General features: G+C 39.9%; 2 protein-coding genes across 3 annotated transcripts; one reads left to right on the top strand and one right to left on the bottom strand.

The window, feature by feature from the left end:
• The first annotated feature begins 20,559 nt into the window (after window positions 1-20,559).
• Window positions 20,560-32,950, top strand: dusp4 (dual specificity phosphatase 4). The gene is made up of 4 exons (XM_044174485.1): window positions 20,560-23,309; window positions 24,752-24,879; window positions 26,813-27,032; window positions 29,830-32,950. Exons 1-4 carry the CDS (start codon window positions 22,940-22,942, stop codon window positions 30,216-30,218), a joined length of 1,107 nt encoding a protein of 368 aa, XP_044030420.1. The 5' UTR covers window positions 20,560-22,939; the 3' UTR covers window positions 30,219-32,950.
• Window positions 32,951-38,943: 5,993 nt separating this feature from the next.
• LOC122865387 (poly [ADP-ribose] polymerase tankyrase-1-like) lies at window positions 38,944-126,154 on the bottom strand. 2 transcript variants are annotated; one of them, XM_044173751.1, is made up of 29 exons: window positions 125,563-126,153; window positions 123,672-123,787; window positions 121,290-121,398; window positions 115,615-115,710; window positions 93,679-93,715; window positions 89,597-89,672; window positions 74,801-74,895; window positions 73,529-73,595; window positions 73,111-73,297; window positions 69,531-69,652; window positions 69,350-69,441; window positions 68,988-69,066; window positions 67,448-67,619; window positions 66,825-66,904; window positions 64,146-64,291; window positions 63,792-63,957; window positions 59,099-59,318; window positions 57,001-57,110; window positions 55,543-55,731; window positions 54,386-54,466; window positions 53,649-53,850; window positions 53,415-53,494; window positions 50,993-51,113; window positions 50,342-50,439; window positions 49,058-49,132; window positions 48,735-48,840; window positions 46,477-46,663; window positions 44,987-45,143; window positions 38,944-42,923 (listed from the first exon to the last, which is right to left on the bottom strand). In XM_044173751.1, exons 1-29 carry the CDS (start codon window positions 126,071-126,073, stop codon window positions 42,837-42,839), a joined length of 3,864 nt encoding a protein of 1,287 aa, XP_044029686.1. In that variant the 5' UTR covers window positions 126,074-126,153; the 3' UTR covers window positions 38,944-42,836. The 2 variants fall into 2 exon arrangements, with proteins under 2 accessions (XP_044029686.1, XP_044029687.1); XM_044173752.1 differs by lacking the exon at window positions 115,615-115,710 and having other exon boundaries at window positions 125,563-126,154.
• Between the last annotated feature and the right edge of the window lie 2,528 nt (window positions 126,155-128,682).

The following is a 128,682-nucleotide window of genomic DNA, read 5'->3' as shown; positions in this document are numbered from 1 at the left end:
CTCATTGGATGAATCAGGGAATAAGAAAAAAAAGGGGGAAGCTAAAATTAAGTTGTTGTTTTTTTTTCAGATTTGTTTGTGCTTGTTCTTTTGAAATACGGGACACACCTTTTCAGGCCTATAAAAGTCCTTCAAATGACACAATCAAAGAAAGAAAAATCCCTCTTTGGTTGAACTGCTAACAACTTGTGCACTTAGTAGACTTTGATTCATTTTAAGGCGTCACAAGCCAAAAGCGTTGGAGCAGCTAACAGTTAGCAGCTCAAATAAAACATGTTCTCTAAGTACTTTCACCCACATTATATCTAAAACTGAAGATTGAACGTTCAAGATATACCAAATTACTGTTCTCCAGTAAAACCCAATTACAATAAAATGAAATAAAATAGCATAAAAATAGACAAGAAATACAGTTTCAGTTAAGGTGTTGTAAGTTACTCCAAATTTAATTACAGAAATAAACATGCAGCCACATTAATGTGGTATCTTTTATAGTCTTTAACATCCCAGCAGCAAGAATATGTTCAATCTGAACTGGAACAGCTACAGTGTGGCTGAAGCCTGGAGTGTGTATGAAATGTGAGCTATGCTGTTAATGCCGTCTGCAGTCTGCATAATCAGCTATAGGCATGTGTCTCAGAAAGATGCTTTTGTCCTGCAGAGAGCTGCTCAACAAACCTACTGTGTTCTCTCACACACACAACTATACTCCCTCCTATACACACTGAATTATGCTGCAGACATGCATATTTCTTACTTGTCTCACTCAGTCATTGTCTCTGTTTCTCTCTCACACACACATACACACACTTGCAGACATACATCACACGGGTTCTGGCAGAAAATGGAGTTCTTGTGAGCAGAGTGCTATGACTCACTGCTCTCCCCGCACTTGTCCATTAGCTGCTGCTCCTACTCACAACAATTTACAACAGGCGAAAGGGATTTACAGTGAATCCTCTTGTGTTTTATTTATTTTAGCTTTTTTCATGTCATTTATTTCATAGAGCTATTTAATTGTTCTCTTTATTCTGTTTTAGCCCTCTGATCTGATTTAAAACACTGAGAGGACGTTGGCAGACTAAACAGTTGAAGTACCATATTCATGGCTTCCCTGTTTTAGCTCATTATCTACAAATCACAGGCAGTTATTTTCCAAAGCTGTAAGTTTGTAGATTCAGCTTCCTGGCAACTGCTGGTTCAAATCCATGTCAGTATGGTGGAAAATTAACTTGCAGAGAATTTAAACTTTATTGATATTGGTAATGAATAGATGAATATTATGTCAGATGTTATTATCATGGCATTGCAGTTGAGTACTGTGACCTTAAAGGGATAGTTCAACATTTTGGGAAATACACTTATTCTCTTTCTTGCCTAGAGTTAGATTAGAGGATCAATATCACACCCTGTACACCCTTTATCTTTCAGTTAAATATGAAGCTACAGCCAGCAGCCCATTAGCTTAGCTTAGTTTAGCATAAACATCTGCCTACCAGCACCTTTAAAGCTCACACATTATCATGTTACATCTCATTTGTTTAATCCAGCAAAAACTGAAGTGTAAAAACAAATAAGTAGTCCTGCACAGAACTCCACATACAACGGTGAATTGACATTTTTACACTTAAGTTTTTGTAACATTTATGGTCTAAAACATGCAGGATATGGTCCTTTAACTACTGATGTTCTGTTACTGCACATTTGATAGATAAGAAATTGATTGAATTCAGACACGCTGCCTGTTGCAGGGATTCAACCTGAGAACAAATCAGCATTTCATATGGCATATATGCATGTTGCATTCCAGGCTAAACCAACTGTCTGTGTGCCTCCTTGTGGTCCACCCCCTTCACATTTTAAAGCATAATTTAAAAATCAGCTGACCATGTAGCCACACACAATGGCCTAGTGAATTTGCTCTGAGTGTAACATTAATGAATTTAAAGAATGTGTAGAGCAGAGGTGGCACATTTTCTCTTTCCTACATGTAGATTACAACAAAATGTAACTAATTTAGAATTATGTGTTCACAATTCATACAACTAAAACTAAGATGTGAAAGGTTTAAATTAATAATGTTGAGACAAATGAGATGGAAGTTCAGAAATGCAACCAACTTTTATAGGGTTATTGTTTTCCCAAGACAGAGGACTTCCAATATGTCTGCCAGATGATGTTTTATGAAGTGACATATCAATAGATAGAAAAGAAAATTAGAAATAAACAATACACTACAGGTGGGGTCATTTCCCATCCAGGATTGTGAGAAAAAGGAAATCAACTCAGTCACTCTCTTTCACACACACACACACACCAATGTCTAACAGGAAGTAGGACAGTGTATCCAGATGGCAGAACAAAGCCTGAGGTCAGTTTTAATGAGCAGAGCTAATTACCACATGACTGTCCTATCTGTTCACTCCCAGTGGACTGTTGGCCTTTAATACGGTATACAACAGGAAGTAAAGGCAGGAAAACCCCAGCCCCTACCCCACATACACACATGCTGGGACACACACAAATAGTAGTGACTGTAAACAATGTGTGTTACATGCACCCAGCACTTTTTTTTTTTTTTTTTTTACAGATTTACCACTCTAAATTCTTTGTAATTTCTGAAATGATGGGGTCCTTAAAAGCAGGAGCAGATAAAAAGAGGTAGAAAAGGTGAAAAAGAGGTAGATAAAAGCAGCCTCCTCATTTCTAGCCTTTGACCGTCGGTTTTGTCGGCTGTAATGACAACTGTTGCAAGCAGATCTTATCAGCTGTAGCTAGCTAGCTAGTTAACGTTAACTCCGCTGTCTCCAACTGGCTCGTTTTAAAATGACGACCTTGTAAAAGGGTCTGAAATGTGCAATTGCTTGGCTATATATGCATGACATCAGGCTAAAAGACTGAGGCTAAAGCAGCAGGTTTGGCTGGGGTTAAATCCAGTAAGTGCAGAACAGAGCCACTAATGTTAGCCTATACTCTGATATAGTAGCATCCAGGACTGGCTCTCACACAGTGGTGGAAGTGCTAGTACTGAATGGGACTTTTTCCAACATAACCGGAAACCTCACAAACAATATTGTTAGTTTATGATATGCCCCTTGGCCTTGGAACTAATGTTGTGTTAGCATTACTACTGTATGTCATAAGCTAGTTAGCCAGATATGCTAACGTTTTCAGCTCAGGTTGTAGCAGAAAAACATGGGGAAGGGGTTTAGTGAACAGTCAATGTAGCCCTTCTTATGCATAGTTCCCTAGATGTGTGCCTAAAATGATCAGATACCTGTAAAACAAACACAACACAGTTTGTGGACATTCAGCACAGCAATGAAATGTAAACAAAGGGTATAATGAAGAATTATTGTTGTTACTGTTGAGATCATTCACAAAACTGTGCAGCCTTTGTGTTTCCCTCGTGTCACCTGGTAATCTCAGTCTTCTCAGTTGTTTTGATGTCTACAAGTGTTTGTCTATCTGGCAATTCCTGTAACAAACCTCCAGCCCACACACAGACACACACACACTCACATAAACACACGTGTCTGTCAATGCAGCACACACACTCCTTGCTGCTTACTACTGTGTTTGTCTGTGCTCAGACAGGCAGGAAGGAAAAGCCATTAGTCACTGAGGTGCCATCAAGCACTGTTTAATTGTCTAATTTATCTTCCCTGTTCTGCTGAACTCTGCGCTGCTGCTCAGATTCACCAGGGAGCCCTCAGGAGCAGAACACTTCTCCAAATATAAGTATATAATCATTTTTTGCAGCAAATGGTCCTATATCTTCAGAGGAAGTGCCTCTGATAGAAGTTGAGAAGTGCTCCGCTAGTTGCCAGTTATACTGTAACATCAGTTGAGTATCAGGTCACTCAGCTCCATAGAATATTAATGAACTTCCTGTGACATGTTGAGGAAGTTGATGCATCCATCAGGATGTGTGGACACAGCTTACAATCTATAGTCATGTCCTTAGTCGACAGCACTGACATCAGCGAGTGAATGCCTTCATGTTAGAATTTCTTTATGAATTTGAACTTGAACTATTAGGATCATGACATAGATTTTCACAGTCAGACAGTATGGCCTACATTTATGTTTGAAATAAGCAGGCTAAATATTTTCTTTTTTTAATCAGGGAATTTATCTGTTTATTTTCTTTTGTAAAAACTGTGTAAATGAAGACTAACAAGACTCTACAGCATGCTAGTGGCTCTGTCAGGCTGTAATAAGGCACAGTGATGCTTTGAGATAAATGCTAATGTCAGCATGCTAACATGCTCACAATGACAATGTTATCATGCTGATGTTAGCTAATTAGCTCTAAACACAAAGTACAGTTGGATGATGGGAATATCATTAGTTTTGCAGGTATTTACTCATAAAATTAACATTTTGACCTGATGATAGCGCTAGATGGAAAGTTAGGGGATCACGAATTCATCCTGAGGGGAACCAATCTGCCCCAGTTTTTTTCATTGAAAGCTTAAATACAACCAGCCTTATAAATAACTTACAATATCATATCATTGTGAGTCTCCTATGAATCTTTCCAATGTAAATGAAAATCTCTCTCAGAATATATAACTTACATTACTTATTGCTTTATTACTATAAATACTCAAATGATTTATTCACACAAAATAAAAATAAACCCACTGAAATCATTTAGGTTAATGCAACTGCTACGTTTAGTCCTCTTAAATGCATTTGCATGGACATTATCTTGACCCAGATGCTTCTGACACTGATATAACTCAACAGCTTACTACACATGAAGACTATTTCAGGACTAGATGTCATCCTCTTGTAACTCTCATTCTAATTTCAAAATTATAATCAAGTGTTGCTCCATGATGTTGCAGTTGTATTGTGAAAGATGGAGAGGTAAAAGGGGAGTCAGATGAGTAGTTTGGAGTACAGTAGAGTAAAAGCATCCCTCTCCAAACTCCCCCCTCCCTCTCTCATTAACATACTCTCACTCTGTCTCTTAAACACTTTCAACCACTCGTCATCCTCTTGTGTCTCACATATCGCTCCACTCCATCTCTCCCCCTCTCCTCTCTTTGGGACTGCAGTCATTAATTTCAACATCACGGAACAACACTTGACCTGTTTTTAGCTGCCGGGGTAATGGCTCTGTCTCCGTGACGTCTGCTTGGGAAGAAGAAGAAGAAGAAGAGGTGGAATTGGAGGGGAAAGGCAGAGGGAAGAGGAATGGAAGGAATGACATGAGGGCTGGTGATGCTCTATTTTTGATTATTGTTAATAGATCCCATGAAAAGACCCAAACCAACAGTGAATTTGTCCTAATAACAAGCATTGTCTGTGTATCCAAAGCCAGATAGGTCTTATTCCTCTTTGCCATAGAGCTCCATTGTTGTCCAAAAACTATTAAAAACACATCTGTGAGCCACACTGTTGCACTGGGGGACATGTTCCTTCATGAACATGGGCACTATGGTTTGTTTTGAGTCACTGTCCTGGTGTTGAAAATACTCACCAGCCCACCGAATTTGTATTAATCCGCCTCTTAAAATAGTCCCTACAAATGCCGTATTTACTCTTGTTACTCTTGAGTAACATTTGCTAAAAACTACAGTGCCCAGCTGTATTAGGAAATGATTTAGCCATATTTTAAAATGAATGTATATATTCATGACCTGTTTTTAAAGATTTAGGTCTTCAGTAGGAGCCAATGGACTTTGGGCTGAGAGCCACAAACAGAGTAGGGAAGTGGTAAAGTATTGAGGAACATACTAACACATTGTTGGTTTTGGTCTTTTCATGGGATTTGTTGACAACAAGAAAAATTTAAGCTGTTGGATGTATGTTCGCGTAGTGGGGCTCAGCTGGGTTTTGCATGAGCATATCGAATACAGCATCAAAGTAAACTTGCAAACTATTTGGTTAAGATAGATTTACGGTTGTAATTAAATAAAACTGTAAAACTATTGCCACTGAAAATTTAAACTTCACTGAATTTGGTTAGGGGTTAGGGTTACAATGTGTGTGTATAAAAGTATATATGTCCCCTGCCTTTCCACTGCATTATTCAAATATCAAACTGTTTGATGTGTCACTATGTAATTTTACCTGTTTGGTGATGCTGGGTATTATTACTTATTGTTTGATACGATCGTTCCTGGTTTAAATTTAAATTTAGTTTATTATTTTGGGCAAACTTCAAGACATGTTTTTTTCTGCAAAAGAAAACATGTTTATGCTCATCAAAGTAAGGTATCAAAAAAGTATTTTTGGCATGTATGGCAAAACTTCATGTCATCATATTGGCACCAATATCAAAGATTTTTGATGGAAACATAACCTTACCGTTGTGAACTGACTTCTCTCATTTAGTGTATGACACTTTTTTCATATGCATTTAAATTTGTGTTTTTCTGTCAACAAGTTTACTTTCAGACAAACTGAACTAACTTTCACTCCCTGGATGAAACTGTTGAAAGATATCATAAATCTTGGTCAGGCCCCATCATGCACACTTGTGCAGACACACAGTGAGCAAGCAGCCCAGCAGACCAGGGCGCCATCCAGACACACTGCATTCTTACCCTCAATCTGTGCCGTTTGCGTGGTGTTACAGAGCTCAGTATGTTTATCCTCAGCTGTTAGGAAAGCTGGCATCCCAACATGCTCAGATATAGAGACAACAATAGCAGGCCTGTTTCTTCTACAGCTTTAGCCGTGCTCACACAGTTTGAATTAAGAGGTCAGGCCACTTTTCTAATAGCCCTCCATTCACTCCTGACCATGACTTACACATAGTGAACTTAGCTGTTCATTCAAGTAATTAAACAAGCAGTTTAATTACTTTAACAAGTTACATACGATCACACATTATTTCAGATATGTTATGTAGTAGAATTCAAATGCAGAGTTTAGAAACTATAATAATAATATTCATATATCATCTTGAGTTTACTGTAATCTTTGCCTTTAAAACCTCCTTATTTCAGTCAGCCAACTCACGTGGAAAGGATAATTATATAAATGCAGAATATGTTCAGTCAATATTTGGCCTCATCAATGACGATAATAACTTTCCCCCAGGGAACTGGGGAGGTGTTACTTATGACATGTAGTGGTAGCATTGCTTCCAGGTGAGCAATACAGCAATTCAATCCACTTCAATTTTATTTATAATAGCGTTCATAACAGAAGTTATCTCATTGCACTTTTCCTATAGAGCAGGTCTAGACCCAACAGAGACCCAACAAATCCCACCATGAGCAAGCACTTGGCAACAGTGGCAAGGAAAAACTCCCTTTAAGAGGCGGAAACCTTTGGCAGAACCAGACTCAGCGGCCATCTGCCGCTGCTTGGTTGGATTGGGGGAGGTGGGAGAAATTCCACCTAGAATTTTAAAATGATAATAATGTAATGGTAGTGGTAATATTAATATTAATAATATAATAATAATAATAGAAATGATAGGAATAATAATGATAATAATAGTAATAAGACTAATAATAACAATTGTAGTAGCAGTTGTCGAGCAGGAACACAGGGGCAGCAGGTGGACCACAATCACAGATCCAGACTCTGCAGCTCCGGAAGCAGAAATACCTGCTAAAAGTGACAGAAGGAGAGAGGAGAGAGACGAGAAAACACAAAATACCGGAGAGAGATGTCGAGTTAGTAACATGCATTAATGGGATAAAAATGCATACAGATGGAGAGGGAGGGGAAGAGAGAGGAGCTCAGTGCATCATGGGAAGACTCCCTGCAGTCTAGGCCTACAGCAGCATAACTAAGGGATGGTTCAGGACCCAAGCCAGCCCTAACTATAAGCTTTATCAAAGAGGAAAGTCTTAAGCCTACTCTTAAATGTGGAGATGGTGTCTGCTTCCCGAACCCAAACTGGGACCTGATTCCACAGGAGAGGAGCTTGATAACTGAAGGCTCTGGCTCCCATTCTACTTTTGGAGACTCTAGGAACCACATGTAACCCTGCATTCTGGGAGCACAGTCTTCTTGTGGGGTAATAAGGTATTATGAGCTCTTTAAGATACGATGGTGCCTGACCATTAAGAGCTTTGTAGGTGAGTAGAAGGATTTTAAATTCTATTCTGGATTTTACAGGGAGCCAATGCAGAGATTATATTGGAGAAATAGGATCTCTTTTCTAGTTCTTGTCAGTACACATGCCGCAGCATTCTGGATCAACTGGAGAGTCTTAAGGAACTCATTCAGGCAGCCTGATAATAAGGAATTGCAATAATCCATCCATAATTTTGCAACTAGTTTAGCATCATTTTCAGACAGGCTGTGCCTGATTTTTGCAATGTTACGTAGGTGAAAGAAGGCAGTCCTTGAAGTTTGGTTCATGTGAGAGTTAAAGGATAAATCCTGATCAAAGATAACTCCAAGGTTCCTTACGGTGGTGCTGGAGGCCAGGGCAATGCTATCTAAAATAAGTGGGGCTAAGTACAATAACTTCAGTTTTGTCAGAGTTTAACATAAGAAAAATGAAGGTCATCCAGGTTTTTATGCCCTTAAGGCATGCTTGAAGTTTAGCTAACTGATTAGTTTCATCTGGCTTGATTGATAAATATAATTGGGTATCATCCGCATAACAATTAAAGTTTATGGAGTGTTTTCCTAATAATATTGCCTAAAGGAAGCATATATAAGAATAGAATTTTCCCAGCACAGAACCTTGTGGAACTCCGTGAGTAACTTTGGCGTGCACAGAGCGTTCACCGTTAACATGTACACACTGAGATCGATCTGATAGATAGGATTCAAACCATCTTAGTGCGGTTCCTTTAATGCCAATTAAATGTTACAGTCTCTCTAATAGGGTGTGATGGTCAATGGTGTCGAATGCAGCACTAAGATCTAACAAGACAAGTACAGAGACAAGTCCATTATCTGATGCAATTAAAAGGTAATTTGTAATTTTCACCCGGGCTGTCTGTGCTATGATGCACTCTAAATCCTGACTGAAAATCCTCAAATAAACTATTGTTATTTAGAAAGTCACACAATTGCGACTACTTTCTCAAGGATCTTAGAGAGAAAGGGAAGGTTAGATATAGGTCTATGGTTGGCTAAAACCCCTGGATCAAGAGTGGGCTTTTTAAGTAGAGGTTTAATTACAGCAAAAGACTGTGGGACATAGCCTGTTAATAAAGACAGATTGATCATATCCGGTAAAGAAGTGCTAAGGGTAAAACTTCTTTAAGCAGCTTAGTTGGAATGGGGTCGAAGAGACAGGTTGATGGCTTAGATGAAGAAATTGTTGAAGTTAGTTGAAGAAGAAGAAGGTTGATAGGAGCAGTCTAAATATATATCAGGTTTTACAGCTGTTTCTAAGTTTCCTGTGTTTGAAGATAAATCGGTACCGCTTGAAGGCAGGACGTGATGAATAGTTAAAATTGTATCATTAAAGAAGCTCATGAAGTCGTTACTACTGAGGGCTATAGGAATACATGACTCAATAGACTGTGACTCTCTGTCAGCCTGCCTACAGTGCTGGCAGAGCAAATGAATGATCAGAGCATTGAAGACTTGTATACATTACACTATTTCCTGTAAGGTATGGATTGGAAATATGTCACAGCAAGTAGAGTGTCTCAGGCAACACAAGTTGTTTGCCTCAACTAGTTTGCAGAATGTGCTTCATATTAATTCCACAAATACTTGACTCAACTTCATTCATATAGTTTATGATAAATTCATAATACTATAGTTACATCAGAAAAGACGACATTGTGCCAGGGACAGCCAACAGCATGCAGTTTGCTTAATTTTCAACCCATGTCACGAACACAACTAACAACCTCCCATAAAGGAGCGTATTTATTATTCAGTCAAAGGCACAGTTAGCAGGGATGAGTGAGTATATGGGTGAATTGTGGGGATGACTGAGCAGTTCTATTTAGAGACATGGGGTTATACTGTATAAGCACGCTGTAATGATAACTTAAGCAGTATAAGTGGGCACACTTAACTAGATTCATTCATTGGAACAGCTAAGCTGCAAAGAAAGAGGAAACCCGTAACTACCTGAAAACACTAACAATTACTTGCAAAGCACCAAGCCATAATTATATTAATAGTCTCATTTGGAGAGGAAATATATTTGAAATAGTACATTTACAATACTAAGGTGCATTATGCAATTCAGAAAAATATGTAACTGGCCACTTCTTTAAAGATAATTAGAGGAGGTGAAAAAATATCTGGAACACCTTACAATAAAACACAATAACCCTGCAGTACATGCCAGTTTTCCTGAAACACATAATGTTCAGTTTATGTTGAGACTGTGAGAGGTGTTGATCGTCCTTGATGGTCTTTTTTAAGGCTGTTGCTTGTAGTCTTGTGCATAAAAACATGTCATGTGAATGCATACTTGGAGCGTGAAACCTGCTGTTCTTTGAGTAAAATGGAAATATTCCATGAAGTACAAGATGGGGATTAATTGTTGTAAGTGTCCTAAATGTGGGTTCAGTTATAGCTAAATCGGTTCTCCACTGAGGACGTAAAAAACCCTTTTCCCCAATTCTAATCAGCCATCACACTTGTAAGAGTGCTGTCTTAATTCAATGCTACATCACTGTGTCCTTTTTTTTTTCCTCAGAACTTATCCCAGTGGGAGTGTAGGAGGAGATGTATGTCTTTGCACAATTGGAGAAGCTAACAGCAGTTAGAACATGGGGAGTTACAAACAAATTTTCTTAGAAACTGAAGAATGGGCTTGGTGTTTGGTTGCTACTGGTGGAATGAGTAGGAGTTGGCCTGAGTTCCAGTGAACTTTCCACTGTTTTATCCTCCTCAAGGGGTGTTTTTTGGTTTCAGGTATTTAACTTGAAATAAAGCATTAAAAGACTGCCCTCAATAGTGTCTTTCTGAATGCGATAAACAAGGTGATCTTCAAGTGTAATGAAGATGGGTAATATTCCCAGCAGGAGACAACAAATGAGACAACCAATGTGGCCCAAAATATTATCCAGTGTTTCCTGGCAACCACAAGTTTTAGTTCCATTAAAGCACATTGCTGAGGGGAATGCGTGACAGGCTTAAGGCATAATTCATGGGAAATGTTTTGAAGGAAGAGGCATTTCCCCTGCAGCTAGAATGGGAGCTGGTTAGTGGGACATATCGGATATTGATAATACAGTCCTCTTTAAAAAATAAATCACTCAAAATATCTTTGGTTCCCAGATTTGAGGCTGCCCTCAAAATTATGTAAGTTCCTGTATCTAACAGCCCAACTCTCCCGTTAATTTTTTTCAAAAGTTGCTCTTTACCAAGGGTTGGCTATTTCTGGACAGCATGTTAAAGTAAAGGGCATGGGCAGTATTGCTTGCAGCATAAAGAGACAATGGGTATCCATGGCAAAGTCAATGTGGATAATGCAATGTGCTTTAAAAGAGCAAAATATCATGTCATATCAGCCACAACACAATGCGATTAGCTGAGAGGTCCAGTAAATGTGACTTGAACCTCACATCTGAAAAACAATGATATTTAGTGGTCTGGTTGGAAGTTACTATGGCAGAAAGAGGAGAGTGTTCAATTAGATTACACAGAATGAGAATGTGATTTTCAGACAATGTGATGTTGCTGTAACCTGTGACAGCAGAGGGCAATTTGACCTTTATGATGTAACGAACAGTTGACACGGCATGTACAGTATGCTCTTTCACATCAATTCAAAACGTTTAAAGCATCCACACCAGAAATATCACCACTAAAACCTACAAGTCTTATGCTACTGGTCACAGGCCTTTTTCACAGCAGAGATTTTGACTTGTCATACTGTGGTAGGAAAAGCACAGGTGTTACTAATAACAAGCCATGACAATAGCTAGGTTTCCATCCAAATGTAGCACAAATTTTAACCAAATTTTCAGAAAATCAGCAAAAGAAAATGCAAATGAATGCGTGTTTCCATCCACTACTGTTATGTGAATAATAGGCTTTAGTTGATCGACATAAGCAGTAGGTGGCGCTAATGCTCCAGTTGGATACCATTATACCATTGTCGAAGAAGAGGGCGGAACTAGGTGACGTAATTAAAAGACCACCACTCACACCACAAATGGTGGGAAAAAATATAGAAAACATAATAGAAATATGACATTTTGTTTGTTTGTTTGGCACGTTACAGTCTCCTTATCACTCCACACAGATTTGGGGTTTCCATCTTCCGTCTGTCTCTCCAGTGGAGCGGAAGTTTCAGTGGACGTTTAAGACACATATGTATGTCATGTCATACGTATGTCATGATTTATTCGTTAAGTGTGCACTTAGTTTGACAATAAGCTAGCATGCACAATACCAGGACCCTAAAACTAAACTTAATGGAATTAAACCATCATTCATTTTACTATTTGCTCCTGTGCTTTTCCTACAGTTACATGTCAAAATGTCTTCCGTGAAAAAGGCCTGTTGTGCAGATACTACTCGTTGATGGAGGGAACAGCTACTCTTTTATCCTTCCAAGGATTTTATTTGTTATTTTTTTTATTAAGTGAAGTGAAAGGAAAACCGTTTCCAGTGAGGTGCTGGTTTGCAGGTAGACATCCAAGGAAGAGGAGAGAGCTGCACATTTAAATGTAATTCTATGAATGAGCGTTTGAGCACATATTGCTTTCTTCAGGATAAAAAAAGCAGAGTGAAGAGATTAGGTGATTCAACTCAATAAGCTCACATGATCATAGAAATAGAGTAAATAGAGGTTGTTATTCATCCATAGCCACATTTTATGAAACAGCATACAATATTTATTTATTTTACATTAAACATGTAATAATATAAAATTATACATACAACCACATAAAAACAGAATGAGATGTTGGGATGCATGCATTACAATAAAGCAATAAGTCTGCAGGAGAATGCAAAAGACCGGCCCAGACCCAATATTTACATGAAGAAAGAGCAATGATTTATTATTAACATCTTGGAACAGTATGAAGATGTCATCCAGTTACATTCTCAATTAATACTATTGATCCTTCAAGCCCATTTCCCCACCTGCCTTGTATGATTTAAAGTTGCACTTGGCACAATTTTTAATGTAGGAACACACCCATCTTAGGGAGCAGCCCACATAGGTGGAGATACTCATTGCTCAAATGAAAGTAAACAGTATTCTCTAGTTGGATAGGGGGTGTTGGTGATAAATGTTGCTTTAATAATCACATCATTTCCCAGAAGTCAGCAGTCAAATTACGGAATAAGGGAACCAAAGGCTTTCCTTGGAAAAAATGACAACTGTATCTGATGTACCCAGATGAGCAAGCTATGATGCAAAACTTGTTCAAACAACAGAAACTTTTTCATTTCCCCCTCTCTCTCTTTACAAACAGAAGGTGTATTAATATTTAATCATTTGTTTTTATCTTTAAACTATTCTGACTAAAGCAATTCAGTCAGTATTGTTTTTGTCTCTAATTCTTGTGATTTGTTTTAAGTACCTCAACAAGACGATGTAATGATGTTAGTTTTAAGAACTGTGTGTCTGTGGAAAGCAGCTGGCAAGTTAGCTTTGTTGGCAGGCTATGGTTTGCATGTTCACACATGACTGTGAGTTTGTTTTCAATGTGTGCCTTCCAGGCAATATCTTCCCGTAATTTGAAATTCATGAGAGACATTTCATTGCAGGTCTACTGGTTTCTACTGGGGATTAATTTATTTTAATGGAATCAGGCTCAAGTGGTTTAATGTTAATGCTCTAGTGCTGTTTCCCAACCAGTAGCGTTGTACTGGGTTCAACTGGTGGATGACAAGAAATTTCTTCACTACCAGCTGATCTGCTTGCATGCTAATGTTGCATATGTGCAGATCCCCAGTTCTTCTGGAATTCCTTAAATATCTTTAAAAAATTCAAGATAGGTTTGACACAGTTTTATTAATATTTTACCAAATATGTACGGGTAACATAAGCTGCAAACAGACGTCAAATGGTAAAAATTGTAAATTACACAAGTAATGTTGACGAAAAGAGACCAGACATTCAACCCACTGAGCAAATTTAGGTAAATTAAGAATGTAAATGGTTGTTTGGTTCAGGTTCCTCAATGAGGCTCCACATGTGAAGGTTTGAAAACAATCTACAGCTTACATTTCACCTTGACTTATGTGCTGCATATTGTTACAGATGAGTACAGCATGAGAGCAGGAAGGAAGAGAGAGCTTGTGAGAAGACCTCGAGCCCTGAGTTTCATTTTGAGCCTCCAGCAGGCACAGAGGAGGGCGAGTAGGGGGAGATGTTTCAGTTGTGTAACTCTAGTCATGTTGGCTGACAAGCATCTGACAACTTCAATTGACTCATGGCTATGCACTCATACACAAACACACACACACAGAGGAAACTCAATCACTTAAATGTGACCGTGTCACATTAACAAGGACACTCCGCTTCCTCTCGTTCCTCCCCCATTCATCTCCTGTTTTCCTCTCCTCCCCCCTCCTCCCCTTGTACCCTCCATCACTGGCCAGCTGCCCTTCATGTTGTTTTCTGGGAAAATGAACAGAAAAATAGCACATCATATGAGGCACAGGTCAACATGAGTTCAACATGGTCTGTCTTTCTGTTTATATGCATGTGCGCTTTGAGAGTACTGTATGTGTGTGTGTATATTTGTGTGTCTGTACCTGTCGTCTCCAGTCATATTTGCCCCGCTCGTTGCCTTAGTAACCACAGTTTCTGTCTCTGTCACACTTTCTCAAACAAAAACATGACAGATTGATGACGTCAACATGCATGTCAAGTCGGATGCACCTCTGCCACATAAGATGGCGGAAAGAGTGCAGTGCTGCCAGCTTGTGTGTGTGTGTGTGTGTGTGTGTATAAGTGTATGTGTTTGACTGTCTGGGTGCATGTTAGCAACAACAAAATATGCAGTTTTTGCATCCAGATTCACAAATTAAATGTACTGGCTTACTAACAAACTGCAGGAGAAAGGCACGTAAGAGCATGTGTGTTTGTGGACAGATGTGAAAAGGGTTTTAACGCCAGTCTGTTTCCTGTCTTTAATCCCCATGTCTGTTCTGCTCTGACTGCCGCATGTCAGACAAACACACTCACACACAAGTTGTGCTTTAGTCTTGTCTGCTTTTGACCCGCAGATAATCGTCCTCAGTCTTCATTCATAGGGATTCATTCACAAACACAATGAGAGGAGCTGAGCCACTGATGCAAATAATGTGAAAATCTTTTTTTTAAAAAGGAAAATAAATTAAACTTGGATTTGATAAGAGGTCATTAAGGGTTAATACTTGTCACCAAATAGCATCATAGTCTTTCTTTTAGTTTTCTTTCCCCTTCACCACATCTACACACATATTCACCTCAACTTACACACCTTAACTGAATTATATTGACATAAACAACTCATTATGTCATTATATTTTATTTATTATTTATTTATTATATTTATTTTTTCCTTAATTAAATTAAAGTTAATGTTATTTTGTTTGCACCGACAAAACAAAGGCTATATGTTTTAGCGTTAGCTTGTGTTGGACAGTAAACTAATCCAGGGACTGGACACATGGACTCCTTTCAACTAAAACTTTATTTATGCTCACATTTACAGTAAAAGGCAGCAGGTCACACCTGTTAGCGACTGAGCTAACAAGCTTGATAACTGGCAGTTAACAAGCTGGCTAGCTCACAGAGCTTTTATCTCTCTTCAATGACTCTTTAGGGGGAGTAAACACTCTGTACAAAGAAATTAGAAAGAAACTCACAGCTATTGTGACTTACTAGTGCTTGCATGTTCCCAGCTAGCTAGCGTGTTAGCGGTTAGCTTGCTAGCTATAGCAGTTTACCAACTAGCTCTGCGAGTAGTTGCTATGTCACCAAGCTTCACATATTTCGTGACAACACGGATGAATTTAGTTGTGCCAGCCATAACAACTTGAACATTAGCAGTAAGTGATGCAAAACTCTTAAAAAAAACACTGAAACACTGTTTCATGTCATCACATCATCCAAATATGATGACTGCTTGTACCTTCACTTCTCTCTTTGGCATCACTGCTGTCTGTAAATCCCTCAGCACCAGCCTGTGGACATTACCCAGACTGCCAAATATAAAAACAAGCAGTCGGGACTCGTGCCCAAGCTGTGAGACAGTATTTATGACAGGAAGGTAGGCTACTTAAAAAAACTCTCCAAGCTATGATCATGAACTTCTCTCCTATTCTCATTTACTAAAATAATATTTGTATGGGCTGCGTAATTTGAAAACACAGTTTGAACGTTGAACGGCGTAACAGGAATGTTTTGCTGCGCGCACGCCCTTGGGTTTTAGATGTTTGAGTAAAATAGAAAAAGGTTTGAATATGATCTCACTGTTTCATCCGGTGCTGCTTTGGCTATTCAAAACACACAGTGAGATTTGAATGAGGAATAAGTGTTTTTTTGTGATTGTGTGAGAGAGAGAGGGATAAGAGACAGAAGGGGGGAAAAAGTACACTCTAATGTTACTTTTACTTTTGGTTTATTTGCCACAATTTGGGCAACTGTTAGTTTTTTATGCCCACCTTTATTATTTGTTCTTACTTTTTGCTTATTGTTTTCCGTGGACATAAGAAGTGTTGATGTGTGTTTTTCACAGTGCTAGGAGCTTAGCATGTAGCGCTAACAGCACTGCGGAGGACAACATTTACTGTATAAGTTCAACATTTTGTAAAAAACGTTTGCTTTCTTGCTGAAAATCAATATAAATAAGTAGCTTCAGGCAGGAGAAGGTTAGCTTAGCTTAGCATAAAGACTAGTAACAGGGGAAAACAGCGAGCGTGGCTCTGTCTGTTATTATAAGGTTCAACTTCAATACAAATTCTTTTAACACTATTGTCTGTTTTCCATGGTCTTATTATGGTTTATCCCATTTTGTTTTTTGTTTCTTCTTTTTTTCACAAGTCACAACATCTTGTTCTTGGTCATCATTGTAATTTTTTTCCTAATTGACTTTCCTAGTTAAATAAAGGTTAACACTGAAAAATAAACATATATTTCCCACAAACTGAAGCTCATTCATGTCAGAAGGCTTGTCAAATAGTGTCCTGATTGGACTAAAGGCTGAGGAGGAAGTAATACAACGACCAAATGAGAAACTCACAATTCACATTCACAATAACTAGTGGGAGTAAAGAGGCAATAAGGCATGTGTGTGTGTGTGTGTGTGTGTGTGTGTGTGTGTGTGTGTGTGTGTGTGTGCAGACAAAGTGTCTGCAGCCTCTGGTTCAGTAGGTTAGCATGTGAGGTCCAGACAAGAAGGGATTCAGTGCAATGACCTTGCATCTGTGTGTATGTGTGGGTGTTCAGTAAGTTGATCCATTGAAATGGGGATAAGCAGCTGGTGACCTGTTTTATTACTCATTAACCCACAGAGTCTCCACAAACAGCTCTGGTTAAACATAACATCAACCCACAAACTCCAGCATTTCAGCCTTAAACTCCATCTTAAAGGCATCAAAAATCCAAGCTACACCTACAATCATTGACAGACAACCTAAACCAAAACATTAAAGTAACATAAACAGGCAGCAGAAATCAAATTACTATTGATATAAATATATAATTGAAATCAAAACAGCCAGAAGACACCAGAAATCAAAACAATATAAGAAATTAAAAACACCTACCTACTAAAAATAGAAACAGAAATAAAAAAAACTGTGCCTATTGACATTAACTGAGAGTACAATTAAATTTGCCATTAACATTTACCAAAAGCATTACCACCACGTGTATTTATCCAAAGCGTCAATCCAGGTCTATATCTACATTTATTTTAACTGTTGATATGGAGAAAGTTTTGAAGATGGTTCCTCTCATCATATATATATATATATAGCAGTGGTTCCTAAAAAGGGGCAGGACTCCCACTAATGGTCTCAAGATAAATCTAAAGGGTCACACAATGATTAACAGGATACAAAAGTAGAAAGAAATATATTTCTGCTTTTCAAAATTCTGTTTATTTTTTCAGGCTACTCTGATGTTTGCCTTTTTTCTACGTAATGAGTAATTTTACCTCTTCGGGCCTCTAAAAATTATTCAGATAAAACAAAAGGAATATAGTGGACATGTGCAACCAGTGGCAAGGGAACACAAGTAGACATTGTTCATTTAAAGGGTCACAAGCCAAAAAGGTTGGGAACCACTGACATTTGGGGAACTGTGTGCACCAGCACGAACAAAATTCCACTCACCACCATTGTATTGAGGGGTCGGCATGCTTCTTTGTGATTTCGGTGAACCAGCTCTTTCCTAAAGAGTAAAAACCGATAATCATATAATAGCATGTTCTAAAAATCTGTCCTTCTGATGCATTTGACCAACAAGCAAAATAGCTCTGACAAAATGTGATTTATTACTGTTTTTATTTCACCAGACAAATAGAAAAATATCATCCTTATGATTTGGTTGTTCCAGTGGAAAGGTTAAACTGCTTGTTAGCCACGAGAACTCATCCCTGCGATGTAGGAGCATCAACATGCCTCTGGGAGGAAATAACCCCCGCTAACTGCTCAACTCGCCCTGCCTTTATCCCCCGTCCTCTCTCGCTCTCTATCTTTTCTATGTGTTTTTCTCTCCTGTGTCCTTATAGCCTCTCTCTCTCATAATGTTTCTCTCATTCTTCTTTTTGTCTTTAACACACGTAATTCTGCCTCTCTGTCTGTCTGTCTCTCTCTCCTTCATCCCTCTCTCTCTGACTCTATCGACACACTCACACAGACACATGACAAATGACACAAACTCATTCATGAAAATGTAGCAGCCCTCAGTCAAGGCTTAACCACTGAATTATGGGATTAGAGAGTGGGACAGATCTAGAGCGTATACACACGAATTACACACACACACACTCACAGAAGTCTGTGTGTGTGTGTGTGTGTGTGTGTGTGTGTGTGTGTGTGTGTGTGTTGTTTTTTACAGTATGTTGGTGTTTTAATTATCCGGCCTTGTGAACTTTATATGTACTCAGTGTGTGCAGGATTTCCATTATAAAACAGCAGCAGTTCACTGCACTATTATTGACTACTTGCTGTTGCTTGCTTGCATGTATTGTACATTATGCTTCTGTGTTGCATGTTTTTAATTAGTACCTGACAATTTGCATAGTCATGTCCTATATAGTCCTTATTATCTTTACATTCCCTTTGTATTACTGCTCTGCATGCTTAACTGTCTTTGCTGGGGCTATATGTAACATCTGTCTGGGGACTACAGATGAAAAACTCCACCGCATTTACAGAAATGTTGTATCACTGTAATATGCACTGTGCCTGTAAATAAAAAATAAAAATTGACAACATTATAGAGAGAGAGAGATGATGATGAGGGTGAAAGAGTTCAACAAAACAGACAGAACGAGGGACTACAGGAGAACAAGGAGTAAAAAAGGAGGACGAGTATGAGAGATATTTACCAACAGTGACGTGTGCAAAGCTCATATATATAATATAACTATCTTTCTCTCTCTCTCTCTCGTCCACTGTATTGACGGATGACGGCATGCAGGCGAGGGATGTGTGGGGATGAATGGATGGACAGGGGAGAGCAAAGGGAGGGAGGGATGACATCAGTGCAGAATCTATTTCCAGCCAATCCCCTCGCAGCCCCCTGCCTGCTGTCTCCGCCCTCCCACACCGTCTCCCTTGTTGCTACGGCAGCAGCACCATCCCGCCTGTGCGCGGCATTGTTTAGGGTTGGTAGTAATGCGGCGTGGTGTGTATGTGTGTGTTTGTGTGTGTGTGTGTGTTGATATGAGACACTGCAATCCAGCACAAGTAATCACCTCTTTTTTCTTAGTCAATCATCCATCCCTCCTCCCTCTCCCTCTTTGTCATCCTTCATCTCTTCCTTCTCTTCATCTGCATTGTGCCTGTCGCTGTCTCGTCTTCCATCTCACCTTCTCTCACCTCGCTGTCTTAACGTTCAAGGTCCTTTCATTCTTGATTTATTTTTTGCTGCAGCGCTTCTGTCAACTATTCACACTTCATGTTCACACACAGCAAACACTATACACACATTCACATGCATATATATATATATATATACACTAACATAACAGCTCATAATGTCCCAATTCAGATTTTTCTGCAATGGAGTCACTTTTTTTCACCTATGATTTGGACAACGTGGATATATTGTACAAAATCTGATCCAGAGGCGTGTGAATCTACAGACAAATGACAAATTAAAGGAAAAACCTGAATAAATGAGTGGACAAACAACAAATGCAGATGCTTCCACACAGGGCACGAGGAGCCACTGAATGGTTTGATGAGAATGATGTGAATCATACTGTGGCCTTTGCAGTCACCAGGAAGGGAAGGTCTAATGAAAGACGCTATGGCGTTCTGGGAAATGTAGGATCCGGTATCTTTAGAGTTTGACCCATACTAGGGACTAAAAATCGGGATACCCCGGCCTTTGCTGCATCAGCATATGACCATTCATTTTTTAAACCTGTCTCTTGCAAGTCCCCCAACTATATGGAAGTGAAATACTAAATTGCTGGGTGCCCCTTTCAAACTGAAGACAGATAATGCATTAGATTTGCAGGTTTGATTTTCATATTTAATTGTACAAAAAATTAAAAATGTTCAAATTTTACAAAAAGTGACTGCTTCAGTTTTCATACAAAATGCCTACACATTTGTATACTTCTCTTGTAACCATAAACTGGCTGCCACATTTCCTCTTTTGAGGTCAGCTTTTGCTTACTGTTGAGCCCAGACAGTCTCTTTTTCTTTTACCACGTCAGATAGAAAACCAAGACATTAACACTAAGAATTTCCCATGAGTTGAAGCTGGTTGGAAACAAGCCTCTTCTGATACCGATCGTCTGCTTACAAGTGTCATTTCAATATTGCTCTCAGATCATACTTGTATTACATGAGTTACATCTTGGAATATTCATTAAAAACAAATCAGATATACAACATTTCAGAGTTGAGCATAAAGGCCTGTGAACCAAAGCTTAACAAATATCCATCCACATCCATATGCCCATGTATTGCTTACCCATAAGCTAGCTCAATCACACACACACACATTTTCTCACATAAACCTATTCATTAAAATTTATATGAGAATGATGCAGTATTAATGATCAGTTTTTTTATGTAGTCTGATTGTCTGTCTCTTTCAGCTGGAGTGTCTGCCTATTTTGCAGCCAGCCTGTTTGTGTCAGGGTGTCTGCGTTTTCCTCCTCTCATCTGCTGCTGTGCTGCTCTCTTTTCTCTCGTAACCATGGAAATGAGATCAACATGCAAATACCTAAGCACGCTCGCTAAGGCTGTGTGATAGAAGATGCAAATTGCATTTCCGCTTGTAGGATTATACACCCACACACACAGATGCACACTTAGATGTATACAAGCGCGCACACAAACGTTTGTGTGTGCACATACTTAAGCACACCCACCTGCAGTCCAGCACATCTCTCAGCACATTACACCACAACCAGGCTGAAATTATCTTTAGGTGAAGTAGTACTGAACCGTAAATGAAAATGAAATCAAACACAGTTTAAGTAATTTTGATTTAATTTTGATTTAAAATCATACTATTTGAAGAAAATATGAAATGTCCCTATTAAAAGTTAATGTTAAAATAATTTCATTTTTGGCATTTAATTTAAATGACATGTTAAATGTATCAAATTGAAGTGATATGACCTTAAAGCTGCATTAGTTGATTTTTGGCCACTTTGACAAAAAAAAAAAAAACATCAAAACAAGCTGACAGATACATTGCTAATGCCATCTTATACAGTTGCTATGGCTAAAATGTTAGCAAACAGCTGCCTACTTACACATCCAGTGGAAACAAAGCAACATTAGCATTTATTTGCAGGTGTATTTATGGCCAAATGACAAATATAAGTCCAATATTCACTGTTATTTTAGCTCTGTTTTTATCTCCAACAACACTGAGAAAAATATTTGGTACTTTAGCTGTTTTGCTTGCTTGCCTTTCTTCACAAGCTAGTTTTGCTAAATTTCTGTCTGCCTATGAAGCTGGGCAGGTAGCATACAGTGGGTTTTATGTCAGTTTATTTAGCTGGAAATGGTGGAGGGTTTAATGGGAGCGGTGAGACTGAATATACAGTTTTTCTGTGGCTTAAAACAAATCAAAACTACCAAACAAACAAACAAAAAACAAGCTAAAAGAGGCTAATTTGCTCCACATAGCCTTGCTGCAGAGTTGTGTTTTAATTATCTGTGATATTAGTAACTATTGTACAATCAATTGTTTCGGATTAGTCATTTGATTCACTTTTATCATGAAAAATATTTATTAATGCAGATTTAAATATAAAATATGAATCAAAAAGTAAATGGAGCACCTCTACTATGGGATAACATGTTCCTCCACAAATAAATAAAACAAAGGTCAGAAGCTAATAGGATAGGCTATAACATGGGCTGTGGTTTAATACTGCTCATTTGAAATCCATTTATTTCATCATTAGAAACTAGCATTCAAATGTGCTGTTGAGCTGGTTAAGGCATGGCAAGGTGGAGTCTAACGTCCATCCTCGTCGGCTCTCATTTCATTGATGTCTGTCGTTTTTTATGAATGAACGGCAGAGGAGAAAAGGGGACGGGAAACTGAACGTTTTGTGATAGGCTGCTATCGGTTGACGTCACCTCCGCCGTGACGCGAAGCACCCATTCATAAAATAAAAAAAACAAGGGAAAAAAGAGAAACAACCCTGAGGAGGAACACTCTGCGAGGGAGAAAGAAAGAAGTGACCGGACTGAGCGTAAAGAGTAGTGCGGTTACAATGCACGGGATGATGCGCTAAGGGAATCCACCGCAGGATCCGTGCGCCTTCTCCAGGTCTGGAGGGCGGTGGGGGCTCAGAGAGAGAGCGAGAGAGACAGAGAGACGAAGATAAGCGACAGTGAAGCATAAACACGCAGACTGAAACGACGTGCGATGGAGGACCTGGGCGAGATGGACTGTCCGGTGCTGAAGCGGCTCCTAAAGGACGACAGCGCCAAGTGCCTGCTGCTGGACTGCCGCTCCTTCCTCGCCTTCAGCGCGGGGCACATCCGCGGCGCCGTCAACGCCCGCTGCAACACTATCGTCCGCCGCAGGGCCAAGGGCTCCGTGCTGAGCCTGGACCAGATACTGGCCGGGGACGAGGAGGTCCGGGACCGCCTCCGCTCCGGGATGTACTCCGCCGCGGTGCTGTACGACGAGAGGACGCCGGACTCCGACGCGGTGAAAGAGGACAGCACTCTGACTCTGGTGCTCAACGCACTGTGCAGGGACTCCTCCGGCACACACATATACCTGCTCAAAGGTAAATACGTGCAGCATGTAATGATGATAAAATAGGCTTCACTCAACATTACATTTCAGGTCCATGGAAGCATTTCATCTAATGTTACTGATGAATGGTTGTTTATTCTTTACTTTAATATAGGGCAATAAAGAGGTATAAAATATAAATGACAAATTCCATAGATTCCCATGGTACTGTTATAATAATGGTAGTACAAATTATGTTTATTTCATTGTTAAATTCAACCTTTAAATGGGGCAGTAACAGCCTGCAATATATAATACAATTTTTTACATTTTTAGTCACAATAGGTGAGTTCTTTCATCTCTACTATACAAATGGCATTTCTTCTTGAATAAGTCTTTATATTAGTCAAAAAATATGTACACTGAAAATATTCATGATAAAAGTAGACTTACTTGGAAGATTATAATGTTTCTGTTAATGAATCAGAGACAATAATAATAATAAAAGCTCCAAATGTCATTAATAGCCTAGTTTAAATGGATATGCCACCAGCCTATCATTGCTCATTTTATTTTTCAACCAACATAATCAATATTATTTTATTGCCTAGCTGCTCATTCGCCTATAAACCAGAGATTGAAATATCCTGCTCACCGTGCCTGCTCTATTTTTATGCACTGGTGTAAATTTTCTTCTTTTTTTTGTACAATACACACACTCACTCAGTCACTCACAGCTACACACATTCACACACAGACCAATGGCCGTGAGCTGAGTGAATGAGGTAATGCTGATGCGTAGAAGCCAAACCAGAGGGACTTACAGAACACACATGATCCTTTCAGAAACAGTCCGCTTCGGGTAAATCACAGATGGGAAGCTGTAAAATCTAAAATCAACACTCGATTTACCCAGAAGACTATATTTAGACTGCAGGAAATTAGAAAACCAAAGCTGCTGCAAGCTGCAAGTTGTGGCGCATTGTTATTTTTTTTCGTGCATCCTAATGACGCAGGCGCCTTGAAGCACAGGAGTGTATGTATGTAGCTTATAAAGATGACATTTTCCCAATTAATCTGATTTGATCCCTGAGGTGCAGAGAGCGTTGGTCAGCCTGCAGATGTATAAAAAAACAACTAAAGGGATGATGAAATTGTTTTAAAATCCACGGCAGTAGACACAGGACAGAGTAGGTCAGGGGTCGATTTAAATAAATAAATAAATCCTGGTGCATATTGTGCTGGGATGGTAATGTGGGTAGCCATGTTTCTTTTGTCCTTAAGTATGCTTATGTGGTGTTATATGCATATAAACCCCACATAAAATTTCTGTTATGTTCCTGGAGGATCTTAAAGTCTGTCGGTGCTCCCCAGTAGTGATTGAATCTCTCATCATTTACTATAAGATTGTTTCTAATGTGATAATTTAAGGTATCCTATAGTCCTTTTCCTAGAGCAGTTTAATTATATTTAATCTCAATGTCTCTTTTCCAGGCGGCTACGACAGGTTTTTCACAGAGTACCCAGAGTATTGTTTAAAGACCAAATCCTTACCGTCCCTCACCAGCCAGTCCAGCATCGACTCTGCCTGCTCGTCTTGTGGGACGCCACACCATGACCAGGTAAAACACAACAGTACCACCAGTGTCAATCTGATGTAGGTCATGTGTAAGCTGCTACTGAGTGTGTGCAGCCAATTGTTAAGTCTGCAACTAATGAGTGTTTTCATTCACAAATGTGATAAATAATCACAATTGCCTATCACAAGTTACCAGACCAAAAAGCAATGTCTTTAGTTAGCCTACTTTTAGTCAGACTAAAAGTATACAGTTTAAAATAATATGCAACTTTTTGTGTTTGATAAATAGATGATTAACTGTTCTTACATTATCAAAACTGGAATTTATTAATGTCACGTCAGTCAGCTTTTTATTCTGTGAAAGTCAACTTCAGTTTCGCACACTGACGCAGAGAGCTGACATGTGCAAACACTGGAAGTTATTTGCCTTGCTACGCAACTGTTGTTCTCTTTCCCACGTTCATTCAAGCGCATTTCCACATCCAGTCTAGGTATCCAAAGCACTGAAGGTGTAGTTACAAACTAACTAGTTCTTCAGTGTACACTGATGGGAACATTTTCTGAAAATCCACTTTTTGTTTAAATTAGTTATTTGTCTTTTGCTAGGCTGGACTGGAGGTCATAGTTTACCATCAATTCACCTCTGTGCCACTTCCTGTGACCTGGGTGGCCTGGTTTTGTTGGTCGGTGATCTGCTGTTTGAGCCTGCAGATTTTATGCAAGGTTCACAGTCACATGCAGTGTGGGCGTAATTTCCCTGGAACGTGTGAGAAAAGAGATGCAGACAATCCAGCCTCTGTGTGTTCTCTAGGAAAAATGGTTGATAGTCTCAGCCACAGTGTCAGGTGGGGTTTTTATTCCAGGAATACTCTAGCTTCCTGTTGCAGCATAGAAATGATGGACTGGGTAAGAATATCGGTATCTCACTCGCTATTTTCCTCTCACCCCCCTCCTCTTCACATTACATCTCTTAGCAGTATTGATCATTTCCTGACACTGTGTCAGTACCGAGGTCGTCAGCGGCAGTGACATAAACAGACAGAGCCCTCGTCAATAAGTCTCACTACCGGTATAGACCGCCAACCAGCTGACCCCTCAGATCCAGTGAAAGGGAAAACAATACTTCCACTCTTACATTAGAATATGCCTTGAGATATGTTTCAAAATAAACAAAAACTGGTCCAAAATTGGATTGGTACATGTAAACATCAGGACATAGTTCTAGACATAAAGCAGAAAGGACAAACGCATATTCACATCTGTACTCAGTCCATGCTACGTTAAGCAAATAACTTACAGTGTGTACTGTACAGTATGCGGTAGCACATTGTACTTTTGCTTACACTGTAGCAGCTGCAAACATATGTTTATAACATATTTTTCTCAGAACAGTTTTTTCCACTGATAAAGTGTGATCAAAGAAAAGGTACAAGGTGTGCTCAATGAAGCATGAGAGAATGCTAAATCACCAGGATAAATCTGTTGTACTTACAGATGAATCAACAACACGCTGTTTCCACTGGTGGTTTGAGCATGTAAACATTAGTCAGCTCATCAGATATGCAGCTCCTACAGCGAGATTCCATATGGGGAAAATAACTTGGCTTGAAACAAACTAAATGGCCCATCGAATGACCCTGCATTAATCACACAGATAATAAGCTACCCCTGTCTGACGAGTGTGGCTAATGTGATTAAACAAAATATTTAAGCGAGGTCACACTTATACTGAAGACATCTGGTCTCTGGCTTCTGCTGCACACACTGAGACAGTGAATTCTTTGTCTTATCATGTAAGCTGTTTTTCAAGTAAATTATGTCCGACATGGCTCTAAGTTAGGTTGGGTCAGGAGATGTTTCTGCATGTATTGATGACTCAATGAACTGACTGAATGAATGAATGAATTCTGAACAAACTGCTGATTTATAAAGAAATAATTAATTAATCATCAACCTCACATCTGTCTTTTGTCCAGGGCGGTCCAGTTGAAATCCTCCCGTTCCTCTACCTTGGCAGCGCCCTCCACGCGTCCAAGAAAGAGGTCTTGGACGCCATAGGAATCTCCGCCTTGCTGAACGTGTCCTCTGACTGTCCCAACCACTTCGAGGGGGCGTACCAGTACAAATGTATTCCTGTGGAGGACAACCATAAAGAAGACATCAGCTGCTGGTTCCTGGAGGCTATTGAGTTCATAGGTCAGTGAGTAAGTGTGTGTGTCTGTGTGTGTGTATGTGTGTGTGTGTGTTTATCTGTGCATTCCCATGGTGGATAACCCCAAATGAAATGAGCTTCCGTCAGGCAGCAGATTGTTTTGTGCTTTAAGTGGTTTGTTTTTCGGTCACATATTAAAAGATTTAATCTTCATTCATTTTGGAATGTTTTTATGCAAGCTGTTGCAGTGTCTGCTGGTACATGTCAAAGACCTTTTTAATATTAATGAATAGACATATGTAGGGCTGCAGCTAACGAATGTTTTCATTATCAATTAATCTACCGATTGTTTTCTCGATTAATCGTTTGTCTATAAAACAGCAGAAAAATGCCCATCCCACTTTTCTAGAGCCCAAGGTGATGATATCACATGTCTTGTTTTGTCTAATCAACAGTCTAAAACCTAAAGATATTTCATTTCCTGTAATGTAAGACAAGGAGAAGCAGCAGATTCTAACATTTAGGAAGCTGAAACCATCAAATATTTGATGATGATATTTGATAACGATAAATCACTTATCAAAATAGATACATTTTCTTTTGATTTGCTCATCGTTGCAGGTTTAGACTTATGTTTAGCTAAATCTAATCCATGGAAAATCTTTTCACATTTGTTTTGTGTGCTAAGTTCTCATTACTGGGATATTTTCTGTTGATGCAGTTTCAGCAATGGCAGCTCATTGCTGCTCATGCTAACAAAACAAGCCCTCTCCTTCAATCCCAAACCCAAAATGTAAAGCGCAGGCAGATGACAACAGATCAGACATTTATTCGTTGGAATCCGTCACTAATTATAATTATTATTATAGTAGCCCTTTATCACACACATTTCAGCAGACTTTGTAGAAGGAGAAAAAGAAAGAAAATGCATACCAAAATCTAATCACATTAATCCAGTGCAGAACAAAACGATGTAATTCACTCAAAGACAGAAGAAAGCATTTGGAATGAGAAAATATTCCAATATAATATATATATAATATAGGCAAGTGTGCGATTTTGCTTTTGCTTTGCATATCCATGCTGTGTGTAGTCTGTGTGTGTGTTGTTTCCATGTTGTGACTATATATATATATAGTTAGTGAGCTTGTACTCTGATGTGTGTGTGTGTGTGTGTGTGTGTGTGTGTGTGTGTGTGTGTGTGTGTGTGTGTGTGTGGGTGCTGGTATGCGTCATAGTTAGCTGCTGTGGGACCAGAGTCTGACTCATCCACTGTTACCGGGTGAACAGACGCTGTGGTGGAGTTACCTGAAATCTTTGTGTGTGTGAAAGAGATTTTGAGAGAGACAAAATGAAGACATCTGAAAAGTAGAGCGAGACACAAAGAATGTGGGAGGTGGTCCAGAAAGGTCATGGAGTGAACTGGATTCAAAGCAGTAATTTTATATTCAAACAGCAGCCTGGCCAGCAGTGGTGGAACATTAAATTAAATTAATCAACATGAAAAAACAATAAATGAAGTCCCTCCATTATCTTCTTCATATTCTGTGCTTCCAATTTCCTGTAGGCCGCCACACATGCCCTCAGACATTAACATGAGCGTCCAACTAATCATTCAAAATTAGGTTGTTGGGGAAATTGAGTTACTGTAAACGCTTTAATCAAACTATTACCTAAATCTGGTTATGCACAGTAACAAAGTAATAATATGCGTCTAAACATACCGAAAGAGGCAGAGACATAAATAGGACAGGGGAGGAAGTGTGAAAGAGGCTGATGACTCAAATTTTTGCACTTGCGTGTTTCAGTTAAATGTGATTTGCTGCTTTCTCACTTTGAGGTTTGCTACTGGTTTGACTGCACAGGGAGGGGAAATGAGAAGAGCTTGAGAAAAAGAGTCACTGTACATCTGTTGTGTTTAAAATACTTGGTGGCTGTAAAAGAAATTACATTTGGTGCCACCAAGTTCAAATGGGTCCTTTCTCACCTTTAAAGAAATCAGCTAAACAGACGGATGAAAAGCTCATCCTCAAATGAACTGCTACAAACATGCTTGGAGCCCTTTGCTTAGAGATAAAATAAACAGGAAAACATTCAGTTCAGTTCACTTTCATCATCCATGAAGTAACAAAATAAAAACAAAACTAAGAGTCTACAGCCACGCTAGTGGCTCTGCAAGGCTAACCTTGCGCTGATTTTAGCTAAATTCAACATGCTAACATGCTCACACTGACAATGCTAACATGCTGATGTTTAGCAGGTATAATGTTTACAATGTTCTCCATCTTAGTTTAGGGTGTTAGCATGGTAACATTTGCTAAGTACAGCTAAGGCTGATGGGAATATAATTCGTTTTGCAGGCGTTTGGTCATAAACAAAAGTAGTGGGCAAATTAAAAATGTGACCTGAAGATGGCGCTACAGGATATGTTATGGGATCACCAAAGTTCTTAGAAGTCATCCTGAGGAGGGCACGGATGTCTGTACCAAATTTCATGGCAATCCATCCAACAGTTGTTGAGACATTTCATTCAAAACCACAAATGTGAACCTCATGGTGGCGCTAGAGGAAAAACTCAGAGGGGCACCAAAGTCATTAGGGTACATTGTCTGGGAACCGTGAATGTCTGTACAAAATTTGGTGCCAATCCGTTCAGTAGAGGTTGAGATATTTCACTGGATTAGTGAAAGCTTTGACCTGCTCGTGGCGCCAAATCCATGGCAATCCATCCAGTAGTGATATTTCAGTCTGGAGATTTTTGTAGTAGCCTATAAAAACTGAATTATATTTACTGTGCATAGAAACCTCTGACCTCTGACCCCTGACCCCCTCTCTCCTCAGATTCAGTACGGGACTCCAGTGGGCGAGTGCTGGTCCATTGTCAAGCAGGCATCTCCCGCTCTGCCACCATCTGCCTGGCCTACCTGATGAAGAGGAAGCAGGTGCGTCTGGATGAAGCCTTCGAGTTTGTGCGCCGGCGTCGCAGCATCATCTCCCCCAACTTCAGCTTCATGGGGCAGCTGCTGCAGTTCGAGTCGCAGCTCCTCGCCACCTCGTGCGCCGCCGAAGCAGCTGCCACAGCGAGCCCGCTGCTTGGACCCAAGTCCTCGACGACCACCACCTCGACGACGGCCACGCCCACCTCTCCGTTCATTTTCAGCTTCCCGGTTTCTGTGGTGAACCCCGCCTACCTGCACCACAGCCAGATCACGACCTCCCCCGGCTGCTGATTGATAGCCAATCACAGCCTTCCCCCGACAAACTAACAGATCACAGACTAGGCTGCCATTGGCTGGAAGAGCTGTCAGTCTTACTGACCGCTGCAGTATGAATATGCTTCCAGGGTGGGGAGGTGAGAAGCGTCACGGTGCCTGAGTCAAAACTCTGAACTGACTGAAAAAAGACATTTTAAAGTTCAGAAACCAGCCAACGCTCCTTCCATTTTAACATGAGATTTATCCAAATTGACCAAAAATGAACTGGCTTTCACAGCTTGTTTCAGTAAGCGAGTGTTGGACTGACGTTTACTGAAGATACACCCTCTTCCTTGACAAAAACAAAACAACAACAACATGCACAGAGGCACACTGACACACAAACACTGACACAGAGGCATGAGCAGCAGTGAACACTCTCTCTCTCTCTCTCTGCCTCTCTCACACACACACACACACACACACACACATTCATGACTGCCAACTGAATAAGCTCAGTATGAAGACAGGGTCTGTTGCTATGGAGACAACAGGTCTTTAGGAGAGGAGATGGACACAGGAAGGAAGGAGGAATTTTAAGCACCCGCTCTTTCCCCTTTGGGTGTCCCTCCTGTTGCCAGACAAAAGAGATGGATGGAAAAAAGAGGGGAGGAGACGGTGATAGAAAGCAGGATCCTCTTCAGTGACAGGTGCTCTGCCGGCGATCCGACCGGAGCTTCCTGTCTTTCATACGTCCTCTTCCTCTCTCTGTCCTTCTCCCCACCCCCACCCCTCCACCTTCCTCTCCTCTCATCTCCTTTTCATCCTTTTATATTCCTTCCCTCCTCTTCCTCCTCCTCTCATCTTCACCCCGTCCGCCCCCTCTCCTCTGCTCCTCATCTCCTCACTGAAGAGGCTAAATAAATAAAATAAGATGCCAAATAAAGGCCAGGGCCCTCGTAAATGGACCAGGAAACCCCACTGCAGGCCCCTGATACACACTGTAGAAAACTTGTTCTGCTACATCACAAAAACCTTTTTGGAGCACAGTGGCTCTGGAAGACAGCCACTTAAAAAAGCATGCTGGTGGTTTTGTAAGTTTTAACCCATTATATCTTTTAAGACATCTGTTTCACTAATTTTCTGCAAGTTTATTTTCATAATGTACTCAAATGAACTGAAAACATTCGCTCTTATAGGCTTAGGGTTTGGAAAATGATCATTTCTTTAGTTAATGGGCTAAAATGTGCACCACCAGCGAATGGTCCTTTATATGTTTGTGCCTTGTTCATAAAGGTGCCCCATGGATTTAGGCGTTCCTGGATTTGCCAGTGGAACGAAACTTTTTTCTTAGCTGCTAGAGAGCAGATTGCTGAAAGTTAGTCAGACTTAAAAAAAAAAAAAAAAAATCTCAGCATTCCAGCAGTGCTGCACAGACTCTTATTCCACAATGTCAAAAGAGCAAAAGCTTCTCTCTTCATCTCTGCTCACGCATACTCACAGATGGACACACACATAATATACTGTATTTCAGTAGGTGTAAGTCCATATTAGGCGTCAGACTCACAGTAAATTCCACCTTTGAAATGGCAATTATTCAGGCTGACAAAACTTATAATAAAATTAAATGAAGTGTGCTTCAACATCTTGAGTTTGAGCAATTGGAGACATTTTAGGGGCAATATTTTCTCGCATATATCCTCCCATGTTTTCACAGATCCACCTACCAAACATGGGTGTTTTACACTCTGCTTACCGAACATCAGGGACCCTCAGTGTTGTTCCTTGTGAGGGGGAATCCAGGTTTCACTTTTTAAATCCATGCTGAAAAAAAGGAGGGATGGAGAAAAAGAGAAGAACACTTTTGGCTGTGAGGCCATAATCCAATAAGAGGAAGTTGTCCTTATGAATCAGTTAATTCAGTGTATATCTGAGTCCTGATGTGCACACACATGCGTACAACACAACCATAACCTTTCTGTTTTTGAAGGTTGTCCACAGCTCTCTCCGTAGCACCTTGAAGTCATGCAATACTGTACTTACAATCCATTCAAGGAAAACAACAGCAGCAATGACTTTTTAGGACGTTTCATAATATCACAATTTGAGACAATGTTTGTATTGCTTCTGCTTATGACCAGGCTAAGCTCTACACTCCGTGCTAGACATCCAAAGGCACAAAGTCCAACCATGGTTACTTTTATACCCAGGTCCTGATGTACGCACAAAACACACACACACACACACACACCGGGTTTCAAAGAATACAAACCTTTTTCTGTTTTTGAAGATCGTTGGCACCTATCTCTGTAGCACTTTGAAGTGATGCAATACTGTATTTATAATTTATGATTGATTTGTACATGATGATGGTAGACTGATTAGACTTTGCATAAAGACATTTTGTCCACGTAGGGAGAGAGAGAGAGAGAGAGAGAGAGAGAGAGAGAGAGAGAGAGAGAGAGAAAGAGAGCCAATCAGTGAAAAACGCAATACTTGGTACACATCTGTGGTACCTGTCTGTCTGTCTGTCTGTCTGTCTGTCTGTATGTCTGTCTGTCAGCCTGTCTGCCTCTCTGTGGTAGTCCATCTGACTGTCCTCTCTGTCTGGTCAATGCTGTTTACCCATCTTGGCAATATCAATCCTCCACTTGGACATTTATATATATAAAAACACAACTTTCCCTCAATTTTATTGTGGAATAAATGATCTGTGCATTTATTTATTACTGAAGATCCACTGTTGAATAAACAATATTCTTAATTAAGTTGTATGTGCTTTCTTTGTATGATGGTGTGTGAAACTGAATAGATACACACAGTGTCAATACACACAATTTGATATAAAGAATTAAAACAGTGAATAATATATGTGTGTTGATTTCTACATTCTTGGTAATGTAGGAATTAATACACACAGACGTAGAAGTACAATAGATGATGCAGGTTTAGCGAATGCGGGTTCAAGAAAAAAGAACGTCATCATCCAGTGACTCATCCAATCACAGATTTTCCCACATAATAGTGTCAAAGCAAGCAGAGGAGGATTTTTACTCAAGCGCCTCCTCTTATAAGTCATACAACTTTCCAATGAATTAATTATACTTGGCTTCAAAAGTAAAGTTGTCCAAAATAATCCAAGGAGGCCCGAGGTCAAAGACAAAAAAGGGGCACGACACAATAACAGTAACACATAGAATTTTGCACTTGCAAGAAAACCAAACTACACAAGTACTACTGCTCTTATCTCTATAGCCATATGCAGGCACCTCTCTAATTGTGCCTTAAATTAAATCAAAATTAGCTTTATTGGCCAAGTATGTGTACACATCCAAGGAATTTGACTCCGGTTTTAAGTTGCTCCCAGTGTTACACACAGTTTCAAGGACAATTTTCATCAAGATAGAAATTAACAAAGAACTCTTATGGGCATACAAGTAGGTGAAAAATATTTTTACATATATGAAAATATATAAATAGAAAATAAATAGAAAAATATAGAAATATTTAATCTTCTCAAACAATTCTTTTTAAATGTGATAAAATGGGAAATCCATGACAGCATGTGTATTCTTTGTTATTTAAAATACCAGGAACTCCTTTGCATTTTTTACTCCTCCTTTCAGAGAAAGGAATGTTAGCTTGCACCGCCATCTAGTGGTGAGAACATTTAATTGTCAGCCTATTTCAGATGACGACAGCCACAAAACATGAGCAAAGCACTAACCCAGCAACAGGTAAGGGTGTGATTCCCAGTTTAACCACTACAACTGCAGAGATTCATGATACTTATTCCAAAGGGGGCTCATTGCCCCTGGGATAGCACACCTGGATGCCTTTGTGGCCCAACTGAAAAACAGGAACCAAGGCAAGCTAGGACAAATTACAAGACAGAACAAATTTGATTACAACACACCTGTTCTCAAATCTCTGCATTGGTTTGCATTTTAATTCTTCTACTTGGTCTTGGTCCTATGGCACCTCTCTGACTTGCTTGTCCAGTAAGAATCCATAAGTCCTCTAAGGTCATCCAGCATGGACAATGGTTGTTCCGAGGTTTAAATCAAAAGTTTTGTTTTTATAGTCCAAACTGCTGGAATGCCTTAAATTGCATTAGATAAGCTCCACCACTAACTACAACATTTTTTTCCTCCTGTGCATTATATTTGCTTTGTTGTGTTTTTAACTGGTCTAGTTGTTTGTTCGTACACAGTAGGGCCTATATTTTTCTGAAAGGTGACTTGTTTCTCCTACAGTCTAATGTTTCCCCCCCGAATTTAATGTGCTATAGTTTATAATCTTCCTTCCTTGCTTGCTTGCTTTCCACAAAGAAGTGAAACAGCACCCTCTGGATGGTAGCAGCTGGTATTGCGCAAGTGAAGCCAGGTGAAGTTGATATCCATTTATTAAAGAATATCAAGGATATCAAACAGTCACAAAGCCTATGGTCGCTGCCATGACTGTGCCCAACTGTAAGTAGTACGGTGTATAAGAAACGTTTTAGGTGAATTGTGAAGCCAGGCGCACTTTGGCCTCACTCCGAATAACTGAAGACAATTAATTTGTTAACATCATGTACATGACACAACCAAGAAAGTTAGCAAGCTTTCCACTGTTGCTATTGATATCAGCAAGCGTTACTAGCTAGCAGTGATGGAGGGAGCGGAGATGAGGAGTTTGTGTCAACAACTGTTTCTTATATACCATAATTTCCATTGCAGCAGCAAGTGCAGCAGGAACTCATGTAAAATGAATATTAACCACCAGAATTGACTTCAGCGTCAAATAACCTGAATCAAATACACCCTGTCTGTCTCTTTTTGCTCAGGTCAGGACTTTGACTAGGCCAATCCAAAGTCTTCATTTTGTTCTTCTTCAGCCATTCAGAGGTGGACTTGCTGGTGTGTTTTGGATCATTGTCCTGCTGCAGAACCCAAGTTCGCTTCAGCTTGAGGTCACGAACAGATGGCCGGACATTCTCCTTCAGGAGTTTTTGGTAGACAGCAGAATTCATGGTTCCATTTGTCACATCAAGTCTTCCAGGTCCTGAAGCAGCAAAACAGCCCCAGACCATCACACTACCACCACCATATTTTACTGTTGGTATGATGTTCCTTTTCTGAAATGCGGTGTTACTTCTACGCAATATGTAATGGGACACACACCTTCCAAGAAGATCAACTTTTGTCTTGTCAGTTCACAGAGTATTTTCCCAAAAGTCTTCATCAAGATGTTTTCTGGCAAAAATGAGACGAGCCTTAAAGTTCTTTTTGCTCAGCAGTGGTTTTCGTCTTGTAACTCTGCCATGCAGGCCATTTTTGCCCAGTCTCTTTCTTATGGTCGAGTCATGAACACTGACCTTAACTGAGGCAAGTGAGGCCTGCAGTTCTTTGGATGTTGTTGTGGGGTTTTTTGTGACCCCTTGGATGAGTCGTCGATGCGCTCTTGTGGTAATTTTGGTCGGCCGGTCATTCCTGGGAAGGTTCACCACTGTTCCATGTTTTCGACATTTGTGGATAATGGCTCTCACTGTGGTTCGCTGGAGTCCCAAAGCTTTAGAAATGGCTTTATAACCTTTTCCAGACTGATCTCAATTACTTTCTTTCTCATTTGTTCCTGAATTTCTTTGGATCTCGACATGATGTCTAGCTTTTGAAGATCTTTTGGTCTACTTCACTTTGTCAGGCGGGTCCTATTTAAGTGATTTCTTGATTAAGAACAGGTGTGGCAGTAATCAGGCCTGGGTGTGGCTAGAGAAATTGAACTCAGGTGTGATAAATCACAGTTATGTTTTAACAGGTGGGGCAATCACTTTTTCACACAGGGCCATGTAGGTTTGGATTTTGTTTTCCCTTAACAATAACAACCTTCATTTAAAAACTACATCTTGTGTTATCTTTGACTAATATTTAAATTTGTTTGATGATCTGAAACATTTAAGTGTGACAAACATGCAAAAAAAAAAAAAAAGAAATCAGGAAGGGGGCAAACACTTTTTCACACCACTGTATATTGTTTTGTGCCTTGTTTTCCTGGACCCTATAGCTGTTAATGTTACTGCTGTTGTCTACATAGACTATTAAGGAACTTTGAATCATTTCTTCACTTGTGCATTTATTGGTTGTTCAGTCAGTGTGATTTGTGCAGGATTGGACTGGATTGTAGCCTGTGCAGAAGGTTTGGTAGCTGCTTGTGAGAGTTTGTTCTCCTTGTTTAGATGTTAAGATGAGCTGCATAGTGTGTAATGAGTAAATATGTAACCTGTAGACCATAAGCTATTTTTTGGATGCCAAGCACATAGATACGAGGAGATCTGGAGGTATAAGATAAATGCATTTTTTTTAATGTTTTTGGTATCTATCTTGATGTCTTTACTCAATATCTGTTGTCTGCATCACGGTATAATATTGGTAGTAGTGTGCATATTTTTGTATGGTCTGAAGATGGATAAGAGAAAGATGTGTGAATGTAAATGAGATGCTGTGGTTTACCAATTTAAAGTTAGGTTAAAGCTAAAGTCCAGGTTGCCAATAATAAGATGAAATAATTTAATCAAATTTATAAAATAAAAATTTTATTTTCCACCTGCGTGTGCATTATGTATGACAAAATAAGAATTTAAATGAAAACTCCACTGGCAAATCATTTTCAGTGTACTCCAAAGCATTACACTGCCATAATAGGATAATATGAAATTAACATTTCATTTTCAAATTGACAAATTGGATTTTAAAATTTGGACTGTCTTGATTTGATCCAATTTTTTAATGAAAACGAAATGGTCATGGCGATAGATGGATTTTATTGTAAATTTAAATGTTTCCACAGAGTGTGCATTATGTGAGCCTCCAGAACAAACATACAACATGACACAAATAAACATATATTTGTACAGAAAAACATAGTGTGTTCTTGTGATTAGCGAGCTATGGAATTTCGCACAGCTATGGAAGAGGGGACAAAACTTCTACTAAAACGTGCCTTTTTCCATCTGAGTGTCCTGTATCTGCACACAGATGGGAGTAGAGTGAAAACTGGGTTGGGGGGGTGTCCAGGGTCATGTGATATGGAGACTGCCATGCGAGTGATGGCTCTATTATTGAGAGATGAGAGGTAGGGGGTTGTGAGAACAACGATTTTGGAAGCAATGTGTGTAATATGGGACAACTTGTTCTTGTTGGAGACAGACACTGTGGTGAGAAAACAGGGGGAGCAGCAGAGTATTATGGATTGAATTATGCCTTTATAAAGCTGTGGGGGCGGGTGGCGGCGATGGCAACAGAGAGTGCTTTGAGTTTGTGGATGGCGGAGAGGCTTTGCTGGCAGCGTCTGTGGATGTCAGTGGTGTGTGAGTCTGTCAACCAGCTCGACTGTCTCACCATTGATGGAAATGGGGTTCAGGAAAGTGCAGTGTGTGTTGGGGGTGCAGATGACCAGTTCCTTTGTCTTATTAACATTCAGCTGTAGATAGTTGTTGTTACACCACTGAACTGAAATGGGAGATTAAAGTCATCACAGTTATTGTCATTAAGGAGTGCAAGTATGGCAGTGTCGTCAGAGTACTTAAAGTATGTGGTGGTGGGAGATGGGCCACTGTAGTCATTAGTGTACAGGGGCTGAGGACACAGCCTTGTGGGGCTCCAGTGTCGGTTGGTAATGGTTGGAGATGTTGCTGTGCCGAACCTTACAGTCTGTGGTCTTTCACTGAGGAAGCTGTGTATCCAGTGGATGAGGAGTGGGGTGGCGTTGAGATGGAGGTTCTGTTGTTACGATCATTGTCGTGATGTCAGGATTCTCCCAGGCCTTTTTGTGAAATCTGTAAAAGTGACCCATCAGAACCACTGGCCACATACATGACAGCCACCGCAGTGGAATGGTGTATTTTTGCTTATCAGCCAATCAGATATCCTGCCCAGTGCTCAAGGTAGTTTTCTTTAACCACGTCACTGCTAAAATGAGTGCTTATTTGGGTGAAAAGTACTGGCCCTTCTAAAAGAAACCGCTGGCTCCAGTCAGGCCCCTGTGATTTCAATATGCCACAACCTCCAGTGGTTAGATGGATTATATTGGCTCTCTTTATCTCGGGGGGTATTGATGATTTAGCTTTTTCTCCCCAACTTGATTTACCATCCAGATGAGTGTTTCGGTTGATGAATTGCTGTGTTTCTTTCTGTTCTTGGATTGGCTGAGGTGGCAAACGATTTTACCCTCATGGCCATTCATCTCCTAGCAAACACAGAAAAGCAAGTGAACAGGAAACAGGATGAATTGGAGTTTTAAGACAGTTAAGTGCCTCCCTAATCTCCGACAAGAAAATAAATGTCCTTAGTGAGATGAAACCTCTGCCAGATCTCACCATGTTTGGATTACATTCTGCACTAATACCTAGAGAGGCTTATAGCTGTTCCTGTAGTTATACTGTAGCATGTGAACTTAATTTGTCAGTTTATTACACCTAGCTAAAACCAATGCAACAGCCCTGCAATAAATCCTTCATGAAGGTTATAATGTTCAGCATTTGTTAAAACTATCTGAGTGGTGTTGATTCAACTTTGCGGTCATTTTGGAGGCTGTAGTTTATGGTGCAGAAGAATAGCTATACCTGTAAATTGCTTTGTGGATTGACAAAATTGACTTGCCTGCTTCAGTGGAGGTAAATTAGCAAAAATTGAAATTGAAAAATTGAATGGAGGCAAGATGAATTAAAGCACATCCTGTTTAGTAACCACAAATAAACTGAACTAAGACTGTAACACAAAAAGACACTTTAAGTTCTTTTATTAAGGATTTTCTTCTGTACAAGAATGAGGAGTTTCTCTGTTCCACATGTTAGCTGGTCAGCAGCTCTGTACAACCATCTGTACAACAGGAAGTCAAACATCACTGATGAGGAAATGTGTTAATTGAAGTGGTGGCTTTCAGTAGAAGGCAGGTCAGAAGGTGAGGCATGGATTGATTGAACACACACACAGCCCTCCAAACTATTTACAACAAGATGGCTGACTGGCCCTTGAGACATAAGTAGAGACAGAGCAGCTAAAACACAATTCAAATAGTTATCACATAAAAAAAGTCTTTCAAAAGTCTTTCAAAGGAAAAAAAAGCAAGAAAAATAAACTCAAAATCATCCATAAAAGACCCATTAAAAGGCCCATCTGGAGTTAGTTTATTTACAGTCTGATTTAAAACAAAGCCTACGGCTCTCTGCTAATAACTTATATGGTGTGCTGACCTTAATAAGGTCAACACCATAAACCCCACTTGCTCTGTATGCCAAGAGAGCGCCAACAGTGGTGCTGCCACTTCATCTGAAACCATTGTCCTAGTGCTGACGCTGATCAGGTACAACCATGAAGGTGTCAAAAAGAAAACAACAGAAAAACCTATCATCCTGGCTGGTCTCAAAAAAACAGACTTTACACTTGCTTTGTTAGTCATTCACCTATTTAAAAATCTAATCAGAGCTTTATAAATTGAGATAGGGGCATTCTGTGAAATGCCAGATCTTAAATAATGGACTTTGTGAGGAAAAACAATAATTTGACAGACAGTATGTGTGTAAGAGAAATGTCTTCCAGGCAGCTAAATTCATCATCGTCATAATTTTAGTCATGTCTTAAAAACTAAAAAATACATAAGGCCATATACTTTAAATGTGTCACAGTGCTGCAACTGTTTTTGTTTCCCTTTGAAAACGTTTTCCTATTACAATTTAATTTCAAGCTTATTAGTTTTTCTCATTTTACTTTAGTCATCAGTCGTTGTTCTATCTACTTGATTTTTCAGTTTTAATTCATTTTCCTTGCAATGAATCACTTTGTAATTTGCTGAAATGTGCTGCTACTCAAATAACTTATCATTCATTGTTATTGGGATGAAGTATTGCTATCAAATGTGTGGGCTGCAAAACTGAGGAGAAAAAATGCTGATGTGAAAACTTCATGGCTTGAAAATTGTCTGACAAAAAGGGTTTAGTTAAGTAGTCTCAGGGGCTGCTATTTTGAGCTGCCAGTTAACTTTTTCTGAAAACAAATGAAGATTTTAGGTTCAGTTCACACTTAACACGGATTTAATGTTTGTTTGCACTAGGCTCAGACCAACATCATATTCACTTTGAAAGTGCAAATCAGCTGAAAAATGTGTTTTACTGACAGACACTGTAATGATAAAGTCAGGATAAAAAAAATAAAAAATAAAATATGAGAACAGCTTTGACATTTAAACAGCCTGTCCCTAACTAATATCTAAAAATCTTTTGTAACAGATTTAAACCAGCTATCTCTTTTGCTGCTGCCTGATTTGGGTAAACCTATCATAGTGACTTTCCAAGTGATTTCAAGGCAATCTATTCATTCTCAAAAACTTTTAAGGGCATTTCCCCTTTTATTCAACACACTTTCAAGGAATTTCAAAGACCTTCAGCACTGCTCAACTTGACCTGACATGATCGACATGAAAGAAACTAAACTTGTGTGTGGTCCCGTGTGGTGTACAGTGTCATTAATAACAAATAAAAATCAGAAATAAACTAACAACAGAAGAACATGGTTAGTATAGTAAAAACAAAAGAAGCTTACAGTACATAAGTGTGAGGAGTTCGCTAATCTTGCGGTTATGAAGTTAGTGTGTCACCATAAATGGTTAAACAGATGTGTGATAGCTCATCTTTATGTACAACATTTCCATCATCCTCTTCGTCATCCTCAACTTCAGTAAATCTGCAGATTTGTAGTTATATAAATATCTTTTTGAAGCCTGTGACCAGCTCGCTGAATGGCTCACTAAGATACAGTGACTAGGCTCATTTTTCACATTTGCTTATAATGTTTGAGGAGTGTAAACTCAGGAATATAAAGATGACCCCAAAATGATGGAAAAATGCAAGGAAGAAAACTAAAATGCAATATGCCTCAAACAAAGAAACAGTACTGTAGAAATGAATCCCTACATAAATGCCTTCAACTCAATACTGTAAGCCAGCAATTCCTATGTTGCACCACTAAGGGGCATCAACAGTTACAGGTAGAGAGGAAAGAAGGCAGCAGGTTCATGTAAACAACAATACAGGGAAAATGTAGGTCCCTCTGAGAGACATTAAAACACGAAACAAAAAGATGCTCCAGATGTTACTGTACAAGAGAGACACACAGGTGTAGCAGCAGAGAGGTGTGAATGTTAAGCTGCACTTGACAAGATCAGGATTAATCACGACGTGGGGCTTCACAGAGAATAACGCCCCTTTTTTTACCCAATCAAAACTCTGAAAAGTCAACCTTTGTCCCTAAATCATTTCTTGTGTTGGTAACAGTCACTTCTCACACCAAAGAAAGTGACGTAACAAATTTTACAATAGCAGAAAGCAAGCGCTCTGTCCAGAGAAAGCTTGAATTTTTCTTTTATCTGTTTTCTGTCTTTTTGACATAAAAGATCACATAGTGGCTGGGCAGGTCAACCGAGCTTGCGGTGTGCAGTTTCGTGACATCACCTGACAAGATTTCTCGGTATTGAAGTTCAAACTCGTCCTACTGTTTTTGTAGTCGTGTAGGTAGTGAACTGTAATACAAGTGAAGAGGAAGCGTGTGAGTCAAGGTTGGGTGCAGTGTATGTATGTATGTTTTATACATGTACATATAACAGTGTCACAGTCTGGTCTCTTGTGGTCCTCCTGGTTCTGGTAAAATACTTGAGTTTGGACTGTTTTAAACAAGCACCAACCACCATGTTTGACTGTCAGAGCCAATGTGGAAGTTGTTTAAGATGCAGTTCCTATAATCGGCACTAGATACTGACTCCAAAACACAGGATTAAATTGAATTGGAAAATGTCCAAAATTCCAGATGTAGAAGATGGTCCCATATTGACTTCTGGGTATTTGTCCGCTGTAATCTGTTTTACTACTCCCTGCTCACACTTGTTTCATAATTTCCTCTTTGTTTACAGCAGAAAAGATGTGAGAGAACACAGAGCTGTGTCTTGTTTACATGAGCCTCGGTGGTGAAACTGTGACAAGCTGTAACATAAAATACACAGGATTTCTGTTCTCTCAGCATGACAATCGCTGTTTCTGGAAGTGGCCTCAGGGTGTAGTTTTGTTGCTGTGGATGATGCACAAAGCCTAAAGAGGACACGATATCAAAACAACACATTCAAAACTGGGTTTAGAATACATGAGCAGTGCATAGGTGCAATATCAGCGATGTTTGTTTTGCTTTGGACTGTGTCCTCTTCTAATTGCTTTCTTAATTGTTTCAGTCAGACACCTGCAAATTTCTAAATTAGCTCATTGGCTTCCAGAAATGTTGATCAAACTGTTTTCTTTTTCTCCTGTAAAAGTAGCCCCAATTAATTAAAGAATGTAATGGATTTTTGCGCTCTGCTTCTTTGTACTGAGCATGTATTGTACCCCAAAACTAAAAGACACTGCCTCCTCATCCCCCTTCTCTTCTTCTGTTAGACACATCTACGTCTTCTTCCTGAGGGTCGTCTGACAACTGCCAGGTCGACACTTCACCTCACCCACCTCAAGTTCAGCTCTGGAGATGCAAACTTTGGGTCTGAGGTTTGAAACACCTTCTAGAGTTCAGTTCTAGTCCTTAGAGAGTGGCTCTAGCCCATTGCAGTCTGGCCTTCTTCGGATCCAGCTGTGATTGTGTTTTAGGACTTCTGCTCGGGGGTGGCAGCGGGCGTGGCCAGACTCTCTGGCTTCACAATCTGGTAGGTGATCAAGTATTCTGGGTAAGCCTGTGGACAAAGAACACATCCAATAAAAATAAAACTAAATATTGGGTTTATTTCTAGTGCTGAACTCATATGTACGTATATTAATAGAACAAAATAAATTAACAATGATGATAATCATTTAATCGTTTAAGTGATTTATTTCAAATGTGAGGATTTGCTGCTTTTCTCCGTTTTATATCCTTGTAAATTGAATATATTTGGATTTTAGACTGCTGGTCAGCTATTTGAAGATATCACCTTGTTTGGAGAACCATTTCATTCAGAACCCCACCCAAGCTGCACACCACCAATCCAGTTATCAGACACCAACTATCCAGTCATCCTGCGCCACCACCCAGTCAACAGTGCAGCTTTCAGTCGCAGTTTGGTTAGGTTTACAGGGTATATGCAGGCATCCTGAAGTTAAATTTAATACCTTTTAAGAACCCTTCCACACATTTTAAGACCTCATTGCCATTTCGAGTTGAATGAATTGCGTGACTAATGCAAGGTTTATTAGAGTAATATCAGTAATCAGGCATGTGATTGGCAAAGGACAAAAAAGCAGGGTTGAAGTGATTTGACTAAAAACTGCATGTATTTTCCCATAATTTTAGTCTATTTTCATATCAACTACACAGGTTGTAGTCACATTACAGCAGGGAGGCACAAGACGGGGATGTACCGTGATGCGCCGCAAAGCCTCACGAAGCGCTGCCTGCTTCCTTTCACCGCCCATGTTCAGACAGAGCGCACTGCAGCACGGAGCTCTGTGGCCGGATCGCGCTCAGCCAACCCTTTTTATCCCCCCACCCCCATAAAATATCAAGATCTGCCCATCCATATTTATTAGAAATAGTTTTTTGTGATTATGGTTTTTAAATTACATACTTATTACATATATTTGTCAGTTGTCTCTAAACAGAGAGCGAGAGACGAGCATCACACAAGGCAGAAGAACAAAGTTATAACTAAGTTATAAATTCATGAGGTAATTATAAAGATCATTCATTGTGATTAGAAAAGAGCAGAGGAGCAGAATCGCTTGTTGACCGGCACAGAGAAATGCGCTTCAGGTGTGCCAGGCTACTGCTTGTAGGAGAAATGACCTAGCGTGGCGCTTCCGCCACCTGTGTGTCCCCGGTGGACATTAGCAAGAAAAAAAGTGAAACAAATATGCTCACTGATGAAGTAAGCGGGATGTCCTGAAGTAATCCTTCACATTTTTGTGAGTGATCACACTGTGTACCATAAATACTAATCACAAAATAAATTTGGTTAAACAGGGGCTTATTGTGAAGGGATTTGATCATCCTCCCAAAGTCAGGGTGAAGCCATAACCAGCTGTAGGGATGTGTATCGTTAGGATTGTATTTTTATCTTACTCGTATCGGCCTAGTTAATCATCAATACTCTCAAATTCTTGTACTTCTTAAGCAAAATAAACTATTTAAATCCCCGTTGGATTAGCTGGAAAATGCATCATCACAAAGCTGAAAACAGGTCTGTTTTTCTGAGCTCATGAAAAGTTGACTTTTTAAGAGATACGTGGTTCTCACAGGACAGCGACGATACAAACATATGATGATCTAATAGAATATGATGCATTGCTGTAGATTAAACTACCCAACAGTATATGAAGTAGTTAAAATTAGCTTAAACATCTACAGCAGTAAAATGCAACATACACATTAATACAGCAGTAATATTAATCCTTTCTGCCAGAAAGGCCTGAAGATTAACTTCCTCTTCATTGACTGCGCTGTTGACTGGGTCACGCGATGTCCACTGGGTGGCGGTGTAGTATGACCAGGTAGGTGGTGTCTGCTTACTGGAAAGGTGGTGTACAGTTTGGGTGAGGTTCTGAAGGAAATGGCTCTCCATAACCTTGTATGAAATTGTGATAGGCATTTTTACAGACAAAATGATACATTCATAAATAAAAAAATTCAGAAATTAATCGATAATGAACATTGGTGCAACTCTACTTATGTCATACAATTACGTAACAAAGGTGTTTTGCACACATGAACAGACAGATTGTGGTCATAAAAAAGTGTGTGTGTTTGTGTGTGTCTACCGACCTGCTCCCCTCTGTAGATGACGTACTCTGCATACGCCAGTCCGTTGACACTGGGCCGTCCTATAACAGAGTGGTGTCCGGGGGGGGCGTGGGCCATTTTCATCGCACTGAACTGAAGAAAAGACTTACCCAGGGTCACTCTGCAGAACAGCATCTGCCTGAAATGCAAACACACTGACACGGTTCGATCCTGGCTTCCCCCAGCTCACATGTCGAAGTGTCCTTGGGCAAGACACTGAACCCCAAATTGCTCCAGAGGGCTGTGCCTTTGTGTGTCAGTCTTTGGACTGATGAGCAGTTAGCATCTGCCATCAGTGTGTGAATGGGGTGAATGTAAAGCGCTTTGAGTAGTCGGAAGACTAGAAAGGCGCTATACAAGTACAGTCCATTTACCACTAACAGGGAATGGATACAAGCGCCGATAGATGTCAATGATACTGTAGCTTTGGAATACCACTGCCAATTCCTTTGACACTAGCACCGCCAGCGAGTAAAATTTACCCCGATAGAGAACGCAGTCATTTTTGCCCTATTAATTTTGCTTGTATTGCCGCCTTTTGTCTACTACCACGCGTGACAGAGCTGTGTCAAGTCACAGGCTAACCTTCAGTTTGGATAAGAGAAAGAGAGTTATGAATGCAAAACAGGCATTAGACTTGCTCTATGCATTGAATGAAGCGATCCAGAGCCTTCGGGAAAATGAGGCAAATCTATTGTACTAAAATTATCCAATGTGGCATATAGACATTTATGAAATGGTCTGAAGTAGTCTTTCTCTCTGATACAGGTGTGTTTTGCGGTCCCTTCAGGTGGTGTGCGGCTCCCTCATTGTGTTTGTTGACCTGCGGAGAGTAGGAGTTTTCGACCGCAGTGTAGGACTATTGTTTAGCAAAAGTGGTCATTATAGATTTTTTCGTTGGGTAAAAATCTACTTTGAATTTTGGAATTGATACGAATTGTTTGGATGCACGCCAGCCTGAAATTGTTTTTTCTAAATTATATGCTGCATTTAAATTCAGACTGTGTTTAGAATATAACTACAACAGCACGGAGTGGATGGCATCAGAAGAGCCACCGACGTGCCCTTCACAGGTGCAGAGGAGCGCAGGAGAAAATGACCTGTGAAGGCGGAATGCGAACACAGTAAAACATTCTGTAAATGCCTGAAGTGCTGGGATGCTGTTTGTGGGAAGTGCACACCCAAAGTGCTGAATGTCTGTGCAAAGTGTGTTTGAGCAACGCGTAGCAGAAATAATCACAAAATCAATGCATTCTAATAGCAGGTAAATTATATCCGATGGCAGTTTTAGGTATACAGCGACTCCTGGCGGTTCTAGTGTTAAAACCTGGTTGGAATTACTACTTAGTTTGGAATTGGGACACAGGTACTGACTAGTTGTTCTTTCCTTCCGCACAGAAAGAAGCAAGTTTATCGAACATGCCACCATGGCAAAGAAAATACATTTGACCTAAGCTAATAAGAGGTCTCACCTGTGGCACACGTAGCAGGAGCGGTCTTTGTGGGTGGGACATCCTGTGCCTCCACCAATCCCATACACGTACTGGTTGCTTTTTGAGGAGTTCTCCGCAAAATAGATCCCGGCACCAAACATGCCGCCGATATAGGCATGTCGCTCGTCAAAGCCCTTATGGATGATGGCATTGATGAAGGGAGAACCTGGCAGGAGAAATTTTTAAAAGTGAGAAAGGACACATTCATATTAAGTTCATCGCACCACAAAAACATGCAATAGACTCTGCCTGTAGACCTCCACTGTGGAGACAGGAACACTTCCTGTTTGGACATGTATCCTTTATGGGAACCTGGAAAACCAACCAACACACATTCAGTTGTTTTAGCTTGAAAACATGAAGCTTTTCTGGAGCCTTCACTGGAGGAGTCCCCTAATGCAAGAAGCTAACCATAATAATTTAAAGAGTTGTCAAGAAAACATAGTATCTCTGATGTTAAGTCTATATTCACCATCCGCTGCAATTAGTACACCTCGCCTTTTTTATAAACAGCTCTCTTCTCCAGACAGTGAATCACAAACAAATAAAGCACAGAAAGTATAAAGAATGCAGACAAGGTAGAGAGATCCAGACACTGTTTGACTAAGTGTTATCCTGGGCAATCCGTGATCTAAAACTCTTTGAACATAATATGATTGTTGGTGCCAGACGCACCATTGCAGGCATCACAGAAGCCAGACCACTTCCTGGGATTTTCTACTCTACACTGTTTAAATAAACAGAACACGACTGCAGTCCTGACTGAGCCTTGTGGTTGGAAGATTAATGAGATTCTTTCAAGCTTACGGTCAGGCTGCAAGAATGAAAACATTGCATTACAAAGCGGAGTTCAACTCCGAGCACACGAATGGTTGAACCTTGATGCAGAAGACCAAGCTGCATTTGACCTGGTGTTACAGTAGCCTCGTTTACGTGGAGTCAAATTGTAATCGGTTTAAAAGCCCAAACAGAATAAACAGGCCCAACTGAAATTTCAATCGGTTGCAGAGGGGTAGTTTAAACCTTTTCATGAATAGATTAAAAATAAATAAATTCTACCATGTAAACGATGATTCCTGGCTGCGTTCTTTCTGCACATGCCCTCCGTCTTGATGTAAATGCGTGTGGACGTACGTTTCTCCACTCCAGAGGTTTTTTGATACAAACCTTAAAGAACTGAACATTAATGGATGCCCAGACAGTAGGAAAATAATAACAACCTATTGCCAAAGAGACATTGCTGAATGGCTTGGTGCTGAAAGGTAGCCGTTGCGGAAGACGAGTGCATGATGTATTCATCACTTTTGCACGTCACACAGCTGTTCCGATTAAATGCATCAACGCATGTAAACACCAGACCGTATTAGATCGCATCCCATGTAAACAGTTGACATGAAATCTTCAATCGGAATGATTTCTATTCTATCACAATGAAAAAAAAGTGTGCATGTAACCGCAGCTAGTGACTATAGAGAGCCGAAGTAAAACTGGAACTTCTGGGTTCTGTTCCAGAAGAAAATCTAATATTGTTGTTTAATAAATAGTTCTGTTTTGGGCGGCCGTCAAAAAACATCATTTGCCATAAGCCCTAGACCATTGCGGATGAAACGTTACAGCTCCACAGAGAGATGCAAGTCGAGGGGCTGAAGTTAGCTCATACATGTTTGTAGTAACAGCAGGACAGAAAGGAGCGAACACTGTAAATATTTTCAGGCAGCAGAGATTACTGCTAAAAATTAGAAAAATGTTTTAGAAGAGGGCTACAATAACAAAGGTACCCACGCTGCTACATTTTCATGGGAGCTATAATTTTCTTCTGTGCTCACTAAGAAATCGTTTAACTTAAAATCATGGAGGTTTCAACTATTGATAGCAAGTTATGTAGTAGATGATGATTTGTCTTAGAATATGGAAAGTAAACACCAGGAACACGCTTCATTTTTTCAGAAAGACAAATGAAAGAAATGTTCAATGAGCGATTGTTACGGAAGCAGGTGAAACAGAGGCTAGTCTGGACGTGACATCATGACTTCAGCTATCTATACTGGCCTTTGGTTGCTTCATCATATTCCACAGCAGTTCAACAGCTTTTGAAAATATGCAAAATTTGAAATGGTGGAAAAAAAAAAAATAACAAAAATGAAGTGACAGCAAAGCAATAAGAACTGTTGAAAACTTGATAATATATATGAGGAAACCCACCCTGCTGAACTACAGTATATTGCGTGTTTATTTACCGTGAAAGAGCATTCGCTCGTTGTGATGGTTGTGATTCTCGTCTGCAATTTCCTTTTGTCTGTGTGCATATCTCTCCCGTAGCTTCTTATTCACCACTTTCTGAATCTGCAGAGGAGGGAAAGGAAGAACAGAGGGAGATAAAGAGAGAAAAGTATGCGTAACTTGTGCTTTGAATTAAGAATTAAAATGTATTTGCAAAAGACAAACAAGACACCAAATTTAAAATTGGCTAACTCTTAGTAAGTTAATGAAGTTCAAAGTCCTTATTTGTGATTTATAAAGAGAAAACTAGTCTCTCTCTGTGTGTGTGTTGAGTACACACCTTGATGATGTTGTACCGGCTGAAGACTCCACCTGCATTGCCTCCATCGCGGTGTTCTCTGATGGTGCTCTGTAGCTGAGGAGAAAGCAAATGGACAGAAGACAATCAAAATTGCAATGAATTACACATATGCAAAAGCTTTTGAAGGTTAAAATGAGACGTGTGGGATAAAAAATGCAGTTTCCATATATCATGTAAATGTGAACAACATAAGGTGTGATTCATACAGCTCTCTGGACAGCATTACCACTATGAGACCTGGTGATGAGTCGTTTTTTACCTCGGAAGCCCAGGAGTGTTTTCATATTCAGAAAAGCAAGTGATTTCCTCGATTTAACTAAGATTACCTGTTGTATTTTCTTGTAACTCTGACATTGTTTTTTTAATTCTGTAAAGACTGATATCTGGTGTTTCAGGTATTACTGACAAAGACAAAGACTCAGTTGGCAGTTTATTAGGTACCTAATAAACTGGCAACTGAGTGTAGAGAGCCATATAGCCAGTGATGAAGTAGAGCAGCAACTAATTCAATCAGAGTAGATACCTAAACAATGCCTGTGGGAAATTTAGATCAGTGCAGCTGCAAAAGTGTGGCATCAGCCGTGAAAAAGACAGAACTGAGCTCACAAAAAGAACATATAAGTAAAATAGTGCTGCAGCAACTGGATTTACAAAATGATGGAGCCATTTGAAAGAAGTTTGCTGTGATGTGATTACCTTCTATCACAATTATTTTAATCACCCTAATGACTGAAATTAATGACTATAAAATATTGGTGTGCAGAGGCACTTAACCTATGTTTTTCTTGTATTAGAAACAGTCTAGAGAGACATCATGTCAGTCATTTTTCAAGTTCTCAAGTAAAAATTACAGTTTAAGTTACCTGTTAAAGTTCTGTGAACATCTGACGGCCCTCATTAATTTTAAACCCATTCAGAATGATATCTGCTGTCTCTTTGAATTACTGCTTTAATTTACAAGAGAAATATAGTCAGTAGAGCAGATAGACTGATATGGAGTCTCTTGTACAGTGTGTTGCTGTACTGTGGTGACACTGTATGGTGTTTACTTTGCCAAATGGCTGAAATTGATGGACATTAACACATTTAAAATTAAAAACCCACCTAGAGAAATCATTAAATTATTGACCAAACTGCTATGAAGTCATGCAGGTAATGAGGTAAAAAATAACCACTATCAAACGAAATGTATATAGTGTCTGTGTTTCTCTGTTTTTATGTGTAAATGAAGTTAGATGTGTGTGTAAAAGTGTGTTTGCATACTTCCTCCTCCACAGACTGGAACTCCTTGTCGTCCGGTGCCAGGTCGATCAGCACGGTGCCCTGGCTGGAGCAGTGGAATGTCAGGTATGGGTTTGCGCCTACAAACACACATTTTGAAAGTGAATCAGGACAGGATAAATCAATCAAAGAATAAATGACGATGATGGTATCTGACCTACAGGTTGCGTATTCCACTTTCTGATCATAGGAAAACCACCTCTGTGTGTCTGCTCGAGGACTTTGTTAAGTAAGCATGTTAACACTTTAGGTTTAAGGCCTAATCAGCTTTTTTCTTTTATCATAAATTACAGGTATATTCACATACATAACCCAAGAGTTTGATGTATAGATGTAAAATAAGCATTTAGAGTGTTTCTCACCTGGTCTGTGGCTTGTTTACTAGATAGCACAACTTTACGTTATCAGGATATCTTGCTTGATTGTGACAGATTTACTTCAACACAATCATGATGTTTTAACATGGTCTGATATAAGGTCTCACTTTACTTCCACTTCAGCTTGTAAAAGATGATTATAGCTCACTAAATGGTTCTAAACACAAACATGTTGACATTATGTTGACTAGTTTTATAGTTTGTTTGATTCCCCCCAGGAACAGTTGTGTACCCTCTTATGTGTGTGTTTCCTGACCTTGCTGGCCTCCCAGCAGCCTCTCGATGCCCTTGATGAGTTTGTGCCTGTGACCGTAAGCGTTGATTCCGATCTCTTTCAGCTCCTCATGACCCATGTCTGCCAGCACATCCAGCGAAATCTGCCCAGAAACGACAAAGAAGACATGTCAGTCTTGCTCATGGTTGTCTGCTGCCAAAATAACATTTCATAATCATAATGTGCAGTAACTATTTCAGCCATACTTGTAATTGTACATCTGGCAACTAGATCAAATGGTGTAGTACTGTATTTAACTGTAGAACTCTCCACAAACAAAAAAAACATTACAGTTCAATGGTGAGTGGGTTATGCTACAACTGATCATCAAAATTGCCAACAATCAACACTGAGTTCAGTGATCTAAGACATGTTGCTGAGACAATAAGTCTGACAAATATTAATGAGAGAAAGACAGAAGCGGCAAGAAGAAAAGGTCAATGAATGAATGGCAGCAATCAAGTCATTGATATGCAAATTGCTGATGGTGAAGTTTGCGAGTTTGTTTAGGGTGAGCAGAGATGAGATTCATGCTGGAGGCAGAGATAACTACGCTTTTCAAATGGTAACCTTTACCGACTTTCCTCTGCGTTGCTGTAATCACCGCTACAGGTGTAAATCATCACAGCCTTAATAGACAGGCATCAGGCAGAAATAAGCAAAACACAAACTGGAAACTTGTCTGGAACCAAAAGTTAATACAAAAACACCTAATTCATTTCAGAAATCGCAGAAAAGAGATGAACACTTCAGCCTTTTATTTCTGTAGAAGCCTGTATGAGCTATATAACAGAGCAAAACAGTTTATGTCACACCCAATTTGATGTAATCATCTATAACTAATAAAAATCACACATCAGCCTTGTTCTCACCACTGGTTGTCGCTTCAAGCTGCCATCTTAAAATTTCATCACAGCAATGAAAAAGCAGCATCAGAGCATAAACTGTTCCATCAAACTTTATGTTAACAAAGTTTTTTTTTTTTTAACTAATTCTCTTCTACAACAAGTGAGCAGTGAGGCTTTAAAGACGGAACAGAAAGTTTAGACTAATCATTACAGCTAAAATAGGTTGTGTTCTTTGGTTTTACTTGTAACACAATATTGTGATTTCCAATTAATGTGTAAAAGTAATTTTTTTATAATAAGCAAATATATTAAATGGACTGAGTCCAACTCCAATCAGTTGAACCAATGTCTATTTGTTTGTTATAATTCTGAGTCCTTGTTTGTGTTCTTCTGAAATAAAAATGTACTTCTCCATTAACATCCAGCTGACTCTCACCTCCATCTCACTCTTCATCTGAATGTTAATGACTTGTTTCCTTTTAGGGGGACTGAGAAAAACACAAACACACATATCCTCTGTGTTGTTCCCACTCTGCCTTCTGTGCTTAGCCTTTTGAACGCTGTCACCTTTCAGTTTCACTTTCTCTTTCTGTCTCTCTCCACATCTGTTTTCTCCTCTTTCTGTCACCCCATCAGTCTCCTTTTTTGTCTGTCTTTCTATTTTCTCCATCTTTCTCCTCAAGCCTCTCTCTCTTTCAGTTTCTTTATTTTTCTTCCTTGTTCTCTCACTCTGTTCATCTGTATCCCTCTTCTGTCTCTGTTGCTCTGTCTACATCACCACCTCTTTCTGTACATGTCTCCCTTTCTTTTTGTACATTAACATTTACAAAAGAACAAGACTAAGAGTCTACAGCCATTCTAGCGGCTCTGTGAGGCTGTCCTTAGGTACAGTAGTGCTTTGAGCTAAATGCTAACATGCTCACAATGATAATGCTAACATGCTGATGCTAAGCAGGTGGGATGTTTACCATCATCACCTTCTTAGTTTAGTGTGTTAGCATGTTAACATTTGCTAATTAGCGATAAACACAAATTACAGTGTTATAAAAGTGTTGGACAAATTTTAATTTTGATGGCGCTAGATAAAAAGTTAAGAAATCACCCTAGTTATTAAATTTCATCCTAAGTGGAAGATGGATGTCCATTTTTTTTATGGCAGTCCATCTGTTGTTGAGATATTTCAGTCTGGACCAAAGTGGTGGACCAACAGAACGACACTGCCATCCCTAGAGCCATGCAGCCAGAATGGCAAAAAACTAACATGAGGAATGTAAACGGACTGAAAACTAAGTCAATAAATTAATTTAAAACCAGACTGGATTAGTATGTAACCCTGAGAGAAATAAACGAAAAGCCGAAAAAGATGATTACAAAGTTGGACATTTTCATTAGAAAATATCTATATTTCACTTGCAATTTGAAGCTCTTTCCTTGTCTATCTTTCCAACTTTCCCCCTCTCTCTACCCCCCTTGCCTCTCCAGTTCATCACATCTTTTGCTGTTGCCTCTCACTTTTGTCTTCTCCCAGACAGAGAAAAAAATGTGTGTGTCTGTACCTGTTCCCTCTGGAAGATGTCTCGGAGGTGTTCCAGCCCTACACTCTTCAAGAACTGGTTCATGGTCATGTCGAGCAGAGCTGCAGAGACAGTGATGTCAGCAGGGTTATCAGAAGAGTCCCAGCTATTACACATGTTTACATAAACAACTCTATGACACCTATGCAGGAATTTATTTCATTTTCAAAAGAACCAGCCCCTGATTTAGGATACAACTTGTGTGTTTGTACATACATTCTCCTTCCTTCCTGTCAGACCCAGATGCTCCATCTGCTGGTCCAGTGGCCCCGCCAACAGTGATGTCACTGAGGGGTGTGGTTAGGTTGTCTATGCTGCTGGCTGCAGACAGGCAGGATGGGGATGGAGAGGGAGAGATGACCACGCCCCCTGCCGCACCTGTACTCACCACACTTGAACTCACCACATTCGCACTCACCTGATAATTGAAGAGAGAAGATTTGATTTAAAGGGCCAATAAGTCAATTTTATTGCTAAACCGTTAACTGACTATACTCTCTGCAACTTTTTACAGTGCACACACTTAAACTATCTCAACCACTTCAACTGTTTTCATTATTTACAGTTCAATTGACATGTCAACTTTTATTTGTAACTCGTCACATGACTGCTTTCATCTCTTGCACTTTAACTCATGACTTAACCGCTTTCAGTCTACATGGCTTCAACTTTAAACTGAAATTTCGAATGCTTTCATCCATTACAATTATTTTTATACTATATATATTTCAGCTGTTTTATGCTCTAACACTTGAACTGACATCTCAACTCATTTCAATGCTTACACTTCAATGATACTTCAACTCTCAAACGTCTGCAATGTGCTTCAGCTTTTAAACTGAATTGAGCCTTTTCTAGTTTCCTTACAGCAAACACATAATATGGCCACCACAGGATTAGTTTCAGCCGAACACCCTCTGTCTATACATGCATGTATGTGTGTGGGCACTCACCACAGTGGCCTGGGGTTTTAAACAGCTTGGCAGGGCATCTGGCGGCATGGCGTCAATCAACAATGCTCTGATGTCGTCAGCCTGCAACACAGAGAGAGACAGAATGACGAGATGTATTCAGACATATCTATGTATGACTCATGTATTTTTTCATATAATACTTTTGCACACATAACGTTGGGGGCTGAAATGACAAGTATTTCTCTTCTTTAGTGGATGACTCAGTTAAAGTCACCTGCAACATTTACTGGGAATTTATTGAGACAACAGCACTTTAATAGGTTACAAATAGTCTTTGGTCTTTTCCTTTTTTCCAACTTTATCCCTGCAAGCCACCATGCTCTCTGACTCTGAGCCAATTACAGCAAAGAAAAACAACTCAAATTTCAGGTTATTGGACTGCTAAACTAGGACACAAGAGAAGCTTCTTTTTGAAACTAGACTATGTAACTTTTACTTAACTATGGCTGCAAATTACAATTATGGGATAATGCTAAATGCTACACTACTTTTTTAGCATTTAGCTAAAATGCTACTTAACATCCCCTAAATGAATGGTGGGAGCCGGTCCCTGCATCCCTTAACTAACCATCTAACACTTTAAATTTAGAATCAAATTGTCTTATTTATTTATTTTTTTACAGTCAGTGTTCTTTATTGCACTTCGCAGAAGCAGTTACCTGACTGCACAGTATGTACTGTATTAAAAAACATGGCTTATTTTTCATGGTGAACAAGTACACAGAGCTACCAGCATATTTTTTGTTTCTTCTAATCTGTAGCAGAATTGTGGGCTAATGTAAGCAACATCACAAGCTGCACTTCACTTCCTGTGTATGTTAGCTGCAGTGACGTGTCGTTCTCTCAAACTATGGTACCTACATGATTCGCTGTGGCGACCCCTGAAAGGGAACAGCCGAAAGGAAAAGAAGAAGAAGAAGAAGATGATTAGGAAGCCTCATTAGAGTGCAAGGAGTTTGGAAGCTACCTGTTACACCTTCTAAATTTCTGCAAACTTTCTTCATTGTGCTTCACTGTCTGAATAGTTAACCATAACCAGCCAAACGTGTTGAAGCTAATGTTATTGCCATGTGCTGACTCATAACACGTGTGAGACTCCTAATATGAAGGAATGAGGACAAATACTGTAAACAGACCGTTGCCAAGTCCAGTGGCGTCTGTCCCTCCTGGTTCTTCATAGTGGGATCAGCTCCATGCGCCAATAGCAGAGCGCAGAGCTGAGTCCGCCCCTTCTGGGCTGCTTCATGGAGAGGCGTAAATGCCCACTTGTCTGTGGCATTGACGCACGTGTTGTACTTGATCAGCAGGGCGGCTATGTCCACGTGCTACACAAAGGAGAGGAGGTGGTGATGATGGACACAGAGAGAACAAGACAGAAGATGAAAGAGGAAGAAAGAGGAGAGATTAAAGGAGGAGGAGAGAAGGTGGTGAGAGGAGGAAGAGATAACAGCAATAAAAGCATTTAACGAGAGCAAATGTGTGAAGTTTGGTGAATCAGTGCTATAAAAATCGGGATTAGAGAAAATGTAATATGTGGGATTCTCTGGAACAGAAAACGTGTGAATTATTAACTCCATCATGATTTTTGTTTTCCCGCCGGTCCTTCCTTTCCTTCTTCGTCTGTCTCCAGCTCTTGTCTTAGCGTCAAACACAATGTAGCTTGTTTGAGTACCAGTGGGGGATGCTAAAGTGTGTGTGTGTGTGTGTGTGTGTGTGTGTGTGTGTGTGTGTGTGTGTGTGTGTGTGTGTGTGTGTGTCTCCAAAATGCAGAGCTCATCAAGTTTTCATTCAAACATGTGTTTCATGATTCTTTCAGTAGCAGAATGCTGTCAAGCTACAAGTAAAATGTGACTGAGAGACAAGGACTCCAGAGGAAGGAAAACTACATACATGCACTTCTTCAGATAACCTAAGTTTAATAATAATGCTAAAAATTATTTAAATGGAATGGAAATAGGGTAGGAATAAGTAAGGTTCTTACTGCCCCATATAACCAACAATGTAAAATATCTGCAGACGTTAACTGCAGTGTTTCAGTCCCCATCCGCACTAAGTAGATGTAAGCTACAAATTCTGATTCTGTCGTAGTCGTATGTCAAGTCCCACATGTGATATGGATTTAAAACCTTAGATAAGAATTTATAAATGTCACCTTAGTTAGCAAACTTCATGACATTCACCTAACAGAAATGAGGCAGAATTAGCAGCGTTAGCATGGACGACATCAAGACAAGAGAATGGAAAGGAAGTCAAATAGTCAATTGAATCTTTCCATTCTTTTTTAATTAATCATTTAGACTATAGAAATTCAGAAGATCGTGAAAATATTTTCAAAATGTTGCCAAATTGCTTGTTTTGTCTAACAAATACCCAAAGGCATTCAAAGTAATATGACATAGTTCAATTAATAATTTACAGAGAAAAGCACCAAATCTTCATTTCAGCAGCTGGAACCAGTGAATGTTTGGTATTTATGCTTTCAAAATGAATTAATGATTTATGGATCATCAAAATTAGTAACCAATAAGAGCAGCATCTCTGAACTGAACTCCAGTCTGCAGTGCAAGTGAAGCATGAATGTGTTTGTGTCTTACCCCGTACGAAGCAGCATTGTGTAAAGGTATCAGCCCTCCTTTGTCCTGAGCATTCACATCGGCTCCATGTTCCAACAGATACTCTGCTACCTCCAAATTGTTATAGCCGGCTAGAGAGCAGCGCAGGGGGTTGGGTTGTATGGAAAACACAGCAGGACGGAAAGAAAGACGATGGATGAGAGATAATCGAGAAAAAGAGGAGAAACAAAAATGTAGTCAGGTAATGGAGGAGGAAATAAAGAGAGAAAGAAAGAAAGACATGTCAGTTTACATCAGCTACAGCTTGACAGCGTATAATCTTTTCCTTTTACAAGCAAGTACATAAAGGCAGAGGGTGCGTGGGTGTGTGTTTAAGTGGTCAGATCTATGGAAAAAAAAAAAAAAAATCACAGACCTTCAAAGTGTTTTTAAGCAGTTTCTTAACTTTAAAAGTGCCAGTCATGCCGCAAAACATTTCCTAATTAAGATATACTTTATTATAGTTGCTAGTCTGGTCATGAAATTCTCTATAAAAATGCATATAAGAAGACAAAGGTAGTTTCCCCACCAGAAGAAGAAACACTGCAGGAATAACATGAGGTAGTTTGAGAGACAGGCAGAGGCATTTAGCTTCAACCCTGACGACCGGGGTCCAAGTCCCAATTCATGACAAGTTTTCCAGTGTGTTTTCCAGAGTGACTTCTTTTACGACTAAGCTACCATGCTTTATTCTGACCTTACACGAGCTGTTAGCAAACTTCTCAATGTGAAAAACAAGTCAAATTAGTGTTCACCATTTATGCTTTTGTCAGGAATATTCCTTTGTGGTGCATGGAGGTAATCTTCACATTATTCATGTCAGAGTGTGTGCTCATCATTTTATGAGGATCCTGATAAGAAAATATAACGAAAGCATGAAGATAAAAAACATAATATCTAAATATTGAGCCTTCTTGCTATGACATTTTAAGGTATTTAAGTTTGAAGAAATGTTTGTGCTGTGTTTTTGTGTGTTTATGCCTGTGAGGTGCTATAGCAGAATGGTGTAACTCTTGTTATCTCTGAAGCTGATGTTATCATGATTACAGATCCTGAATAAATACATGAGTATGTGTGTGCACATTTGAGGGCTACTGTATCTCTGCTATCAGGATTTAAAAGCTTCAGGAAGTTTGTGTGAGATCCAAGGTCATTACAGTACACTATAGCTACTAGAGTTCATTTAATAATATAGTAAGCTGTGATAATATGGTCTTTTGAGCAATTGGTAAATTAGTAATTAATATATAATTTATATATAAATACTGATATTTACAGTTTTTATTTTAATTGAAAACAGTATATGTTTTTAACAGGCCAGTACACAAAAGCATCCATGCTCACATCCTGTCAGCGGGCAGAAACAAAGCCTTAGTCAGGATGACTGAACATGTGATACTAGAAAGAAAACGCGTATTTCCCAAAATGTCAAACTTATAAATATTATTAATAGTTGTGATAAGAGCTGGATGGCAAAAAACGTTTTACAACTTAAATAATCTAAATCAGAGATCCATCCATTTAGTTCGCAGCCATGCATTAGTTGCCCGTCTCCAGCTTATCCAAATGCTGCTGCCCAGCTCTTAACAATTGCTAGGGGAAGAGAACACATCCGGCTCCTTGTGTGTTTTAGAACTGATTTTAAGTCAGTCCTGCCGATAACTTTTAAAGCACTGCATCCCCAGTAATCATTGAAAAAGATTCTCAATGATTACTGTTATCAAATGGTTTTATCAAAAATCATTGATAAATTGCTAAGTTGTCTCAGCCCGCCTGTCTATGAAAAAGATGTCTTTGCCCTCAAGACTTCAGCTGTCTGGATGTGTTTATTGCCTTGTTCTTGGCACTACACTGAGCCAAAATCCCAAGAGGTTGGCTGTTTCTGAGCCAGATTGGCAGCAGCACATATACCATGTTCAATGTTGCTTAAATCCTGTAAACTTCAGCCAAACAGTAACAAAAAACATCTGGCTTTATCCGGGTTATTAAAGTGAACTTTACCTAATCAGGGAGGTGTTTTCTTAAATGACCTGTGAATGTGTGTGCAGCTTTTTGTTTGGTGTTTCTTCATTCATATTACCTGCTAGGTGCAGAGGTGTTGAGTTGCGTCCCTGCGTATCTCGACAGTTAATGTTGTCTGGGCTGCATAACTTCTGCACCCTGGCCAGACAGCCTTTCTTAGCAGCATCCAGCAGCGCGGCGTCTCCTCTCAGCAGGTCCTGGATGTCGGTGTCCCCGTCCTTCACCAGGTCCAGAGGCGTGTTCCCGTCTCGGTTCTTCTTGGTGGGGTCCGCCCCGTGCTGGAGAGAGGAGGCCAAAATGGAGGAGTTCAATGTAAGGTAAAGAAAATGCCCAGATATGTTAAATAAATGTTTATCCACTGTGTGTCCATGCACACTAACATCTGTAATGTAGAGCAATCAAAAAGCAGAGCTCTCAGAGAGACTGAAACATTAGCTATTATTGACTTAATTCTAAAAAATATCAGTCTTCAAAATCCCTTATCGTTTCAACCCCAGTGGAAGTGTTTCACTTAGACGATGACAAGTGACGAGTGAGAAGTGGATGAAGGTAATTCACCGGAGAGAAGAAGAGAGGGAGAGACGAAAGGAGGTAGAGAGGTGAGAACAGGACATCCAGTGAAGTGGAAAACACCACATACCCTGGAGATGGGGGGAAAGCAGATATTTTCAACACTCAATTGTCTCCTAGGTTACGGTTTAACTTGTCATTTCATTTTAAGTTTTGAAATCCGCTCGTTAAAATTTGATGTTGTGGGGCCACTCCCCTGGGTATCCACTGCTGTCCTGAAACTGTCCTTTAAACATCTCTCATGGCTGTATTCCCCTTTTTAATTTTTTTTTTTTTACCTATCCATGTTATGATTTTTCTGCCCTACTTCGCCATTTCTATTATCTCTTTGCTATTGATGTAATCACATTCTCAATGTAATTTATTCTCTGTCCAGGAAAATTAGAATAGAGACCCATTTATTTAACAGTTGGGGACATTTACATATAAATAAATGTTGGTTTTGTTACTCTTCCATTGGATTCAGCTGATATTCACTTCATGAAAGATTTTCCATTTACAGTAGTGAACAATTTTGGACCCTGTAAGCTCTCTCTTGTGAACAGTTATCTGGCTCATAGGAGGTAATGCATTTTTTCAAGAGTGTACAACCATGCTAGTAGCATGGAAACCAAATTTCATGGTAACCCTTCCAATAGATGTTGACATATTTCACTAAAAGCCAAAAACATCAACCTGCTGGTGGTGCTATAGTACAAATCAGGGATCACCAAAGTCATTAGAATTCATCATCTGGGCACCATGGAAATTTGCACCAAATGCCATGGCAATCTATCCAACAGTTGTTGAGATATTTCAGTCTGGACCAAAGTGGTGGACTGACCAACCAAATGACTAAGATTGCCATCCCTAGAGCCATGCTGCTAGCTTGGCTACAAGCAAACGCAGAGCTGGGTATGTATCGGGAACAGTGACAGCCATTAGTCATGCGAGTTCATGCATTACATGCCGAGTGCTAAAAAGACAGATTCTTTTTTAATTGAGGAGAAATTCATTATGTTCTTGCACTACTTTCCTAACAAAGAAAATGCTAATGAGTGTTTTGTATCTCACAAGATCCATACAGAATATCACAGCACTGGGAGCAAATGCAGCGGAGTTTTATTCTGAGCACAAATCCTACACAAAAAAAAGGACAATAGAAAGTTGACAAACAGAGGAGACAAAGGAAAGCCTCCTGTTGAACTCTGGAATAGTTTATTTAAAAAGAGAGAACAGTTACATCCCGAGGCCATGGCAGATTAACACCAAAGTACGGAACACTCTGTTACTTGTGTGCATGTGTGTGTGTGTGTATGTTAAAGGGGAAATTGGGGCGCTTCCATGTGTACACAAGAATGACAAACACAAGCTTAAAATCCAAGTGAAATCTGAATTGTCCGAATTTTCTAACCAGAGTGGAAAAATGCCAAACCTTCCCAGCACCTTGAACAATCGATCATCTGTCTGCGTTTCTAAACTCTGCCTTAGGACCTCTCCTTCAGATCAGTGAGAGTGAGGCCTGAGGGAGCTGCTGTATCTCTGACTGGGATTTATCAGCACATGAGGCTACACACACACTGACACCGAGGAATACATTTCATCTGCTGCTGCGTATGGAATGATAAAGCTAATGACAAGGGTGACGGCCCATAACAGCCGCCCAGGTACGCTGAATGGAACAACAAAAATAACAAAGGACAACTGCTTTGCACACTCTGAAAGGGATTTAAAAAAGTCCACCACTGAGGTTACACCAGACGAGGATGAACAATTGCTTGTACTAAACTCCCACTAAGTTAAGCGAGCCTTATGTTGGATGAACACAAACAAAGCTGCTGAAGCAGATGGTGTTCCTGAACATGTGCTGAAGTCCTGCGCTGAGAAACTACAGTAGCACCGGTCATCATGAACATCGTAAACATCTCACTGTTGCAGGTCCCACTTGCCTCAATTTATCAACTACAGATGGGTGTCTTTAGGAAGGTGTTGGGCCACCAGCTGTAAAAGTCTCTGGAACTCTACCGGAGGGACTAACATCATTACTCCAAAAGAGACTCACTCAATTTGTCATGTTGACGGTGGAGAGCGCCAAGATGTCGGCCCAAAATCTCCTCACAGGTGTTCAGTTCAACCTTTCAGTGACCCCTCATGCTCTCTAAAGGAAGCAGCTGCATTTTCTATATTTCTCTACTCATTTATTCAGGTTTTTCTTTGCAACCCATCTGTATTAGTCCAGTGCCAAAACTATCAACTGTTCATAGTCTGAACAACTGTTGCCCTGTGGCACCACAGAATCACAAAGGGTTTCAAGAAAAGAAAAAAACCTTTTTGGATCAATATCTGTTTGCCTATGGGGCAATAAGGTCAAGGGATAACAGTATTTCACTTGCCTTTCACACATACTGTATAACAGAATGTTAAATAAGTAAGGGATAATGCCAGACGAGGTGTCCATTATCAGGAATTAATGGACGACGGGGAGGCCCATGTTGGGGAGATAGGACATTTATGTTTATTCATGTATTAATTTGAGGAACGGTCCAGTCTCCTCATCGCTCCACACAGATCTGATGTTTTTGTCTGCTGCAGTTTTTCGTGATGATTTATTCACTAAGTCTGTTTTCATGCACTGCACTGTTGCATTTTGTTTTTATCGATACATCTACTTTTCCACCTCAGCCAAGCGTAAAAACAGCAAACTGAAAATGTGCATAATAACAGGTGGATGGAAACATGTATTGATACAACAGAGAAAAGCAGGAAATGATCACATCTGAGAAGCAGGAACTAGCCAACATGTAATTTTTCTTTGATAAATGAGTTCAACAATTAATCGTTACCAGAAACGTTGTCAGTTCGGGTTCCTTTCTGACCTTTCAGCACTAAATCACTGAATCAAATCTTCCAGCATGCTGTCTCTGGGAAATCACTCAACATATGTAAGGAATGACCCCACACAAGCCGGTGCATGTCTGTTCCCCAATCCTCTGTACGGCCGCACAGACTAAGAAACTGCTTTTCCCCCAGAGCTCTCACCTTCCTTCACACTTCCCATTCCCCTCAAACACAACTGTCATCCCAGCAACTCTACTGTACCATACACCACATCCACACACCGACTGCATCATCACACTCCTACTTTGTTACCACCAGCACTGCTCAATTGCAGTTAGCCTCAAAGTGATTGTGAACTGTTGCGTGCAGTACTTCATTTTTTACTAGTTTGTCAGCCTGACCATAAGTTCTCTGGTTGCACTACTTATTTTTCTTTGTTTCATATGCTGCTCTGTACTTACATGTGATGCAATACTGTTTACTGACCACGAGCAATAACTGTTACCTCTCTCATTATCCTTGTACAATTCTAGTATTTTTGGCTTTTATTACATTGTTTTTGTAAGTATGTTATTATTAGGTTGTTTTATTTTCTTCAATGCATCTGATGCAGATTGCTCCAAACTTAATCTCACTGTGTAATGACAGTAAACAAATTCTAAATTGTAAGTCTCAAAACGGCACATTTTCCCTGCGGCTGATGTGTGTGTGCGTGAATTCAACAGTGTTGATCTAATAATAAGCAGCCCCATATGGCAACAACAACAACAGTGGTGATGTAGCCTTGTCTGGAGGTTGTTATTATAGGAAAAACAAAAACACATTCAGTTGTGAAACTGCAACATTTCGCAGGACTCATTTAGACTCTGACTCTTGAATCCTGCAGACTTCAACATACCCAGAAGTCCTGTATGTAAACTGCAAACAGCATGCTAATGTTTGCAAATGTGACTGGTGTGATGTTTTATACCGAGGGAACCAAAGAGACAACAGAGGGAAAACACTCGCAAGTCCAGCTTTCTCAGGACACTTGCCCACTGTTGTCTAGAAACTGTTCCTTTAGATGGAGAAATGATTAGGCCTGTGACTAATGATTATTTTCATTATTGATTCATTGTTCAGTCAACAAAATGTCAGAAAATTGTGAAACATGCCTAGAGAGTCACAGACAACAAGGAACTGCCCCCCCCAACAATCTAAAACCTAATAATATTCAATTAAAAATCAACATTTGAAATACATTTTGCCAAAAAAGTGTGAGTGGAGGTGATACTCCTCTACAGTGACAACCACTGAGTTTTATCAAGAGTTACTAAGGTTGCCCATGCTTAAACATATTATATAGAGGAAAATGCAGGTCTAACCTTGAGCAGCAGTTTGCAGATTTCGTATTTGCCCTTGGCAGCAGCTTCATGGAGCGGCGTGAACTTCCACAAGTCGGCCACGTTGACCGAGGCTCCGTGTCTGACCAGCAGCTCAGCCACCTCGTAGTGACCGTACGAACAGGCGTTATGGAGGGGAACCAGACCACTGTAAAGGGACAACAACAGTTACACACACACGTACTGAATTTGTTTTTTAGAAATTATTATATTATTACCTTCCATAATTTTTTCTATGACTTTCTAATTTATCATATAAACCAAAATAAACCAAAATCTGTCTGTAAATGTGTACTTTTATTTGCCACAAATTAAACCACAACGTAAGTGTCACACCCTTTGTCCTTGGCGTGCACGTCAGCCCCGTGGTGCAGCAGGTACTCCACCACTGACACTCTGTTGTAGCCAGCAGCAAAGTGAAGGGGAGTGGAGTGTCGTCCCTCCAGGTCTCTACAATTCACATTCTGAGCTGTACACAGCGACTGGAGAGAGACAGAGAAAGAGACAATGAGGGAAGATTAAAATGAATATCGGTTTTCAAATTAAAGAGCTGACTTACAAATATTCAGTAGAAGCGTCTTGTGAAGAAGTGATATCACCTTGATATATCACCCAGACTCAAAAGTTTACATTATCCTTTTTATTCCCTAAAAAACATAGCCAACGAACCGAAACTACCATCAATCAAGACAGAACAGTACTTCTGAGAGACAGCAAGAAATGAAAACAGAGAATAAACCTTAGTTACAGCCCTAAACCAATGTGAGCTTACAGAAAATGAAAATAGTCCTGAAGAGAAATTACTTTTAACAGCAAAACTTTAAATAGAGTAGTTTATATCAAAGGATTCCCAACTCCATTCACTCCAGTCCTCAAAAAGTTGCTTATATTGAAGGGATGAATGTCATTTAAAAGGAACATTAGCTAAGGACAACATGTCGGGGTCCATCCGTGAGTCTGCAATTATAAATTAAACCTCCAATAAAAATGTTTTGGCCACATGAGGGCAGCAGAAACAAGTTGTAAAAACAACATTGACATATCATTACCTTCTAAGTTGATATGGCAACTTAGCTTACAGTTGCTTATTCACACATCCGGCAGTTACGTAGCAACATCAGCGAATGCAAATCCAATATTCACTCTCCTTTTAGCTCTGTTTTTGGTCTCTACCGACTCGTGAGGGAAATATCTGGCTTTTTAGCTGCTAAATGCTTGACTATGTTAGTCTCTATAAAGCTCTGTATAGCAGAGGGGAGCTGATAATTCTCTGTAGGTTCACCACTACGAGGGAGCCCTATTATAAAAACATCCATTATAGCCACCATGTCTCATACAGATTTCTTTACTAGTGTTTTTCTTTTGACGTGATAGTGAGCTGCTGTAGCAAAAGAGTTTCCCCTCGGGGATCAATAAAGTATTTCTGATCTGATTCTGAAAATATTTCAAAATACAGTAAAATATAGTTGTAGCTTCTATATTGTGAGCAAGAACTAACAGAGCACATAATTTATAATGGTATTTACTGCTTTGAATTAAGTAGAAAATGATCGGTCCTTCTTTGACCTGTCGTCTAGGGTGACCATCTTTCTAACAGTTCAGTCTGAACCTCCTCAACATTTGAACACATGACAGGAATCAGCCCAGGAACGGTGCAAAGTGTTATTTTTCTTAAAATGTCAATCAGTAGCTCAGCGAGACTGTAACCCCAGTCCATGTACGTGTGTGTGTGTGTGTGTGTGTGTGTGTGTGTGTGTGTGTGTGTGCGTCAGGTAAAAAGAGACTGTCAGAAAGCCACACTGGAGCTGTTCGTCTGTTCTGCTACAATTCTCAGCCCACCTGCCAAAGCATCACACTTCAGACGCTGACAGCCCCTCTTCATCTGGATAACCCTATTACTGTATGTCTCCGCAGGTAAAGACACACATTTTCACTCTAGATACTTCTGTCAAATACTTTAGTGAATCTTACCAGGTCCTGACATTTGGTGGGTAGTTTTATCCGAGGCATATTACAGTGCCTCATGAGCGGCTACATTTTTAACATGAGTGGGCCCAGTGCAAATCAAACTGACATGAGTGTTTTGGTGGGAAATCTTATGAGATGGGAAATTTGGCCTTTAACAATAAGAAAGATTTGCAATTTTACTCGAATCACTGTGGACAACAATACGAAGACATGAACAGTAAACATTTGTTTCGAGGAGAACAATATCCACCTGACATTTAACATTAATCACTTCGAACAGGACTCCATAAGAGCAACAAGCACAGTCACAAAGGTCAGAACATATTTTGTTCCATTTTCATTTAAAAATAAAGAGTCTGTGTTGGTGGTAAAGATTATCTGCAACACAATTTCAATGAGTCACTGTCAAATTGACATTATACTAGTTTTTAGCCCATCTAAAATAAAATTCAGTCCATGTTCAATCATGCAGCTGGTCAAGTTTCCCACAATTTTTTTCTAGAAATTATCCCACATTATTTCCAAACCATAATGAGGCAATTAAAAAAGATTTCTGCTCCCTCAGAGCAAATTATTCCCCAGGATTGGTCTCATTACACATACCAAGGCTACTGAGGTCGTGTTATTTTTTTTCCCATGTCCATTTCCATTTTTCAAATGAAGGCAATATTGATTGTTCGGAGGGGAATGAATTGTCTCTTTCCTCCCATTTAACCCATTAATACCCATGCCACTTTTGGCTGTGGTCTGCCTAAATGAAAACAAATGGATTATTTTTAATTGTTAGACCCTTGCAATGAATTTGGACATAATGCTTTCAAGGATTTATCACAATGTTGGACTGGCAGACTGGTCTGAAGGTAGAGAGATACCATATACCGTATCTAATGTTTCATTTGTGTACTCTGCCATGCAGTGCATCTGGATTATCTTTACCAAAATGGCCACAAAAGAAGAGTGTAATCTATTAATACATATTATAAATTCTCAGGTAGGGGACAATGTCAAATGTCAGTTACAAAATGTGACAAATTATAACCAATCTACCTTGACAGTGTCCAGGTCTCCAGCTTTAGCAGCTTCCAGAAGTCTATAGTCCACATCTGAGTTTCTCACCGGTACGTTCTCTACAGAGCAGAACATACAGGAGAACATTGGAGAAACATAGATCAAACAAACTACGTTTGTATATAAACTTTAGTACATATGACCACTGGTAGCGCTATGGAGCAATGTTTTTATGAGTGGGTCTGGTTTGTTTGCCTCGTGCACGAGCAAGAGGACGCACATGCACGCAGATGATACAACACACATTCCTGCCAGTGGTTTCACACTTTTGGCGATAACGCGCCAAGAAACGCAGCGATACACCAGCAAAAGCAGGGAAGAAGAAGACTGTCAACATGAATGATGTGAACAATGCAGGTTTCAAAATGTTCAAGAAAACTCCACAGGGCACCTTTATTCTGGAAATACTGCAGTAATGTAATGTGGAGTTTCCTCTACCACTGAACAGGTGAGTCGGCTCACTCTGCTTTAAAAGCCGTATACCTATCTGCACCTTCAGTCTGAAAGTATCAATATTGGCCTTTCAAAAACAATTCCAGTTAATCCCACTGTTGCTAGCCTGTGCATAGCAACCAAAACATGGCACCTGCAGCGTGGCATACCGTTGAGTATTTGCTGAACAGCTTCATTTCCCATTTGAGCAGCAGTGAAGCCCTGCAGTGACACCAGCGAGGCGTCTGCCCCGTATCCTAGCAACAGCCTGCAGGTCTGAAGGTGGCCTGCCATTGCCGCACGGTGCAACGCCGTCTGACCCAGCGTGTCCAGGGCGTTCACCTGCAAACACAAACACCTTTGTATTCTGAATCTTGAAAGGACCTGAAGTTACTACATTTTTTCCCCAAACTGCTTCACTTCTTTAAAAATCCACCTTTAGATAGTCTTAAATCTGTTATTATTTGTTATATTATCAATCTGTGATGAATCATTTTCGATGAAATGTATGTAATTTACTATTCTGGTGAACTCACTTTCCCTCAAATAGCCTCATGTACAGTACGTCTGGGTCAGGTGAGAATATCCTACATTTTGTCAACCTGCAATTGTAAGTTTCCATCTAGATGAAGTTCTGATCTGAGACACTGATCTGACATGTCAGCTGCCAAAACTGTTGTATACTTCCATATTTTTAAACATTCAACCCCAACTTTTCTATAAAAAGATATTTGAAAATATTTAAATAAAGATGTGGATTCAAGTATGTGAGTAAACTTTGTTTATATACAGTAGAAACAATATATATGTGGGTAATATGTATATTGCCCAGTATATGTAATTTTCTGGAAAATCAAATAAAACTCTTTATGTATAAAATAATCAGTCAGAAATCTCTGTTCTGAGATTATTGCAATATTGCCTGGAATGGCCTGATGTAAAGGTATAATGTTAGAAATGGTTGTGTTTAGGTATTTATGTGTCACGTGACTTTTATCATATTCGTCCCTGTATTCTTACCCAAATTTAGATGCATGTTATGTGCATAATATGTACACTTAACAAGCGTCTGTATCAACAGCGATAGCACAGTAAATAATGAAAATAGGATAGGTCACCACTTTAACTGAAAACCCAGGGTCTTGCTGCTGCATTGCATTCTGGTCGACTTTTGGTTATTGTGTAAAAATCATTGCCCCTGTATGACTGAAAACCACATCAAAATGGCAGCTCTAAAAGGTCTAACAAACAATAAACCTTATGTTTGAGATTTCAGAAACATTTACTGCAGTTACATTACTCTGGGCAGTTATACAGTATGCAATCATTCGTATTTTATACTTGTGATCACTTTGTAGACATCTGTTTTCACGTTGACAATAAAAGGGTCTTTTTCTGTTGATCAGTGTCAGAAAAGCCACATTAAATACACTTTGATTCAATGTTGTAAAACAATTGTGAATACTTTTGATAGGCACTGTATACTGGGATGAGAAAGAGATATCCCAAACAACAAAACAGGCTAATTTCATTTATATGCATGTGTGGATAAGCAGGTGGCTGTTCAAAGAGACAGATTTATATGTGATTATAAAAAGCACATTTGCGTAAATTTAAAAAGGATTAAGGTAGAATTAAAGAGATAGCTGGATGAAGATATGACAGAAGTGTTAAATGACTAACTGAATATAGAGAATACTGTGGTTTTACCTTGGCACCATGTTTCTGTAGCACCTCCATAATGTCATTATGAGCACGTTCTGCTGCCACATGGAGAGGAGTCATGAAACTACAGAGAGGGAGAGAAAAGGAAGAGATAAAAGTAAGTGTTCAACATTAGTTTATACGTGTTCTTTCTGTTTAACATGCAGTAAACTCATCTACTGTCTGAGTTTTATTAAGAACATAACACATTATCAGTACAAAATACCACATATTGGCAGCTTCAGTCCAAAAACACTGATATCACCCTTCAATCACCTGTATATGTTCAAACATTTTGTTGACAGCTTGTATATAAATCTAATAATGATGTCACTTTGTGTTTATGAGCAGATGAAAACAGCACTCACTCTTTATTCTTCTCATTTACGTTGGCTCCTTTCCTCAACAGCAGCTCCGTCACCTGTTTCCTCTTAGGGTGTGGCGATGCTACTGCACAGTGCTAAAACACACACACACAAAGACAGAAACATCATCTTAGCATCTCTGCGCCACTGTGTGTGCAGTAAAGAGTGTGTGCCTTTATCTTACCAGTGCAGTCTCGTGTGTGTGAGGGTGTTTGAAGTTGATGATCTCCAGTGCCAGGGTCTTCTTGGCCTTGGCCATATCAGCTTCCCGAGCAGCCTGAAGCAGTGAGTGGCCCTTAAACTCATCTGAACGCACACAGAAAATGTCAACACGTCAGGAACAGAAATAACGGCCTTGGCTTCGGTGTGAAGAAAATTTTAAGTTTATCTTGACGGGTTTCCTACAAACCCAGAGGTTGCTTAAGTATCTAAAACCACAGACACGACCAAAACTGGAGTTATGAGATTCTCACCGGACCATAACAATATATATAACAATATATTCTTTCACTTGCAATGACCCTGCAGCAGACCCATACTTCAGAAAGATTACTTCAAACTTTTTACCAGCGAGCTAATAACTTATGATGGCAACAGTCTGTGTGCTGGAGTTGGAGCGGAAACAAGTGATTATCTCCCCTGAGGACTGAAAATTACAAACAACAAACTACTTTGCGTCAGAAGCATTTCATGCTGCATAAAAGGAGTCCGTTCAAATCTGTCTATCGACTGAGCAACAGCATTCATGCATTTAGAATCAGACATTCAGAGAAATGGTGTGAGTGCAACACAGAAGTCAAATCTTCAAGGGAATGTGGTCAAGAGGGAGAGATGAGTCCAAAATCAACAAAAAAAAAAACCCAGCTGATTAATGGGAAACAGAAGTAGCCTCTGCAGTTTATTCTTTAAGAGAAAGAAAGTCATTTTTCATCCTTGTTAGTCTACCACAGTGCCTCCCAAACCTTTGGGTTTGTGACCCCTTAAAATTTAGAAATGTCTACTTTTGAGCCCTCATCACAGCTAACTGCCTTAGTGTGGATATGCGCTGTCAGCAGCTCAACCACAGTGATATTTCCTTCTCTGATTGTTTAATTTAAAAGGATATTCAGAGGCCAGAAGAGAAGAAAGTATTTCTTAAAAAGTCAGAAATTATGAACATAATTTTGTGTGTGTAAGTTCTACATTACTGCAAAGTATTTGCAATTATACAAGATGTTAGATTGATTTCCTTCCTCACGTGCAGCTACTTTCATGTCAAGACAGCATGAAAGCCAACCTTTTAGTGCCTTGAAACATGCTTAAAATAGGAAATCCATTATGGTGAACACTTGATCTGAAGTTGTTGTTGTTGCATTAAAAGGGACAGTTCACCCCAAAATCAAAAACACATATTTTTCCTCTTATCTGTAGTTCTATTTATCCATCTAGATTGTTTTGGTGTGAGTTGCCAAAAACATGCCAAAAATTTGGAAGAATAGTCTGAGTTTAAAAACAAAAATCTTCCGTTTCCGTTTGTATTCCTGTGACAAGTCTTGTTATTGCAGCAAACGTCCCACTGAGACGCATTTTCAAAGACACACCCTCACAAAAAAACAAACAACGAACAGGAGCAATTGTCCTGCAGTTGTACACAAACTTAAGATGGCTTATGATTCATGCAGCATTTGATTTTTGCTTTGATTTGCCTCATTACAAAGATAAAGCAACAAGTGCAACGTCGAGAGAGCTGACTCACTAATTAACTTTCAAAGAGTTGCAGAGAGCTTTCTGGCAGAGACAAAGACTCAGCTTGTCTGCTTTGACTCTGTGGTCGCTGCAGACGTAAAGGAAATGCTGCTGTGCTGAAGAAATTAATTTAATTTTAGTGCTCTTTTTGTTTAATTAACTTATCACACATCTGCAAAATGCTCAATTATGAAAAACATATGCATGAGGATGTACAGTTTATATGGCTGCATAAATACAAGTCACATGTTCCAAGCACAAAAAGCACATTTTTAAAAACAACAGTGGAGAAGAGTATAAATATCTTGTGAAAGGTCAAGTTGAAATCAAAACAGAACATGATGCATACTTGTTCAAGGACATTTGGAGTAAAAGGCTTATGAAAAATGGCTCGATCCTCACATCCACGGTGCAGTGCCTCTATGAATGAGCTACTATATGAAAGAAATTCAATAGAGGAGCTATAAATGTGACTGCATACATTATTACATACGAGGCTGATCATTTTTTAGTATGCTTTGCATTTAATTGTGTTCAGCTTGCTTTCTTAAGGTGGTTTAAAATGTGTATGTACAGTACATCTCCCAACATGTGTATTAACTTGTCACATCATCTAAGGTGCAAGCTGGTTTTCTTACTCTGGATCATGACCATTGTACTGTATTGGCCAGAACAGACTGAAAAGAAGATTGAGGACTAGACATTTACGTATTCACAGTATCAGATAATATAACAGTCAGACTCATGATGGACAGTTAAAAAAGAATAAAAATCGATGCAGCAGAACCAGTGATATCGTCAATGACCATACATAGTCCAGCCATATACTAGGTTTCGACCTAGTTTTGTTTTCACATATCCAGTAGTTCTCCCCACGTTGTAAACAGACTTTGAAGTGTAAAATTAATGGAGGTCCTCTTTAAGGGTTGTGTGTGCTGGCTGGTGCTCGGCTAGCAAGTTTCTTGACGTCCGTTTATTGAGCATCTTTTAGAGTTACTCAGTACTAGAGAGAGTACTCAGCCCTGTAAGTGTTGCGTTAGCCATGTTTAACCTAAAGTAGTGTCTAACAGCTTGTGTAAGAGGATATGAATCCCTTATGAGAGGAAATGATTGGAAGGCATCTCCTGATGTCTGCTGAAGTGAATTGGGCACCAAATCATCTGTTGGGATTATTTTCTTGATTAATTCATTAATTGTTTGGTCTATAAGATGTCCAAAAATAGTAAAACAGTTTCCCAAAGCCAAAGTTTACATATTCAAATGGGTTGCATGGTCCGACCAACAGTTCAAAACCCAAAGATATTCAGTTTACTATCACAGAATACAAAAAAATTTACAATATTCAGATTTGAGACCCTACAACCAACAAATGTTTGGCATTCTTGCTTAAAAAAAAGTTAAACAATTAATCGATTATCTTCTTGCTTTTGGTTTTAGACTACATATATTCATCTCAATAAACATTTGATCGCAAAAAACAAAGAATGAATCAATTATCAAAATTGTTGCCAATTAATTTTCATTTTTGTCAATCAATCGATTAAGTGAATAATTGTTTTAGCTCTTGCTAACTGTAACTGTAAACTGTAGCCTAACAGGAAAGTGTGTGAGTATATAGCTGATAAACACAAATGTGGGATCTACGTTCTGTTTTAGTGGAAGTATTTTATGTTTCACTTTTACAAGAGAAAAGGTTTCAAGTATGAAGACTCTGTTAGTTTCCCCGGAGGATTATTCTTATTATTAAGTGCATTATATACTTTTCTGTGTACAGAGCCCAATTACAAGCTAAGCAGGGCTTGAACACAAAATTCAAGAGTTCTTTTTTCTCAGGTTATAGATTTTAGAAGCTAAGGACCAAATCTCTTGTTCACGTTCTAAACAGTTTCTCAAATAAGTTCAAATCAACTGCTGCAAACATGACTGTTGTAAAAAGACCCTTCCTAAAACAACCTATTCATTAATTCAGCACCACGGCACATTTAGACGTGATGTACACACTGCAGCTGCAGTTTATGTAAATTAAGCACCACACTCACACGTAAGTCTCTCCTTCAGCTCAGGAGTGGGCGCCATGTCCACAGAGCTCTTGCTGTGGCAATTGAGCAGGGTCGGGTCAGCGCCATGGCTCAGCAGCAGAGAGCAGACCTCCACTCTGTTCTTAGATGCCGCTTCATGGAGAGGGGTGAACTGCCATAGATCCATAGCGTTCACACACGCCCCATGCTGGAAGAAACATCGAGTGTAGCAGTCAATCCTTACAAACACAGTTGGAGACTGGTGTATAGTTGGTATATATCTGTCTTGTTTGTAATGAAATAACAAAAACAACAAAACAGCAGATTGTCTTGGGATTCAATTTCCTTTTTTATTACTAGCAAAAATATAATGGTATTGATTAAGAGTCAGTTCCACTGCCTAAGTAAATACTGAGCTAGCATGTGTGAGTGTGTGTACCTTTAGCAGCAACTCAGTAACTTCATAGTGTCCATAGGAGCAGGCATTATGTAGAGGCACCAGACCACTGGAAGGGCAAAACACAAAACAGCATTCTAATTAACAATAAATATAAATTTTAACTATTCAAAAACAGAACTTAATACCATCATTCTTTACCTCTCCACTGTATTTGACTTCTTCAGTTCAATAATGAATTTTGTAACAAGACTCAGAGTCTACAGTCATGCTAGCAGCTCTGTGAGGCTGTATTTAGGCAGAGCTCTGTTTTGAGCTAAATGCTAACATCGGCATGCTAACACGCTCACAAAGACGATGCTAATATGCTGATATTCAGCAGGTATAATATTTTCCATGTTCACCGTCTTAGCTTAGCGTGTTAGCAGGCTAACATTTACTAATTAGCAATAAACAGCACTAAAAGTACAGCTGAGACTGATGGAAATGTCATTAGTTTTGCATGTATTTAGTCATAAACCAAAGACATACTGGAACTTTGATCTGATGGTGGCGTTAGATAAAAAATTAAGGGATCACCAAAGTTATTAGAATTTATCCTGAGGGGGGCATGAATGTGAGTACAGAATTTCATGATAATCCATCCAGTAGTTGTTGAGATATTTCATTCTGGACCAAAGTGGTCGACCGACCGACAGACCAACATTGCCACCCTGAGAGCCACACTGCTAGCAATACTTTCACCAAATAAATTCAGTAGGATGATATTCTAATTTATTTTGACGTCTTTATGCTCTCACACAAGACGGTGTATATTTGCCTTTTTAAATCTTATGAGCTTAATTTTAGTTTTAAATAACATCAATTGAGGTCAACAGTTGGAATCAGTCCTAAATGGCAACTACACTCAACAACTCTTGACTACCAAACCTAAAATCAAGTTTAATCATGTGTCAGTAAGTGAATGGCCTAGTTTTACCTCAAATTTATTGAGAAATCAATTCTGATGGAAAAGGCAGGATAAATATGACAACATTATTAGAATTGCCGCCATGTTTTTTCAGTTTGAAAATTAGAAGAGAGCTAATGAAAGCCCTGCGAGTGGTGTGTTGATCCAATCAGGTGCGGTGATGATTCTTGATGATGTCTCAGTGATGGAAAGGACTGTTGATCATATGTTAACCAGCCTACTTGCTACAACTACTATTACTATCAAATATTACAGATTTAATTCTTCCAAAGGTCAAACTTCTGGCACATTAAAAATTTGCTCGTCTTCTTTTAAACTCTCTTTTTTATTTTACTTGTACTTACCCCTTGTCCTTGGCGTGAACATCTGCTCCATGCTGTAGTAGCAGCTGAACTATTCTCACCCTGTTGTATCCTGCTGCCAGGTGGAGTGGAGTGGACTGGAGAGACAGGAAGAGACACAGAAAGAGACAAAGAGGGACAATAAGAGCAAGATGAGAGAAAAGAGGCAGGGGAAGTAGGAGATACACAGTGGGAGGAAAAAAGGAGAGAAATATAGTAAACGTTAGCCCACATGCTCATTCTACAGCACGACAGCCATGATTTCATAACATCAGTCCTGTATACAAAGAGTACAATGAGGAAGTACACATTCTGGTTCTCACTGAGCAGCCAGATGTAGGAACATTTTTAAGGAACGACTTTTCAGAGAGAAATGGGCTTTTCCACCACTGAATAAGTCTAAAGTGATAAAGTCTGACTATATGTCCTCCATTAAACTGATGAAAAGCTGCAGTTCTGAATGCTCAGGGACTGAGACAAGATGGCTTCAGCTGTCAATGCAAAGTTTCCTCTACAGTATATGCCCTCAGTAACGGCCATTCTCCCTCAAAGCTGGAGTGACACCCAGACTGGTGGAGAAATGTTACGGCCGTGAGAATGTTCCCATTATTCAGTCAAATTGAACTTGTTACAGGAAAAAGTTAATGGAAAACCTGCCTTTAAGTCATGATTTAAAAGCCATTTTACAACACTGGATGTACTAGAGATCAAATTTTGAACAGGAGTAGGATTAAAGCTACTACATGCAGCAGGCAGATATAAAAGTTCTTAGATAGAACACACTGAGTTAACTAGTAATGAGTTGCATTTTTGGGCAAGTGCATCAACAAAATGTCTTAAGTATGGTATAACAGCCATTTGCCCTGCCACCAATTATTTGACTTCAAAACCTACTAAAATTCCTGTGAATCAAACCCTTCACAATGCTACTATAAAAAAGTAATAATTTAGGTTTAAGATTTTAAGATTCCAGGGTGAAAGAGTCAGTTCACCCAAATTACAAAAAAAGTATTTTCCCAATTCCGTCTAGGAGTATATACCTACTAACACATTGTCAAGTATCTGTTTGGTAGCTAAAAGTTCTGCTAAAAACTGTTCACAGCAAGGTCTATGGATTATCCACAGTAACCGGGACTGTAAGTGCGTTTCCATCCAACCTCAGTAGAAATGCTGGAAATTGTAATAACAATTTTAAAACATTTTTTCGGCTTGGCTGAGATGGAAAAGTTGGTGTATCGATAAAAACAAAATGCAACAAAGTGCAATGGAAACAGACAGACAGTCATCTCATTGTGCCCTCTTCTTCCACAACCATTTAATGGCACCCAACTGGAGACTTGGCACCACCAACTGTTTATCTTGATGAACCAACTCCTAATATTCGTATAACGGTAGATGGAAACGCACATTAATTCCCATTTTCTTTTGCTGATTTTCTGTAAACTTGGTTAAAATTTGCGCTAGATTTTGATGGAAACTTCATTGTTTCTTACTTTTTTCTATGATAGCTTATAGCAGAGAGATTTCAGTGAGGTAATGACGAGATCCCACATGGTGATGGCGTGGAAAAGCGGTAGTGATCAACATTTTTTTTTTCCCTAGGGAGCTAAGCGAGGAGGGGTACTTGGTAAAAGCTACAACGGCCATGTTCCCCCATACGTGACTGCCGTGCATGGCTTTTTAGACTATACTCCACTAGATTATACTTCACTTCCTTGTGTGACAAGATCTGTCTCAACAGCTTCAACATCATCATAAGCATGTGAGCTGAACCGGCTCCACCAAATGGCCAGCCAATTGTGGATGAGGTAGCAACTCTCGACTCTTTTCAGTGCCATCAGCCCCTGGGATCTGGTGTGAACCTTTCTACAAGTGCAAAGATTCCTGCACATCATGCATAAAGTCATTGCAATGCAAGTGATTCTGCTGACAGCCACATTATGCTCTGAAAGAAGAACGCTGGAAAGTTATGACTGAGGGGCGGCAGCAGGCTGACGATGTTGGTGGGGAAGTAAAGTGTTGGTGTTGGTGGTATGATGGCCACACAGTGGCACACTTCACCTAGATCTTACGTCAAAACATCATCATTATCTCCTTCCAACAAACCAACTAAAACCTCAAAACAGGGCATCAATCTGAGCCGAGCAAGCCAGCTGTAAGCAAACAACTCAGCAGCATTTTGTGAGATATCAACTGCTATCAATGTCGCCAAAAACATGAATTGAAATATCAACAAAACAAAAAAGAACAAACAAAAACAGCACAGAAATCACACAATGATGGCAGCATCCAGAAATGCTACAGTACAGTTAACATACTACAACCTGGGGTTTGACCACAGCCACTGGCTGTATTTTTTGGTATTGGTGTTATTGATATTTTTATAAAGCCCATACATAACAAGGTCACTCACAGGCCGCTTACAGAGAAATATTTCTCTTTAAAAAGTGAGACTACAACATTATTTCATAAGCCATGATGCAAAACCTTGGCAACATCAAAAATATAAAAAGTGTTTACAATCCACTGGTTTTCAAAGTGGAGCTTCTCTAACTTTCATCTCTAACCTTTTTACAAACCAAATGAAGAAAATGCTCATGTTCTCATTGCTGGCTGCCTATTTTGTAAATGATACAGCATAGCTTGAAAAGGTTACATAGATGATACTGGAACTCTTATCAAAGAAGGAATATGTTTAACTTTGGTCAGAAAAATGGCATTAGAGGTTGCAACTAAGGGCTTTTTGTCAGAAAAAAGTAAGAAATTTAGTTCCAGGTGCCATTTCTCTTTGAGCCCATCTCCTGCTTAGTATTGACCAGACATCAGAGGAGGTTTTGAAAAATAGATAATCTTTGGTGATCTCTGCTGCTCACTCAGGAGTTCGGCTGAGAAGCAGCAGCAGCAGTGAGGCAGAGAGGCAGAGCTGGGTGGACAGATGGTACACTCGTATTTACAGGATGTGACAGCAGCATTTGGAAGGAGCAGGACATGGTACACAGCTAGTCATCATCCTCATTTTAAATGCAGTGTTGTTCTGTGTATGTGTGTGTGTCTGTGTCTGCTTGTGCCTGTGTACTTGTTATTGCAAATTGCTGTAGATATGAACAAACAGAAAAAACACAAATGTGTAAAGCATTAATTAGGTCCTCTGTACATTTTAAACCTATAGCTACCAGTGAGTCATCAGCTAGGCCTCACACACACACACACACACACACACACACACACACACACACACACACACGTACTGTTGCATCACCATGATGTCGTAGCCAGGGTCAGACTGGATTGTTTAATCTCCACCTCTTCAATCTGCCAACCCTGTGAGAGGAGCGGGTATGCATATTTGTGTGTGTGTGTGTGTGTGTATGTGAGAGTGAGAGTGAGAGAGAGAGAGAGAGAGCCCACTGCCACACATAAATGCCATCACTGCTTCAGTAGGTCTGTGGATTCTCCACACAGCTTATTTGGATTTAAGTAATAAAAAAGCAGCTCCTGCTGAAACTTTGACCTCAGTAGCCACAAGCCAATAATAGCGCTAACAATCAAAGGCGTCACCCATTTATTATCTATCTGAGGCATCCTACGTCCAACATCCTCTATCCCCTACTGCAGCCTATTCTTTTTCTAGTGCAATGAATTTATGAAGCAAAGATGTATTTTTTGCAAGGCCACATAATGACCCTTTCAGATGGTGGAAAAGAAAAAAAGTTAAAGTTTATTTTTTAATGAATGCTCTTTTAAAAAAAGTCAACAGTGCAGCAGCAGTGCAGTGAGCAAAAATTGGGGTCTTTAAATATTTCTGTGTTTACATATGCACAATATTTCTGCTAGTGCTAATGCTGCTAAGTGTGGCGAAGGTCACATTAGGCTGTTTGCACAATTGCCTGAAATGACAAATGAAGTACATACAGTATTTAGGTTCCAGAGAGATGTGTGAATTTTCGGTTTTCACTCTTTATTTACAGGCTTACGGCGTAGTTACTACTTGTTGTGGATATGCATGCCATATACTGTAATTTTCAGGAGAAGTTAGTTTACTCTCAAATACCATCATTTTGACATGTGAGCGATACTACACATGTTCAAGGACGTGTTTAGTGAAAAAACGGGGTTCATGCAATTTCGAAGTGTTTGTGTCTATGGATGACAATGTTGTTCTGCCGGTCGGTCGGTGACCAAACACCTGCAAAACTAATGACATTTGTGCTAATTAGTAAATGTTAGCATGGAATCACGCTAAACTAAAACAGTAAAGATTATACCTGCTCACATTCATTGTGAGCGTGTTAGCATACTGACATTGGTATTTAACTCAAAGCACCTCTACGCCTAATTACAGCTTCACTGAGCTGCTAGCATGGCACTAGACTCTGAGTGTTGTTTGCCTGCATGTCGAAAGGTTTATAACACACAGAAAATATCTGTATATAAACACCAAGGAGAGGGTCAGTGCTGCAGGGATATAAGAGAACCATGTTGACAGGAAATCCAATGCCTTAGTACAGTCAAAAATGCATGTAACCATAGATGTAGAGATAAAAACCACCTGGATTACTTTTAATACCGAAGAAAATCTGATAATTATGAGGCAAGATCTAAATTTATAAGGAGCGCCTATTTGTACATTACTTCTAAACTGAACATATGGAAATTTTCCTCAACACTGAAGAAAATGAAATCTCTGGAAAGGATATGTATATATGCTTATTCCAGCAATATGTGCTTGATGTCTGGTTGGAATAATTTATGACACTCAAAAGTGAAAGTGAAGACTGAATAATGAAATTAAAGGAATAGTTTGGGGAAATAAGCTTATTTGATTTCTTCCTGAGAGTTAGATGAGAAGTCTTGATTTTAATATTGGGCTGTCCTTTTCTAACATCTGACCAAGTTTTTTTTTTTTTTGGTTTGTTTTTCCTGTTAACAAGTTTTCTTTTGAGTTTTTGTTTGCGTGCACTGGGCTACAAAGCTACATCATCTGCCATTTACATTTAAATTACATTTAAAGTAACTGGCTAAATGTAGTTCATTTTTGGTGCTTGTGTCCTTCAACTGTTGGTTTTTCTCTCCATAGTCCTCTGAGAATTGATGAAATATATTGCCTTAAGTGAAAAACCTAGTAGAAGATATTTCAAACAGATGCAATCGGCACTCACAGTGGCAGACTGCAAGTGAACAATAGCAATAACGAAATACCACTCTGCTGTGTTTTAATCATCTAAAAGCCTTTCTGTGAGGTGGAGGGGAGTCAGGAGTAGAGGTGGGGAAGGAGATGAAGGAGGGAAATATGGGAGGAAAATGAAGGAAGTAGGAAGCGAAGAGAGATGCGGAGGGCATGTTCAAGCCAAGATGGAAAATACTAATCTTTCTTTCTGACTTCCCTTGGTAGAATTCATCTTCTTTTTATGTATCCCTTCCCCCTCCACAGAAACACTATGCATCTGAATGGTAGCTGCAAAGTGATGCAAGCAGTCTCCTCACATTACATTATTTGGTCATCTAATAGCAAACGCAATCGTTTCAAAAACAGCATGAAAAATACATCAGCCTATCAAAAATATCAATCCCACATTCAGATTTAACACACCATTTAAAAACATATGAGGTGTGTAATCTGCTGCTGTGTTAGTTCCTTGTCTGTTATTTGTTTCCATTTGTCTTCTCTTACATCTTCCTCTCTCTCCCTCTCCGTCTTCCTATTCTCTTTATGAGCCTGTCAAGCTGTTCCCATGACAACGGTGACTGCTAGCTGTCAGTTGCCATAGCAATGAGACATGATATATCTAGGAGGGTGAACGGCCACATTTGGACCATATTGTTATTTGTGTCGTTTGCATAAGTGTTTGTGTGTGCGAAGCTCTGATGTTATTCCTTAACTTTGCCCTGCAGGACCTACCAGTCTCCTATTTTTATAGGTTTGAGCATCAATCAGCAAATAACTGTTTCATATAAGACAAGCTATCCTTTTCACAAAATGCACTTTTGGGTAATAAACATCATCTGCCGTGAAGAAAAAATGTCACTGGTGTTCTGATTCTTTCCAATCGAGCAGCAGGATGATAGAAATACAGAATGCACCTTGTGGAGTTGATACACACACATTCATCCAATTGTTGTACTTCACTGTATAATACTGACAGGGATGGATGGATAAAATAATACCGTGCTCGATAATGGATAAACAGTTACTGATGTTCCTCAGTAAGTAAGTATTCCTCTGGTGTTCAGAGGGATGACACTGCCTTGGCTTCATGCTACAGGCTAATATGCTCTAAAACATCTTTCTAATGTGTCAAAACCAAATTAAAACAATCCACCGGGTTGTTGCTGAGGGCTGAATTTCATAATTTCATTAATCAGATTAGAGTACCTGGATAAATCTATACAGTCATTCTGTACCCCAATGTTCAGATACATTTAACCTCAAAACTCATTTGAAACTACACATTTTATTCCAACATTTCTCTCAAGGTCTCTCTTGAAAAGATATCTTTGAACAACAAAACCAATTAAAAGAAAGATTTAATCAATCTGTCAAACACCTGCCCCCCTATCAGTGCATGTGGTCATAGTGATTCATTAAATTAAAAAAGCTTTTCTCGTTATGTTTTTTTGACTGAGGTTAAAAAAGAGGCTAATTTGCTGTTAAATGTAAAAGAATTGTGAGCTTTTGTCAGTTGACACAATTCCAAAGAAGTTCATCAAAAACCATTCTGAATATACGAGTTCAACTAAAACTTTTATGTTAAAATAAATAGCAGAACATCTCTTTAATTTATGCTCAACTCTTTGAGCTGCTTTAGTACTCAGGTCAGGGCTGTGCATCAGCAGGGGACGCACTAACAAGATGAGTAGTGGCAGTTGGCTGGATCAATAAACATATTAGCAAATCTGTGTGCTATTACTCTGACTGACACACACACACACACACACACACACACACACACACACACACACACACACAATAAATTGCAGACAGCTCAGCCCAGCCAACAGCTTGGAAGATAAATAACCTACAGCTAGTCTTCTCATCTCATGCTCTCCATGCACACTGACACAGTCAGACACACAGAAACACACATGCTGATATCTCAGCCATCACCTGTCAATCTGCTCTACCTTTCAGATATAAACACTGACTTTTCCGAGGTGCTGAGGGCTCCGTGGAAAGTTTAAAGCTCAGCAGCTCAGAAGGTTACTTGGGGAAAAAACACTCCTCGAAAGCAAAATAAGGTGTCCTTTCTACTTTCAATCTCAGACGGACATGCCAGTGTTATATATTTTCTAGGTGTCTGCTGTCAGGTGCTGTTCAGCTAAAAGTATATCTCAAAAAGCATCAGCTATACATTCTTATAGGTAGAATGAAAAGTGTACAACAAAATGTCCTACCCTATCCATACCATGGATCATTAGATTTTATTAGAATGTCTCAGGAAGTGGGTCTGGGATATCTGGTATAGCACTTGTGTTGTGTGTTGTGTTGGTTGAAATGCCTCCTATGTAGATGAGCCTTTACATGTCCATCCAGCCCCCGACCCCCGCACCTTCACTGTCTGCTTATATAGGGCATAGGGCCTGCATTGGCACTGGGCATAAAGTGAGTGCTGCAGAATCGTCCAGTATGAATATAATGCCAGGGGATACTGGGCTGAAATGTCAGGGTTCATCTACGGGGTTGACTTGGGCTGTGAAACTAAGTTGACTGGGTTTCACTCTGGCCAAACAGAAAACAAAGCACATCAAGCTTTGGACAAATATTTACAAATTAATGCACTACAAACTGCAAGTCAAGATGTCAATCATTACTGACCATCATTGGTAATCTGTGTTGCCTTGTGAAGCCACCGTTTTTTAAACCAATATTTTGGTGTTAATTTTAGCCATTTAGCTACTGTTTGTGATATTTACATGTTTATATGTGGTGTACAAACTGCCAAAATCATATATTTTAACATTTTATCAGGAAAAGTGGGAATTTTCAGCAATTAAACATTATTACAAACAGATATAAATGTAAAGAAGAGCCTCCTGACCCGACTAGAATGAACAACATAGTCTTTAACTGACCCTGCATGACATTTTATCTTAGGTGAGAAAAATGCTGTCCAAAAAGATAATACAGACTGATTTAATAGTTTACAATTATTAATCACAACTAAACATTCTTTTAGACTACAGTAGAGTTTCAAGGGAGAATAATTTAAATTAATTGTAATTTTAGCACTCATGTTTCTAGTTTGGGAAACAAAAATTGTGACAGCTGATTCTTCCTGATAAACTACCTGTGTGCCAGCGAGCTGCAGCTGCATACATCTTCCTCAGACAACAACATGCCACAGGCTTGCATGAAAGCAAGTGGTTAAATTTGTCACTGACAAAAGTTTATTAAAACTTTTCCTTACCCTATTTGTCATCTGTCACCTGAACAGTTAACAAATCTGTCTGGATATTTTTATTCTTTGATTCAAAGGAGCAGCAGTCTAATCTCTCCCTCAGACAGGACATCAGGTTACATCTACGCACACACTGACTCCGCTCTGAAAAATCTCCTGTCGAGCAGAATTCACAGTCATTCCTATGACCTTGTTCACGATCGCCTGGATTTGTAAACACGAGCGAACTTCCGCCAAGACAAGAGCCTCGACTCTGATCTGCGGACTCATCAGGACCCCAGAGGAAGCCGATAAATGAGAGCTTAATATCGAAGGAGAGTTTCCACGCAAGTTGGCACATTTTTAATACAGAAATGTCAGCACTGGAATGAAAAGTACCGCATTTGATTGTACAGATCTAAATCTCAGGAAACAGCCGAGCTTACGTGTCAGCATAGAGTACTTGCAACTTTCCCTTGTAACAGTCCTGTCATATAAACTCTGGAGCCCCGAAACTGAATAAAAGTTATTAGACAAGTCAAAATATAGCTGAATACATAAATAAATAAATTCTGTTTACTAGTTGGAGTGGATAAAGAAACACAAAGCTTTACATTTTTCCTTTAACCTCCAATTTGGTTCATTTACCATTATACAGTTAATGAAATTAATTAAAACTTAATTTATATTACTTTTCTATTTTACTTTTTTTCCCCCATTTGTAGCATTTCCTTCTCCTAACCCCGTGCCAAGTGATTGGTCCAGGTTTGTGTTAGTGTGACATCAAAGTATAAACCTTTATATTTAATTTTACATTCCATTTTAATTATTTAACTAACAAAACAAAATTATTTTTGACTTGCCTGATAACCTTTTAATACATTTAGTCAGTTTTGGGGCTCCACAGTAATCACAACGTCAAAACTTAGTGACTGATATGGTCAACTGAAATATAACATTTCTTCAAATGTTTCTTCTTCGTCTTCAAATGGCATAAAATATAGTAGGGGCTCTTAGTCTTATCTTAAAGTCAGATATCCACTATATTCTATTCCTGAAAAGTTCACTTTTGGACGTAGCTGTTTTTCACCAGACAGGGACGATAAACACTGTCAGTCAGCGTGACGCTCTCAGCAGGATAAGCTCCCATAATCAACATTTAAACAAGGCTTCAATGAAAGTCTCTTCTCTTCATTTCCCTCTCTCTCTCTGAATCTGAATCTTGGTTTTGCTCTTCAGCTGTCTGTTTCTTTGATGCTGGTGCCAGCTAGGACGCAGTGATTCTCACTGGTAAGATATAGATCTAAAATTCACACTATTCACAAACCAACGCAAACACACATTCACAACAGACGGTCAAAAACATGAAATGTATTCCCTGAAAAATGAACAGAAAACAGAATTTCCAGCACAACTACTGACAGTCCTTCTAGCTGAAGCATTTAAGAAGGGAAATTGAACATTAAAAAGAGGGGGGAAAACAAATGAGGCTGTCTGGCCTGTGTATGTATGTGTTCAGTGGGTAGTCAGAAAGCACAGGCTTTTTTCCCGAGGAAGCAGTGTCTGCAGGAGCAAGCGTGTGGTGTGTGTGTGTGTGTGGGGGGGAGTAAGCGGTAGGTTTCAATAGAGGCAGCTTGATAACGCTCTCCACTCAGCTGTGTTAATAATATCCCACTCTGATGGGCCCTCAATCATCCGACACACACACACACACACACACACACACACACACACACACACACACACACAGGCGGCTGTTGCCTATACTATAGAGCAGTGTAATAAGGACAAAAAGCTCTTGCTAGGATTAGAGCTGTTTGGGGGGGCAGTAGACTTCATGGCCATAAGTATGTGGACAACCCAACATTAGACCCATATGTGATTGCTGAACATCTTGTTCCAGAAACATGGGCATTAATATGCTGCTATAACAGCCTCCTTCTCTACTGAAAACTCAAATTCTTCCACACCAAACTCGGAAAACCATTTCTTAATGGACCTGGCTTTGTACACGGGGGCAGTATCATACTGGAACAGGAAAGGGTCTTCTCCAAACTGTTGGAAGCAGACTGTTGTTTAAAATATCATTATCTGCTTTAGTACTGAGAGCTCCCTTAACTGGAACTGAGGGGCCTAGCCCAAACCAGGAGAAAGTGTTCCAGACCAAAAGTAAAGTATCTGGTGTGGGCTGCCCATACATTTTTGGCCATATAATATCCCCCCCGCTCTCTCTTCTCATGTGTGTATGCTGTGTTCAAGCAGAGCTTTTTAATTCCCTAAGAGTCATCTGCAATCAACATTTATACTCCAGTGTGTTTGTATGTGAGTGTGTGTGAAGAGGGGAGACAGAGAGCCTGCGCCACTTTTAATTCAAATAAAACTAAGAAGAATTTTAGAAGAATTTCTTGTCTAATTTTAAGGGAAGCATCATTGTCAGTCATTAGGATTCTGCCACGCTCTGTCTTGTCCATGATTATCATTAGTGTCCTCGTAACGATTTGTATGTGTATGTGTTAGAGTGTGTGTGTGGTCTGACTGACGCTCGATGTGCCGGCCAACAGTGTAATTTTTTTGCAAGTTTGCATGAATTTAATCTGGAAATGTTCTTGTGTCATTTGTCTCACTCAAAATCACTTCTTATTAAGTTATATAATAGGTATCATATTTTAATCTAATTGTCTGTTACTTATACTTGTTGTCATCAAAGGCCCATGACTTTGTTTATGTCACAAAGATATCTGTATTTGGAATGTGTATGTGATAATGTATAATATAATGTGTATGTATGGGTATGTCCTGGCCCAGAAATTGTCTAGATGGCCTCTTACGCTGTGTTTAATTGTTTTCTGCTGCCATTTACACTTGTCATACTATACAATTACCAAATTACATCATATTTTAACCACGTACCTAAACTAATCACATAATTAAACATGATTTGTATTTGAACCTCACCTTCAAAAAAAACTCAAAAAATGGTAAGGTAAGGAGTAAGTCAAAACTGATTCTAAAGAAAAGGTGTGTAAAAGTTAATGTCCAGCTGGAAGTGAAGAGTGAAAATAGAACAGCTGGATTTAAAAGTGGGAAAATATAAGTAAGAATTGTGTTGGGCCATACCGCATGATTTTTCTTTTAAAACTGAAGGTTGTAACGGGAGGAGGCCAAGAAAAAAAAATGAACTTTATCTGAAGTGTCAATGATAAAAAAAAGAAAAAATATTTTGAATATTTTAAAAGCTCTCTTGGCCATTTTGCTTACACTTTTGAGATGGCGATTATGTATTCATACATTTGTTTACATCCCTTGTATTTATGTAATGAGCATTTATCTATTTTCTGCACTGGTGTCTTGATTTCCATTAGTGGATTTAGTCAAAGGACAAGAATGACAAGTGGGAACGTTTTTGTTGTCCCTCAGTTTCACTTAATGTCCATATAGCTCTATAATTTCTGTTAGCAGTGGGAATGTAAATCCCCATCACCCCATTAAATTACCCTAAGACCATGACGAGGATAAAACTGCACTGGCGTGAAAATATACTCCATCTACTGTGCATGACTGCTTTCAGTCTGGGCAATTAAAGAGCATTACAAATACAGATTGTGCAGGAGAGGTCATTTCAGAATGTGTCTGAGCACCATTTTTATATTCATCTACTTAGGAACCATTAAATATCAACGTTTCTCAATGATCTCTGCATCGCCAAAGAATTTCAAATTACACGGTTTTCCCTCGGGGTATCACATCCCCTGCAGGCCACCTGCAAAGATAATAGCCAGAGGATGTTCTCTCACAATTATGGGTATGACGGTGATATGATGGATACAAGCTGCAGCTGAGCATCATCAACAACACTCGAGTACCCATAATTATAGGAAAGAGCCTCCTCAAGGCTGTTATAGCATTTATATGATAGTTACCAAGAGTACAGAATAAAAGACTCCCTTTGGCTCCCTGGTTGTCCCAGCAGTTGTCATAGCAACCAATAAAATACAGTGTGCTCTGCTTTAGCGACCAATAAATCACTGCAATCTCTGTTTTCTGAAAAAAATGACTCTGATCAGATCTCTTAGATGAAACTCTCTCTCCACTCTCTCTTCCACAAACCCACAGCTTTAGTCCAGTGTCCTCTTCAATCAGATAGGTGGAGCGAGTCATCCTGTAATACGTCACAGTTTTAGTTTCACATGATAATCTAAATGTTGTTTCAGAGGCTTTCCTACTCTGACAAGAATAATAGTTTAGAGTAAAGCCCCAAGAGACACCCACAAGAACTCAAGAAAGACCCCAAACCTGTTCGGCCAATTGCCACTGCAGAGTGGAGCTTCAATCTTGCTCGGCTCTAAAGGAAAAACAGGGTCAGCAGCAGGCTTTATTTATGTCAGGTTGGAAAACAGTGATATGGTGGACTACAGGGAGTACTTCAACTAAAGCTAGAAAATACAAAACTAGAAAGTAGTCTGTTTTTTCTTCCAGTTATTCATCCGAGGGACTAATCCGTCACAAGCCAGACGTACTGCTGTGACGCAGCAGAGCTAAACCTGAGGCTCAGGACTCCCTGAGGACGCATAATCGGATGCTGTGGTCACAAAATAATTTCTATTAAGCAGGATATAATGCAGCACTTTCCTCTGTTGGCCAATGTACTTGGTATTACCTTGGTGTTACCTGGCATTTCATTTAGCATGTCCAGCATTTTTCAAGCCCTAAAGTCTCACTCCCAAGTGTGACATTAGCTGACTGTTAAAATCTGATCAAATATTTGGTACTACTCAAGCAAGTGTGCTCATTCTAGTTCACTAAACCTCTTTCAATATGTTCAGCTTTGTGCATCACAGCACCGGAAATGAACCCACACTTGGGTGGCTCTTAATTAAACAGGCGTTCCCTGGCTCCACCATGGATGTATTAGGAGGATTGGAGAATAAGGTGGCGCCGCATTTGTTCCAGTGAGAGCTACCTGTTCTCCCTGGGCACAAATACTAAAAGAGTTGCTCAGGCCTTCCACAAACTTGCTCCCCACGCACAGATGAATAACATGAAAATTATTTTCAGATGCAGCTCTTTGTACTCAACACACAACCACTCTTTTCTCTCCCTCTCCATCCTCCAGAGCTCTGGACTCCACATGGACTACAACATCTGTAGACTAATTTGTGTTTACCCTTTTTTGTGGTGTATATATACACATGAATATATATACACACAGCTAGACTCTTCTTCTGCACATACAGTATTTGCACAGCTTCCTACACACTGCTCAAGTCAGGTCAAGTATATGGCCTAAATATTTTAATGTATATAATGCATATAGCTTTTGAATGTCATTTACTTAATTTTCTTATTTTGTTGTCTGCTATGTGTTTTCTACATCTTCAACTGTTTCTTGTGCTGCTTTTACAGGAGCCAAAGCCTCAAATAGTGATACTACAAAGAGTAACGCCAGAGTGTTTGTGATGCTTAGAAAAATGTATTCATCATTTCACGCTTCTTTTGTGATTACTGTGTATAAGTATATGTATGAGTCTTTTTGGGCCAGAGTGCATCATGTGACCTGCAATTCCGTCTGCGGGCACTACGCCCACATTGCCTTGCAGCCCAGTGTTACTCTTGGACAGATTTGGCTCAACATGAGGCAGGGTTAGCAGTTGCTTATCTTCATTATGTGTGTTAGAGGTCCAGGTTCACCCAAACTTCAATTACCTCTTATTCAAAATGATTCACTGACGCTCACAAATAAATAAAATAAAACATGTCTTTCTGTAAACCTCATCCAACTTCTATCCTTGGTTAAAATCTTACACAGGGGGGTAGTATTTCCTGTACTTCTTGCAAAGTAAAAGCCAGACTCAATTCTCTGTGCTGAAAAGCATTTACTACGAAGCAGCTGCAGGAATGCTATTGTCTGCTCCGCTCACTCTTCAAAACTAATTTATCTGAAGAAACTATTACATGTGAACCACAGTCACTGCCAACACGTGAATACGAATTTACTAAACACGAACACCTCCACCTTTTGTGTGTTCCTCACTTACCTGAAAAAGCAGAAAAAACAACATTTGAAATGTATTATTTCTCTGAATCTGACAATGTTGCTATGCACTGCTATTGTTCAGCATGAGTGCTAATTTATTCACTGGGTTTGTGTCTCCATCTATTCATTTTAATAACTGACAGCCAAGTAAGACTGCTAATGCCTGCCGGAGGGTGCTGGGATTATTTGATACAACCCACAGCTGCCAATAACAGCGCTTGTTTCACTTTCCTGGTCAAAATAAAAAAACAAACCTTTAAGCACCAGTTTGATGGTTTTTGTAACCCTGATGACTTTCCTGAGGTGCAGTCTGACAGAAAATGCCAGTGATGAGCTTGTTACAGCATTACTGTTTGTGTGTTTTTGTGCACGCACACGCTTTGCTCTCACCTTGCGGCCGTCGCTCGCGTGGCAGTTGACGTTTAGCGGAGTAAGCAAGGCCATTAGCTTCTCCTCGTTTCCACTCCTGTAAAATGTACACACACAAACACACACACGTTAGATAGAAAACATCCAACACCATAGAGGATTAGCACTGTTCCGCAGCAGGAGAATGTGGGGGAGAAAATGAGGGCGAATGAGATAAGAGGCTTGATACTGAAGGGAAAAGACTGAGAAATTTCATCTGCAGAAACTGACTGGGGGATGGATCGAAGGGTGTGTGTGTGTTTTCTTGTAAACCTGACTGCAACAAGCTAAAAAAAATCTGTTAGACAAGACCATTTAGCCTAGCTACAGAGGAGTTAAGATTTTGTTAATGTTGTTGATCTGTGTTTCCTGGTTCGTAGGCTCACTGCCTTGGCATTGGGTGACCACCAGGAAAGTGCTGCCAAGACAGTGGCCAATCCAACCATCATCCCCGTGACAGTCGTAAAGGAAGAGGCTGTCAGATGGAAAGAAAAGGATTATTCTTCTATGTTCCCCTCCTCTCTATCTGTCCTTTTGTTTTTTTGGTTGGGCCCCTTCTTCCTTCTCTTTGTTTCTATCTCTCTCACTCTCGGTCCAGAAAAATACATTCACATCCTCTCCACCTCTCCTCTCACTCTTCCTGTTTTTCTCCAACTACCATTATCTGCTGTCTCTTGCTCGCGCTCCTACCCTTTTCCCCTCTCACTCACTTCTCATCCAAGCTGTCCACCTTTACCCTCCCTCTCCACCCTTAGTTTTTTCTTCTCCACCTTTACCTCCACTGCTCAGCATCATCCTTTTAGTTCTCTCATTCTTTTGCTCAACTAACCACCTCCTACTGCTAGTACCCTAACACAAGAGAGCCTTCATTTCAATGCAAACAGCATCATGAGGATTTAACAGGGACGAAGGACATGGGGTTGTCTGCGTGTGTGTCCTTGTCTGTTTAACAGATGTATGGACAGCATAACTTAGCAGCTAGTCAATTAACAATGATATGAATCAAGTTAAAAGACTGTACGGAATAGTTCAGCATTTTGGGAAATTATTTTGACCACTCTCATGTCTGTCAAATAAATAGGAAGCCCCACCCAGCAGCAGATTTCTACCTATGGACAGAGCCAAGCTCGCTGTTTCCCCCTGTATCTAGTCTTTATGCTAAGCTAAACTAACTGTCTGTAGGATAAGCTTTATATTTAACAGACAGATGTGACAGTGGTATCAATCTTCTCATCTAACTCAAAGAAAGCAAACTAATTAAAAGAAAGCAAATAAGCGTATTTCCCACAGATTCGAACTGTTCCTCTGAGTTGGTCCGATGCACCCGCTCCAGGATAACTATCTTGGTAAGAACATCATGTTCACAAATCCAGAGTGAAGAGTCATATATCATATCTTGATTCCCGCTAGTCCCACTGAGGCATTTCAAAGGTGCAATCAGTAAGAGTTCACCATCTTTTTGTTGTGAATGTTCTAAAGGCAGGTCTGATCTCACACAAATGATCTACAGTGGCCCACAAGGGACAGTGCTGACAACCATGCCTGAATATTTATACATTTTTACACCTGAAGAGAAATGAAAATGCATTTCTGAGAATCTCTGTAAGTGTGACTGGATCTTCACTGCTTCTTACATCTAGACTTCCATCTTACCTGAAAGCCTTCCAAATTGCCTTCCACTTGGATTGGTTAAAGCTGCTCTAATCAATACTTTTATATTATCAATGGATCAAATAACTAGGTATAATATGAAAGGTGTCACTCATAGTATAAACCCACAGAAATGATCACCTGACTCTACCATTCCTCTCAGCTCTAGGGAGCATTTTAACGTATTTTAGCTCATTTTGGTTTGATGGCTTTTATGGTTTTTAAAGTGACGTACACATGATTGCATCAATAATTATAATCAAATAATATAAATGATTCTGAAACTGGCCTTTCTGCATGAGTACTTTTACTTTCAGTACTTTTAAGTATAATTTGATACTTTTGTTCTTTTACTTAAGTCAATTTTATAATGCAGGACGTATGCTTTTAACAGCGTACGATGCTACTTTCACTTTAGGTAAAAGATTGAGTGTTTCTTCCAAAACTGGCGCTACCTGCCCAGCACCAAACAGCAGACAAAGTTAGCAACCAGCTGGTGAACTAGTGGAGCATTTAGCAGCTGAGTGAATATGTGAGTGTTGTGTTTACAGAATACTGCACTGCCCCCAAGTGGCCAAAAAATGTAATAAAATAATGCAAGTTTTAACATTAAATAAATAGGTTGTGGGGAATATTAAGCCTCACTTCTGTGTTTATCTATAAAAACTCTATATAGCTAAACATTTAAAATACATTTTAATTTTAATGATCAGGAAGCTTTAAGCTGTTGAAACAGTTGATACCACCAGACTTGCTTGCTTGCTTGTTGTCAGCTGACTGGTGGCATTAAAGGGACTGGAATACATTTGCTGTCATGAACATTAACAGCTGGGTTTTTTTCAGTCAATGCATCGAGTCATTGCATTGCTCTCATACTATGTAGAATCATTTTACCAGCTCTACTTATTCTTCTTCTATACCACTATGCAAGGATGCTATCTGGGCCATGAATAAAAAGGCAAAAAATAAGGCAGAAAAACAACAATATCCCATATGCCATGTGTGGGAGTTATTTGACCAAACCCAACACTAAAAAAAGTAAAAATAAAAAAGAAATTCTTCTGAACAATGACATTGGTGATGAGCCAGTCAGTGGCTCAGCTGTGATAGAGGCACACTGAGTTCACAGTTCACACTTAAACAGTCTGCTGACCCCATAATACACTGGGGTACTACTATGCTAGGCCAGCTGCTTCCTTGTGTGTGTGTGTCTGCCTGTGTGTGTGTGTGTGTGTGTGTGTGTATGCCTGGGAGAGAGAGAGCGAGAGAAAGGGGAAGAGCGAGAGAGCGGGAGGAAGGCTGTTGAGGCATTGAGCGCTCAGCCACCCACACACAATCCCAAACGAAAGCTATGCCATTTCCACATGCAAGAGACGAAAACACACACACATGCACACTCAAACGCACACGCATGCAAACACAAACACATTGCCCACATGCACTGCCTGCAACCATAACATCCCTCCAAAACGCACAAGTGTCCCGGCCCACATGTACTGTACTCTCTGGTTCTCAAATACCTGTCCAGTGTAGTAGCTGAGTGTGTGTGTGTGTGTGTGTGTGTGTGTGTGTGTGTGTGTGTGTGTGTGGTGGTTGTGATGGAGGGGAAGAAGTGATAAACAGTTTGACACACAGGGAGAGAGCGGCAAAATGACTGCATGCAAGGAGGGAAGGAAAATTTAAGCAGCAGCAAAGGATGGAATTCAAACAAAAGTAGAAAATTAACAAGAAAGCCAAAAAGAAGAAAACAAGAGAGGGAAGGAGGAGAGGAGAGCAGAAGGAATAAGAAAGGAAATGAAACAAAACAGAAACAAGAAAGGAGAAAAAAGACAGGAAATGAAAGAGAAGAGGAGGAATCAAGAAGAGGAAACAAGGAAAAAGACAGGAAATGAAGAATAAGAGAGGAGCTGAGAGAGAAGTGAGGAAGCAAGAAAACAAGAAAGGAAAGAGGAGGATAAGAAACAAGGACCAGAAACAGAAAACAGATCAGAGAGGAGAGGAAGGGGAGGTAGCAAAGAATAGAGAAGAAAGAAGAAGGACAAACATGGAAACAAGAATAAAAGAGAAAGCATGGGGGGGAAAGAAGGAAGGGAGAAAACGATAAAAATAAGAAGAGGAAATGAGAAGAAACAGTGAAACAGGAGGAGAGGAGACAAGTAGATAAGTGAAGAGAGGAAACAAGAGAGGGAAAAGGAAAGGAAACAGGAACAAGAGAGGAGCAGAGAAGAAAGTAAGCATGGAAACAAGAGATGAGAGGGAGCCACAGAACTGAACAGGTGAACAAGGAGGAGGAAAAATGAACAGAGGAGAAAAAACATGAAAGGATGTCAAAGTAGGAAAAAGAGCATAACACGGCGAGAAAATAGGAGAAAAAACAGAATGAAAACAAAGAGCATGCAGAGTCTGCTACTCACCTCGCCGCCTCCAGTAGCTCATCCTTCTTGTATTCACCTAGATGGTTACAGAAGATCATGGTGTCAGACAACTGGCCGCGAACACACACCGACCACACACAGACACACATGATCAAGCAGAGAGAACAACCACACACACATGTGAAGACACACAAACACAAAGGAAGGATCTATAAACTGGGGGAAGACACCATCTCTCTTTCTATCTCTGCTCCTTCCCCCCCTCCTCCTCTCTTTCTCTGCCATTCTCGCTCAGTGCGCACCCCTCTGGCTCCGGTTGCCGTGACGATGCGTTGCCGGCAGCGACCACAGCACGTTCATTGTTTGGGCGACGAGCAGCCGACTGACACGCGCTCTGCCTCTATCCGTCCGTGTGTCCGTCCATCCCTCCCTCCTTTGCCGTGTTTGTCTCCCGTCTCTTGGCCGCCACTCATATTGCTAACCATCTTCCCTCGTTCTTCATCATCTCTCTCTCTCTCTCTCTCTCTCGCTCGCTCTCTGCTTTTTCCCCCCTGTGGGCGCAGTTACCATCAAAAAAACACAACAGAAATAAACAAACCCCTCCCCCTACCTCCCTCGCCCTCTCCCCAGCTCTCTCTCTCTCTCTCTCTCTTAGCCCTGCCCCCCTGCTACTACAGTCACAACACACACACCTTCCCATATGTGTCTTTTCTGCCTGGGAAACAGACAAAGGTGGGGGAGACAGAACCTCTTCTCAGACATGGAATCTGTCTGTTTAAGTAATGGCTTTTTGGCATTCAAACATTTGATGCTCATATGGACTAACGATTAAAAAGATCACTAATTGCAGATTTTTAAATAAAATGTATTATGGATTGTCCACTAGTAATGTCTTCTGTGTTTTACATTTGGAACTGAAATATAATTAAAAACAGCCTGAGATTTGAAAGATCTCCTCTCTCCAGCGTAGTTTCTGTGTGTCAGTACCATAAACGAATAGTTTTGTGAAACAGCGCTTATTCACTTTCTTCACTCCCATGAAGTTGTGAGACTCACATCACGAGGCAGATTTAAAAAAAAAAAAAAAAAAAAAAAAAAAAAAGAATAGTCAAAACTGAAGCAGCAGAGGTGGAAATGACTCTGACTATTTGTCCATAACACTTGCCCTACACTTCCCATAATGCAACTCAATAGCGTTTTCTTCCACCAGACCCTCCCTGCTTCCTGATGACATCATCAGGGTAGTTTTTTTAAACTTTGGAAAGCTCTCCTCAGAGCCACAAAAGACATTATAAAAGAGTTTTCACAAGCTGAGTGGTAGACGAGTAAACTGAACTTCATGTGTAAAATCATTTTTCCCATATTATGCTAGGAGCCAGGAGACAGTTAGCTTATCTTAGGTTAGGTTCGCTTCTAAATACCACTAATTAACACGTTATATTTTGTTTGTTTAATCTGTACACCAACTGAAATGAAAAGAAGTTTTATGGGGAGTTACATGCTGGAACTATTTTTCTCTGGGCATATTGACTTACTCTGTGCTGTAAGGGAAGTTAATGTTATGAAAATGCTCAAATTCTGATTATAAAATATTAAACAACTACTGCAAATAAACACTTAGCTCTTAATTATGTTGTGTTGTTACTTAATCATCGGACCAAGCTTATTCAGGCTGGAAGTTCCATGTTGGAAGTTTCACAGAAATGTTGATGCCTTTTTTCCACGGGCCAGGTTTAGCCTGTCGCTGCTTCACATTCAAGCTTTCAAATGGCGAACCAGAGGGGGACTTTTATTGTGAAATAGCTCTAGCAGCTATATCTGAACTTTGTTAGCATATTCTTCAATAAAAAGTAGATATATATGGATATATTTGATGCCATTTGGTCAGCGGATCAGTTTTAACTATTGTACGGAGGAATAGTAGATGAAGAATAGAAAGGAAGCCACAGTGAGATGTTAGATGTAGAGCTGAGGGCAGCAGGCTCTTACTGCTGTCTGCGCGAAGCAGTTGCCCTATAACACATCATCAAGGTAAACAATGCCTTTTACAGAAAACCACACGACAAGATCCGACCTAAGATTACCTTTGCAACTTTTAGGACTTATTCACACATAAAAACCAATATGCAAAATTGCCAGCACATTTATGCAACAAAGTTCATCTCTGAAAGGGGCTAGAGAGAAAGAGAGGGGTATAAAATTTAAATAGGAAATAAAAATTAATATTAAAAGGAAGATGGAGAGGTAAGTGTGATACAGATAAATGGAAAGAGGATGAGGAGGATGGGCTGTTTGTACACGGCGCAGACAGAGGGGTGGGGTAGGGTGAGGAGTGAAGAAGAAAGGTTAGAGAGAAGCGAAAAAGGGGAGGAGGAAGGAACAAAGGAATTGTAGATGAAAGAGAGAAGGGATGATTAGGGATCTGGAAACTGACATGCATGGATTTGACACACTATAATTGGTGTTAGGGAGGCTAAGGCGGAACAGTCAGAGGAAGAAGAAAGGGGGAGATGGAGAGGGGCAGAGAGATAGCAAAATATGAATACAAAGAGAGAAGAGAGAAATGTACGGAGAGAGATTAAGACACTAAATTCGATGCTGTAGTTTTTAACCAATTTATGTGCTGAGACAGAATCATTTTCCATTACACACCTGACAGGCACAGTCCTTACAGCTGTCTGGATTATATTATCATTATTGTTATCATAATCATTGTTATCATTACTATTAAAGTGCATCATGCACGATTATTTTTCATATATAATTCTTTTTTTCTTAAGGCAATTTTCATTGGACTACATCTTGTCAACATCGTTGTGCTATTTCTTTTGTAGTGAACATTTATATGGATTTTACTAAATTGTTTTTCCTCATAAAGAAAAGGGGAAAGAGTTGGGAGGAATGCTCAAACCCACTTCTATTTGAAGTCTTAAAAATCCATCACACTTTGAACTTCATTCAAACTTTAAACTTTATTGGTTTAAAATAAAGCTTTTAAGCTTTTTGATATCTCTAACAGCTAGAATGGGTGAAGTCATCAACGATATTAACCTCTCTGTGCAGCAGTGGTTTTCTAAACAACAACAAGTGATTTCACGCCCACAATTTTCACCCTTCAAACATGCATTTCACATCAAAAAGTTCAGCTATGCCTCCTTCCACTTGAAGACTAAAAGTCTAAGGGAAAAATTTACTTTTTGAGTTATGACTATTGACAGGAAGGGAGTGTCTCCATCTCTCAATTCAATTAGAGTGTATTCTTACACCTGAGCGAAAACATTTTCTACATCATTATGTTCAGCTGAGTCTGCTGTCATGCACAGTTTGCAAATGAAGGCGACCAAATGAATTGTAGGCAATACGAGATATGCTTTTTGCTCAGCCACAGTTTGCTTCCAATATTATTCATGCTTTGAGAGCTAAAGTGATTGTGACTCAGCAGTTTTAATTAGTCTCTCTCTCACACACATGCACACATACACAAATGCACACACAGCAAGAATAAGGACAGGTTAGCTTGGTAGGGCTGTTAACCTGCCGCCACTTTGCTGGACTATACCTCTCACACTTTAGGCATCACATCAAAACATAAGTATTATATATTTTTCCTTTGCAGGGAGTATACTTTGTTTCATCACTACTACATCTCATTTGCAATTAAGAAATATATACTGATAAGTGTTGGATATAGAGAAATAGAAATAGAGACATAACCAACTAACAAGAAAAAGGAATTCTGCACAATGTTGGAAACTGTGAAACTAAAATTACATTTAAATCTGGCTTAAGTCTCACTTAAAGGACAGTTTCTATGGATGTTACCACCAGGAGTCACCAAAGACACAATTTCTGACACATGCAACCTAGGAGTATGGCTCTTTAATGCATTTAAAACAATAAAGGTGAAAAGGCCATATATCATTTCCTTGTACTTTAAGTCCATATCACATCATTGGACCTGCTGCTGCCAGAATATAATTAGGTGCTAATACATCCCATACCTGGCTAGCTTGTTAAAGTGTTGGTGATGACACCAGACAGGGGTGGAAAGAACAGCACAAAGGATGCAAAGGGGAGGAATTGGCTTTATCCCAACGGCTTCTTTTAAGTGAGACAGAGTCAGAACATGACTTCTCACTCATCGTAAGTGATATTGAGTCACAGAGTCAGCAAAACACCTCAAATGTCATATATTAATAGGAAAATATTAATTTTAATACGGGCAACAGATACCTGCCTTTGACTGCATCTGCACATTCAAAGTGGCAAAGGCAGAGGAGGCTGTATGTATTTAAGTATGTATGAACACATCTGAGTCTGACAGTGTGTGTGTGTGTGTGTGTGTGTGTGTGGTGTCAACAATCCTGCTGACTCCAAACAGAAGAGACAAGGACAGGTTAAAGCTCGGGACAGGCTAGCTGCCTCCTGAATGATGATATTATGTGTGTTTGTGTGTGTGTGTGTGTGTGTGTGTGTGTGTGAGACGCTGTGTCACTCCCTTGGCAGAGTGCAGTAGACACCTGCGATCACTGTTTGAATTCCAATTCTTGTGTGCTTCAAAGCATGTATTGCTTTTCATGCACGTGAGTGTGTTTGTGTGTACATGTGCGAGTGTGATTCCAGGGTCGCGCACAGGTGAGTACAAGTCAATGTCAAACAGTCACAATCCTATATATATCTTGACCATGCAGCAAGGACCTAGCATACTGTATGTGTGTGTGTGTGTGTGTGTGTGTGTGTGCGTGCGTGTGTGCCTGTGGCCGTGTACCAAGTGGTTGTACAAGCACAGTTGATGCTGACTGATGCTGACTGGACCATGAGCCGCCTCAATGCCCAGCTGTCCGCTTGTGTGTGTGTGTGTGTGTGTGTGTGTGTGTGTGTGTGTTGGTGTGTGTTTAAATCAAATATAATTTATTGTAGAAGCAGTTTATCCGCTGTTATACAACAACTGGCTTTGAGTCAGGAGTTGAAAGATCCACTTATAACCTCGGCAAGGTCGCTACTGCTGAGGTTGTAAGTGGATCTGTGTGCACTGAGACCAATCAAAAGAGGGAAAAAATAAATAAATGGGAGGTGAACGGAAATTATAAACGATGGTGTTTGGGCCTTTTTCTGGCTGGCTCAGCTTACTTCACACACTCTCACCACTTACACTGTGTGATTAATTGCTTCACACAGTGCACCAAAGAGGACTGCTCTGGATTAACTGTGTTTTTTGGCCACCCACTCCACCCTCTTTCAGTTTTGTAAACGTACGAATCTGGATGTTTTCGGCACTGTATATCTCTCTGAACCAGAGGGTTTGTAATTTATTACCATACAATATCAGTGTGTGTCTGTCTGTGACCTTGAGTGGGCAAAATCACTTTATTTAAATTTAAACTCTGTTTTTCATTGCAGTCATTTTGGGGCAATTACAATTCACTGTAGGGGGTTGGATTGTGTTCAATTGAGTTTTCACCACTCTTCTGAATAAACGTTTCTTCTCTAATGTGGGCAATGCAAATTTGTTTCTGTTTGGCAAGTATGTCAACCCACCAAAATCTGTCTGCAGTATTACATAGTGATATTGTTAATGAAAGCAGGAGTTGCTGAACAAAGTATTGTGTTTGTACTGAAATTATTCCAGTTGACCAAAAATAACTCAAATAAAAGCCTCATTGTTGTCATGACTGCAAACATTCAGCACATGCATTATATTCTTACAAAAATAATTAGGTTTATAGACAAGCTTTTATTGACTTTTAATAACACTGCCATACGTCGTGAGACAGTTGTCACTCCAGCAGGGAGGATTCTGGATCTTCCTTTGCTGAAAAATGGCTTCTTTAAGACCTTAAGTGGAACATGTGACAAAATCCTTCTCCAACTCAAACTTCCTTCTCACTAAATGTCCAAAAAAGTTGTGTGTTAAGTGCCTTGCTCAGGGGTCCCTCTGTCTGAGTTGGGAGTAGAAGAACGTCCTATGATTTTAAACCGCATTTTTAACTTTTCTATCCTTAAGTTTCTTTCTCTCACAGCTAGAGCAACACTGACCCCGAGGGCTGTGAGAAGCTTTCCTGGACACAAAAACAAAACAAATACTTATTCATGATGGTTTCAGGAAAGTAGTAAGCAAGCCCGAAAAAGCCACAACACATCAGCGTGGATTCCCTTCACTGTTTGTTAAGCAGATACAAAGGACAGAAACGGAGTTAGAGCACCCACTCCTACTCTCACAAGCAAAATTATAAACAACAACAACAACAAAAACAACAAAGTTAGCTGAGGACAAATTAATATGGATAAGATTAGATCATATTGCAGCTGTTCTGAGTGAGGCAGGCAAACAGGAGTCACGCAACAACCGAAGAGAAACAGAACAGACCGCAGTCAGCTCATTCCTCTACATCTGATCCTCAGTAGATCGCCAAGCACACAGCTTGGTCCAGCCTGCTTTATACAATGACTCATGACAGATAATCAAAAACATATTATTGCACTGTTCAATGGATATGTTCAAACTTCAATCAGTAACCTTTTTACAGGGTGTATTTTCTATATTTTATAGTTATTCAATATTTTAATGATTCTCTTTTTAAAATGGATAAGTAATCTTATGGAGAACACTCCACAACTTTCTTAAGTGTAAAATTGGTTGTTTCCTGAGGACAAAGAGCTTAATTTAGTCATTTGTGTTCCTCAATGATTAATAAAGATTAACTTGTGAAAGTGTAAAGTATTGCACAATTCCTGAAAGACAAAACAGGCTACATTCTGTTTGACTTAAAAGAAGATATTCAGTAAAGACTCAAACATTTTTAGCATTTCAGATTACCGACACGTTTAATATGCACACATTGTGTTAGCCTTGTCTTTAGGCATGTATTTACTACATCCAAACCTTTCACTTCTCCAGAAGATTTCCACATCCAGGAGATATGGATTAGTATGTACGTCTTTTTTCTTTACTTTTTTTGAGTTCATTAACCAAATTCTGTCAGTCTACTCTCGCAGAGTGGCCGACTGCCCTCACTAACTCACTCAGTGTTGTGGAGCTGTGCAGCCGTGTGGAAAACTAGACAATTTCAGCTGCAGGAAAATGGCCCAAATGGGGTGAGGGAACCTTGGAAGTGCATCACACACACACATACACACAAAAACCGTCACTTTGTTTTGCTTTTCTTGCTAGGTCATTTTGGAAATAGGTCTCGGACTCATTCATCACAGGGGACCAATCGAACAGCAGTCATCGTGGTAATCAATGAGCATGTCACTGATAAGGGGTAGAAAGCTACACACTTGGCCACGCAGCCACAGGAATTCTCTCTCTCTCTCTCACACACACACACACACACACACACACACACACACACACACACACACACACACACACACACACACACACACACACACACACACACACACACACACACACACACACAGGCATTTTAAGGTGCACACAGGTGCAGGATTGCCTGTGCTCCAGCTGCATTAGCAGTACGAAGCCTTCAGAACAGGCACAGCAGTAGGCTTGACGCTGTAGTCGGTGTTACACAGTGTTAGGGCATACACCGATTACAGTGATTACATAATTTGCCCACCGCCCCCACCATCTTTTTGCTTTTTTTTAAAAATAGAACTAAAACCCATTTAGTTCATTTTCACTTATCAGCGCCCATGTTCATCAATAAAAAAACTCTAATTTGTAAAATACTAAGCGTGTTATCAATACTTAGTCGGGCGACAGATGCAACAAATACAAACTAAAAGTGTATGCTCCATACAGCAGCAGAGTTGAAGTACAGAGTAGCAAGAGTCAGACTGTCATTGGCAAGAGCAGCAATAAAAAAAAAATGGAACAGTCAAAGTTGTCATATTGACATTCAAGGTGTGTTGATTGATTCAAGTCAACTCATGCATTGAGTAACATGAGTAAAACATTCCACCTTAAAAGTTGCCGGTAGCCCTTGAGCGGCACAGTGAATTGAATTATTTTTTCTCCAGTCTATAGCTAGCTAACGTTAACTAGTAAAGATCGTATCGTTCACTCTTCTGACGGCTTCTGTATTTGTGATGTGTTTGCAAAGAAACATTACAAAGCTAGCCTGTTAAACCTGACCAGCTTGTGCTGCATCCACAGTGCCTGCAGGAAATGAAAGCTAGCTTTTCATAGCCTAGCCTATTAGATGATGTTTCCTCAGAATGGATGTTTCCAATGTGGCTTCATTTGCACGGCACACGTAAGTAAATAAAATCATTCAAAACACAAACTACTTGTGTTCATTCGCCTATAAGTTACTGCTTAATGCCACGCTAATTACAACCTACTACATCCATGGTATCGCCTAATACTACTTAGCTAGATGTTTGGCTGACTGCCACGTAATATTCTCAACATGATGAAACTATTCATGAAGTCAGTCTAACATTTGATCGTGCAGTCAGTTATAGTTTACTAATATGTATGTGAACTTGCCACTGTAGGAACAGTGGTTACATAACCTTCGAAACGAACCACAACTTCAGCGTGCGCATGCATGCATGAGTCATAGGTGTGCGCTCCGGTACAAATAGCACTACACCTCTAGCAATCTGTAAATTTTGTCTGATGAAGGTGACACCACAAGAGTGAGGCTGCCAAAATGGGCCCCGCAGCGCTCTACAGATATTGACAGTCACTGACGAATGTCTTTTCTTGTAAAATGCCCGGTGTAATCGGTAACACCGGTGTTGTCACGAGTTTATTAACCGGTGGTAAAATTTCCTCACCGTGGCATCCCCACACAGCAGTTCTTTGTCTTCATGATTAGGCTGCTAACATACACACTGATCAGCTCCCCCCCTCTCTTCCAGTTTCTTTGCATTCACACCACGTCGCATCAGTTCATCTCTCTGTTTCGTCTTTCACCCAAGCCAGTAAGAGTCTTCATCTTTCTCTCTTTCCTTTCACTCCCTGCATTTGTTGCCTTCTTCTACATATATTCACTTTCTTCTTTTCCCCTTGCTTATTTTCTCTGATATCCCCCCTCCCCCCTTTCAATATCTCATCATTTTACGCCAGCCCTTGTGAGAGCGAGCGCTGGCTAATTTTCTGCTATGTTAACGCTGCCTGCCCACCACGGACCTCTCTTCAAAGCAACAATTTCCTTATTCTCTTATTTACAATAGAGTGGAAGCGCTTGCTGGCAGCATGGCTTCAACACCCAGCAAATACACACACTCACGATTTCTGTTTAAGTACATCATGCTTCAAACTGTTGGGGTTTTTTTTTTTTTTACTAGTCACACGGCAGCAGCAGGGACAAACACTTCCCAAAGCTTCTGTTCAGCACTGCTAGCTTGACAAGCAACGCAGGGTGGACACAAGCCCTAATTGATTCCAAGACATGAAAACCTGTCTGGATATGTACCAGTTTTAGTTATGACAAGACATCAGGGACACTGTACAAAAGGCAAGGCAAGTGTATTTATATAGCACATTTCATATTCAAAGTGCTTTACATAATGCATTAAAAACATTTAAAAAAGAAAGAAAAACAGCTCTTCCATCTTGTCAGTGAGTCTCACAAGGGGTGAGGCAGGGGAGAGAGGACAGTGAAGGGAGGGGGAATTTGAAGACTGATCCATGAGCTGGTTATTAGCATGTTGACACAGAACCTGTGGTGCTTTGTTTTCCTGATGCCGAGGCTGCTGCCGTGTGAGCTGGTTATCAACATGCTTACAATGAGGCCGTGATGTTTTGTCTTGGTGGCACCGAGGCTGCTGTGTGTCAGGGTGCATCATCTTAGGCCTGGCCGGTGGGTGTCGCAGGCTGAACCAAAAATGGTCCATCAGTACTTCAGCACTTTACAAGGCCGTCTGCCCTGAAAAGATGCCTACGTCCCCAGAACAGATTAAAGTTATCAATGTAATAGATCCCTTTCAGACCACGGGTTTCGCTGAGCCATCTATTCTGTGATAAAAGTCTGCTTAACCTTCCAGTTTGCCACGGCCATTAAACTGTTCAATGAAATCCTGCTTTAGCATTTCTGATTGCTCTCTGCAAACATCATTGTAGAATAATTTTATCAGTTTTGGGTGTTCAGATGCCAGTTGAGGGATTTTTTACTTTTATGTCACAGACCATAGCACCTGGGATGTATGTTTTAACTGTCTTACCACTTCTATCTCTGATAGCTGCGTCTCCTTCAACCAAAGTAACAGGTTGAACTGTCTTTTTAGATGGATTTTTCCCCTCCGCTCCATTCCTTTCTTGCCTTTTTCCGTTGACACTATTTCTTTCTCATGGAGAGGTTCAAACCTGTTTGGTTTTAATGTCGTGGGTCTGTGTTTATGCCCGGCAGATGTCTGGGGTGAAAGTTGGCTGAGCTGAAGCTGCAAATGTTGCCCTCCGTGGGAGTAACTTTTTGCACTTATCTTAAGGTTGTGTACCCAGATTATCCCATCAGGTAGAAATCCCATTCACAGCACATGACTTTACTGTTTCAGTTTCAGTGAGTCTGGGAAAAATGATGGTGTCATTTAGAGTTAGCGGTCTATTTCAATCATGTTGAGCTGAGTTCTGCTGAGCTAACTCGCCGGCAGGAGACATTGGGAGAGTTTCATGGAGTTCACAAGTCTTCTCCAGTGCAGATATCCTTGTTTCAAGTACGGCCATCTTCTGTAGCAATTTATCTGTGCACTTCATCAATGCAGATAAGCACAGAGGCATGGTGCTGTCCAAAGCACTGCTGTCAGTAGTCCAGTAAATTGCTGTTTAAGAACTGAGTTTCAGTCATAAATTATCCTCCCAATGAACGTTCAAACTCACAAAAATAACCTCCCAGTGATTTAGTTGGGACACGGAACCACCGTATAAGCCCTGCAGTTAAAAAAAAAAGCTAAATCAAAACAAAGCAGAAAGCAAGAGAAAATAGCATCTGCACTGTAGCAAAGCAGGACGAATGAAAGCCATTTTATTCTCTGGAGATTATTTTTTCTCTGGCCCACTCATGTCAGCATATCAGCCGCAGTTTCTTTGTCGGTGACAGCCTATTATTGCCGTCTGTAACTCATTCCTGAGGATGAAAAGCTAACTATGAAAAGATGACAAGGGGGATTCTTGACAAAAAAAAAAACATGTTCAAAGTGTTTAATTCTGCATTTGTTCACTCGGCCTCTTCAGGTTCTCCACACTGCCTTCGTGACAGACTAGAGATGAAGCAAGCTCCAAGTGACAGCTGGACATGGAGCTGAAAACTTATACCATATGGGGAAGACATACTGTATCTGTCATATCTGAACCAAGCCTGTATGAAACTGTTATTGACTGAAATAGCAAATACTGTAGGAATTTGACAATAAAACCCAGTCTTCAGAGTCACCGAAGTCAAGTTTTAAATCCAAGTGTGACGCCAACTTTGATTACTCAGGCTGTTTAAGTGAGACTAATGCTTTGTTTATTCAATTCAGGAAACTGATTAGCCACTAAATCTGAAATTTTCAAACTTGCTTTACAAAATTAATAAGATGAGACGCAACGAGTCAATTGATTTTCATGGGGCCAACTAGGTCACTGCTTTAGTAAAAGTAATAGGATTCATCTAGGAAAGATAATGGGGGGAAAAGAGCATAAATAACTCACATTTATCATTTACTCATAATGGCCACTGGATTTAACCACACTTTTGATAGGAAAAAACTGCTGCAACTTCAGTCCACTAATCCAAAGACTTTATCATACATCCTATATATCCTATGATCCTTTGTTTTGACTAATAGAGGAATCCTGGACCTTTGCTCGCCTGTCTATCAGCAGCAAAAGGCCTGGTAAAAGGTCACACAGATATTGCCTTGCACTTTCTGACCCATACTGAGTAACACTGTATGTGTGCGTGCGCTCGTGTGCGTATGTGCCTACACGTTTGCATCAAAAAGAAAAATAAGAGAAAGAAGCATCAAAGGCTATCTTCATAGTGTCACTGCAGGCATCCTAATTCTATTCCAGATCAATTTAAACAGCGAAAAGTTGAAGCCATGTTTTGCCAATACCAATTTAGAACACACATCCTGAGATTCCCGCCTACTGTACAAGGAACTCATACTGATGCTCAGATTGGAATTTACCTGCATTTATGAGACAACAAGCAAGCCAGTAGTCATGTTTGAATGAGCAGCTTTAGCATGAAAGACAACAAGACACGACATCAGAAACTAAGGCCCGCTAGTCAACAATTCGTCAGATTACTGGCAGTAATTTCCTTCAAGTGACAATTCGGCTCATTCCACACCTACTGTGAAAATATACAACATGTTTGATAATGCTGGGCATATACCAGACAAGGTCAGGAGCACAGGAGGGAAATTAAAACGAGATAATCCAATACTTTCATATCAAAGGGGCAACAACACTTTGTAGAGACACAGACAACTTGAGGAGTCTGAAAGCTCATCTGGCTATCCTGTCGTCTGGTTGGCGCTTAACCTAAAGCAAACAGCAACGTGACACATAGTGCAACTGAAATGAATCCCATTTGTCCGTATAAACAAGAAAACATGTCTTCCTAATGTTACTCTGCTTACATGTGTCATTTCTAGCCACTGTGAGTTCATGTTGGTATCAAACATGACACAGCCTACATGCTGGAACGAATGTTAAAACTCATTTAAAAAAATGTTATTTTAGTACGCCTGTAGCGTAAATGAAATCAGAAAGGGTATTTGTTTGCAAAAGTGTGATTAAGAGTTAAAATAAGAGCCGCCAAAGGAAAAAGCAAGTGTGTGTGTGTGTGTGTGTGTGTGTGTGTGTGTGTGTGTGTGTGTGTGTGTGTGTGTGTGTGTGTGTGTGTGTGTGTTGACTGAAGTCCAGAGTGGAGAATTGATCTCTCTGAGGCTCAGAAGCAGCTAGTCTGTGAATACCAATCAGAGGTAATTAACAGCAGCTAATGGACTCTGTTTTTCACTCTCTCTGTTCTCGTCTCTCTTCCGTCTCTATTTATCCCTTCCAGTGTTTCTCTCTCTCCTTCTTATTAAGTAGCAATAATGAATACAGGGATGAAATCACTCTTTTCTTTCCTTCTTTATTTACTGTTCTAAGCTATAGGCTTCCAGAAAGACATTTTAAACTTCCATATCTAAAGCAAAGTAATGAAATGACCCTCTCCTATTGGCTGGTCTTTGGCGCCAGAGGATGTCGTACCATGATGTACTTTATGGGTGCGTTCCAAAACGTGAGTCAGGTGGGTGTAGTTTTCTACTCCATTTTAAATTCAGCATTGAATTGACATTTCTATGCAGCGAGTGAACAAAACACCACATGTAACACCACCATTGTAAACAATATTTTCTAATATACACATATTTCACATGGCTTGTCCTCATTGAATCCAAATGGAAAAAAGGTTCTGTAGTGTCTCTGCCAACTTGCCATCAAGATTTAAGTTTACCACAGCATCTCCACCACCTGGTGCTGTTTTATTATCAGCTGAGATTCAACATCATCCCTGCTGCCTCGTACACCGCCTGAACTCCATTTAAGCCTGTTTCCATGCCCTTGCCGCTACATAACAAGCAGCGCGCCTGCACGGCCAAATGGAACACCGCATTTCAAGACCAAATACATCATAACTGGAAGACAATGTTGTCTCACTCCAAAGACCCAGACAAAAGCAGATAAATGCAGCCTTCTTTTGCAAAAGGTACACTATTTGTAGCTCTGTATCCTCTTTATCAAAATCCATTGTTCTCAAGTCACTTTTTATTGGCACATTCAGGCAACAGAGAATTGCTCATTCACAATTTTGATTCACAATTTATTTATCAAGCACAAATGCCCAACATTTGCTTATTGTAGCTTCTCAAATGTGAGGATTGATTATCTTTGGATTTTCAACTGTTTGTCAAACGAAACAAGCAATTTAAATATGTCAACTTAGGCTCAAAAATGGAAATAACAGCACAACATTAAGGGATATTATTTCAACCTTAAATGTCAAGTTGTTTTTCTTAATATCTATATATTTATTTATAATGTAATGGTTGGGGAAACACTGGTGCGTCTGAGTGGAAATATCAGCTCTGTTATAGGTGATTTAAAGGGTCAATTCCTGCTGTAAACATTATTTTTAATAATGCACCAGGTTAGAGGGTTCCTTGTACAATTTACAGCATTAGTTCTCTGAGAATCTCTTTCATATCCAAGCAAAATTGGTATTGTTACTAAAATATCCCTAACCGAATCAATATTGAATCGAATCAGAAATCAAATCAGGACCTTGTGAATCGGAATCGGATCGAGAAATCAGTGGCGAAACCCAGCTCTACTGTTATTACAGACATGTCTGAGCTAACCTCAGCCCCTCGACTCGCAAAGGTCTAGCGGTTATGGGAAATGGTGTTCTTTAAAGGAAGCTAAAAAACACAAATGTTTAATAAACAACATTAGATTGTTTTTTGTTTTATTTTAAACTGCCATCCTAATTTAGACACATGAAGCGAGCCTCATGACATACTGTTGAGAAAGGTTATGTTCCGAGGCTGGATCTTTAACATTGTTATGAATGTAAGTGGGATTTTGAATGAGGTTTTCTTAACTCTGGAACAGAACCTGGACGTTCCTGTTTCACTTGGGCTCTTGGTTTTATTTACCAGCTGTTAGAATTCCCGTCAAGGTCAGCTTTACTTTGGTGTTTAGTGCTAATTAGCAAATGTAAGCATGCTAACACTCTAAACTAAGATGGTAAACACGGTAAACATTATAGCTAACACCAGCATGTTAGCATTTTCATTATGAGCATGTTGCATGTTGATGTTAGCATTTAGTTGAAAGCACCGCTGTGCCTAAATACAGCCTCACAGCGCCGCTAGCATGGCTGTACATTTTTAGTCTTGTTACTTAAAATCCAGCATATTCCTGTTGACTGCTTCCATTTATCACACAATTTTCTTTGTTTCTTAAAATAAAGTTGTGAATACTTTGAACAGCACTTTCAGTCTCAACACAATCTGCAACTTTTCACCTTTGTGCAATAAGTGCACTGTTCGTCACGCCCTCCTCCCCCTCAGTGGCTCAAAGTTCAACCCACGCACCTGTCACTCATTCTGTCATCTAGCCTGAGGCTGAAGTAACTGCATCTATAAAGCTTCTTCTTCTTCTACAGGTGTTCTTCTTTGAATATATATATATATATATATATATATATATATATATATATATATATATATATAGCCAAGTCTTAACACAGTTTGTTTCCAATTTGACACAAAGTTGTGGGAGCTTAATACCAAAGATGCAGACAAAATAAACAATGAGTGCTTAATACCAGAGAAAATTAAACAGTCTCAGAGAGATTACCACATAGATAACCTCTACTGGTTAAGTTACACAGAGCTTATGTTTCACCAGTCTGTTTGTTAGTAGAATCTTGAAGTATCTGGATGAAATTTAGTGGACAAAGAGCTATAGTGCTCTATACAAGTTGTTTATATTTTGGTAGTGATGTTGATCCCTAACCTCCACCTTACAACACTGAATACCATGTTGAAGCTGCACAATGTTTTCAGAGGTTTGCTGAGGTCTTTGATGCACCAACAGCTTATCGATGTGTACTTCATAGACTGATATAACACTGGAATCATGTCACTGTCAGAGATTTATAGAGGATGAGGCAGAGTGAGACATTTCAAGTGAAGAGCAGAAAGAAAATAAATGACAAATGTCACAGGGAAAAGATGGAGAGGCTGATTGGCATAGAGCTGGAGACGGGTGAGAGACAGCAGGGGGCAAGAGGACAAAGAGTATAGATGACGTGTCAGGTGGAAAGTGAGCGACACCGAGGCTGATATAAGGATGAGGGGTGGAAGGAGTGCATTCTGTACTTGCAAGCTCATTAAACAACGCCATAACTGATGAGTGAAGAAAGAAAGCGATGGAGAGATGAGGGGAGAGGAGAAAGAATCGTCAAGGGCAGAAACAACTTGATGAAAGTGTCCTAATCGCTGCTTGCCGGCCAGAGGAAGATCAATCACCAACGACATGGAAAGACGGATGTAAAGAAAAATCCTCCCGATGATCCTTTTGGTTCCTAAGTTAGCTCTTCTGGGGCTTTTTACATTACTGTGTGTTTCTCTCAATCACTTATCTGCAGTCCGATATTTGGGATATCTGGGATATTTCCGGCTTTAGGTAAAACTGTTACGTTGGTGCAGGGACCTTGGAAAAATCTGTGTTTAAGTCAACGTAGATTATCTGGCTCAAACAATGACTTCCGATGAGGTCAGACAACACGTCGTACAAACTTATTATTATTTTCTAACCCGGCCCCTACACTAGCTTATAGTGTTCACCATTACCCTGTTATTTGTTACTTGTGGCCACAGCGGCCACTGTTCAGAAAAACTTACATAGTCTATTTAAGTCCACTGTACACTGGTTTTAAAGGAATGTTGCCAAATATTTTGTCCATCAAAACAGTAAATGAGCTTGTGTTGTGCATAATTGATTATACAGGCTACTCAAAATGTACATTCTCTCATTCACTTTGTGATAAAGAGCAGTGTTTGTACTGAAAATGACTGCTTAATCACAAAATGCTAATTTGTTTTGCATCCCTCAACTTGCTCCACACACAGGATTATAAATCAGGCCTAGACATACGAGCGTCGCTCCAACATCTGATAAATGCTGTGTACCGCAGGATGTCCGAATTTAGCTCTAGGAGCCAGTGATCATTTAGCGATAAGATAATCTCATTGCAAATCTGTGCATGCCCTCCTTTGTAACCTGATAAGGAACTATATAATTAACTTGATACTCTCTAAGCAGTTACACAACAAAAGCACAATAGAGTAATGAGGAGAGTTTTACCTCCAGGATTCTTTTTCCCAGGGCTTTAATGAATTTACATTTCTATCAGACTTAATTGCTTTTTTTTTATTGTGCTACTGATATTGCAACAGCAGATTCTGATGAGCCCGTCCTTACTAGCTTATTGTACTTCTGCAAATAATGTTGAGAGGCGCACCACCCAGGCCTTTGTCATCAAATTCTCTATGTGGGAAGTACAGTTGTGCATGCGAGTCTGCCCCCGGTGTGGTGTGAATAGGGCTGTCTCATACTTGTGATAGACTAAACTGCAGAATTCCCTGTTGTTTGTTTGGGGAGCGTCTGAGTGAGTGAACAAAGACCTGACAATCAACACCACCCTGTCCTGGTCTGAGATATGTTCACCCTGATCAGGAAAACAAACTGTATGACGAAAACCTTTTTCAATATTAAAATGCAGTGTGAGTGGTGTTTGAAGCAGCTTCTTTTTTTTTTTTTTTTTTTTACAAATTTTCTCTGTCTTTCCGTTCCACATCTCCAGCTAACAGGGAACAGAGTCTATCATTTCTGAGAGCAGCTTGTTGGATGTGGCAGGGCGGCAGAGCTAATTTATGGGTCAATATAAACTTCCATCACCACAGACTGAAGCCGAAAGCTGTGCTGGCCTGCGGCAGAGATGAGGAATAGAGCAGAACCTCTAAATCGTAGACACAGAACATATAGGACAGGGAAAAAAGGCTCATGCAGGGTGTCACTGTAGAAGATTATACAGAGGTTCCAAATACACAAACACGCACTTAATTACATATGTTCACATTTACGGTCTTGGCGGGTTTTTCCTGGAAAGAGAATTTAAAGGCCTTTTACCAAAACCTGACCATGCCGGCAATAATGAAACTGTCTTTAAGAGCACTGCGTTAAATGCATCACTATCAACAGTAATTACAACAGAGGAATCACTCCAAGGTGGCGCTGGGTGAAAAGACAATGTAACAACACAATAGTTTATTAGTGCCGGCCATTAAAACCATAATTCACTTTACTTCAAACACTGATATAAATTTGTCAGATCTGAACCACAGACAGAATACAGAACAACCCCTGCAGGAGGAAAGGGCCGATGATGGAGGGGAGAGTCCGATGGTGATATGGATCAACTAGTTTCTCTGTTAACTGCTGATTTTCACCTGAATGCGTCGGTGGATGTCTCTGGAAACAGCAGATGTTGAAAATGGAATATGACATTAAGCTGTCCTTGTAAATGTCTCATTGTTGTCTTTTTCATTAAAATTTGTAAAAGCACCCAACTGCTTCTTTTGGAGGCTTTGATTTGAGTGAAATGATGAGTATTCAATCACATTTTGTGTGTTTTAAGCACTCTATCTGTATTTATCATTTGGTGACCTTCTAATAGGCCTTTTTTCACAGAAGACATTATGACATGTCATAGCAGGAAAAAGCACAGGTATAATTAATAACCTTAATTAAGGCTGCATTCCAGTTAGGTGATCCAGTTCCAGCGTCCTAGTATTGTGCATGCTGGTTCATTGGCATGGCTTAATGAATCACCTACATGCAACAGAGCCATCATTAACGGTATTAATTACACCTCTGCTTTCCCTACTATGACAAGTTAAAATCTCTTGAATGTCTATTGCAGCCCCTATTTTATGTAAATTAAAACATGTTTTAATACCAAATCACTTTTTCCCCCATTATAGAGGTTTAAGATTCACTGAGTAGGCAGACGGAGCATCATACATCTGCTTAAAATTTATTTCTATTTTAAAAATAAATCAAGGTTCAATTGGTCACTGTTGAGGTATGACCTTTGCCTCACTTCGAGCCGGGGAAAACTCCTGTCTCATAAATGAATGTAATGTGTGAAGGCAGCTACTGCACACTGAAGCTAGTTTCAGTAGGTTCTCACAGGTAAAAAGAAACAAAAGGTGTTGAATGGGATTTGGATCTGCATCATGTGCCTTGTTGATGGTTTAGATTGTAGATTACTTCACACATTAGCCCTGTCTATATGACTGTATGTGATTGGTCAGGGGTTTGACCAGGAGACCAAAACAGGGGCTTTCAAAGTCTGACACTGTGGGCCCATCCTCAGACAAAACTGAGACAGCTGTGCTGCACTTTTTTAGCCTATATTTACATTTTGGCAAACTGGCATAATTAAAACTATGCCGAATTAGCTATTAGCAGTTCCTATTTGCAATGTACCCATGGATGTACTGTACATACAACTATTACTGGATTACTTTGATACTGAAGAAAACTTCTGGAGTTAAAAGAAGCTTCTTTTTTTTCTGGACGTTTATCCACGGATGGACATTTGGACATTCCATCCTTGGAAAGTGTAAGTCAGACTGAATCTAAAATATGCCTATTATGTCTCTGGGTTCAGATTTGACTGAGTTATGACTCTGAGAAGAGCTAGCTTAAGTACTAATTGCCTCTATGAGTTGTGTGTCAAAGCCACTGCTGCTGCAAGTGCTGACTATTGGGAAGCAGGCCAAATCAGCAGGTAAAACTACAATAACTAAACTCTTGATGTTTTCAGAGCACCCGCATGCATAGGTGTAGTGCTGCCGGAGCACACTGGAACGACGCTCCGGCACTTTTTTCCTCCAAGTGGGAAAATGGAATATTCGCAGTTTGCATAATCCGGTTGAAATTCATATACAATTTTTAAGCACTTGAAGATTCAGTCATCACTAAAGCGTATATAATGCAAGAGAGCCAATAAAAACAAATGGAATAGTCAAAGTTGTCATATTGACATTTAAGGTGTGTGATTTACAATGTCAACTCATGCATTGAGTAACATGCAAGAAAACATTCCACCTTAAAAGTTGCCGGTAGCTGCCGGTAGCCTTTGAGTGGCACAGTGAATTACATTTTTTTCTCTCCTGTCTATAGCTAGCTAACGTAGCGCTACACCTCTGCCAGCATGCACCTGTCCCTTTCACCTCAAGCAGTATCTTTGCCTCATGTCTCTCCCTCCACGTCCCCCCTTCAACTCTCAACACCTCACCGTTTGAAAACCTCTGGCCTAAAATATCAAGTTTTATAATGGACTATGTTGGTCTTTTGATGAACAGATTCTGCTCACATCTTTCTTTGATTAGCACTAGATAGAGTAAGGCAGTTTCTTTCTTAATTCTCAATTTTGAGCCATCTTTGATGCTCTGTCTGGACCTCTGCTAGTGTCAATAAAGAAATGCAATAAAGCTTCACTGAGTACACTCCAATTTGTAAGCAGCAATGTGTTTGAATCTGTCTTTGTCAGTTTGTTGTTTACACTATTAGCCTCCTTGAGTCATTACATATTATATATATATACACACACACACACACACATTTGAGTAAGTGTGCAATGTTTGGTAAACATTTTCAATCACATATAGACTAAGATCAATTAAATTACTCCTCTGTTGAATCTTCTAGTTTTACTGCTCATAAATCGCATTTCCATGACAGCTCCATTATAAAACTTGTATCACGGGCGATACTGAGATGGGGTGAAGGGGCTAACAGCAACATATACGGCAATGTTCAATAATTCTGGCACCGAACTACCTCATTTCGATTCTAGCTGGCAAGGACAATAATTTTTCACAGGGAAGATGCGGTGAAATTCCTCCCTGTGTTTTGACACCGCACAGCTCCTCGCTGTGGTATCTCGAGGTTTATCTCATTTACCACAGAGGCCTAACAAGGGGAATTGATGATGTAAACACAGAAGTGGCGCTGCGTAAACTGATTTAGAGCCTGCGTCAGTACCCACAGAGAGACAGTGAACACAGAAAGAGATTTTAAATTTCAAATTCTCTTTAGTCTTCCACTACTGCAAACATAAACAGGACTGATTTAGTTCACTAAGAACCATGTCTTCAACCTTTCCCATCTGAAGGAAAAGTGAGATAAGGACTCAACTCATCAGCCAACACATACACATGCAATATAGTACGAAGACGTTCATCAAAAGTGTGAGGATGAGAAATGCTGATTTGCAACAAGGAAAGATGTAAAACATAAAACAAAATAAGAAAAACCTGCAAAAACTTTTTCTGTCTGTACTTTCAGCTGTCCAACTAAGGAGAAATTGAAAAAAATATACTAAAAATTATTTATTTAACAGACATATATTTTTAATTAGTTCCTCATTTAAAAGCTGTAACAGTGTCCCAGTGGTTCCTTCCCACGACTGAGTAGGTGTAATGAGTCCTGCTGCCTTTAAGAGCTTGTAACAATGAAAGAACTAGTAATTAGTCTGAGTTTCACTGCAAAGTCTTAGTGTCCCATGTGGGCCACTAAAGCTCTCCAACGAGTTTATGGATTTTATTGTTTGTAAGGGTGTAAAAACCGCTTTCTGTAGTTTTATTGTAAGAATACACTGAATATTTTGGTGTGAAAAGCGAGAAATTGAGCTTTGAATGCAAACTATTAACATTCAGTGACTTGGGTCTAAAAGTAGAATCAGTACTGGCCTAAACCCAAGTGGGATAATGACGATGATGAGGCCACAGTAGTATGTAATGCATGGGGTGGGAGGTGTGGGGTTCTTATAGTCTCAAACTGCATTTAAATATATTTGCAATTTGTCATTGTTTGCAGAACTGTGCTGTATTAAAGAAAACACTGCTCAGGAAAGGTCTGCCGTCTCACTGTTTTGGTTATTTCTCTATTTTGGAAAAGAAAGAAAGCAAGAAAGAAAGATTAGTGAAGGAAAAAAAGGCAAGCAAACCAAAATCCACCAGAGAGAGTTTATTGAGTAGCTGATCAATGAGTGCAGCCTCAGCCAGAAGAGAAGTCAAAGTAAAAAAATTACGACTGAAAAGAAAGCAGAGACACAAACACTTCTGACCACTGATTATAGCCTTGGATAGAGGCAGAAAGCAAAATGAAGAAAATGTGATGTAGTGACCAATGTGTGTACACATGTGCAGCGAGAGATGTGGACAAAATGCTAATACTAAGTTAGAACTGGAAATGCACATCCTTAGAGGAAAAGACAGAAACAGAGAAAGCAAACAAGAAACTAAGAGCAGGAAAGATATAAACAAACACAAACAATCGGCAACAGAATACAAGCCATGGAGAGCAAGACAGAAAGCAATACAGACATGTACTGACCTGTGTGTGTGGCATTTGACAGACAGATATACAGACAGGAAACTGACCTGTGAGCACGGCCTTGGCGGAGGGTTCAGCCAGGTCCAGGGCAGACTTGCCATCGGTGTTGCGGATGTTGGGGTCGGCTCCATGCTGCAGTAACACTGTACAACAACAGGGCAGACACAGACAGTAGCTGAGCTCCTGGACTGACATGCAAACTCCCCGACACACACCTCCTCCTAGTCCTCCTCCTCCTCCTCCTGCTGCTGCTGAACCACATCCTGCTCCATAAACTGCTCTTCCAGGACCTCCTCCTTTTTCTCCCACTTGCTCCTCTGCAATCCCTCCTGTTCCTCCTCCTCTGGATGTGTATCCTGGCTCCCCTGGCAGCCCTTCTGCACGTCCTGCTTCACATTTCTCTCCTCCTCCTCCTCCAGCTGCTCCTCCTCTGTTGCTATCGCTGCTCCCTCGGCTGCCCCTGGCTGCCCCTGCCCTACGAGCCATGCTGCTGATGTAAACAGACATGCCACAACAAGAGCAGCGAAAGCTACGCTACACCACACCGCCAGAGAAAGACCGGACCTTACAAAGCGGCTACGTGACCAGCTACAAAACACATCACACTTCCATGGAGGAGGGGAGGAAGGCTTTGGTTAAGGTGAGAAAATAAATAAAAATGAGCAAGGAAGGGAGAGATGAGTGGCTACAGCTATTCGAGGTAGTAGCAGCAGCGACGAGGCGGGCAGGCAGTGCGAGTGGAGAGACTCTCGCCTCTCCGACTGACTGAGCGATGCAGCGGAGAGCAAGATGAGAGAGGAGAGGGGAGGAGAGGAGGGGGAAGGATGGGATGGGAGGAGAGGGGGGCTAAGAGTCAGAGAGGATGGGAGAGGTAGAGGACAAAAAGTGGGGAGGGAGAGCAAAACAAAAGTGTTGGTTTGTGTGATAGAGAGGGAGAGAGAGCAGGGAGTCGTAAAAACAGAGGAAAGGGGAGGAGAGAAGAAAAAGAAATTTGAGGAGAGGAGAAGGAAGAAGAGAGGAGAAAAGAAACATGAGGAGTGGAGAGGAAAGAAGGGAGGAGAAGGAAGAGGAGAGGAGAAGAAATGAGAGGAGAAGGAAAAGGAAAAAAGAAATTAAAGGAGAGGAGGGGAGGAGAGGGGAGAGGAGAGGAGAGGAAAGGAGGGAAGAGAAGAGGGCAGAGTCATGCGACTACCGAACAGGTATGAGCTGAATAACAAACTCTGCCTGGGCTTTTTGTAAATACGCTCTTTTGAGGGGGCTAATGTCAATACTCTCACTGCCTTCCTCTCTATCTCGCTTTCCACTATTGTGATTGCTGAGCAGTTCCTGGTGCACATGCCCTTTGACTTGTGTACACTTCAAACTAACTCTGCTCAAACCCAGCAGAGGAGGGGAGAAGACTTGTGTGTAATGCTGTGTCTATGTAAGTGCACGTGTACGCGCATGTGTGTGCCAGTCTGCCCCAGCACTGACGCAGACCTTAGTCACCCACTCACCCCTCAACAAAAATATGATTTAGCTCTGCACCAATCCCACACACACATGAGCGAGCACACTCTCGCACACGCACACGCACACACACACACACACACACACACACACACACACTGATTCCGATACCCAACGGTGAGAGAATAAAGATATGTCCATAGTGAGGCAGAGAGAGACAGTCTGATGCACAGCCACACCGCAACAAACTCACACATATACAGGTTAGAATAGTTCACAAATCTGCCAATCCAGTCTGTAACACTGTATCCGATTCATTTGCAATTGTCAACTTCTAATTTTGTGTTTTCAGTTTTGTCTTTAATGGGCATGGCTCGCCTGTAATACCTGCAAAAGCCCTCTCTGAACAACCTAAATCCCTTTTTCGGACAGGATTAGTTTTTAGGACACTGTCAGATTTGCAACGATTATCTTATGACTATCTGCAATGTCTATGTCCAATCAGTAAGTAACTGTACATAATTGTGATAAACTCAGAGATATCCAGATTTTCTCAGCCTGTCTCGTTTGAGGTGTGGTGTTCAAAAGGGAAAAACTGAATTTGGAAACATTTGGAAATGAAACTGGTCCTATCACGGGGACAAAGTGCTGCTGAAGGATAAAAGCAGCAGACAACAACAGTCAGGTGCAATGTCCTGCAGTCTGAACACTTCCTGCAGCTGCTTCACAGTAAAAGCATTTCTGTGAGAAGAAGTGAGTATGGCTTTTACTTGGTCTAAATTTACATTTAGACATTTTTTGTGGCCTTTTGACAGTTTTACACAAGTGAACATTTAGGCAAAGAGCTGCAGGCACTTATATGGGCAAAAGTCAAACCTCCTCCCTACATGATAAACTCCTGCTCCTGTGCTGTCACGGTTAGTAAAAAATGAACGGTAAAAACTGAGAAAGCAAAGCTGCAGAGCATTTGCCTTTTCTCAATTTAAAACAAATCAAACAAGCAAGTTCACTTGAAACCCCTGGACAAGGCATCACACAATTCAATTCCACCAAATAATAAACAATGGACCCTTAATAACATATATACAAACAAATTCAAAAAGCAAGGGTTTGAGGGCATGAGGAGGAATTAATAGTCTATTTATATAGCACTTATCAGCAATTAAAAAGTGCTTTACAAAAAACAAACATTGACATCTGCAGAAGAAGCAAAACATAGCAATGCCCAGACTGTCACCATCTCATCAACCTTACTGACATCTGGAGAAATTCAAAAACAAATGTTAGTCAGGAAAGGGTGGGGTCTCAGTGGCCTATGATCGTATCAATAACCAGTAAAATAACACTGAGGAGAAGTGAGGACACTGTGTACTGAACTGCCATTTATAGAGGTGGCCGTTTTTTACCCTCAGAGCAAATCGTAGGATTTCCAAGATCTCCTTATTCCAAGTTGGTTGATGAAGTTTTTATTGCCAGACCTTGAGCTTGAAGAGATGCAGGTCTGGTACTGAGAGATTAATTTCTTACTCAAGTTGTCTTAACACCAGAGAAGAGGACAGAGCGTCCATCATGCTGAGCTGAAGTTACAGTCAAATCAGAGTTGATTTGACTGCCAAATCTCTAACCTGGCAGCATGACAGGCTACCAAAACTCTGTCCAATAAACAAGCCACTAGAGGTCATGTGATTTTTGTTTACATTCCTTGGTTTGCTTGTAAGCATGCAGTTACGACGGCAAACCAAAAGCCAGCTTTCCTTCTCTGGTTAACACCAGACAAAACAAACCTTTAACCTTTCATGCTGTTTGGACAACAAAAAAAACACTTTGTGGAGGGGTTTAACCTCACCAAAAATGCTCAGGAACTGGACTTGTCAGGCAATTGCCATGTTGAGTCCTTAATTATAAACAGTAATTTTAATTCAAACAGTAATATTTCTTTGCATTGCAAAGAAGTCATGTTTAGTCAACATTATAGTGGACCATTTTCCACAGCATACCATAAGTTTTCAGACCTTTCCTACATGTGTTGGTTTCAGATCATTTCAGACACACAAAACTGAGATACACAATATATCAAGTTTGTGTCAATGTTTTGTCAGTTTTCTTGCTGTCCTATGTATGGTAACACTGGAAAACATCCCCCTGTTGCTGCAGTCAAGGACGCATACGTCCAGGACTTGAGAATAATGATCCTTTGTGTCAGAGGGGGAGTGAAATGTGTTACTTGAGAGTGGGTGCAGTGAAGGTGCCAGCTTTTCAAATTATGTCAGAAATTGGTAATGTGGAACCGGTAGCGAATAATGTCTTTAACATCCTCTTGCTTTACAAAAATGTGTCACGGCTGTATTTTCAGAAGGTGGAAGCGCTCCGACATGACGGCACTCAGTCATGCTTACAGCTGGGCTAATCAGAGCAGTGTGTGACAACAAGTTGAGTTGTCTGTGTCCTTCAATGACGTGAGCTCTCCAGTGTCGCCATAATACTGTTGTAGAGTGTGGCCTCAGAACAGTTAGTGGAGTGTTTGGATGAGAGGTGGCAGCAACCACAACATCCTCTGCATGACCTGCTCCCTCCAAAGCCTGGTGATTGTACCCTCTTGCTTTTCCCCCCAAACTCTCTTAACTGCACCAATTTGTTGTAAATTGTTCGTTTCAAGCTGATGAATGCCTCCTCTACACGAGGGGGTGTACTTTGTGAGGTCTGATCATAAGGATAATCAACACCCCTAAATTGCCTGTGGGCAGGTTTCATTCATGAAAATGAGTAAGAGGAAGAGCTTAGTCCCGCTGTCGGAAATCAGCTGACGAAAATATGACAAATTTAGCAGTGTCTGTAGTTGCATTACACCAGAAACAATTAGAAAATATTCATACAGCTGTCATTAAATAAGTGATGTTAAAAACACATCTTGCTATAGCAAAGCGGTTCATGACTAAGATGGGAGACAAGTCAAGGTGATGAGACAGTCACGGAGATGAAATAATACAGTAGGTGATGTTACACTGTCAGCTGTTATAACGGAGGACGATCGTGGACAGTGACCTACATAAAGACCGTGATGCAGCTGTGAGATCTGTGATCCTGAATGAATTTATGAACCTATAAATGGAGCTGGTCATACAGTAACACAGAGTGTCGTCATATATACTGAATTACGTCCTTTTTTGTATTCTGGTTTGTCTAAGTTCAAGTAAAGTTGTCTAAGTCTTATTTCTAAGGCGTTCTTTTCAACTGCTTGTAATGTTAAGCACTGCTCAGACTGAAAATCAACAGCAAGCATAAATTAAGTCAAAGTCAGACAGCCGAGATAAGTTCTTTTACTTCAATTTCAGTGTCATTCATAATTATTGATAAATCAATAACTGGTCTCAGTCCTCCTGACAACAGGGTGCAGTTTGTGCACAGTGATCATCAGAGCTCCACAAAGCCCTGTTCTGCTATGCAGTCATTCGGGGCCCAGACATTCTGCAGCAACTATTACATAGATATGTAACTTTTCCTCCTTGTTGCTCTCGGCACTCCAGACTGATGCTGGCAGCAAGGTGGCGCCGACTATCATTGCAGTCATCCGCCATTACCACTCACAGTGAGCAATGCTTTTCCATTAAGATCATAAAGATTATCCAACAACTTACTGCTCAGACGGTTTTCATGCTGTGGCATATCTTGTCTACTTCAGATTTTCCTCAGGGATCAGTAATACGGCCTCTCTATTTTTCAATTCACCTTTAAATATCAACCGCTGCCGCTGATGACGTCCCTTCTGAACTGAGCCTGTGGTGGTGCTTCACTTTTTAAAATGAAGATTTCGTTGGTGGGAGCTCATATATTGCAAGACAAAGAAATCAATGCTCTTTTGTCCCCTGTGTGGACTTAAGAATAAGCAGTAACACAGTAATTACAATTTACAGGTTATTTGCTGCTATATGCCTAATGGAAAATAATAGCGTACAGTCAGTGGGTGGTTTATTATAGTTTCCAAAATTACTGTGTGATTATACAGAACTCCAGGTTGTGACTTTGGAGGGGCTGGGGAGGAGATATTATATACAAACACTAGACTTCGAAACCAACAGAGAATTTAATATCTTAAAAATTTGCCGCCGCATCACCACCGGAGATGATGAAACATTTTAAACAATGCCATATAAGAACCACTGACTTTTATTTATCGCAAACACGCTGACGCCCACTGTGTAATCAGACATCCTGCAAATCAGTTAATACATACTATACACACTCATGTTAATATTTGCAGTGTTTGTGTGCTTACCTATACAGACGTCTATCTTGCCCTTGATGGCAGCTTCATGGAGTGGCGTGTAGTTCCAGTTGTCTCGGGCATTCGGGTCGGCCCCCTGACACAGCAACAAGGACACCACCTGGAAACAACAGGCAGAACATCTGCATTTACTCTTTATTTGGCAAAAAAGGTCAAACCCCATGTGTTTTTTTCCCCATGGGGTTTTTTCCACTAATCAAGCCGGAGATAGTTAACACTATCTTAGCAATGACAACCTAGTTAGGCTTGTTAACCCATATGATAGACTGAAGAATACCTTTATTATTTTGTTCATTTAACAGAATCTTCCCAATGCATCAGTGTCTGATGCTGCTTTGTCAAAAGCATCCATACATATATTTTGCCTACATACAGTAGAACACATTCCAAAAGCAAAATTTCTGATCAAAAGTATTCTATCGAGACTAAGAATTAGAACAAGCATTCGATGCCAACTTTTGATCCTTACTACGGACACATTTCCGTCTGTACTCAAAAAGTATTGAGGTTCAATGCCTTCACAATGCCTGTACCGATATACCACACCAATGTGCCTGTCAATGTCACTCTCCATCTTACCCGCACTGGTGAAATAGATGCCCAGTTACTCCTTTACTTCAGGCAGCAACTCGTTCCCAACTTGAAGAGTTTACAGTAATCCTCCATCCTCGAGAGTCAGACCCCTACACCTAACCTTGCACTGCCACCCACCACACTTTTGGTTAAAGTGTGCAAATCACACTTGAACCAAAAAACATAAAAGCAAGGCCACAAGCAATGACCACTTTCAGAGACTCAACTGTGTAGGGCTGAGTGACTCGTTTCACTTTGGGCAGTGTTTCCTCTCATCACAATGCTAATCATACAGCAGCATTAGCACGGCACTTTTCTGACAAGGTTGCAAAGTGCTCTCAGAGAAAGCTCTAAAAGCCTCTAACACATTCTAGACTGTAAACATTAGATTGAACACTGTGGTTAATGCTCAGGAGGGACAAAAAGCATTAGCACATCTGTCACAGATATTCCAAAACATCATCCTGCATAGGCATGACCAGAATAATAAAGGAGCAATGAGAGTGAATGTTCAGGCTTCCTCAATGTGATCTTTAAGGCTGACTGTGCACGTTATAGTTTACAGGCAAACAGAGCTGATTTGCATGTTTGGACAGAATTATCTTTTGCTCTCATAACAACACTGGTTACAGTTTACTCCTACATCAATTCTGGATTTTACCACCACACCAATTCTTGTGCACAAAACTGCCTCCCCAACTTTTTTTTAATCACCAGCAATCATTTACACTTTACTAAAGTACTAACTGTTCCGGAGTGATATTTTGTTTCAAACAGGATATTGGATGAGTAGCACACATTTGTCACCTTTGTGTCACCCTAATGGGTACTCACACTCCCTTCCATTGCCCTCACGTGGATTTGTGTTTTTTCAGCATGCTTGCTTGCCCAGAACAACAGGTATCATACAACTGCGCATAGTTATGGTGTAGGCAAGTCCCAAAGTGAGGTAAAGAATGCTTTCTGAATTACCTTTACTTCAGAAAAAGTACTAATACCACACTGTGAAAATACTCCACTACAAGTAAAAGTCCTGCATTCAAAACCCTACTTAAGTAAAAGTATATAAGTATTATCAGTAGAATTTACTTAAAGTAAAAGTAAAAGTAAAAAGTAAAAGTATTCTGCAGAAAGATGGTCCCTGTCAGTGTTTTACTGTTATATATGATGTTTCTGGATTAATATTACTGCTGCATTATTGAGTATGTTGCATTTTACTGCTGTAGATGTTTACAGCTGAGCTAATTTTAACTACTTTATATACTGTTGGGTAGTTTAATCTACAGCAATGCATCATATTCTATAGGCTCATCATATGTTTGTAGCTGTCCTGTGAGAACCACATGTCTCTAAAAAGTCCCCTTTTCATGAGCTCAGAAAAACAGCCCTGTTTTCAGCTTTGTGACAATGCATTTTCCAACTAATACATTAAAATCCAGCCTTAAAATAGTTTATTTTGTTTAAGACGTAGGAGAATTTGGAAGATATGTGGTTTTCACTGGACAGGAAGGGTATGAAAATTGTAACTGAATCTGAAAAGTAACCTGTAACTAAAGCTGTCAGACAAATGTAGTTGAGTAGAAGTAGAAAGCTGCATAAAATGCAAATAATTAAGTAAAGTACAAGTACCTTGAATTTGTACTTATATGCAGTACTTGAGTAAATGTACTTGTTACATTACACCACTGTGAATTACTCTACAGCGGAGGCAAAACAATGGCAAAATAAACCACCCCCCAGCACAAATATGACAAAAATCAACATACTAGTACATCAAAATGTTGCTGTGCGAAGTCTCACCTCGGAGTGACCAAATGAGCAGGCGTTGTGAAGCGGGATCAGACCCCCATCATCCCGTGCGTGCACATTAGCACCTGTCTGAAGCAGGTGGTCCACCACATCTTTCCGCCCAAAACCTGAGATGAGATCAGGGAGATCCAAGAGTTGAAAGTGGAGAGAGAAGGGGAAGGTGGGGAAAAGGACAGAGAGAAGTAGGAACAAGGAGATCTGCGTTACATCAACTGTGATGTCCAATAGAAACTCTCGTACATCATTTTCTGTGCAGGATTAAATCAAATCCAAAACTTTGACAGAAGATTTTAGAGGTTTCCAGATATTCTGAAGCTCTGAATCGGTAACTTATGTTGATATAACTGCCTGATTCATTTTATGTCCTGTTTTACTTCTGCTGTATCTGTTTTCAGTTTGATTCCTATTTCATGTTAATAATTAATACTTAACTTTAAATCGTCTTTTGTTTTGTAAGGCACTTAGCGGCTGTTCGGGAAAGCGAAGCTTGTTATGTCCGCACTGCAAACGTGCCATGGGACTCGAGAAAATCTCTTTTTATTCAGGCTGCTAAGGATTAGAAAGGCCTGAGATGTAAATCAGCTATGCGTGTCTTTCTTTTGTTTTAATCTTTTTTTATCTGCACCGATGAAAGAATTAAAAATAAGTCAAGTCTGGAACTGAAGACCTGAATTGAAGATGAGCACTTTTCATAACTGTGGACAAGTACACATGCTTGCACAGCGATGGTGGTTGTAGACAACGTGTTAATGAAGTAGTCACTAAAAGGAGAAGGGACAGACAGCAAACTGTCAATACATGCCATGTGTCAACACAAATGTAGATCTTACTGAATACACGGGTATATCGTCTGTTTTTGGACATAATCTGAACATTACTCATGCATTTAGCAAAATGCCTGAGGGGTTGCCGGATACCTTATTTTAAAGATAATATCATAGACTTATTTTGAATATTTTGTTACTATAGGTCCACTTTTTTTAATCCTAGTGATATTCTGTTGTATATAGGGATTTGTAAGTGCTCTGTTGTGTCTTTCTGTTGCCCTTGCATCCATCTCTTAACTCATAAAGCAACTGTCCAGTTACTGTGCAGCTGCAATTTCTTACTCTTTTTTGGTATGTTTCCATCCATAATTTTAAGATAATTTCCAAACTTTCAACAAATGAAAATCTGAATCATCTTTCCATCTACTAGTGAATACATGGAGTGAATATTCTAAAAAAGGAACAAAATTATAGAGTTACAACAGCGCCAGTAACTCAAATTGGGGAATTGCTCTGCACATTGTGCAGTGTACTTGCCTGTCCTTTTGAACTTTATTATTTAGGATTTCTGGTGTGACTGAGGTCTGTAACATTGGATGGCAGCAAAAAGATGCTTCTTCTACACTGATGGCAATTAGAAAACTAGAAGAAGCAAAAGCAGCAGGTCTAACTATAAGATCTAAACAAATGACTGTACAATATCCTCAAAGCTGTCCAAAGCCACTCTGTATTGTTATCTTGTTATTAACATGATTTCATTATACTGGCACTCTGCTGTAATAAGACTTCAAACTTAGACAACTGAGAGAGAGATAGAGAATTGCTTTTCACAAAAGAAATAAACATTAGATTTTTGCTTGAAATCCTATAAGTTACCCTATCAAATGTTTTTGAGAATAAACTGAAAAGGGTGTTTTTCTTTGTTGGTGCATTTCAAATCTTTTCTGTTGATATCGCCTGACAATATCATCCTGAAAACTGTTGTTGTGGTAAAACATACAGCTAACAGCTCTGCTTAAAGCCAGTTAATTAGCTACTTTCTGGTCACTCCCACCGCCTAAACCCCGTTCCCCAGCTGGACTAACAGTCTGCAAAGTGATTTTCGTTATGGTTACCTGCAGCAAAATGCAGAGGTGTCGATTTACGTCCTGCCATGTCTTTGGCGTTCACATTCACCGCATCCACGAGTTTCTTTACCCTCGAAACATCCCCGTTTCGACAGGCTTCAAACAGCTCCCTGAAAGCCCCGTTTGCACCACCACCGCTGCTACTGCTGCTACTGCTGCAGCTGCTGCCCGGGTTACCGCTGCCCGAGTCGGGCGTAGAGCCGGGGCTGGTCCCGCTACCCTCGGTGGTGGTCGGGGAGCTAGCGCTGCTGCTAGTGCTGCTGTTGCTGCTGCTGGCGGTGAGGGCCAGAGCTGGGGAGGTGGTGGTGGGAGAGGCGGGGGTTACCTCACCGTCAGCCGCGTTCTCCATCGCGCCTCTGTGGGGAAGCGGGGTGGCATCGTCGGTGGATGCCGGCGGAGAGCCAGGCGGCGTGACGGGGAGAGAGGAGCCGCGGGGCGGGGAGGACAGCAGGGAGTTTGGCTGCTGCTGCTGCTGAGAAGTGCGACGAGACGTCGCCATTTTCACAACACAACAGTCCCCACTAGCAACAAAAACACGGCTGACAATTTCCTGCCCAGGAAAGTCAAACTTCCGCTCGGGTTTACTGGGATTACATTTGATGGACTGGACTCAAAAAATGTGTAATAAAGCTTTACTAGGATATCAAGACAGCTTAATTAGTAACAAAATCTGTATGCAGGATTGCAAACTGAATAGCCTACCATGTCAAATTCCAGTTTACACAAATGTATATTTTGCCTATCTAAGGCTTTTTTTGGTCTCTGAAATGTTTACATTACATTTTTTTGTGGGGGGATTAAAAAGAACACAATGAAAATATTAGGTAGGGTAGACCTACCTTTTTTCATGAAACATGTTTACCGGTATTTATTTATTGTATACATCTTAATTTTTTTATTTTATGTCAGCTGGCACTTACACGTTTTCTTTGTCTGATGATGCTGTCTAGTGTGCGGTTTTTGTTACAACACTAATTACTAACCATTTTGTTTAGGACACATAATCGGCAGACACAATAGGCTAATTGACTTTGTTGAGTGAATATCACTTATTTTACAGCCTTTGCGCACATACAGATCAACAACTTTACGAAATATACAAGAAATGTCTAATATGGACGAAGGACTGAGAAAGAGAATGACACTCATTTAATATGTGAGGGGTTATTTTGTGTTTTAGCCCAATGTGATATAGTTGAGGAGTGGAGGGATGTCAGCTGTCCTGGCTGAATGCAATGTTGCCATCTAGTGGAGACCATTGGTAATAACATCAGCACACTGCACCAGTCCCACTGCTAATCCAATCAACTCTTATGGCCATTTTAGTACAGATTTATACGTTTATGTTTGTTTTATTAGTTGACAGGTGACTCAGCCTGTTACACTCTGCCATGTCTGTCTTTATTGTTCCACCTCAGTGCCACTACTCAAGCTTGCCCAAATTAAGCTACACGTACTTTCAGAAATCTAATTATATATCACAGACTACTGTATATGTCAACATACAAGCTGTGGTGGGAAAGGTCCTGTTTTACTCTGGACAGAACACCAGTTTATCACAGAAGAGACAAACACATTCAAAGTCACTGGCATATTATTGAATTTGTAGTTTTACTGACTGGAGCTGCATGGTTTTATTTTTCTGCAGAAAGAAACCTGAGCACATGATGAAAACTCATAAGGCATAAGGCTGTGATTTGAGCCAAGGACTAAAGCAACACTGCGACTAATGACTGAGATACTGAGCCACACATAATAACTTTATACAGAGTTTTGAGAAACTTTCTTTCATGTCAGTCAGTTTACTAACATAATATTACATTAACTGGCCACCAGGTAGCAGACATCCTGCAAGAAAAGAGTTAACAGCCTTGCAAGGTTTTAGGCTACAACACAAACGGTGGCATCTCTCTCATCACGCTCCTAAAATTATTTCTGGATTTTAACATCTTTTCTCACGTGAAAAAGTATTAATTGAACACTACATATAGACCGATATGGGTCATGTACATAATCAAGATCCTCGTGTTTGAGTCAAGGGCAAGTTCAGCATCCTAAATCATTAGTATTGTGTGCATTTATTTTTTTCATGAACTTGATTCAACTCTGAAACATATAAGCCCAAGTGTCTATGAAAAAAGTAAACAGACTGTTCTGTCCTCCTTTTTGAGTTACAATAAACTAATTAGGTAAATCAGTCCCTTCTCCTTTCAGTGACTACTTCATTAACACGTCATCTATAACCACCATTGCTGTGCAAGCATGTCAGCGCCGTGCTTACACTAACAACAATTTCTCAAGTTAAAAATATAGGAACATTTTATACTTACTCTACACTCAAACTGATCACATGCATGGTGTACACAATTTATGCTCATAATGAAAACCCAGGACCTGGAGAATGAGAACTATGAGGAATCTATTACACTGTGGTATGTGTGGTTTGTAAGTGACAGCCAGTTCGTTTATTTCCATGAATCATATCAACCAATTATAGCACCTTGTAAATGCATCATGCAATGACTTGTTGCGTGATCTACAAAATGAATGTCATGACGAATTAAACTGTAGATGTAGATTATATGTAAAGGATGCAGCATCATCGTGACATTCAGAGATAAAACCTGGAGCAAAGACAGCTGTGACCCAGGCATGATTTGCCATTTCTTTAATCAGTTTTGAACTTGTAGGCTTTTATTTACATATACACAGTATGACAAGTTTAAAAAACAGTTGCTGCTTTGCCCTTTTCCTTTATTTATAGGTAAAACATGATACAAAAGAGTAAGCCCAATAACCAGTTAAGATGCAATTAAAGAATATAGACAATATCCAGTTTTCCAAAACAATACCTTTAAAAGCAAACACATTGGCCAAGAGTACTATTTTTCAGATACTTTATTTAAAAAGAAGGTTAAAGGTAAAGAAAAGGTTAAGCTTTGTGGAAGAACAAAAGAGCTTTAAGAGAGCTTTTCAAGTTCCAAGTGTGGGCTGGAAGGTGTGTTTAAAAAGAAGCCAAAAAGGTGTAACTGATTAGTCATCACCAAGCCCATAAGCTACCACAGACACATTATGATCATCTGAGGCTTTGGCGCACTGATAATGTCA

The sequence above is a fragment of the Siniperca chuatsi genome, linkage group LG18 (genome assembly GCF_020085105.1).
Source record: "Siniperca chuatsi isolate FFG_IHB_CAS linkage group LG18, ASM2008510v1, whole genome shotgun sequence".
Classification (NCBI taxonomy): Eukaryota; Metazoa; Chordata; class Actinopteri; order Centrarchiformes; family Sinipercidae; genus Siniperca; species Siniperca chuatsi.
The sequence above is the reverse complement of the archived record's forward strand: the minus strand, read 5'-3'. Positions and strand labels throughout refer to the sequence as shown.

What these genes read in the sequence shown, in the direction of transcription:
- dusp4 (XM_044174485.1), top strand. Translation starts at nt 22,940, where the DNA reads ATGGAGGACCTGGGCGAGATGGACTGTCCGGTGCTGAAGCGGCTCCTA. An exon ending in GGACGCCACACCATGACCAG is followed by an intron (nt 24,880 to 26,812) that starts GTAAAACACAAC and finishes TCTTTTGTCCAG; the next exon opens with GGCGGTCCAGTTGAAATCCT. An exon ending in GGAGGCTATTGAGTTCATAG is followed by an intron (nt 27,033 to 29,829) that starts GTCAGTGAGTAA and finishes CTCTCTCCTCAG; the next exon opens with ATTCAGTACGGGACTCCAGT.
- LOC122865387 (XM_044173751.1), bottom strand. Translation starts at nt 126,073, where the DNA reads ATGGCGACGTCTCGTCGCACTTCTCAGCAGCAGCAGCAGCCAAACTCC. An exon ending in TTACTGAGTTGCTGCTAAAG is followed by an intron (nt 73,298 to 73,528) that starts GTACACACACTC and finishes TGTTTCTTCCAG; the next exon opens with CATGGGGCGTGTGTGAACGC. An exon ending in CGAGCGAATGCTCTTTCACG is followed by an intron (nt 46,664 to 48,734) that starts GTAAATAAACAC and finishes TTCTCCTGCCAG; the next exon opens with GTTCTCCCTTCATCAATGCC.